Raw genomic sequence first — 126,482 nt, forward strand, 5'->3', positions numbered from 1 at the left:
CTACAGGCGAATTAGTACAGACCTGGCCGCTAGATGGTTATAGCGTCGCATGACACCTTTTCAGGGGTAATTTGATTTTGTATACGTAAATTCTTATCTCTTGGCACAACATATTTGCATATTTCTACGTGACTAATCATCTTGAGATGGTATGTATATGTACCTATCTGCATTAGATGTCTAGTTTAAAGCGAACTTATTAAACTTTAGAAGAATTATGTCTTTAATAGCTCGTGGATTTAATTGAATTAATACTTACCGTTTTAAGCAATGTTTTCAATTAATTTCCTTACTCCAATAACGCGATTCATTTTACTTAAGCTATCTGAAATGGATTGAAATTAAATAATTTAAACTTGGGAGTCTCGTTTGAAGATTCTACGTGGTGCTAAAAATTACGTATAATATTTTCTAACGTGCGCTCGTACTTATTTATTACGCAATTCGGGCGTTCGCAAGGTATCTTATTAAATTAGATCTAACATAACATTAAAAGAATTATGTTAGAGTAACCAAAATACTTTTCGATACCATATAGTCGAGTAATCTCAATTAGACCTGAATATAATTTTAGTGCCCGAGTCAAATTGACACACTAGGAAATCGAAGACATGTAACTTTGTTTTCTCTCTAAAATAATTACCTTAATTATGGGAACTGGGGATCGATTGGAGTGAAATGAAAGAAAAAAGACCTTAACGCACACCAAATTTTTTTTTTTTTTTATTAACTAGAATAATTTATTTTTTTCATGGTAGAAAAAGGAGAATGTATCTTAACTCATGGACTGCATTGTACTCATATATATACAATTACATACAATCCTCAATTGAATGTTACACGTAAATTCATTATAAATTGATTTCTTATTATTTTTCCTTATCTTCTGTGTGTTCTGCGTGGATGTGTGTATATGTGCATGTAAACGTTCAGGACCCGAAAGAAATACAACTGTTCTGCTTTGTTCACTGCTCGGAATAATTATAAAAAGAGCCTGTTCACACTTCCACTGTGTCACACGGCGTTTCGCGGAGGGGGAAAAAAGTAGCTTTGAGTGCAAATTTTACATTTCTTTTTTTTTTTTTTTTAAATCCGTGTTTTACTGCTTTTCTCGCGAAGTCTGCTTTTGTATTTTCGTTCGTATGAGGGAGATGAGGGTAGGAGGGGCCAAGAGAAAGACAGAGAAATAGCAGGTTCGATGGCGGAGTATGCGGGGATGTACAATGGTCGGAAATGAGGGAAGAACAAACAAGAAATTCTAGATGGAAGGTGTATACAAAGTATCGGTGGTGCAGCTTGGAAACGAATAATACGTGGAAATGACTTTGTGAAAATTTGTTCGTGGTTCGTTCGAACGAAAATTAGGAGAACCAGGTGTCGTGTGGGCGCGCGTCGTGTGCGTGTGTATGTGTGCAAGGATGAAGAATGATGCGGAAATAGGAATTGAAAAAATAAAAAAAAAATAAGAAAGATGGGAATGTTCTCAGGTCTCTCGTTCTGTTTCTTTTCCACGGAAATTCTTGTTCTCGGACCGTAGGAACCGTTCCTCGAGATGGAAATTTACGAAACGTAACGAAAAAGAAAAGGAAATCAAAAATGCAGACGATCGTCGTTTCTGTCTTTTCCGTTTCCGTTTACCGTTGATCGACGAGTTCGCCGAAAGAAAAATTAAAAATAAAAACACGATCTTTGCACTGGCTACTCTTCGCTCTTTTTTTCCATCTCCTTGCTTTTTTGTTCTCTTGTTTCCTGACTCGCGGTGAAACGTCTTAGCTGGGTGTTTTTCCCCTTTCAGCTCGGAAAACCTATCGATTTTCGATTCCTCGTACTTCATTTTTCTTTGACTGTTTAGCATCTAAACGCATAGTACACCTTACGAACAAAATTAATAATGAATCAAAAGAAAAAAAAACGAATCAAGAAAAAGTCCTCTTTGTCTCCTTGAAATCTACTCGTGAAAAGTGTTATTCATTTTCTTTTTTTTTTTTTTGCTTGCTTACGGTATCGTTCACTTTAGTTTTCTTTTTTTTTGACGTTTTGTATTTAATTCACTCGTTTTAATAATAATATTCATATACTGTTCTCCTTAATAGCTTCTTCTTTCATCTTTTCTTTTTTATCTGTTTAACGCGCTTACATTCAAATAGACTTTTATTAGAGTTTACACAGTTAATAAAAATTTGTGTCCGATTATTTTTACTTATTTTTCCTTTTAAAATCTGTCTCTCGCTGCGTTTTTAAATCGTTCGTTTTGTTTTCTCGTTTTCACCATTACTCCATTCCACGCTTTCTCTCTCTCTCTCTCTCTCACACTCTCTCGCTCTCGCTCTCTCTCTCTCTCTCTCTCTCATCTATAATATTACTTTTATTTATTTACGTTTTATTATTATTACTTTTTTTTCACGTTTAATTATCATGTGAGGAATTGTTTTACGTCGAGCGTGTCGCTCGTCTGATGGATCACTGTGGTGCATCCTCGCTCACGCGCGCGCTTCGCGTCGATTTCTCGCTCTTCGTTCCCCTTGTGTGTTTTTCCTTAATCGTAATAATTATTATAATAAGAGTAATAATAGTAGTCGTAGTAGTAGTAATAGTAGTAGTAGTAATAGTAGTAGTAGTAGTATTTAATAGTAATCAAAAGCGACAAATTTTGCTGAGGGACGAAGGGAAGGAAGCGGATATCGAAATTTCGTTTTCTCTTTTCGCTCGAAAGTAGGCAGATCCAAAAGTCGACTCTCGTCTAGATTTTCCACAAATTTCACGCTTATCTTTTTTCGTTTCCATAACAACAATTTTGAATGCGCGAACAAAAAGGAGCGTTCGCGCGCGTTATCACCCGAAAAGGAAAGCGACGCTGGACGGGCGCGTGAGCGTTACAAAGAATTCAAAAATAAAAGACGCGCCGCACGCAATCGGCGCGGCGTCTCGCCCGAATTTTCCTGTATCTTTTTGCTTTTTTCGTTCTCGAGCGCGAGTCGAATTATTTTCCCTTTAAACGTATCCATTTATTTTCTTATATTTTAACGTTTCTTTTGTTATCCTTGAAAACCATTCTTCCTGCGCCATGATGTCAAGTCATGGTGTATACGTGTCGGATGATGATGATGAAATCGTCGGCCATTATTACTTTTACATTTTCTTCTTCGTTTCGAAATAAAAAAAGAAAAAAAAAAGAGACAAAAAGCAACACAACGGCATTTCTACTATTCCCATTCTATTTTAACGCTAAATATGTAGGACAAAAAACTAACAGATTTCGGCATAATAACAAATCGTCGTCCACCGAGCCCGAGACGCGTCGCGAGCGTAGCTCCGCGGAACGAACCATCGCGAGGAATCCCAGCTTTTCGGGGACTTTGTATAACTTCTCTCGCTCTCGTTCTCGTTCGTTTTTATATTTATAGTTTTCTTTATATTCTCCACACTCGAGACGCTCTCGAGCGATTCGACGCGACGAAATATAACAGGTTGTCGGCTCTGACGGCTGTCGTTCCTCACTTCTCATGGACAGTTTCCCCTAGGTGACAGATATTTTCCGCCGATCTCCACGACCCCGTTTAGATTCTCAGCGAAAAAAATATTCGGCCGTGGTTCTCGCGCAGAAATAAAATACATTTATATCTCTGATCGACGACCAGTTTTACCAATCATCAAAAAGTTTCCTCTTCGGGTAAATTTCTACGATTCGAAAAAGAAACAAACGATTATTGCTCCTACTTGTTACCTTAGCTCTTCCAAGGTCGCAGTCGAATGATTTGTATTATATCCTTTCTCATATCATAGAAATTGTACCGAAAAGAAGTCCTGGAAAGGAGACCTGTGCGCGTTACATTCACGAATGTTCGCGCGTCTGCACGAAGACTGGTGACACGAGCCGCGTTTATTGTTGTTACGGTGATACGTGAGGATCTGGCAGTGACGGCGTTTACAATTTGAGGAAATGGCGAACACATACTATACATTCGACGCTGACAAAGATGACAATTGAAAACGGTGATTCCAATTTACAGAGATGGGCAAACTCGAATCCAAACGATAGCTAACGTATTCCAATTTTCATTCGAGTCACGGATAAGGTAACTCTCGAGCGTTGTGGGAAAAGCTTTGAACATACTTTCGCCCATTTCTGTATCCCGAAATTGACATAGTATTTCCTCGTTCGTCGAGCCTCGTGTCCGACCAGATCTTCGAAGACGCTGTGGGGAACGCAGACATGGTCACGGAAAACGCGCAAGAGGAATCGAGTCCCCGAGAAATGAGAAATTCCAACAACTTCACACTATGTACATCCAGAAGGGAGAGCCCATTCGCGTCGACGGGCGACCAGCGAATACGCGAAAAATAAATTGCAGCTCCGTTTTGGTCGAGCCGCGACGCCGAATACGGACTCTCAGCCCTCGACAGAGCTCGCAAACACAATAATTCTATTTCATAATTGTTTTTATCATCACTATTTCACGTTTAACTATTTCCTATTGTGTATGAAAGGGGAGGGGGTTTGGGGCGGGATTTTCTGGGGGGCTCTGCTCGATTAAACTGTCGCGATGTTTCCTTACGGTTGCTGTACGTTTCTCTCAATCTCTCTCTTTTTAACCAGCATACCGTCCCTCTATTTGTTGCTTCCCAAACTCATCCACGTCTCGTCGTCGAAACGAGCCGAAAGAAACTTGGAAAACGGTTCGAACGAAAAGAAACCGTGAACGCTGCGCGTCGATTGATCGATAACAGCGCAATTGTTCGAAGCTGTCAACGAAAGAGATCCAACAGGAAAAAGAAAACGATCGACGCGATGGGTTAGCTGGTTGCTTCCATTATCCGCGCCTTATCACGATCGAACAGAAATTCCGTGCGCGTTCGAATATTATTTTGCAAACGTGATTTAGGAAGAATTATTTTAGAAGAAAAAAAACAACAATACAAAAAGTTATTCCGGCAACCGAAACGTGGCATATCGTCTATTGATCCCTCTCTGATACGTTCCCTTGTATCCTCTCATCGCTTAATTATTGTTCCAATCTTCCTGTCACTGGATAAGACTACTTTTTTCTGCGTTAATTATTGTTAATATGCATGTAATTAAGGTACGGTGTGTTATCTGCTTGTAGCTCTGAAATTTGCGAGGTAGTATTGTGTGGGGGGGCGGGGCGACGACGCCCTTAAAAATTCCCGTGTTGGTGTCTATTGTAACAACTATTGCACTTAATGATTTGTATCGATACGTCGACGCGCTGACCCGTCTCGTCGACGGCGCGCGTCGATCATGTAAAAATGTACTGCGTATATCGTTCAACAGCGACGTTCGTTATTCGTAAAAAAAAATTAAAAAAAAAAAAACAAAATTGTCGGAGAAAAAGATCGAAGAAAGACTCTTGTTGGACACTCTGCGAACATTGTTAAAATCTTACTATACGTTATTTAATAATAGGTACCTATAAATGCCATTCGGTTTCCGTATTGTTACGTCTTTCTTTCTCTCTACACATCGTTATCTTCGCATCCTTATGCGTTAATCTCCTCTTCCATCATTCACGTGTCACTGTTCTAACTAATTCCTCCCTTTTTCTCGGTCTATCTATTTGTATCTCTTTTTTCCTCTGCGATACTATTTTATAGCTTAAAAACAAAGAAAAAATTGACAAAATATATATGACGTATTACGGTGTAGAGATATATAAATAATATCTATATATATATATATATTTATTTATATATATATATATTTATATTTATACGATATAGCTTTCTATGGTAAATCTGGTTCGTTTAATAAACTCTTAAACGGCTTATTACAGGCGGAGAGAATCGGTCCACTTTCTCTACATCATTTTTCCTTCCTTCCGCGTATTCCTTACGTATCTATTTCCGGTTATCGTTACCTCTCGTTTTTTCTTCTTCCTGCGACCTGTTCTTTCTATTTATACGTATTCGTCCTGTGTATGTTATATGTTCATATATATATTTATACATTCATATACGCGTGTGCATCATACGCAATTGCTGTGTTGGCGGTGTGCTGACGGATTTCTCGCTCGGAAAAGATGCGCGTTCGCGTGTCGATCTATGATGTGTGCACGTGAACCAAGAAAAAAAAAAAAATGTAACATCACAGCTTCCATTTCGTCTTATTTTCCGTTTACACGCACGGCTCTATTTCTTCCTTTCATTTCACTTCTATTCTCCCTTTCCCGTCACGCTTTCTTCATTATTCTCTTTCGTTCTCTGATCCGTTATCTCTTCGAATGTTCTCCGATTCTCGTTGATCGATCGGTTTCTTCTTTCGGTCTTTTCTTTCGTTTCCAAATGATACAGGCCAATTCCTCACGTTCATCTACTAATTTTAAAACCAAACGCGTTTAGCGGGTGCTCTCCCTCCAGGAGAGAAACGAGAAAGTTTTCTTCCATTTCTTTTCATTTCCTCCACCATCTCGAAACGTTGAAAAATTTTGAATTTCTTTCATTTCTTTCATTGATACGATCCTTTCGTCGAAATTGCCGAAAAACCTCGAGAAAATGTGTGCGTGCGTTTTCTCCCTTTCCTGGGCCGAGTGGAGAACACCAACGAGCAGAAATTTGGCGTCTGGAGGGAAGCGGCCCGCTAAATAATTATTTTTCCTGCCTTACATGCCTATGTACTTTAACCTCTATGCTTTGTGTACTTAATGATTATCCATATAGTATGTAGTTTAAACTTTAAATATTATCCACTAAAAACACCATAGATTTTTCTTCTCTCCCTTCTCGATCGAAAAGCATTTTATGCGCCGTATGTGTACGCGTGTGTGTTATGTACGTGCGCGTGTATGTGTGTATGTTCGTGTGCGGGGGTGAAGTTTGAAAAGGTTAGCAATTCGACCGATTAAAAACAAAAAAAAAATAAATACACGATAATATAGAATTTATCGATTCTACCAAAGCCATAATATAGTAAAAAGAAAACAAAGAAATTACCCGGGGAAAAGATGGAGTTAAAAAGATAATATGTGCCAATAATAATGATAAAACATAGAACAACAACCGAAATCCCGAGGAAAAGAACTGAAACGCGACGACGCAACAAATTTTTCTGTCGAGTTTAACGCGGAAGGAGCGATTGCTTAAAAAAAAAAAAAAAATCGTTCGATAGAAAACTCGCAACATCTTTCTATTTCTGAAATTTCTTTTCTCCCCCCCCCCTCGATCTACATCGACCTCCCGTTATTTTTTTTTTCTTTTTCTAGTGCCTTCGCATGCAATTCAGAAACGCGGTTATCCTACCACTGTGTCGATTTCATACTCGCGATTAGCAATTTTATAATACAATTAGAATTATCGGTATTATTACTATCAAGATTATTATTATTATTATTATTATTATTATTATTATTATTATTATTATTATTAGTATACGCCATATCTTATTAAACCGTTTCCTCTTTTTGTTTCTCGTCCGTTCGCCAAAAATATCGATAGTTACCAGCGATCGTTTCACGTTTCCGCTCGAGTAAACATGTATCCTTCCCCGATTTCCAAATTCCAGAAAGCAAACAAAAAAAAATAAATAAAAACCAAAAAAGAAAACACACCGGAGGTATTGACAATATATCGCGTTAAGTGTATCGAACGATGGCAAAAAAGAAAAGAAAAATTTAGGTACGAAATCTTTACTTCTGGTAGCTATCATCTCGAAAGTACGAGTTCCTCGGACCAAGAAAAAAGAACGAGTTTTTTTTTTTGTATTTTGTCGTGTATGCATCTCATACGGAATTCACGAATATAGCAAAAAAAAAAAAAAATCATCAAATCATCGAAGACACAAAAATACATAGCGGTAGTAGTAGTAATAGATAGTAATAGTAGTAGTGTAGTAGTAATCATATAGTAGTAATAGTAGTAAAGTATTTGATAGTGGTAAGCGATTATATAGTAGAAGTTTTTTTTTTTATAGTAGAATAGTAGCAATTAAAATAAACTAAAGTAGACAAAAAATGAATTAATTACGGTGAAATTATCGTAATCATGGGGGGCTGGCCTTCGTCACGCCTCGTCCATCGAAAACCGTGCGCAAATTTCGCGAAACTGATTCCTTCTTTTTTTTTTTTTTTTTTTTGTAACGCGTCAGTTTCCATTACTTTTCTCCTCGATTTTTATCAACACCCTCTTTGTCTCTCTTAGTCAATGATCGAACCGGAAATACAAATCGAGACGGTCGGAGTGACGAAGGGTGGCGAGCCCCGCGGTAGCGCAAAAAATTAAAACAAAAAAAAAAATTATTATACCCAACGTAGCGAGTGCGAAGCAAATGCAAGCGCGGAGGTTGTCTCCGTCGGCAATGCGCAACCTCTATATTTATTATTTATTCAAGAAAATTAGTGTTTTCCATTTCAAGCACGTGTGTTATCATCCAAGAAGTAACATCTTGTGTCGCTTGTTTTCTTGCTTTTATGATCGACATATATATGTATATATATTTCATGTTTTGCATTTTATTAATTCGTAGTCCTTCCCTCGATTCGTCTGCTCGAATATTTATCGTATCTTTTTTTTTTCCACTTACTTGTTTTTTTTCTTCTTTGCAGCGACCTGGTTTCGCGCAAACGGCGTCGTGTGCCGTTCTATTTTATTTTTCATTGTTTCCGTTGCGTGATTATTTTAATTATTTTATTAAGTCCGTTATGCGTGCAACCATCGTACATAATATGGATGTCCGTTTCTTTCTTTCTTCCCACCTGTTCACTTCTTCTCTTCACTCGTCCTTCGTTAAACGTCACACACGTTATTTCTCCTATCATCCTCGGTCTACGCTTTCGTGATTAATCCCATACCATCCTCGGCGTGCGTATAATAATGTACGTATATTTATATATTTTTACATATATATATATTTAATGTTCGTAATGTATATATATGCACATATACGTGTATATATACATATATATATATATGGCATGCGTGTGTGTGTTGCGGGCTGCGTAGATATATTTTTCTCTATCTCTTGCGCTTGGTGCGTGTACATGTATATCGATTGTTTTGGGGGTTAGAAGTGGCACCGACTTCTTTTTCTTCTTTAATTAATCCCGTTGTTACTCTCTATGCTCTAACGTATAGAATACACAATATAAAAACGAATAGCTGTCCACTCTTCGCTGTCGAACTGATGATGACGATGACGATTGTCGATAATCTCTCCGTTTCCATAAGCAAGATCCGTCTACCTTCTCGGTTCCATCGCGTTACCCGTTCGTACAAGCACGTTTCTTGATGTTTTCAATACTCGGTCCCGAGACAAGCACAATTTTTTGCCTACTCACGTTCGTTACGAAAGGTTCTCATCTGGCTGTCGAGGTGGATCTATCGTTCTTTGGTCGAGAACGAGTCCTGGCGAGCAAAGGATAATAAATTAGTTAATATCTTCGCAAGTTGCGTGGCTAACGTGGTCCCGCGATCGGCAAGCTGTTCAAAGTTGCCTTGCGTCGCCAGGATGTACATCGTGAATTCTCAAGTCGAGCTTTTGACCTGACCGTACGCTACCAGTTTCCCGTGATTTTTCGAATGTACTTTTTGTTCCAACGATCTTGTTCTCTGGGTGGCTGGGTGCCTCTTGGTGTCCTGTGTGCGTGCGTAGGATATGTATCTGTGTCCTGCGTGTGTAACAAAAGAGGTGTACGTGCGTGTGCGGGTATACATGGGTTAACAGAACGACATTCACGAACGTGGATATGTCGTTGCGAAACAAAACGTGTAAATCGAACAGGAAAACGAAGAACGCGTATAAACATCTGTATAATTAAATTGAAAAAAAAAAGAAAAAAGAAATAGATAAAATTACCGCGCCAACAAAGGAACGCGAAACTAACGAATCAACGGGCGATAAAGGACAACCAAATAAAAAGATTTAAAACCGAGCTTCTCACAGGATCAGCGAACAATACTTATACCCTAAAACGACGCACAATGACTCCGTGGCTTTTAAATCAGCCCGTCTCCCAGGGATAGCAAGGGAAACGCGAGCAACTATGCATATACGAATCTCCTCTTTCTTTTTTTTTTGTTTTTGGTATGTTTTTCACGTGTTTTTTTCTTTTCTGCTCGCGTTATCCATCGCTTATCCGAGTGGAAACCAGAGATGGGCAAACTTCAACTGGAACAGTATAGTACAATATTTTTACACATTTTCATTCGTAATTGTAGAGCTCAGATTGCAATCGTCGTCGAACGAACGAAGGATAAAGTTTCGTTTATCCTTGATTCGTTATCGAGAAATTTTATCCGTGATGCCCATCTCTGATAAGGCGCGAACTGTTGCGCGCAACTTGTATCGGGGGTAACGAACGAACCGAAAAGAAACTTCCTTTTCCACCGTACCACCGTTCGTCCTGTAACTTCTTTCCCAGGTTGAACGTGTGCCTCGTTTTTTCCCTCCCGTCTAGCGTGTGTAGACTTTCCATCTCGATTGGCCGAACTCCCGGAAACGGCTATTTTGGGTTTTAGTATTACTCATATCTCGTGTCCCGACTCGCGACTGGGTTTCTCAACACAGGTGAGAGCACTGATATGACAGCACACCGAAGCTCTCTGAACACCAACGACACTCGACTTCCTCTTTTCCTTTCGTTTTTTTTCTCCCTCTTTTCATCCTTATCGTCTTCCTCTTTCATCTTTAACTCGCGCGACCGTCCGCGTCTCGTCTCGCTGGCAGTGTGAGAACGATCGTTGCCGTTTGATCGAGGATTTCATCGATCCGTGGGATCGTCGATGATTGAACGACACAGCTATCGGTTCTATGTATAAACGTAGCAAAATACGAGACGAGCACGACGACGGCGCGGCGATATCGATCGTCGTAATCTTTTATCTTCTATATTTAAAACGGAGAAAACAAAAACAAAAAGAAAAGAAACGAAAAACTGCAGCATATATATATATATAACGACGCTCGCGCACCTAAACAAGAAACACTTCATTCGCTCTAATCACGCATACGCGACGAACGGTTCTATTTTTCACGGGTTTTTTCCTCTTCTTTTTTTTTTTTTGCGTCATCTATAATCCGGTGCACATCGACTATAATCTGTTCCGTTAATAAGTTTAAGCTTTACATATAATATATATCTATGTACAACAAGTGTATAGTGTATATATGTGTTTACTATATGTATACAAGGTCTTCTGGGGGAGGGGAGGGGGTTTGGGGTTTTTCGGGGAGTGTAAATGCAGTGTAGAGAATAAGTTACATACCCGCGCGGTTTTCTCATAATGCCCATTATTGGCAACAATAGGATAATAATAGATAATATATTAAGACTTCGTCAAAACGCGTCTCCAACTCTTACTCTCGTTTCTCTCTCGTTTTGTTTTCTCTTAATCTGTCTCTCACTCTAGCTTCCTAACTCTGTTTAGATCACCTTACGATTAGATTATGTTTCATTCCGTCTTCCATCTTTCATCGCCCCATTCTCTCGGCATTCGCTCCGTAGTCGCACATTCACACGCTTTCTCACCCTTTCGCGAACCATTATCGTCCACTGACGCGCCACGCCCTAAGCTTATCCGATATATTATCTGTTTAGCGATATCACTTGAACCTGTCACATTAACAATGCCCAACTGTATACAATAAGGCCCTCGTTTACCGCCGCGTACTCGGTTCAGAACCGTTTCCCTCGGATCCAGAATACGAACTTTCAGCCCCGTGATCACGATCACGCGAGACGTCGACTAATCACAGTGCTGTACCCAAGAGAATTCGATTGAATTTAATTAACTTCCTCGGACTATTAATGGAACGTGAAATTTAATTTAACTTTAGGACTCGATAATTTTACGATATTTGGTATCGGTGTATCCGGATAAATTTTGTTATTTAATGAATTGATCTGTCGTTGGAGAAACAAGAATTTAGATCATCCCTGTTCGAGGACCAGTCGACACCTCCCGTATCCGGGCGCGTTTCGTTTCCGCGAGACGTTTGTCGCACCTTCCAACGAACGATGGTCTCCGCGGTGTTGGTCGATGCCAGTCGACTCTACCCGATGACTGTTCCCAAAACGGAAAATCCGAGTAATCTCTCAAAAACGAAACGCGTAGACCTGTATCAGTCTCCCCCTCGCCGGGCGGTCTGATCGCGATGCGTTATCTATTTCGAAATACTAATACTAAAGCCCAAAATAATCTACCACCATTCGTTTGTCGGTGTCTGTTTTCCTACCCACTCTCTCTTTCTTGTTTCCTGCTCTAAATACGCGCGCGATCCTCTTGTCTTCTCCGCGAACGACAAAAATAATAATCGTCGCCTCGGGGTTGCACCGAAGCGCCAACGATTAATGTTGAAGTCGTCTCCGATAATTATTATCCCTTACCACTATTTACTATTCATTTATCACTATTAAATATTAATAAAGAAAAAGAAGTGCTGTTAACCTGCTGTGTGGTCGCGACGACGGGGAGGGGGCGGAGCGATCAACAATTCTTGATCCTCGTACCCCGAGGTCGCTTCGTATATTCGCATCGTTTGCTATTGTTAAGTTTCACGCGCGACGATCCACGAAATCGTCCGCGAATGTATATATATTTATATTTATATATATGCTTACAGTGTAGAGGATCGTGTAGATCGATAACGAAACGAACCGATCGCGTCGGCGTCGATCCCTTCAGCGTGATTCGTGTGATTTCCGTTTTAATGTGTCATCAGCTGACGTCGGTGCGGTGAACACACCCCTTTCTGATATTTTATTTCCTCGTCGTTGAACGACGATGTATATCTGTTCTGCGTGTAATCGATGTGCGCGTTTGTATTTTACGTATGCAACGAATTTTTCTTTCTCCATTGTTCAAACTGTGCCCGCAAAGAGGATTTCTTGTTGCACTGCCCTGTCTACTCGAGCGACGATACAAGACGGCGATGTTTTTTGCTGTGTAGACGTTCGACGACGGTGAAGCATTCGAAAAGCAAAACTGAGAATTACTTTTGGGAATCTCCACGTGTGGAGGGGGACTCCTACAATTTTTCCAAGTTTCTCGTCGGAAATTGCGTGCGTGTGTGTGCGAAACATTATTTTTTCGTTCTCGTCTGTCCTCTGAGAGTGTATATACGCGCATGTGTGTGTGTGCGTGAGCGTTTTTCTTCATTCTTTTCTTTTATCGTTTTAATTAATCGTTTGCTATCTTCGCCAACGTTCGCGTCGAGCGGATATGCTGATCCTAACCGTGGCTGATCGAACTGTAAGAGAGATGTCTCTGACCGGATCATCTACAATCGTGTTGCGGAAATGGAAGATTTTTTTTCGTTTTGTCTGGGACCGCCTCGTCGTGAGGCGGACGCTTGGATCTGTGTCTTTCTCGTCTTGGAGTCGTTTTCCCTTTTACTTTCTCCTTTTGCCATTATTTCTTTTTTTTTCTCATTTTTTTTTGGGGGGGGTTTATAATTTTTTTTTGGTTTTCCATCGAAAGTTTTGTCGCGAATCGCGTAGCTGTTACGCGTTAGACGCGTGGATTGTTCCACTTGAATTTCGGCGTTTTCTTTTGTGGTTTTGCTTTGCATCCTGCGCGCTCTTCTTTCTTACCGCGACACGTGGCACTGGGATCTTGTCCTCTCGTCCACCGCAACGGTCTCTCCGCGTGAGTTTTTGTTGCTGTCGTTGCTGTTGCCTCGGTGCGCGAAAATTTCAACCTCATCGGAAGGGGATCTTCGTTTCTTCTCCTTTGGCGAGAAGAGCGTTATGAAATATCTTACCGTAAAAAACGTACAAAAAGATCTCGCTATCTTATATAAACGGTTGGTAAGAACGTGATAAAAAGGTCGATAGAGCTTAACAGTCGTCGGGAGATACGTCGACGATATTGGACGTTCGTAGAAAAAGAAGCCTTTTTTTTTTGTTCCTTTCGTCGAGGCTTGCACGCTTTTCGTTGCTTCGATAAGAAAGATTGGTTTTTCGTTCCCTTTGTCGACGGTGTCTTTTTCTTTTTTTTTCTTTTTCAACGTTTTTGGTTCCTCTTTTGAAATCCGATGCTCGATACGATCTTATCATTTTTTTTTTGTGGTCACTCTCTCACTCTCTCTCCTCGTTCCGCGGGATACATGCATAATCTTAAAACTTAAGCGCCGAGCTTACTTTAATTTTCCTCAATTCTAATCGATAAGCACGATCTTATTCTTTTTTTTTCTTTCTTTACTTCTCTCACGGTAAAATATTCTAGAATACTAACATTTAGATTTAGCGATAAATCGATTTTGTACATTCGTTTTTTGTTGGTATTCCTTATCCAAGTAGATTAAGTTACTCCTCACCGTCTTAATTCGCGCGCATAATAATTTATAACGTTAAAAATCTTCATCTCTTTCATTTAAGTTAATCGTTATTATATTAATAATTTCTATTTAATCTTTTCATTTTTTCATTTTTTTGTTACCTTGTTTGATTTGTACATTCTCCCGTGCGTGCGAGCGAGCTTGCCACAGTCTCCTCCAAAATCTCTTCAATCTTTTTCCATTCTCTCCATTCTCGGCGTTTTAGAAGCGCTGGTGCCGAGGAATTAGCCAAAAAAGGTAGTTCTTGCCTCGTTTTCCTTTTCTTTTCCACGTTTGCGTTCTGACAGGGTTGTAAACGTTGCCTTTTTTCTACGTTTCCGTTTGTTTTCACTTTTTTTCTTTTTGTCTTCTTTTCTGTTGCGTTTAGCTTTCGCTGACTGAACGAATACTTTTGTTCCTCGTTTTCATTTAATCTTCATCGGCGATGGAGCGCAAGAACTGACTGTGAGCGAGCCTTGAAGTCTTGGGGGTGTCTTCCTTTTTTCTCTTCCTGTACTACTGAGACTCCGGATTTCATTTTTCTCCCGCTTCTTATCTTCTTATCGTTGAAATTTCGTTCCAAGAATTGGCGCAACGAAAAAAATGAATCAAAGATCGATGAACGAGCGAAAGGTGTGAAAAAATTCACGGTGCGGGGCAGATTACGGATCGCGAACTTTTTAATTACCTCCGTGCATCTTTTTTTTTTTTTTAGATTTTTTACGTCATTTTTTTTCCTTCGTTAGACAAATATAAAGAGATATTCCGAAAAGGGGGGAGGGGTGGCGATGATTTTCGCTGTTGGATGGATGTCTCCCGCAACGAAATTCTGTGGAAAGAGCGACTGTATTTCGTACTCGCGACGTGCGTCTCTGTTTTCCGTAATTCCTTCGTTCCCTCTGGGCGTTTATCTGTTGTTTTTTTTTCTTCTGGACTTGTTTCGGCCGAAAAAAACAATTTGTTCGAACGCGGTTGCGCGCATCGTTTCAGGAAAAAGGAGCGTCGAGTGATATTCTCGAAGTAGCGTAAATGATTTATCTCGTAGCGGTGAAGGCGAATGTTCTTTTACTGTTGTTGTTGTCGTAGCGGTGATATATAGATGTTTCTCTGCGCGATCTTGATCTTTCTGTGGGTGTTACGCAGTGCGGTGTTCCTTTTGTTGTTCTATGGGTTTTGCTTCTACGATTAACTGATTTGTTTTGCTGAATTCTTTTCTACGTATGCATACTGTTTTTGTTCCTTGGCACTTTCATCGTTTTCTTCATTTCTACGAATGTTATTCATCCTTTCGTTATTACTTCTTTTTTTTTTTTCATTAAATATTTACGCTCGATAAATAAACACGGAAGCGAGGGCCTGCGGGCGAGGAAGGCTTTCCCAGGCGGCGACATCGACGAAAAATCGCGTCGCATAAAACTGCGAGCCCGATCGTCCTGTCGCCAGCCGTCGCAGTGACGTCCGCGCCGAGCGGACCCGGGCGCCCCCGTTTTCCTCCAAATATATTAAATATATTATACAATTTATCCGACTAAAATCTCCTTTATTCCCCCCTGGCGAGCGACAGACGCGCACAGCGCAAAAAGCTGCGCGCCGTCCTCTTTAAATTCTTCCACCACATCCACTTCCCGTCATTTTTTTATTTTATTTTTATTATTTTCTTTTTTTTTAAATCGTTACTCTTTAAATTATTTACTCTTTCCTCGTTTCATCTTTTTTTGCTTTTTTTTTTACGAAAAACACTTCGCTCTCGCTTCTCCGCTTCATCCTTCGCGATTCTCTTTATCTCTTATCTCTATTAAAAAACTTGTTTTCGCCTTCGCATCCTCGCGCCACGCTTTCAATATCGTTAAAATTCATTAAGTTATTAAAAACATCTAACAAAAAAATTGAAAAAGAAAGATTCACTTAGATCTCCCCAACAATGTATCAAAAATAAACTTATACTCTTAGATTCATTTTCTTTTCTCATCTTTCCCCATCCCATTTTTATACTCTCGCGTCGTTATTCTCTCTCGTCTATTCCATTCCACGCTCTCTCTCTCTTTCTCTCTTTAAAAATCGTCTTTTGTTTCGTTTTTTGCTTCAAATCTGGTGTTTCACTTTCCCTCCACGTTTCTTGCTAGCTTGCACTTCCTTCGTTTCTCATTTATCATGACTTCGTTCCATGCACTCCTCGAGTGCGCAGCGAAAACGCGAGCAAGGCAAGAGCAACTCCGCCTTTTTTGTTCACCTCTGAGTATCTTTCCCGATACCAGTCACCGGGTACGATATTCGTGCACTCTCGGAAGTTTCTCGCTTTTCAATCTCTCCCTTTATCTCTCTCTATTCTTCCTCGATAAACAAAAAACTGTAACACGCGATATATCTTTCCCTCCTGTTTCTACACGGTTCACTCGCAAAACTGGATTAATTCATTCCCACCCGCTTTCTAAACTCGTGTATTTTTGTACTAAACGCATACCGAATGCCGTGAATTGAACCGACGCTCGACGATCCTCCGTGAACCGGAAGCGATCGTCGCGCGCGTCGGACGCAAAACCCCAAACAAGGGATTCAGCGTTCTAAGTTGAGCGTCGAAGACGCGCCACGTTCGTTTGCGAAATTAACTACAATTGGATCGTCGACGATGGACCAATGTTAGAATGTAAATACGAAAGTACCACCCTCTATTGCACGGATGGTATTTATATGATCGTGAATGAATGTGCTAGTCTGCAGGACTATCAAACATCGTGAACATCAATAGAGGGTTAACGTTAAATTCCACGCGTTTGCCTAATTGCTTTGAATCGAAGCAGTCGATTTTGCAAAGAACGTGGCGGGCGATCGCGCGTCTCGTCAGTCCGTTAATTTTATCTTCTTTTTGGTCGCATTGATAGATCACCGAACAGGACCTCGCCTGTCCGGTTGGTTTCATCGACTTCCCCCAAGTCCCATAATCGTGTAAAGTCCTTCTCTCTACTCTAGTCCCGAGCCATTAGTTTCCATTTTTTCCTCTTAAATATCTCTTACGCGATCGATCTTTCCGTTTACGATTGAAAACGCTTTCCTGCCCATACGTTGCACGCGCGAACTATCCGTATCCTCGTACTTTGTAGGTTTCCTAGATCAGAACTTAAAGAATTACGTAGTCGTGCGCAATCGGTCACGAGTGTTCCGCGTTTTTTTTGTTTTCTTTTCTTTTTTTAAATGATCAATTCCTCGAATACTCGTCGCGTGGGAATGATCGTGATCGATTGGCCGTGCCTGGAGCCGTGCGTATCGCTGCGAGTGTTTTTGGAATTCGTGGACGCGCGGATTTAGCTACCCTAAGCGGCTCGGGCGGTACCAACGACTTTCAATTGCGTGACAGCTTGGTCAAAGTAATAAAAGGTATGGGGAAGCGTACCGATATGGAAGCATACCTGGTCGATCGCTCCTCGATTCGACGAAACAGTCTGTGTTCACCGCTTCGCTGTTTCTCATTGAGATGCTTAACTTGACTAAACGGTTTGGTTGTCTGAAAGTCGTCGGTACGTTCTCAATTTCTCGCAACTATTATCTTATACAATAATTTGAAAGGAACTCGCTGGCGATACGCATGCTCGCGCACCACGAGGCGAAGAGCGGCACACGATCGTCACGAGATACACACACCGTATACTCGTCAAAGTATCGCTCTTCCCCTCCCAATACTTAATTACTCCCGTGTTCCTTTCCTCGATTAAGCCTAAATCTCTAAATCATCTGTCTCTATCTCGCGCTTCCCTTTGCCGTATATACGCCCTAATCAGTAATTAATCACTTATCAATTAATAGTATTATTCAACACACGCACACTCACACACTATTACATCCATGGTAAAGTAAAAATCCCTGAAAAAGTTTTGTGGCCTTGCTTCCATTTCCATTCCTTTTTCTTCCCCCCTTTCTATACGTCTCTCTTGTCCACTCTCTTCGCTCTAGCGGTTCGCTAACTTCCTCGTGCGTGCCAACGGTCGCTTTTTCATTCTCTCTCGAACATCCTTCTCGTAGCACGAAACAACAGCGCGGCCGTCTCGAATGCTTATTCTGTATTCCTCGAACGTCCGATTCCCTTCCACTTTCTCTTCTACTCACTTCCGCTCTTTTTCTCTCTATCCAATCACTATCTATTTTTCGTCAAAGCGACCCGATGACGTTCTTTCGTCGGTTTCCTTCCTTCCGGGGCGTGTGTCCGACGTCGATAACCACTCGTCGATTCTTCCCCGCAGACGCGTGCGTCCTCTGACCCCTCTCACTGTTGGCTCTTGCAAGGAACTTGAGGCGAGTGCAGCGTGTCACGCATTTTGTCACTTCACTAATACGAAAAAAACTTCATAATCGCTTCTTTGGTATTACGGCGCGAGAGGGGCTCAGGGCGGGACCGCGGGGGGCCGAGAGGCGTCAGAAATATCCTGGCTTACGTCTAAACTGTAGAACGTGTCACGTTTTCGCTCACATTCTTTCGATTAAGTCTCGTTTATATTTCATTTTGCTTGCGCGTGTGTATTTTCCTCTATCTTCGTTTGTTTAAATTGTCTCTGTGCTGTGTGATATAAAAAGACTGTACCTAGAGTAAGTAGTTCCTTTCCTTTTCCCTTTAAAAAAAAAAAAAAAAAAAAAAAAACGAAAAAAAAAAGAAAATCCCCTTTCTCTGTAGTACGCAGCAGAAGGTAAGTAGTAGTAGTAGTAGTAGTAGTAGTTAATAGCAGTAGTAGTAGTAGTAACATGTATAACGTAATGTGTAATCGTTACTTAACTTCTCTGTATATTATTATAACTTTAATATTAGGTAGACTTCTTTCTTTTTTTTTTTTGTAGATTAGTTGGTTTTTATCCTTTCTCTCGTTTCACTTTTCTTTATCATATTTAAATCTTTAACCGTAATGAATGAGGTAATAAGGTTGTGTATGCTTTTTTTTCTTATCATCGTAGTATATATCCTGTTTCATCGACGAGGTGGTTTCGTTAACGCTGCGAAATCGATTCGTTCGAGTTTTTCACCTGTCGTTTCAACCCCCCTGAATGACCGAACTCGCAACGAAACGTTTACGCTACTCGCGTAGATGAGGTGAGAAAACCATGTGTGGGCGCGCGTATGTGTATGTGTGTATGTATGTGTACGGTCTGGTGAACGGGTATGTCGCCACGAAAGAGAATGGAATTTTCTAGCGTTGTCTCTGCTCTACACGGACAGGTACCGAACTTTTTTTTTTTTCTTTCTCTCACCTCGTCTCGCGTGACACGTTTTCGTTAGATGACGTGTGCACCTTCCATCTGGTTCCATATGCGGTACTCGCGTCGCTTATTAATTGCCTTTGTAGAACTATGAGCGTTGTTACTCGTTGCGACGTTAGGTCACGATCGATGGCGATGCGGTCAACAATGATAATTTTTCACATGTCCCGCTGCAAAACCCATCTATAAAAAGGTACGCTACGCGATATCTCTGCGTTCTCGAAAAATCGCGACAAGTACACGTGGCGCTTGGCAGTCTCGGTGTACTTGCGCGAATTAAAAAGGAGAAAAAAAAAATGCAAACAAAAGGAATAATAGTAACAACATAAAGTAACGCCATCGACCGTAGCCCCTCTCTCTTACCCGTTACCGAATCAAATGGATGATCTTTTTGAAGAATATATATCTCGGCTCCTATTGCATGGATTACTCGAATCTCGATAGAAAGCGCTCGCGTGTGCCTTTCGTCCTCTCCCTGCACATCGCTCGGCCGCTCTGCGAGAATCTCTGAAGGATACGTGCCCCGCGAGAAGGAGGTTGCACGTAGCCTCATGACGAGAGAATGTCAAAGCGACGAGGCCACCCCGGCGAATAAAACGGATTCTGTGAGGCGTTGGTCGGCGTCAGGTAAGTTTCAGTGACGTTACTGATTTTGTGGTTGTTGCTGGCTGGATGGCGAGGAGCTCGATTGCTGCTGAGCCGAATGCTGTTGCGTCGTTGTGCCACCTTGTTGAGACGTGGCGCTTCCGTCTCTTCGGGTACGGGAACCACCTTCTTGGCTGCTACCACGACCAGCGCGCGAGCCAGCACCTGCTCCAGGTGCACCAGACTGCAGGACCATAGAGCGAATTCTTCTCTGTGCCGACTGTGAACAGACGAAAATGAGAATTTATGTATCTTATTGAGTCCATCGATTTCCCGTCGTTAACGCCTCGACTTTTGTGTCATCCACGCATGGTGGCCAGTGTCGTTCCAAGGATTGTAAAGATGATCGAAAAGAAAATTATTTAAAATTAAAGTCGCCTTGTGCGTTAATCGAAAAGGCTATATAGATAGAGTAATGCAATTCCCGGACCTTTCTTTGAAATGCTTATTTCTGTTGAAGCGTGGTATACACATGTGTGACTGTTTACATTAAACAATTGATCGATCAATCTTTCAATGACAGTGGGACGGACGACAATTCAAGTTTTATTTATGATAACTGAATTAACGAAGCATGAATGAAATTGAAGTTACAATCGATCGGGTTGAGAATGGTCGTTACCTGAACAGAGAAGAAGGGGCCAATTATATGGACGGTGGCCTCTTCGTCGGCAGAAGGAGATGCTGATTGTTGTTCCGATAGCTTAATGACACTTCCAGTTACACGTTGCAATTCTCTAACATTTTGTCCGCCTTTGCCGATGATTCGGCCAACTTGAGCGCTTGGTACCAAAATTTCGATTGTCAGTCTGACGTCATCGGACCCGGAAACGAATCCTTCCTCGCGCATTTTCTCGAAGATCAAATACTGCGCCTGAAAAACGAAACAAATCGCACAAATGACGAAACGCCGAACACATCTACTAAATTTCATAAGGCTACTTGGATTAATAATAAAAAAAAAAAAATGTGTCGAAGGTTGCAACGGGACCAACTAAACACAATTATTAATGTGGCATTGGTACGGGTAAGCCCTTCGGTATTTTACTATCCCTGCTACATCAAAATCGATGCTTATAGAACGACATCAACTCAAACATTGACAGGGTTTATTATCTAGATATAAGTCTATCGGAAAAGATCGATAGAAAAATATTTCCTCAAGGTGGGGAATCGAACTCGAGACCTCGAGAATCGAAGACGAGCGCCCGAGTCACCGAGCCACGGAGGGGCTCCAAGACTTGGACGTTAGTTAGATCAACATATTCACAATTTATGTATTTGATTATTGATCCAACTACCGTCGCGTGTTTTATGATTCGTTATCTCGAGGAGAAGGTTAATAAAATTATAATTTATAAATGAAAACAACCTCTTTTTCTTTAAACAACGAATCTTACCTTCCATTGAGATTCTGGCGAACCGACGATAGTCACTTTCCTTTCGGTTTGTTGCTCCGCTGGTTTGTCCTGTTCGAGCGGTGCGATTTTCACGCTAGCTCCGGAAAATCTGATGATGTTTCTAATGTGGGAACCCTTGGTACCGATAATGGCGCCTACGCTACTGTTAGGAATGTAAAGGAAGGCAGTTTCCTGAGTGTCGGCAGCTGGAACACCCTGTTGAGTTGGCAAGCTAGCCTGGTAAGGATATGGGGCAGGTCCGGAGCCATACAAGCCGGGACCACGTGAGCTGTATCCCATACCAGCGGTGGACATCATGGCCATCGGGTGCAGGCCAGGGAACATCATGCTTTGTGGCTGTAACAGAAACATTCCTTCGTCACCCGCGATTCTCAAATTCTCGAATTCTTCAAATCTTCTCTTCTATCGCAACACTCACAGCCATTGCCTGTAAATCGTTCTCGTAGCTCTGGCGAAGTTTACTGGAGATCATGGATTCAGCCTTGCTCATATTGTCGATGGTGCCCTTAACTGTGATTATGCGCTCGAGATTAAAACTGTTGATATCGTTAATACTGCTCACGGTGATCTTTGTGTCCGTGTCTTGCATGATTCGCTTGATCGTGGTGCCACCCTTTCCGATTATTCGTCCGATCAAGTTGTTGTGTGCGAGGATCTTCAGAGTGATCTCGGTGCTGCAACGAGGATACAATAACATTACTATTTCGTCTTGGTGGGACACACCAAATATAACATTTTCTGTCCAGCTCCTCGCAGTGCTTACCTCTTGTTTATGCTGTTAGCCTCCTGCTGCATGACCTCCAGGATCTTTTTGCAGGCGTTCGTGCAATTTTCTGGATTGCCATAGATGGTGATGGCTTTCTCCAGGGAACCGACGTTGTCCTTCCGATGAACATCCACACGTGCGCGTGTCATCTGTGTAATCTGGCGTATAGTGGACCCCTGGCGACCGATTATGGCCCCTACCATGTCAGATTGTACGAGAATGCGAAGCGGAAAGTCCGTCTGTCGTCCGGAACCCGAAACTCCGGAGTAGGCGACGCCGCTGCGCTGGCTGCGGCCTCTTCGTCGGCTCTCCGCCGTAGACATTTCCACTTTTAGCACGTTACCGCCGTACTCGTGGTCATTAAACTCGTTCACAGCCCTACGTAACGGAGAAAAAGTCCCGTGAAACGTCTCGAAGCTCATTTATAAAACAAACGCGGGAAACGTCTCGCGCGAGTGAGAGTGGCGCGGTATATCTGGTGTAGCGTCTTCCAAACTTTTACAATCGTGACTCACTGTAGGGAATACTATCGTCGAACGATAGAGCACCGATAAAGAATTTGGAGTCGGTGCTATATTCCACGTATTTACAGGTAACGTGGTAACTCGAAACAGAAATTCGGAATAGTTGTTATCGCGACACAGAATCTTGGCGTCAAGCAAACGATCGTGCCCGGAATATCGAACTGTAAGGAAGTGGTTTACTTACAGCTGTGCTTGTTCTTGCGTCTCATAGCTAACGAGGGCGGTTTGTGTGTTAGGATCACGCGATGACAACTTCTCGATGGACTGCACTTGACCGCAGTTCGAAAACAGCAACTCGAGATCCTCCAATTTGGCGTGACTTGGAAAATTGCTTACGAGAACCTTGGATCCGGCACCACTGTTGTACAAAGAAAAAAGAAAATTCCAAGTTAACGATTTTACATCTCGATAATGGACGGATTAAACAGACAGACGATCCACAAACTTTCGAGAATTCGAACCGAAACAAAATGCTATCGATCCGGTGACGATTGTGTCGTATCATTTGAAAATTGAACTATGAATATTTGTTCGCGATCGCGAGTCGTGGATTAGTCATTGACATTTGAAAAAAATAGAACAATCCTAGAGGATAAAAAAAATTGTCAAATAGCAAAGCGAGTACTAGTTGTTCGAAATTTAGAGACAGTACGACAAATGAAAGACGATTCGACGATTCCAATTAACCGAGTACTGTTTTATTCATTTTTCCCTTGTTCCTAACACACGCGCAAAATAACGTATCGATTGACCACTACGAGCACGTTGCACATGCATGGGAAGGTCTTTGTCGGCAATGAAAGTTAAACGAATGTATCCGGTATTTGTTTTAATTTGTTTTTGATAAACAAATTCGTATATATTATTTATTCAAGAATTTGAATTACGAAATGAATCTACAATTATATTTAACGTGAACGTATACGAGCTGATCAGACCGACTATTTACAGATCGAACTATCGTTTATTACTGGAATACAATGTCGTCTATCTCTGGTTGTCGCATTGTCCTTGCTATATAATCCTATCAGCTTTTTTAACGCCAGGGATAGAAATATCGCGTCTTTTCCTATTTAACGTTGCTTTCGGATAACGCGATATCTCGTTTCTCTCTTCTCTGTTGGTTTAGGGAAACTAATATCTTATCTCCCGTTGTTTCAACAAACACTTCATCCATCTAAAACAGTTTTTTCCCATGTCAAACTGGCTCGATAAAAATAATCCCAAATTCCTTGTGCTATTCAAATACGTATAATTACCAGTAAGAGACGATTTCACGTTTTATAGAGCGAACGAACCGCGGTTAATATTCAACGCGAAGGAAGCAACGCGCTATCATTGGACCTCGACTGATAGAGGGAAAGTACGGCCAGAAAACCAGTTCGTAAGTTCCATATTGCGGCTGCAAAAGTGCGGAAACTGGGTCGAAATTGCGAGAACGGTGCATTGCAACGAATATGCGTCAACGAGAAAAGAAAATCAACCGTGAAGTATAAGTGATCGTTACGAAATATAGGAATGCTTCGCTTAATAATTAAACACACGCTCAATGAGACATGGACAAGGATACAAGTGGAAGCACAACCGCGTAGCTGGAGGACTTGTATACGTACAGTGTATCGTGACATGTGGGACCCACTTAGGATCCGGGACACAAAAACAATGAAAAAAAGGTCGTATAAATACGTGCTCCATTTGACCTTGTTTCCAAGTTATCGCAATTTGTCTATCTCCACAGGGAGTTGCTGCTTATTTTTCTAGGAAGAACTCCGAACGGTTACCATCGAACTAAATACAACTCTGCTGGTATTGCGTTGTCACGATAAAATCATTTGTTATTTTTAACGTTGGGGGTGGCCAAATTCCATTTTGTCTAGGGCTCCGTTTCGTCCAATCCGTGGGCAGAGTTGCGCTCGTTCGAGGGTGAGGGAAACTTCGTCAAAGATACCGTAGGGTATTTAAGTCTAATTCAGAAACAGTGGCGGTTGTTCGGGGCTAATTGACTCGGTGCGGTTTCACGTGCGCGAAATCGCGAAATCTGACGAGCCACGGCCCTGCGCGACGCCGACATGAATGAACCAAATGGCAAGTAAGAAGAGGACGAGGAGCGTAAAGAACGAAAAGGAGGGGTTGAAACGGCTGAGACTCTCACTTTCGTACGTATCGATTTTTCAGCTCACCGACCCACTCAGCGCCAGGGGCTTTCGACTAACCTTGAAGAAAACGCACCGAGCGACCCAGCTTGCGCACGGCCAATTATTACAGCTCGCTGAAGACCGTTGATTATCGCGTTGCGCGGACCACCCAACGTCTTATCCGACTCTACGTTTTTAACAACGATCAAAACGAGGGTAGTAATAATACTTGCATACAAAACAGGTATTTCGAGAAACGCAAGTTTTTGGAAGGATAACGAACCCTATCGAATACGAAAGACGTGTGTTTTAGCAAGTAATAAAAATTCGAACAGATACCTAGAAAAGCTGCTGTTGGATAAGAGGACCAGATAAATGATAAATAATCAAACCAACGCGATAGCGTTGATCCAAGAGGCTACCATTCGACGAACATACACGTCGTCAGCAGCGAAAGGGTTAACCAAACAATTACCGTGGAACGACGCGTTCCTGCGGTGCCAGGTCTATCGTGGTTCGGGGGTTCGACGAAGCAAACTCTTCGACGTGCACGTGCTCGCGCCTACTAGAGAAAAAGAGAGAGGGATGGTACACACCCCCGTCCGACCGAGAAGTCGACGGTTGTGTCTCTCTGTTAGTATACAGAGAGAGTTGGTGTGCACGCGTGTGCTACGGGGGGGGTTCCATCGAGAACCAAGGGTGCACGGAGGGCGTGGGAGGGTGATAGAGGAAGGGCAGGCCTTTGTTTCGTGTGCTTTTGGGGATTTTCGGCGGCACCCGGGTAGCGTGAGGTGTATATGCGGGTGTGCGCGAGTGAAACGTTGATATCGTCGGTTTCGTCTGACTCGCGGGTCCGTCTCCTCCACCCCTTCCCGCCTCCGCTCACCTCCGGAGGAACGAACGAGCCAGACCCCCCTAACCACCCCCCCACTCCAAAAAAACACCACCGCCACACCATAGCCAGCCTCAACCCTTTTTGCCGCCTCTTTCCCTCGCTACCCTTCCTGACCACCGGCCTCTCTAGAGCCCTCCCGCCCCCTCGGTGTCTCTCTTCTCTTCCTTCGCCCCTGCACAACCCGACGAGGCATCACCCTCGTCGGATCTTGCACGCACGTGTAACTCGCGATTTCGTCCGTTCACCTTTAACGAAAGGCGGTAATGTATTTTCGTGCACCGGCTGGGAGCGACGGAGAAAGGGGAGGAAAACCGCGCGCGCCTCGCGAAGGGCAGAGGAGCAGAAGAACGGAACACGACGACGCGAAAGGGACAACGGGAACGCGGCTGGGTTGCTTCCGAGAGAGACGGAGAAGCGCCTTTTCTAAACCCCGCGGCGGATACACCCCCGGGGACAGGGATGGACGCGCGACGACCGCAGACCACGGGTCACCCCCGTGGAAGAGCTTTTGATCTCGCTTAAGACACCTTTTTTCGGACTCTCTTTTCTTCGTCTGCCTTCCTCCCACCTTTTTTTTCTCCCTGTTTTCGTTTTTTTTTTCCTCTCTTTTTTTCCTCGTTTAACGAGCCAATGGACTCGGACGAGCTCGACGCGACCCGGCGTCGAGTGACCGAGAGGGGGTGGCCAGAAGGTGGTGGACGGTTGACGAAAAGTTCGAGGGTCGTAATGCGGCGCGGTTAATTGCGAAGGGAATTGGGACTCGTTGCGCGCCGCTTGGCGGCGTAAAAATGGAACGCGTTTACGCCGGGGAGGTGGGGGGTAATTAGCGAGGGTGCGCGTGTCGATATTTTTTTTTTTTTCTTTTCTTTGTAGAGACGCACGCTATGGAATTACGCGCATTATCGTGCGTCGCGGGTTCTGTGTCGGCTGTGTGTTTATGTTTCGACGTGGAACATTGTTGGAATTGAGTCCGTGCGACCGAGATAAGGAACATGGATGACAGTCCTTTTCACCGAAGAATTAAAAAAATTAATTCCGAATGTTAAATATCAAAGAAAATAAATTTGAATGAAATTCTTGAATTTCGACGAAGTTACGAAAATAAATAATCCTAACTCATGTTTCTCTAATTTATTTGCTTCAAGGTTTTATTCGAAATCATCGTATTAAAAATTCTACAAATGCATGCTGCTCTGTCTTTCGTTATTATTAGGAATATCGGCACCGCGTTATTCCTGTTATTTTGTTCGAGGAAAGAAACAGGGGCACTCGGTCGCAACGCACAGCCCTGAGCCGGAGGAGCGTCGACATCGTTGACTGAGCCGCCGGGGCGCACGGCGCTAAAATCGATTTTGAAAAGGGAAAGTGGCATGTACGTGCCAGCAGCGTGGCTTTGCATGTACAGTATGCGCACGATTCGCGACAAAAACGTGTAGGATGTAAAACTGCAGCCGCGCCGAATAAAGGTTGCACCACGTATGCACACACGTAGAGGCAGGGATGGCAACGAGCGCGCTGGCAGACAGATACGACCCCGGGCACACATTCTCGCGGTTGAGAGAACCCGTACGAGACGGGGTCTGCTTGATTCCTCTTTTTCCTGTTCACGAGTAAGCTCTTTCCCATTCATGTGTGAGCGTTAGAAGGGAACTTTCGTCTCGACTCGGTGTAACGTGCGTGTACCTGTGCACGGGTGCGTGGCACGTGTGCCACTCCACCTTCGCGTTCTACACGTGCGTGTGCATACCTCGCGCGTGTACACTGTGTGCTCGACTCCGTGAATGGCGCCAGATGATGACGATTCCGGCGATTTTCGCTGCGGCTAATCGGAACCAACCGTGGGGCTTTTGCAGGTACCCGAACATTTCGGGACGGGTGTCGCGTATCTCTGTCGACGTTTCTCTTTAAACGGTTCGAATGGGATTTTTCGGACAAAACTTCCACCCGATGCGTCCGTAAACAGATAAATAGAAAATTGGAGTTTGAAATGGAATTCACAAAAGTCGAAGGATAAAAATTCTTGTCTAATTGGAATAAATATTTCGTTCGTCAAAATATAGATTCCATGTTAATACGAGCCAAAATGACTAGATCAAAATTATTGATCGACCTCACTGGACCGATACGATTGGCCGATTTTTTCAATTTTTCTACGAACAATTCCGCGATGAACTATGCTTTTTTTCCACGCGTACACGTCCGTGATACCGAGTAATGGAATATGACGTTGGCTTGGCGATTGGAACAATTCCGAGCAATCCTGTGCGAAAAGAATTTTCACTACTATCGGTCTATGCGCCGATGAAGTCAATGCACTATCCGCGGAAAGCTTTAGCATTAATCCTGTTTTCCAATTTTTGATATCCAGATAAAAATACTTCAAAATTTTATTTCATTTTTCGATCATTTTCTTTTTATATAACAACCTCGCAGTTAGAGTTGATTTAGTCAGTGCCAATGAAACAAGGACTAAGTTTGTTTTGCCTAGATTCGCTGACACCGTTACCAGACAGCCTTCGGATGTTCATACTAATGCATATCCACTTAAGCGTGTAACAGAGTGCTGGTAGATCCTAACATGTTCAAACACTCCGTAATATAATCATCTCCTAACTATCGACTCCTGAAATGGTATATTTTTCGCATTATGGGATTGATAATTAACGTGTCAACCAAATTTTACTCCTGTAACTAATTTTTACTCCAATCGACACGAGTTTTCATATTTCCAGGTAAGGTAAATTTTCTACAATAACGCGCGAATGATTTACGACGCCTTCGAAACTCGTTGAAGTAGATAGCGCATCGTATTGGAAAACGATAGGAGCCCGATGCATTGCGTTCTACGCAACGGAGATAAGACGCCTGCGAAAAGTTGTTAATATTGACACACTGCTGGTGCTAACGTTGCCATCGGTACCACGTTGTGTTACGTACTTTATGTAAGTGCAAAGAACGGAGATAGTAAACGACGATCTGTGTGGTTCGTAGATGGTTAACTCTGAAATGAACTCATCAAAATTAAAATTACACTTTTATTTGTCAATCTAATGTCCAACAAGGATAAGTGCCCAGAGAGTGTGTATTCTGTGGAAATATCGAGCGTATAAATCGTGTCATCAAGATAACTAAGACTAAAATAATTATTAGCAACGGCATAACGGTTCGTGACCAGTTGAATTTCTTTTCTATAAAAAAAGAAATAAATTGCTCGATTTCTCTCGATAACATCGCGAAGCCTCTGCGTCTCCCGCCACTTTGCAGCAGTGCGAGTTTAATCGAAACGAACCAGATATTATTAATGCCGCAAGGTACTAATGCTATCGTCGTCATCTGAAATAATGTTGGTTGAAATGAACTCAAACATCGGTTGCATATAATATTCACACCAATGCGACACGCACAGCGTGGAACTGTGCGTCGATGAAAAATTTCTGCGACCAAGTAATACTTTGATGTTGAAAACCGCATGGCATACATATTTTAAATGCCACGAAACAAGTGTGCACGAGGGACTATTGAAAATATCGAACGTGACTCAACGACTGGGCGTGATATGGGGAACTTTACGCGTGCTGTAGTTTAAAATACCTCTACTCTGTATTTTAAGACTTGTTTAGGCTCCGAATACACGTGCGCGCGCGTGTTTTTTAGGGATACGTGAGAGTATGCATTTGAGATAATAGGTAGTTGCACGGTCTGATCAATGTAGAGAAATTCGTACGAATTTATTTCAATTAATATCGACTCGTTACGTTAGAAACCTTAATCGCGCGTCATGATCGATCGAACGGCAAACCTTTCGCATCTTCAAACAAAAGAAGATGGACTTGTACCACTTTCGTAATTAACGGGTCCGGTGTAAGCAGTGAAAGTGTTTCAATCGACCCCAGTCTCCCCCAGCGCGAGCAAGTCACGAAGCGAGACGGCGACGTTTCAAGTGCATGGCGGACTTCAAATTGCAGGCTTTAACAAACACCGACCGTGTGTGCAATTGCGAGGCTAACTCGAGAAACCTGCGCCAGAACAGTTCTGGCGCCTCTGGAGATATCGCGTGGGGCGTCGATATTGCTACAGCTCGATCGACGCAACTAGTCGTCATCGCGATCGCCACGACGAGTAGTCGTGACGGTTGCCAGGGCTACCAGTCGTCACGATCGTCACAACTGCTCGCCGTGACGGTTGCCATGGCTACTAGTCGTCACGATCGTCACAGCTACAGAAAGGTAGGTGGAGAAAGACGATTGCGAACTGCTGAGCTCCTTAACGATGGAAAAACTGCTCGATAAAAACCAGTCGACGTATCAGCCGGAAACGGTAATCGAGCGCCGACGTATTTCTGACGTTGAGCGTGTAAACGCGCGCGCGAGAGAGGAGCTCGACCATTATCGTTCCGTCTGTATCCGCGGAGCGTCCCGTATTCCAACTGTTCCGCGAACCGAGTCGACGAGAATGCCTCGTCGAGGAAAAACGCGGGTACGGTTGTCGTGTCGCGAGTATCGTGAGAATCGGACGAGTTCGACGAACAGCTGTGGCAACGAGCGCGAAACCTTCGACGGATTAACCCTTTGCTGACTCTGGTGACCACCTTGAACAGTGTTTCTCTATCTTCAGCTGTCTACGTCGAGATAAGGAAACGCTTCTAGGGTACAAGTTGACTACTAACACGTCGACTTCTGTTACTTGTCAAGATTTATCAAGATTTTACTTAACATCGCGATGTGACGTCACCGTGTTATAACGGATAAAAACATATATTCGCGGATGCTAGGAAACGTTGAAGAGTTCATAATGCCGTTTGGTCGAGAAACGGTCGCGAGAGAAAATCTCACGATGTCGCCGACCGTGATTCCAAATGCAACGGTCGACGGTGGGCGTATTGGAAATTATGACTCAGCTCTCAGGGTTATTAACGACTCGCTATGCGGCGTATATACCGTTCATTCAGACCTCCGCTGAGCGGAAATAAAGGTGGCACACCTTGGAGTATGTATTCGCGTGAAACGCCTCGTGCCGCGGCATTTTTTTGCACCGCGATCGACGACCCGCGACTCTTGCGCGTCTCGACTCGCGAATATCGGGTTATCTGATAACTATTGCTGCGCGTGAGTTGACGCGTTCCGCGGGAATGCTCGTAGAGGAACATTTAAAAAGATATCGAGTGAAAGTCGATTTTTTGTTTAACTTTCTCGAATGTGCAAGACTGGTAAACATACATAAACAATCGTGAATCTTCGAGTACTAGAATCAATTAAACTTTACACTTTTGCACGCAATGACAAGGAAACTTCGTGTACTATAAATCGCGTCTCGTTCAACAACATATGGCAAATCCAGCTGTATAAATTGTACGTGTGAGAACGTTGGTGGTTACTACGATAAGTTACACATTTTATAGCGGGTTGTTATCCTCCTTCACGCGTGATCTATGTGACACGATGCATATTTATTAATTTGCCGTTTGTGAGTCACTTCTCGCGTACACGGTTGGGTGCAGCATTGCCTCTGAACTTGCCACAGGTTCAAGACCAGGCTTGACTTCGCATTCATCGGAGAAGAATGTAAGAAACGGCAAGAGCAAGCGAGATACATCGAAACGGTACAAATGTTTTTGTCATTGGTGACTGACTCATCGCGACACTCGGGTTGGAGTAACGAAGTCGATTCCTGGAATAAGATAGCTAACCTCCCTCGATATTACGAGCGTAGTGGACTCCACTGTAGTCGTTTAATCAAGGGATTACGCCATAATTAGTCGAGTTTCCCCTATAATTATTCCAACAATGATACGATTCTTCTATAATTGAACGTTTTAGTTAAGAAATTGTGCGATACGAGCGAAATAAGTAACGCTGCGGCGAAACACGTACGGAACCCATGCGTGCTGCACAATTGGCACAGAAACCAGCGTCGAACAGGCGCGAGAGTGGAACGATTCGAACGGGACAGGAATTAAACAAAAACGAATCGACCGGTTCGCGTATTATGCGGCAGAATTTCAATTGACTTTGTCCTGGTTAATGCCGGATTCCCTATTCCGGCGCACGGAGGAGCCACCATTATGGCGAACGGCCTCGATATACAAACTACTAAACGGTCATTTTATTTTTAACTCTACCTTCGGTTCCCGCGTGCATAGCTCCTGACTGAAACAAAAGGTGGCGTTTATTCCAAGTCAATAATATCGAGTTGTCCTCCGAGACCACGAACGACTCCAACATCACTGCTTGCAAGTTGCTCTGCGAAGCTTTAAACCTTGCGTTGCAACTTTCGAAACACCTGTCGAACACGTTTCCGAATCGACGAACAACGTGTCAACATCTTTGACAAATATTTACAATTTTCTATAATTGCGAATCCCGTAACCGTTGTCGTTTTTCCCGGACTCTTATTTGGATTACCGTCTGCGTATCTAGCACCGTAAACAACGCTAAACTACGGAGAACGTGCAGGTGTCTCGCTGCGCGTACCATCGTGTTGGAATACGGAGATTGTGGTTCAGCGTTTCTCATACCCAGAATTTTGTTCACCAAGTATTTTTAATAGGAAACCGCAAAATGCGTCAGTATCGACAAAAACTGAATGCCCGAGATAAATAATCCAGCGTTTCTTTGTTAATAGCGAATAATTCTGATAAATACCTGCGGCGAGAGAAATACCTTTGAAAATTAGATGTGAATTCGTCTACGATAAGTTCGTGGGGCTTACCTGAAACAGAAAAGGAAAAATCGAGTTAGCGATAAAGAACAATTTATTGCGTATTTCGAGTTTAATTTTAGCTGCATTTATGTACCAAACAAAGAAAGTAAGAGAACAGATAATGAGACCTTCTCTTGAATCTTTTGTTCCATCCCATTCCCCGAACAAAATGCTGAATAATAATGCGATCACGCTGTGCAACTCGCGGCGAAGATTGCCAACTAATTATGCGACGCGGTCGTGTAACATAATCCGCGAGTATTTTTGTTTTCGAAACGGCGCCATGATAAAGGCAAAAAAAAAGAATCGTTAACACGATCCATCGAGCGCTCTCTCGAGACTGCGTATTTTTCAACGACGCCAGCGAGAGTTTCGACGCTCGGTCGGAAATTTGCACGCGAAAAAAAAAAAAAAGAAACTCGCATTGAACGGTCATCGAAACAAGCGATTGATTCGTCGCAATTCTCCCGAAAATTGTCGCTCTGTCTCTCGCGGATTATTACAGTTGCGCTTCGTCAAAGGGAAACGATAAATTCTCCACTCGAAGAAAAATGAAACTCGTTAAGCTGTCCAGAGCAATCGATTTCATTCGTAATCGATCGTTGTAATAACTACACGGACACGAAACTAATAAAATAATTTCTGCATGCAATTTATTATTTTAGCGTATACCAAAAAACATAAGTAGTTTACGAGTTGGGGACCCTAAAAGGATATTACGAGTACGTTTACTCGATCCCATTCAGTCAATGAATATTAAACGAACCGCTCGCATTTACTTTTGCAATCCCAATGCTCGAGCTACAATTCAAATTCCAATTGTCATTCAACGAGCAACGGATGAAGAGGTTCGTTCATCTTTTATTCGTTGCCCGAAAATTGTGCATCATCCAGATAAGAATTTTGGCCATATTTCCGAGTGCGAGTTATTCAACGACGTCGAGTCACGACTGGGGTGGCGTCGATATAAATCGTCTCTGCCCGGGTGAATCGATTAAAAATCGTATACGATTACGGCCGCTGGCTACCTTTCGCCGATCAAACGTATCACACGTGTCGCTTTTAACGGCGTCGACAACCTCGGCCGGGAACGCGACAACGACTTCCGGTCGGTTCGTGGAAGAACAAGACGATAAGGAAAAAAAAGGATAAAGAACGTCGCGGGTGTAGGGAGAGAGAGAGAGAGAGTGCAGTCGCGAGAGGAGAGAAGAGCGACGAGTTGGAGGAGAGAAGACGCCAGAGGGAAAGAAGAGGAAGGAGCCTGGATGAGTCAACGCCGCGGGAACGGCGGCGAATCATCGTCAATTTCACCGCGGAGCTATGCAGACCGGCGACCAGTGACGTAATCACACCACGGATGCACCATTGGCCCTTTTATCGTGCCGTTCGCCACCAGAACGATCCGCTTTTCTGCAATGCTAAAGAAGGGGAGGAATAACGATCCTCGGGGGGATTTCCCACATACGCAACGAGTCGCCGCCACTTCCAGGTAGCCAGTGATAATTTCCTCCTTGCATATCCGCCGACGTTCCATGCGCGTATGTCAATGTCTTCGGCTTCTCGGAAAAGACGTTTGGTTCCCTTCCAATCCCGTCTCGGTCTTTACGATCACGGCTATCGATTCCGCGACGGACGAGAATTTATCCTTCGCCCGAGAATCGCGAGGTCGATGCGGAGTCTACGCCGAGATGAGGTAGAAGCCGAACCCGGGAAAATTAATGGTATCGATTTCGAACGGCAAGGTAGATTTTCTGGGTGACATTCTACCGTGAAATGGACCTTGGATTCGATTTTAGTAGAAACAGTAAGCCTTACATAAAAGTAGAAATAAATATTTCCTGCTTGCAAGTAGATATATATATGGGTTATCAACACCGTCAAGAAAATACCTGGATAGCCTCGAGAATACTGTAAATACGTGGACCTCTGGATATTATTGGCAAATGGTTAACTAGGTCTCTGACGTGATCGATGCCAGATAAGAGCGAAATAGAATCCCACCTACGTGACAAAATGCACTAGCAATCAATCGCAATTCTACGTTCCTTTATACGGGCGCGCACCTTTCCTTAATTGGAGACGTGCAATTATGTCTAGCTAAACTCATTCTCGATATCGCCGCGAAAGATCGTTATCTAGGAAAAAGATCGTATCTTCCTTACTAATTTGATGTATATTTAATCTCACCGTTCGTCCAATTCTTCCCCGCGATACGTCCAATAAAAGAGAGACGTTGAATGATCCTGCATAGCGTACAGTTCATTCGCACCTGTTTTCGTAAAAATCTTTCGAATCGATTCGGGCGACATCGCATCACGACGGAAATATGACACGTTACGAACGGGCGTCCAATCTTTGGAAGGCACAAGTAGTAAAACCTCGACGCTCGTGTTCATTCAGGCGATTCAATAATTTTCAACGAAACACAATAATCGCTGGAGGAGAGACGCTAATACGGACACTGAAAGACCGACAGTTGGGAAAGAGAGGATTGTCGCCGTGGCACTGTCTCTCCTCTCTTTCCGCACCGTTCGGTGCAGTGTATTCGAGAAGTTTATTCTAGGACGACGAAATTTACAATAACGATCCGAGGAGCCGTGGCCGCAGACCAGCTCGAGATATTTCTGCGCGACGAATTAGCAAGTTGGTCTCGGGCAACTTACATGTGCTGGTTCGCCGTTGGAAAAGAGAGGGAAGACGCCTCGATTGGTAGCGTGGAAACGCGAAACAAACGGACCGTTGTGAGCCCAGGGATGTACGAAATTCTCGTCTAGGTACGAATTACGAATAAACGGTACGCGACCGAACGAATTGCTCATTCAGTAATAAATAAATTTCTGCGATAGAATAGGAAAAATCTCATTCAGATAACAGGTACTCGACTAAATCTTCGTTCGAATAAAGACAGTGCAAGGGGTAGAAGAGATGCGAACGATCGTAGATTATAGAGCTAACGAGCCGAAGGATACGCATCATCGGTTTCCCTGAATTCTTACCGGCATATTTGCTCGTAAGCGCAAACCGTTTATCTAGTACGCGGAGTGACGCACAATAAGCGCGATTTTTTTCAAGTTTATGCTGCATCACTTGAAAGCGAGAGCGGCAAATGCGAAGGACGACTCTCGAGCTCCTTTACAGGCGACTCGGTGGTCCCTCGTTGCAACTCGACGACAGATTTTCCTCGTCTCGCTTCGTTCCTTAATCGATCATCGAGCGGCGGAATAACGTTCTTAACGAGGGTAATTGTAACCAAAAACTCTTTAGTCTTCTATTGCGCGGATTTCAATTTCTTCTTTGAAAAAGAAATTATTATCCGTTTTGTTCTAAATTATTTGCATTATACAGAACAACTGCCCCGTGACTTAATAAAGCTGGCTGGAAGCAACAAAGAGATAATAAACACGTGTCAGGAGGCCATCACGATTACGCATACCGTGAATGGTATTACACATTTTTAAGAGCAAGTGTTTTCTGTTCGATACGACACGTGTATTCTGATATCATACAATCGACGAAGTGAACTTTTCAGATACATCGTCGTTTCACGAATGGAGTTCGTGACGATACGAAGAGCTACTAACTTAAAAATCTATTAGGTTCAGTATTTAGGATCGACAATACCATTATTTGTGGTAATAAATATAATGTAGTAGCGATAGGAATAATAACGAATCGATTTGCGCCCATTGGTGCAAAAGATCGTATACTCGACTGCATCTCGATACTGCTCGGTACCCCAGAACGTGTGCCCCTTTGGGGTGCCCCAGGCCTTTAATGAGCCAGCACCCAACAAAGATTAACTCTGATTCATCCAAGACCCGCGCTCAAGGTTGCTAACGTCTTTCGTCTGCACAGTTTTTATGACCTCGTTACACTTCTTTCCACGGAGTATACCTCTAGTTTATTTACACCCTGTACACCAAAGGCAAGAACCGACACGTTTTTTCGCCCTAAATCGCGTTGTCGTCGCGTCGACCAAATAAACGTTTCTCTTTGAACACGTTCACGTACTATAACCCAAGCTATAATGTCGATTAACCATACATGTCGAGGAATATTTATAATTGAAAATGATCAAACTCCGAATAACATCGAGCGAACGAGGAACATTCTTTTCGCTCGAAGAAGACAAAATTCAAGACCCAGGAGGGTAAAGACTGTTTTACGAAGTTTCACGATTCCAAGATGGCAATCCTATAACCAGGGTTGTAGAGTTTAATGATCTCTACGTTAACGAATCACGAGGTACTCGAATTCGTCTCATTTCCCGCCTACTATCGGCGCATAATTTTAAAGGACACTTGTTGCTGGTCGAAGGGCGTGGTTATAAATTTCGGTTAACGAAAACAGGTCGCTCTATGAAATTACCAGATCCGCAAACGCGAGGGAACATCAGCGACGAATTAATCCGGACCCCACAACTCGTACTCATACGATAGCCGTCGTTTTACTCCAAGTGTTTGACGAGCATTTCGAATGTAATCTACTTATTATTTCATTTTGTTTGATCCAAGTGAACCAGGATATGGTTTGTCTACCAAAAACTGGACCCGCATAGGGCCAAGTACCCGGTTATCCGGCAACTCGACGATTACGAAACTTGCAAAAGTGACCTAAATCCCGGGTACGGGCGGCGATATCTTCGAGGTTTTAAGAACTGCCTGAAGATAGCGGGAAACGTTCAGTGGCGCCGATTCGCGATTTCATTTCCCATCGGCGCGGGTCAGAGATGGGCAAAACTCTTGCCTAAACAAACGCGTAACACCTGTTAGGCCCAATTTCTTCAAATTCAATTTGTCGCACCTAATAAACTCGTTATTTACAAACGAAGCTCAACATTTCAATCCGTCATGATATGCGATAGATTAATTATAATTATAAAATGTAATTATAAAATGTAATTATAAAATTCACAATGAACAAATAATGATTCAACGATGTTCAACTATTGTTCGCGAATCAACTCCGGTACGTTGACCTTATTCGACGTTTATCACTCGAATAAAATTCTCTCTATCCCTGACTCGAGCAAATCTGGCCGAGCGTTTCCGGCTTGACCGCGATTAATCAGCGTCCAAAATTATGCAACGTGAAAAAAATTGCATCACATACGGAGAGGAATGCTCTTGTCGTGGAAAGTTTTCCGCAATTTCAAGCGCATCTCTGTGAAAGTATGACCTCGTATTCAAACTTACACGCCGGTGTAAATAAGCAGCACGGTATATACTCTACTCTGTGAATTGGGACTATTTGTTGAATATTTCTTTCGCGCGAAACGAGCATCGACATTTAAATCCAATGAATGCAATGAGTCGCATAATGGCCGAGGTATATGGCTACACCGATGCATAAAGGGTAACGAAAACGGATGTAAACACGTTGGTGAACACTTACCCGTACAACGGCGCTGTGAATTTTCAGATACGACGTGGTTCGTCGTTGACTTATTGGTAGTCAGCCAATACCATTGCCCCCGTTTGTTAGCGACGCAACAACGGCGCCTGTTGGCACCAGCATACCGAAAAACAACTGCACTGATTTTTCCTCTATTGTTTCCCCGGAGCCGCGACTTTTCTTCTCTCTCTTGTTTTTCGACGATATTTAATTTTACGTTTGTCAACCTTCGATGCCCTGCGCGACGCACAATGCCACATACAAGAAAACACAACACAGGCAAGTTTATGTTTACGAAATCACGTTCGGCGAACGTTCAAGCACGGAAGTCGTCTTGGAATCTTGCGTATCTGAGCACCGTTGATGACAAACGCCAGGCTACCAACCAAGAACGCTCGAGAGTCCAACGAATTCAAGTTTTCTGAAATTCCTTTCGAAACGTTTCTCTGGCGACGATGTTACACGCACGGTTCGCCAGACAACGGAAAACACGACCTTGGTCGATGCCGCGTGGCTTTTGGCAGCCCACGAGAATCACGAACTGCCCAAGAAATAGAAAAGAACTTTCAATAGCGAAATAGAAAATTGATACGTGTATCGGTCGACTCGAACGCTACGCATATTCTCGATCCTCTAGTTCGAACGTTTTCGACACTTGTGTGTGTCATCGTCAGCGACCACTTAACCTCTTCACTGCTGAATTAATCAGTGGTAGGAGAAACCTCTGTGCTGAATTAATATATCACAATTTACTTGCTTACTCGCTAAATTTCAAAGAAGGAAACGAATTTTTGACATTGTTCAAAAACTGGCGCGCACCTAGTGTCCCATTTAATTGGGCCGTTTAAAATAATGCGCGCGCGTGCTAGAGCGTGACAGTGAAAAGGATGAACATCGAAATTGTGTAAAAATAAACGTTCCGTAAAAGGAATAGTTATTAGAAGAGGATATATCGGAAATCTGATATTTTCTTTATTCTTTCTATCGAATAGCGATCACGGAGGACGACGGAAACCAATCTGAGCAAAACCGATACGTTTGGGAAAAATTGAGAATACACATCGTGTTCGAATCTCGACACCAGCCGATACAGGGCTGCGTTCAGAAATGTTTCAAGTAGATACCAGGATCGACCGACGATATCCAAAGGATCCAAAGGACGTTTCCGTTGCTCTTCCACGAAGATGGAGTATGTATACAGAGTATATAAACGGCGTGGTACAAGCGGATTTTATATGACGTAGAAAAAAATAAAACACTTGTCGTTTACACTCGCGTCCTGCCAGTGACACGCATGTGGAATTGGACCGCACGGAAATTCTTGACGGCTGCGTCGTCGATAAAAAGCAAACGAATTGCTAATAACAAACGCTGCTTTTATTTCAGCGGTACCACGTGCCCTCGTACGACGAACAAAGATCTATGGATGTGTTTAAAATCTCTGGAATCACTTCGCGGCAAGTTCTCGTAAAACTCCCGTTAAGTAGTACCGAACAAACGTCGACCACGTAATCAAAGACGTCGAGAAGTTATAAGAACAATGAAAATACGCGAATCACGAATGGTCTATCCGACAGATATAACGAAAAAAATCATTCTTCCACAACACGCTGGCTCACGTCCCGCCGCGTACTGCGAATGCGAGACAAGCCGGTCGACTCGAGCGCCACGCTCGATCAGCGCGGAAATCGAAGTTGCACGAAGATATACGGAGACTCACGAGCCCTGTTAAGGCGAGTGATAACAGTCCCGCGAATTCGCGGCGTGGAGAGTCCACGAAACTGGCTTCCTCTTTTCGCGAGCATTATCTCTCTGCAATCGCGACGAATGCACATTTTTAGAAGCTGCTGTCGATAATTCGATCTAATTCTAGGAGATGCGCTCCGCCAGTGTTTCTCAAATGGTGAACAACTTCTGTGGAAGCTCTAGAGTTTAAGTGTTATTTTTTTAACGAGGTAAAAATGTCGCGGGCACATTTTACTAAACAATAGCAAGTATCATAAGTATCATAACTTGTTATCGTAGTTTGAAAGGACGTGTCATAATCACGAATTTCGACAAATCGAAGGGCAATTTATGTATTAAAAAATTTATACTCCACTTTATTTCCTTTTTCTACCACCAAATCTACTTGAACAGCTATCGAATACGCAAGAATTCTACGCGTAAATCTCTACGCAGTGCTTTCATTCGTCCTTGACTGTTCCAATGAAATGTTCCGCTATCTCTGCTACGTGGAACCGTACGGATAATAACACGCATCGCGTGTGCTCGATTTTAACGCTGCCACCAACTTAACGATAAACTTGAATCGCGTGTTACAACAATCGCGGACTTTTTTTTCACGCAATGTTCACGCAACGGAGCATATATCCCAGTAATTCGCATCGACGCACCCGCACCGCATCTATTTTTACGGCGCGTTTTATACGACACTTGCGTTTTAGAAAGCCCCAAAAATATCCAACCGAGAGAGTCGAGAAATGAGCAGAGGGCGTTTCGCTGTATCGTTTCTACATATTCGATGAAAACCAACACCCGGGCACGCATCGTATTCACGTATTTTCTCTCGCTCCCGTTTCATTTTCTCTCTATTTTAAATTGATTTCGCAAGTCGGCGGACCATTCGACATGAATTTTTCCTAATTGATCAATATCCCGGGACTTCGGTGGCTCGACCATGCGTACGACTCCCTGGGCGAAGAAAGGGAAGAGAAAACGTGGACAGAAAAAAAATAAAACACGCGTTGTACGAACAATTTTGTTTGTACGTAAAAACGAACCGAGAGTGAGACAGAGAGAGAGAGAGAGAGAGAGAGAGAGAGAGCCCTGCTGGCTTCCACGGACGGGGGGAGTTCCGCTGCAATTGATTTTCCCCATTGTATCGAATTCTTTGCACATCGCGCGAGTACAGGACGCTTCAACCCTGTTACAAGACATTCGCGTTGCGTCGGGATTATAAATTATTAGACAGGTGGTTTTTTTTTACTATTAGAATAATTTCGTTACCAGTTACCTAGATCGCATTACGACACGAGAGATTTCTCTCGGTACCAAGAGACCAGGAAACAAAAGGCGCAGAATCTTTTGTGGCGGGGATCAGTCGATGGATCCTGTGCGGTACATCTCGTGAAAGGGCGAGTGCAACGAGCGGACACTTAGGTTGGTCTTAGGTGGCGGACAACGGGGATTAATTAAATACGACGTCTCGTAGGCGAGAATTAACAATTTCACCGGGGGCTTCTTGTTAGAACGCGTCTCGCGAGGCTTTTGTAGCTGTCAATCGGCGCAAGAACTGTGAATGAAGATGAACAAGAGATAATACCATCCGAAGGGCCGCTTCTGGCAACGACTGTGCGTTGCTGCTCCTTTTTGTGACGGACTCGAGCATGCACGCGACGATGCCAACGAGCTTCGGTCGCGTTCCGCGCGTGATATCGCGACATTAAAAATCAGCAGCAAAAAGAGAGAGAAAAAGAAACTGGCGCACCTTCTGATGCATCGGGGTGGTAACAGCTGTTGAAGCAGCTGCCACGTGGCCAGCAGACACCTATGATTGTCGGATCGTGTTCGAAATTTTTTCGTCTCCTGTTTACAATCGATACCCTCTTTCCGCGCGTATTACCGAACGCGATTTCTCGTTTGAATTTCCCTTTTGATTTTCCTACATATTCCAGCGGCTATTTAAACAAAAAATGTGGTGCCACGAGCAGGTCGAACGGAGATCGTGTCCAGTAAAGTTTGCCAAGTGACGTAAACCTTACGAAGACGGACCGGTACGTCTGACCCGATACAAGGTACAATTACTTCCAGCAAGACAGAGACACCGCTGTCCTCGGTTTAATAAAGAATATCAGGATGTTAGAAAGATGCCATGGCTCGGTATCACATATTTCTTGATACATTTACGTTCTTTTTTCTTTTTCATGCATATCCTTTTCATTAACAAACTATATTTGCTCGTTACTTTACGAGAGGCTAAGATAGTAAGCCTGAGAGCGGAAAACTGGTCGCGATAACCATTTTTCATTCGTTATCTTCATCGAGCGTTGTACGGTAGGGACATTACGTGCCCAATCCGTTGACGGGAGCAACCAATAATTTCGTCCGTTAGCAGTGTCAAAAATTGGCCCCGCGCTGTTTTGGAATTCATGGTTTCAATTGCTTAATTGGCTATCAGGTACAAGGTTAATTTACTTTTGATGTTCCCTCGGCCGATTACGATATCGTTGGACGAGCACGCTCGCGCTACTGTCGATTAATGGTAATTCCTCTTTATCGTCGTGCAAGCATGTTATTGAGAAACGAGTATGTATCTCTGCGAGCGAAACAGTATCAAGATTAGTCCGCGCACTGGGCATATACGGTTGTACGATAATACGATAAAGAACAAACTGTTCGAGAGTGTACGTATAACCATCGCGTTATCCGGTCGGCAGGTGATTCGACGGAATCGGTTGGCCAAACCACGATTACCCTTTCTTTTTTTTTCCATTACCTGTCACAACGGTCTGCTTCCTTTAGGGTTGCATTCGAACGTGTCGGAAAATAAAGACGGAGTGTCGATCTATGTCTACTAGAAACCACAGACGAACAGATTTACTCTAAGAGTAACGTAGAAAAATACATAATTCGATAGTCACCCTTTGTTTTGAAATGTAAACGTATTTTACTCAAAGAAACAGCCAATAAATTAATTCGCCTTTATTGCACATTTTCCTTTACAAGAAAAGCGTAACTCTTTCCATGAAGCGAGCACGAATAGTTAGATCGAATATTTATTTAATTAATCGGATGCTCGGTCACAAGATCGCACGACAATCGCGGTTAATATTTACAACGTGCACTCGTAATCTTTTCAATACGTGTTGCGTTTATTCATGAAAAATGCCAAGCAACCGGGTTAATGAAAATAACAATGCAAGTAATACATACTTCTGACCAAGCTCACGCAACCGTGTGACCGAAACGTCGATTAATTAACGCCCGAATAATTATGCAACTTATCGACGCTTTTATCACAAAGTTGCGTGACTCTTTTCCGGAACGTATGCAATATTAATTTTCGTCGGCATTCAAACATTAATTTTATTCATGCAGGGATACGTGGCTTTTTTTCGAAAATGTATCCATATATCAATAAAATTACCATATATTTTCGAAGATGGTCGTGCGATCTTGTGAATGAAACGTCGATTAATAAAACAGTTACTCAATTTACGAGATTGAAACGTTGATGGAGAACAAAATTAAAATTCTACCGTCCACTGGTGTTATGGTTTTGATTACGAATAACAAATTACGCCCGCGAGCATGTTCGCGGTGGAGACGCATTAATCAAAAATCACTGTTACCCAAGCTGTTAGATTGAAAAAAAAAAAACGAGTCCACAGCTTTTAGAGGGTTGAAATCCAGGTTCTTCCGCAGCTTCCCTCATCTCTCAGTTTCAAGAGCAGTTTCACGCACGGTTTACCAAAGTCGTCCAAAGAAACTCGCAAGTGTCGGTGTCTTCGCCGCCGTAGATCCATCCCTTTCTCAGTCAGGACGTCGAGAGAGACTGGAGGGATCCACGGGGGAGGTAGAGGGAGTCCCGCGACCAGATTTGAAAAGGTACCGTGCGTCGATCCTGTTAAACTTTTAGAGATGAGAAAACAATGGGGGTAAATGCTGTTTCGACAGGGGAGAAAAGAACCAGGGTGCGTTAATCTCTCTCTCTGGTAACCGGCGCCCCCCTGCTCCTTTTCTCGTCCCCGACGTTTCTTCTTGCTGCGGCTTACGTCTCTGTCGCTCGTTGCAGAGGGAGGAGGCGAAGGGTCTGACATCCGACAATGGGCATCGAGGAAGTCGAAGTCGGGGATCTACCCGGAGAGCAAAGAAGGATGGCAGAGAACAGAGAGCTGGAGAGAGAGGACGAGCTTTCGGATGGGTGCAAGAGTGACGGAGAGAGCGAGAGCCGCGCTGTGGAAAGGCAGCGTCGCTCCTAAGCCCAATTAGCAATTTAAGGCAATAAGCGGGCGTGCACTCCCTTGGTTACGTTCCTGCGTTCGGTATACTCGACATTATTTCGGAAGGGAGACGATTCTCCCACCCCCCCCCTACACACCCGTGCATCCCCTTGGTGCTCTTCCTTCTCCACCTCCACCTTTGCATCGGTGAATCACATAAACATCGCGGACGCACCAAGCGTGGGTAGACAAATGCGAAGTGCATATATTCGGACGGGGGTTGGAAACGGGACCGTTCGTTCTTTTTCGGAAGTGCTCATACCACATTCACCCAGACGCTCTTAAATATTGAACTAACCCTCTACGGGCGAAATTTCTTGCCGCTTCTAGACAAATTGATGCGGTCCCGTGACAGGGACAGAGACCAACGAGTTATGGGAATTTCACGCTTCGAATGATCGGCTGTGTCATAACTCTGTTAAGAGACGGAAAATGGGATTATCGTTTCCTTGGATTAATAGAGAAAAGTATCACCTTTAAGATACAGTCGGTCCCATCATTTAATTTAGAAACTAAAAAGTTTACAAACTTTTTCAATGAACGTAGAGGGTACGAATACTTATGGGACCGACTGTATATACAACGATTTTTCGATAACAAAAGTTTTCCCGAAAAAAAATGACGAAATTCACCCTCGTCATGTTCCGACGAGTATACACCTACATTTAAGTTATTCCAAGTGTCCCGAGAATTTGCTATCAGCGGGAAAGAAAAAGGTAAAAAGTTCTCGATTCGCGGAGCATAAAGATACTTAAAAGTAAGCACATCAGAATGACTTCATCCGACCGCTGGGAGGTTAACTTCGACACGCGTCGGGATGAATTTCAATGCGCCGAGAAAAGATGGTACTGCTCTTTTAATAAGTCTCTATTGGGTTTACGTTTAATCGCTGTATATACGAGGAGAACAGCGGCCAGACGAACGCGAAATGCATTCTTAACTCGTCCCCCTTCCCTCTCCAATCCTTCTTTTCCTCCTCCGTACAATGGTAGGCTCGCCGAGCGGATGAGCGAAGGAATGGTACACGCGGAGGGTGATAAATAAGAGAGAATGAGAGTTTATGGCGATGCTACCCTAACGCCAGAGACTTCTTCCTTTCCCCGGCATTCGCGAATTATGCGTCATGCCGATGTGAATGCATTCAAATTGACACGATACCGGAAGGAAGACAAAATTGCGACGACGAATCCCTAACGCAGTGGTTCTTAACCTTTTCAAGCTCTCACAATGACGATTCTCGGTCCTCTCGAGCCGGCAAGGACGATTTACGGAGGTGAAAGCCTCGCCACAGGTCCTAATCTTGAATCAGTATAAGAACAATAATTCAATGGTAAATATATATGTTTCGAGAATTTTTACAAGAACCGATAATCAAACTCGTATAAAATTAACGTATCGTTAATGTAACATTTCTCGAAACTCTTGCTACAATATACGTACAACTAAATATACGTCGTGATAATTTCTAGTAAAAGCTGTAGTAAATTATTCCTCAGATGACAAATATTCGCGGTCTAGCGGCTAAGTATCACTGCCCTAACGTCGGGGGAAGAGACAAATTTACGAAAGCTGCTCGACGCTCCATTCTTTTCACGATGAGCAGCGGGATTCACCGTGGCGATTACTAAACAATGACGCAAAACGTGCGTCGCTAGTCGAGCGTGACACGACGCGATTTTACGAGCAGCGTTTCTTGGCTCGACGTTTTCTACGAGTACCAAAAATGGTCACAACTCTTACCTGAATAAAAATTTCAGATAATGAATAAAGAAGAAGTGGAAGTGGCTTCTTGCATTAAAGGGAAGTATATGTAAATTATGAAGCGAGCAAATGAGGTTCGGGCTCCGATACATTGATTCTCTATCATCTCCTTGTCGAACGTTACTAATCGACTCGTGGAACCCAAACAGTGCCAAATCTGAATCGAGGTTCAAGGTTCATCGAATCATTACGATCAAGACGAGAGCATCTTGTGAGAAGATACCGTAATGTGAAAAGAAGAAAATGAGGGAAAGCTCGGCTTTATACTAGGGCGTGCACGCACCACTGCCAGAAACATGCACCCTACCCCTTTTAATGCCCAGGAATGGAACAGAGGTGGCGACGATACGATTTTTAGGGTAACGGCGTTTTATGGTTTCCGTCAAGAAATTTCATCCCCGCCGTAGCCTTATCGGGCATTACTCCGCTGCTTCTGGGAGGTCTGCCAACTTGACACGAAATTTATAGCTCTCGTACAAATGTTATGACGATGTCTCAAATAACCGCCGAGTAATCGTGCGACACGAATGTGCTTATGGTTCTTTAGATGACTGGTTCTATTTCTATCGATACCCCAGCACAATTAAAATAATCTTCGAGTCTTGGAAGATACTTAACTCACACCCGATCTTCGAAATTCCACACAGCCATCGTTTCCTAAGGAGTAATTAATTCCGCAGTGTTGCAGGCTCGAGGTCCAATAAATTATTTCGATTGTATTGCTTGCAAGCCTCGGTAGTTTCCAAGAAATTTTATCAGCAAAGAAAAGAAAGACTACAAGCTTCCCAGACCTCACGCAACGCTTGTTGGGAACGCATAAAAGAATAATACACCGCGTTCTATGCGCAGTCCTGATAATGGTTCCGTTCAACAACTCACGGACCCACCGCATCGAACGTCACCTGAATTACTCATGATTTGTTCGTAGGACGTCTCACACGGACGCCATACCACGACTGGCTGCAGCAGGTTCGCATGCTTGATGATCAATAACAAGAATGTCTCGCTCTCCGTCAACGAGACGCGCGTAAGAATTATCCATTGGAAGAAAACCATAGACAGTTCGATTTAAGCATACGTAAACGAAAATGAAAGAAAAGAAACAGATAGATAGATGTATCGATAAATAGCATAGAGATTCGGATTCGTTTCCATCATCGCGACAAATACCCCGATCTCAACGTCGTCCAGGCCCGCGAATCCGTTTTAATTGATAATCGATTCTCATCCCGAGGAAAATATCCGCGTCTTGACGAGCGTCGTGTCGGCAATTTTTATTTGGACGCGCGAGGCGTAGCCCTGATTGGCTGATGAAAGGCACGGAAGTATCGGTCTGTGCACAAGGATCGATAAAAAGAGTTGCAGCCGAGGCAAGCCCGGGGTAAACGCCCAGGGCCAGTGGGAGTACATTCAGGATCACGAGTGGTCTTCCATCAGATTAATGAATCGCAAAGTGCATTCATGCACGTCATATGCATTTGTTGATAAAAGTCAGCCGGACCTGGGCGCACGCGAATTTAATAATCCCCGCCGCCGAACGAGACAAGCCGTCGTCGACGTAAAGCCGGGAACGAGAGGCGGTCCTCCGCAACGCAAACATTTCTCAAGTCCGACAGAACGGTACTCCGACGAAGAATGGGCAGGGCTTAAGCATCGATTCCATGCCGCGACGAATCGAAAAGGGATTATCCAGGTACGAGGCGCGTAACAGCTTCTCGTTTGCGAACCGTGGAACGTTCCACGGAACGTCAGGTGTCACCGAAATGATACGAGAACGAGCTCGTTTCTTCGAAACTGGAAATCCATCAAAGTTCCACCGTATATCTATATTCCCTATCTATTTTCTATTTTTATTTACCTTCGGTCTAGTCGTCCCCTATTCACATCTATCTCCATATTCTATCTCATTAGCAACGAGTCATTACTTTTCATGCCGCGCGATCTAAAAGCAGGTTCGACTCTCGGTCTAAAGAGGAAGAGTCATCGATAGCAACACCGAGGGGGATGAAAGCTGGTCAGCTTGGTATTTTTACTGGGTTTTTCAGGGCAATCGATGATTCATTGTTCACCCCTAGAGTATGATTACCGGAGACTATTTCTGTAGGGTCTGGAAACTTGATTTCTGAATTCCGATGGTTACGTTGCGTTTCGTATTTCGAAACTGATATTCGGGATCACGTAGTTCGTGAAACTGGTTAATAAAATAATAATGCTATGGAATATAAATATCAGTAGAGGTTAGCAGTTCAAAGTGGGGATAGTAACCCATTTTTACTTTCCGAAGCTGAAGTAGAGTACGCTAACGCGTTTCGAGGAATCGCTCGGTAGTCCGAGCCGCGGGGATAACCTTGACCCAGGTACAAAGAGGATCGTCGCGCAGGAAGAAGCCAAGTTTCGATGGAGGACGAAACCCGGGCGGAACAATCGCGGAAGAGTTTCCCCGAAGGTGCCAGGGAGAAAAAGCAAAGTAAGGATCGATGGTGGCTGCAACCGCGATGCTGAGGGTAAATGGCACGGTGCTGGCAATAGCGAGGGTGAGGTCTGCGAGGAGGGTAACCTTGACCCGGGGATGAACGACCCTCTCCCACGTAGCACGTGGCGCCCCTTTCGTCGCTTCTCCATCCCTATTCTGGACTTCCACGAGACTTCCATGCCAACCCTCTTACTCGTCCAACGCCGCTACCACCACCACCACCACCACCATCACCACCACCACCACCACCCCTGCCAGTATACCCACCCCGTACGACGACTCCGTCGGAGTCGTGGCGATTCCTCCCTCCTCGCACCCCCCTACAACCCCTTCCGCGCTCTATCCGTTGAATCCACCAGCACCCTTCCGCCTCTTCTTCACCTTTCGACCGTACCCTCGAAAGCTCGCATCTCTCTTTCCCTTTTGCCGTGAGACCGTTTCAGCTTTCTCTTTCTACGCACTCTCGCTCTCTGTGCAAACTTATCGCGAGCAGGGTCGCGCTCGCTGGGCATTGCCATCCAGGCCTCCGCCATCCCCTCTCGCCCCCTCCGCGTCCTGCTACCCTCGTCTATCACCTCTCCCTCATTTTTCTTCTTCGTTTTTTTCCCTCTTCTCCTTTTTTATCTCCACCTCCAGCCTTGCGTATTTTCCAGCGACAGGGGCCGAAGGGCGAGGGGTTGCTCCACCGAGAGGGAAATTTCAAGGCCAGGGTACGAGCCCCGGGGAAAGCAACACTCTGCACCTGGGCTGGGGTTGTTCGATTCGCGAATCGATCTCGAATCGACGCCACCGGAATCGATTCCCTTCAAATTCATTCGTAACATGTGTTTCATTTAGCATCATTTCTTATCAACACTGTCAAAATACAAAATGGACAGTAGCATACGCATTAACCGTACGTAAGGTTCGTTATTGTCATTTAATTCAAAGAAATTTCTTCGATAGACATACAGGATGCGAATACTTATGAGACTGACTGTATAGCTGAAAGTTTTCTATTATTTTTTGCTTCTCATTCGAGATATTTATCCAGATAATAATCTTGGAACAACTCATTTTTGCACCGTTTAGCCAGCGAAATCTTACGGGTTCGCCGGTGTTCGAGGGTTGCGTGCCAATCGATGGGGGTAGGCTCGGTGAACAAGCGATTACCAGGGACGGTCGAGCGAAATTTTTTTTTTTTTTTCAGGAGAAGTTGAACACATCGAGCCATGGAGAGCGGATACTTTGGCGGAGCTCACACGTTTCCGTAACACAGCCCCGTGGCACACGTAACGCGCGGGGTTTGCAAAGAGACTGACGAAGCAGCGGCGAAAGGGCGCTTTTTTCTGGCACGATCGTCGCTTCGGGGAAATGAAAGGAAACAGTTCGTTGAATCACAGTTATTTCGAGGAGATTACATCGTCGGAACTTTCATGGTTTTCGGTGTTTCGACTCCGCGAACGCATCTCCCGCGCGATCTCTCCGCAGCTCTATTATCCGCTTTACACGCGATATTTGCAAACTTCCATGCGAGATCGATCGCGAGTATCGACTTGCTCGCCATCTATTTTCCTGGTGGTCTCGACGAATAAGGGAAACGTTATGGTACTGTTCGCGAGGGAAGAAGTATTTATTATAAAAATATAAAAACAGTTTTCATTTATATTTTGGAAATAAATTATTTCGTTCATATCCAAAGAACACCATAAAAATTCTTTGTCAGTTACGATTCTGACTTTATTATTGTAGTACCCGAAGAAAGTAACAAAAAAAATTACGCGTCGCACTTTTGGCCCGGGCTGTACTTAAATACTCGAAAAAAAGTGAATCGAACGAGAAGGGCTCACCGGATGGCTACATTTAGGCTCAAAGGGAGATGATAGCGAAGAGGCCACGATTGAAAGAATTTGTTTGCCCTGCCATAATAAAAGAGGACTTCATTTTGAAAGACACGCCTGGTGCTTCCTCCCACGGCCCTTCTGGGCTTTTTATCCTGTCACAGTCACGCAAATACCGGTTGTATCCTCCACGGCTCTTAACTCGACCAATGATCGTGTACATGTGCACCAAAACAACATGTCGAAGTAACGAGACGATCCGCTCTGTAATCGAGCGACGTGATTGGAATCGACGTTGACTACGCACGAGTCGCTCGTAACTTTCGGCCGGGCGCCTCGTTTCTTTACACACGTCGTGAAAGTGATTACGTTATTTTTCATCGATCGGTAACGTCGATTGCAGCCGTGACAGGCCATTTAACATGCCTTCTCAACGTTTTCGTCCAGCTGTTCGCGATCATCGGCGAAATTACAGGAAAAAATGATAATCTGATTCAGTGATGGGCACCATGAATATTTTAGGAGATATTTATAATGAAAAATTCATTTGCTAATATCAAAACTATTATTCAATTTAGCGAAACTTCTTCGATAGACGTAGAGGATACGAATATTCATAGGATTGACTGTATATGAACAAATAAAGCTAACTATCGAGGTAAGAATTTTGCCCGTCCCTGCCGCTAGAAACAAACTAGCGAAATGGTTGCGATGGGAACAGATGGGAAGCGGTGGAGGGCGATCGTAGCTCGGCCAGTTTCGAAAAATGCTGCCTGGTGTAGACCAGATCGTCGGATGCCATGTCTCGCGATCGATTAATAAAAATCGCGAACCGTATCTTTTCCCATTCCTGGAATAATCCCGGTACAGCTAGCAATCTTACCTCGATCAACCATAATGTCGGTCGGCGTTGGTTAAAGCGAACTGAGGGCACATAAAAGATAGAGTAGGCGCGAGAGGTCATCGTTCACCATTCTATCTCTCGAAAATTGTTGCTCAGAACCCATAGCCCATCGTTTTCCGCGTCTGTTTTCGACTAGTCCGTTTAACCCATCGACAGGCTCGATTTCGATGCTTCTGAGTGTTTGATTTGCTTGAATGTTTGATTAAAGGGTTACGCTACGGTAAGTAGAATATGGACATACGAAGGCAAACCGAAACGTCTGACCCAATACGACCTGCAAATCCTTCCAAGACGGACTCAACACATTTGCGACCGCTGACGTGAATTCACGTCACTTCTGATTCTATTTCTGATTATAAAAAACATTACGAAAATCTTTTCAGTTAATATAATACTTTGCTGCCTTTGGTTCACCTTAATATTATTTTCGTCGATATGTCTGCGTCTGCGAAACTACCGCGGCGGGACGCAATGTGTAATTTTACGAGTGACATTCGAGGAAGGAAATTTTTTAAATCGCTCGACGGAATCTGTCAATGGGTTAATCGAACAGAGTCACGCGACCATGCTTGCTCACGATGATTCAAGGGCAAAAGAACTCCCAAGCATTCCTTACCTGGAACAAAGAAGAAACGAGGAATCGTTAGTCAATATCGTTGCTGGTACTATCAGTGGTTTGAATAATGAACATGTTATTTATTTGTTTTGCGAGTATAATTTTACTCGAAACACTTTTTCGAACTGTTACAAATCGAGCAACACGATTGGATTGAACTATGTTGTTTGTTTTTATTAAACGATTATTTATACTCGTATCGCACTCCTTTGTTTTTTAGTCTTTTATAAACGTGACTTACGAATTGAAAATTTCGTCGAGCCCGAAGGGTTAAATGATGTAAAGGCTTGTAATTGTTGTTCGTTTGGACGAGAATGGATAACGCTGGCCTGTCTATGATTGTTTCAACTGTGTAAAGCCTCTTAAGATAGACGGAGCCGAAGGAACGCGAGAGTGCACCATTCGGATTACCGGCCGGTACGTCGGAACCGACCGAACGCGGATCGATTCGGCGAGACTACGAAAGTTAGTGCTACCTAAAGTGATTACACGGCTGCCCGATTCGCGCCTACGAAAATTGACGGCGTGTACACTGATAACGAAGATGGGTCCGTCATTTCGTGCCAGTCCGCGCGCGGTCTGTCTGGGCTTTCACTTCTTCCTTTCCCTCGGTGAAAATATTTTCGCGCGGTTCGACCGTTCGTGATCGATAATAAAAGGCCACCGCAGCGGCCGACGATCACGATTTTTCGCGATCGACAATTTCCGCTCGAGCTCTTTGCGCCAAACGTTTGCCATTTGTTGTTTGAAACAGACAGCAATCCAATGGTGTTGCTCGACTTGGATCGCGATCGATATTTTCTTAACGATAAAAAAGGGTTAACAAAGAAGTTAACTTATTCCGAGTATCGGAAAGTAGTTGGTTTGATTTAAATTGAGAGTGGCTCGATTCGAGCCACGGGATCCTGATTTAGGCAATTACATCCGGCATGAAATGTTTAGTTTCGTTCTTGAACGAGCGACAGGAATTCGATAACCCAAAATTCGGAGGATATTTGTAGCGAGCAAAGGGCAGTTCAGGTTGACTCTTAGAGGGACACGTAAAAATATTGATTTGAATTTCTGCGTATTTAAAAGGAAATTTTCCGCCCTCGAATACGATATCGTAAATGGTGAATTGTTAGCGTACAACAGCCGCTGTTAGGCGACATTACCATACTCTTAGCCGACCCGAGCGTTCTCAGAAAGTCGAAGTATTGGAATATCTGTATCGAAATCGAGTGTAAAAGAATGCCACCGATAATCCAGCTCGGTTTCAAGCGATTCGATTAATATGCATACTCTTAGAATAAATTACCTTAAACGCGATTAATTATCCGCGAAAGAAATGTCAGCCGTTTATCGGCGCCCGAAAACGTTCTGTTCCAACGTCTAACGCGAATATTAACGAAGGAATGTCTAATCTGATCGGCCGATATAAGTCGTCCGCTGAAATCTGGGTCAAAAGTGAACGTCAAATCGACGTATCCCATTAGAACAGACCACAGCCAAAGGGTAGGCGACATACGCTAAATATATCTCCGTCGAATCTGGGTCCTTTGATTTCCGAACTTCCCAAATTTGTCGAACACGTGCATAATGCACAAGTTATAGTGACATAGATACGGAACTGACTGCGATCGGATTTAACCGTGTCCCGACAACGAGATCGTTAAATATTTTTGTCAACCTTTAACCGAGAGAACGATGAATCTCCTCGTGCCCTAATTCTGCATTTAAATTCGTTAAATCTGTCGTTCCATTTTCACCTCTTATGTTAATCCAGTTGGATACACCTTGATTCCTCCTTATCAGAAATTAACTGTACAACGACCGGGACGTTTGCGCGACAGCACGGATCGAAAGTTAGGCGAAATCTGGGTTGCCCGATGGAAAAAGGATCGGGAGAGGAATTTTTTGAAGCGTAGGAAAGTTTGTTCACCCTATGGTTATCTGGTGATAAGATATCGGTAGACGAACGCAGCTTTTCAGAGCTTGGATCGTTAATAATGAAAAAGTTGGACGAAGAGGGAATGTTTGGGGGACATCGTTATACTATTATTCGATAGCTATAGGACAGAGACGCTTAAACTTTTGAACGGTAGTGTATCTCAAAAACCAGTTTACTAGCCTCGGTATCGTACCGAAGAAGACGATTTAGTTTAACGGAATTAAATCCGAATCTTGGAAATGGGAACGTATAAAATATGAAACTTCGCCTCGAAAGAAACCAATCGTTCGAATTAATATTTACCAGAGAGGAATTGACTTTTGTGTAAATTTATTTTCTAACGAGTACGGGAATCTCGAGGCCGTCGAGAGTCGACTGTAAGTCATCCACGAAAACCGTAGGGCCCCGAACAGCCGAAGAAAAGCACGTAGGCAGCACGGGAACACGTATGATGCATGTCAAGTTATACGGTCGAGACGAAGCGTCAGCGTCTGGGAAGAGCAAGGCCTGCTTCCAGGAAAGCCACGGGTCTGCGGTCAAATTATTTATGGCGATGCGAAATTAAAGAGTTTCGCCCCGTTTGAAAAGGAGCGCCGATCCGGGCCCCGACGACGCCGATTTACGTCCTTGGCCCGTCGGCTGGTCGGTCGGCGAGAGTCAGCCCGATCGACTCTTCTTACATCCTGCTCGAATTGGGAACACAGGATCCCGCGAGCTATGATAGATGAACCGAAGGTAGAACCCAGAAATACCATCTGCAGCTTCCCTCTTAGCCCTTTGTAGATCCGTGTGACTTCCAAGTCTGATTTCGTCTTTTCGACGACCGCGCCGCCATTCTGCCTTCAAAGACCGTCTATGACTACCGGGATGTTTGTTAATTAAAATTTCACGAGCCACGTTGGATAAACGTGTCTCTTCAACTGTTTTTTTTTTTTTTTTTTTATTTCAAATCCAATAACTCGTCTGCGAAGAGAAAATTGTTTGCTTTGAGTCTTAAGAACGATGCATCAAAAAAACGTCAAATTTAGTGTCGCGTACTTGTGTGTTTTTAAGACATTGATGCCATCGACAGTGGTTCGTCGGATAACCACGACATTCGGAACAACGATTTCTATCTAAAAATGTACGACACCCACGAGATTACATTTTTGGACAAATTCTGTGCCTATGAATATGTGCGAACACACGTACACGTTAGCCTTAATTTTGGTTCGTATCTCAAGAGCACTTTATCAGAAAATGATAAAACGCGATGCGGTGACTTCGACACACGAGGCATCGATCCTCTATTAAATTTCTGAGAAAATTTTGGAGGGGATGATATCGACACAGCGGATGTCACGTTTCGTTCTATAACAACAATTGCGTCCATTCTTTCCCGTGATCTGGTACATTTGATAGCAGGATTCGAGCGTCGAAAGCGAGAAAATCCGCGACCAAGCCGCCAGCAGGAAAGTTCGGCGACAAAGCAGCCAGCTTTTTTCGAATCCCGTAGGGGGACATCGATCGAGGGACACTTTAGGCGATTGGAAAACAATCGATTTCGCGCCCGATCGCTGGAATCCGCCTCCTAACGAGTTCAGATATACACGGAGGGCCGTGTTTCTGTCCGAGTAGATGGTCGTCGTGTCGGTGGGTAGCTTCTGGCGAAATGAAAGGACGGATGAAGGCGCGAGCGAGAAGATCCGCAAGCCGCGAGTGGAAGAGAGACGTAGGGTGCCAGAGAGCAAGAGAGATGAGCCAGAGAGGAGGGAGCGTGGCCGCGAGAGAACGAAAGAGAATGTGCGAGCAAATTGAACGCTCCGGAGAGAAACAGAGACAGAGGGTAGCAGCAACCCCTTCTACTCTCATTCTACTCCCTCCGACCTTCTCCATCTCCTCCGCCGCTTCCTCTTTCTTCTCCTCTCTGTCGCCCCCCTGGCACCCGTCCCTTCCTTCTCACGGGCGGAAAGTAATCAATACTTTGGGAAGGTGCGGGGGCGAAGCACACGCCTGTAAGTCGCGGCGTCATAGGAGTTTCACGCGAATTTTACGCGAAACTACCGCCAAGGACCAGAGACCAACGACCAAGGACAAACGGCGACCGTCAACCATTTACCGCTACGGTTAACCATCTCTGGACGCTAAGAACCTTATCAAGAATAACGACCATCCACCGATGCTACCACTCTTTTTTTTTTTTTCATGGAGATTAATCAGGTATTCGATAAAATATAACAACGGAGAAAATCAATAACCGAGTGCTGTATTTAGACCTCGATCTCGAATGATACAATCGCGTAAGATTAGATAGACGTCCCGAGCGGATATCCGTTTTAATTTTTATTTATCCTCGAAACCAGGTGTGCTTTGCTGAAAAATAAATTCTCGAAATATCGACGCCACCGATAAGGGATACTAATTTCCCGGGTATTATGCATTCGGGGATATAAAAAAAAAATCGAGAGAATCCAATCAAACGTAAAATAGAATTTTAAAAATTGGAGGGGGTGGAATATATCCGACACAAAATGCACGTCGAAAAAGTGCAAGATAAACGAGAACTGTTTCCAATTTCGCGATCTCTTCGCTTGTCCCTCCCCGCGCTCGACGTCGATCTCTTTTCATCCCAGTGGCACGACGCTGATTATAGTTTTAATCGAATTTAGGGAATGCGCGGCTATTTACCGCGAGGGAAAAAACGGCGACTCGGCGCCGTCGGTGGACCAGCCGGGAATTAATTAAATGTAGCCGCGCCAGTGCAGTCATTTCGCGACGCTACTGGAAACAGGAGTGAGGGCGAGTGCAACATCAACATATTCTACGAGAACGACGAACGACGACTCGCCGTCGCTCGTGCGACAAAAGCTTAAGTCCCGGTCGTGACACAATGCGCGGGACAGCGTCGTCTCCAGATTATGAAATTTAATTAAAATTTCGTACGGGCCCGACTCGCGCCTCGTGGCTTCCTCCGCTTCTTCTTCGCCCCTCGCACACACCAACGAACTGTAACCCATACCGTAACTGTCCACTAATTGGCAATCCTTCTGAAGCGTCTACGCGGTATACACGTTGCAATCGTAAACTTAAGGAAAGACAGGGTTTCAAAAAAATGCTCTACAGCTTGCCCTGCGATACAAACATGGAAATTCATTTGTCAGCCATATTTGCTTACAGACTTGAATTTTTTTCCTCGTATTAATGTTACTTAATTTTTAGGGTTAACTTGGACTAAAATTAGTATGGAAAAAATAAACAAAAAATTCTACTAGTGTAATTTTCGAGGAAAATTGGCTTTTCCTCGTGTGCACAAATAAGGATATTCGCTCTAAACAATAGAAATTTTGAAATTTTTGTGTCCCCGATTGTGGACGCCAGATCTGAAAGGGTGAAATAAATTTTCGGATGGATCTCCCTTTTCACGGTGCCAGAGGTCCGTGTCCCCCTCATCGCGACAAAGTGGGGTTCCAGCGTGACGATACCATACTCGAACGCAGTCAGAGTGAAAATTAAGCGTAACTTTCGCCGTTTATTCTCGTCGAGGCGTGATAAGGGATCGTTAACACCGGAAGAAACCGCTGACACAGACTTCGCGAGCATCTTCGCGGATTCGTTTTGTCGTTCCGAGAACGAGGGCGATGACGAAAGGCGAAAGACTAGAAGAACGGACACGGGGGGCAACCGATTCTCCATTTTTCTTTTTTCTCCGTTCCGCGAGGTATATACAAGCCCTCGACATCCCACCGACGAAGACGAGGGAAGTGCAAAGAACTCCGAACAAGCTGACCAGAGAGAATTCCGCAAATTATCGCGGGGGCTAATGTGCTCAGCAGATGCATCTTCGCCAACGAAGGCACCAGTCGCAGAATAAACTTTGCACGTTTCACGATAACGGGGAGAGAGATCACCTTTAGTCTGGTGTAATTGAAGAAACGGGGGCTTGCTGGTGCGAGGGACCATTCAGTTTTTTAAATGAGGTAATGTATTAAGAAAGTTTTTATATAATATATAATATGTAATTGTACTCGAGCAGTAGATAACAAATAAAAAATAACCTAAAGCAATTTATTCGATGAAACAGTTCAATATAGAGTAAAAGCAATATTCAACATCCATCGACGATTAGGAATTCTACGCAATTGATATATTTAAAAAATCTTCGATATGAAAAATAAATATTTTGTCAAGCGTCAAGAGAAGCGTAATGTAATGGTGGTTCGACTGGTATCACCTAGCATGCTAATGAACATGCATGGCGATGAAGGCTGGTTTGCAAATGGCGGCCGTCCACCCTATGGAAGGCGACAGCCATTTCTACGCTGCGCTATCTCAGTCTCAAATGGCTAGCTGCATCGTGAAAAAAATCGTATCACGTACAAACCGACCACGTTAATTAAGTTGCCGTCGATTCAGATTCATCGCTCCGCCTCGAGACATATGTGTTTCACATCAAAGTCTACGGCGTGACTTTGATGTTATTAATTTTATTGCCTTTATATTCTGCAAATTTTTGACATTTTTAACAGGATGTTCCTTCGTTGCGAATGAATATTAAATATAGCTAGTTTCTTTTGGAAATACAAGCAAATGCAAGAAACCATTCTTTCGATACGATACAATGGAAGAAGGAACGAGAAGAGATGCCAAAAGATTCAGCGTGAACGCTTTGAAAATCCGTGTTTCGCAAGAGGGCCGGTGTTGCAACAATTCTATCAAAAGGTGAAATACATACGACGTTTCCGTGTGTAGTCGAGGTGGTGAAACTCAGGTAGAGAAAAGTATTAAGGAACTAATTCCAGAGCCTTCCTAGAAATCGGTCCAGGTCTTTCGAAACACAATCGAACCGACGCAGATGTAACCCTGACAGTACGGACAAGATATACCTGAACCTTTTGTCCGACATTTCCCAGAGAGGGATTTCCGACGCAGACAAATGAAAACTTTTGAAACCGTCCAATGTGAAACCTAAGAACCTATTTCCATTCTGTCGTTACTCCCAGATTTGGTTACCTGAGAAGGTATCAGGAACGCCCGAGGAAGCTTCTTTCCCGCATTTTCGACAATCGAGAATAGGGAATTCCGTAAATGTCCACGAAATTTTATAATTTTCAGAATTTGACTCTGTCGAAAAATAAACGACGACAAGTGTTCGTTTTATCTAGAGACGTTTGAATTTTACCGCCAGTAACTCGTACGCGCAGACACCTACGTTACCGATGTGGAAAAGGTTTGATGTGCGTTTCCACCAAAAGATTGAGCCACACACAACGCCCCCGCGTGCGGCGCGGGCTCTCGATATATCGCTCGTTGCAGACTCAATCTGTCTTTTTATAACTTTCTTTTCCACGTAGATCGCAGTTACCTCGATTGCACGCGTTCAAAGTTTCCACTAAAAAACAAACAATAGCCACTGGAAAAGTCCCAAAGCAGCGCTATAATGCGCCATTCGTCGAATGGAATTTTTTTTCTGTTTGCATTTTACTATAACAAACACTTTAAACGCTTTATATCGAACCATCTACGTTCGAATTACGTGGATATCGAACTGAATCCGACACTTGTGTTATATCTACGCGATTTCGGAGTTGTACGTATTAAAAGAATTTTGGCATTGTCGGTTCCTTTTTATCGTACACAGATTAGATTATGTTTATTACATTCGATACGTTCGTGAGAGCGCCGATACTTGCTCGGTTAATATGCTGTTATGATCATTCCGCGTGTATACTAATAGTAGCGGTATCAGAGCTCTGCGTATCATTTATTCCCACACTCTTCTCAAATAAGTAGTTAAAGTGCATGACTTCTTTTCGAAGTTACACGAGTGTTAACGGTGCTTTTAATTTTACCGAGGAGCTGGTTCACCCTTCACCCCTGTAATTCAAAGATACAGTGACATAATAGTCGTGCGTTAACCTCGGTGACTCTAGTGTTAAGCACGGTATCGCGCCATCGAATTGTGGAATATTTCCGTCATCGACCGAAAATTTTCTCAATGTCCCAAGTGTTCGAAGTTCCTTGAACACGGAAAATTGGCATGGCAGTTAACGCGACGCGCTAACGAGGCCGGAAACTGTAGGAAGGAAGCGCGAGGAAGTCGGAAACAATAACGTCTCTCGCTCGCGCTAGTGTGCGTGGAAAGTTTTAAACTAGCTCGCGATCGCGTACTCGAATTCCACGTGTCTTCGAGAGTACATCGGCCCAGAGGGGAGAAAAAAAAAAAAGAAAAGAATCCACGCAAGGCAACGTCGAGTCTCAATATCCGTGTTTACGTGTTTCGCATTCGTCGATACGAAGTTCGAGTTCCGCGTGTCTCTCCGTCGAATTTCGTTGCTGGCGATAAATTTCCGCCAAGTTCGACGTGAACTATCGCCATCGACGAGCAAAGAAGTCGGTTGCTCACCGTTTCGCGTTATTTTGCCATTAACGTTGCCAGAGGCAGCGTAACAAGCAAAGGAGACATCTTGCCTCGGGGCCTTCATTCAGAGAGGACCTTCTCCCACAGTTTGTGCTTCAAAAATTCATTTATTCGTGTCTAATGTAACCGAGTATTGACAAAATTGCTATCTAAATGCAAAGGGAGTAGAATGTAAACGTAATATATGAATGTAAAAAGATCGGAATGTGATTTTCTCGAGGATGGCCTGAACGCTTACTATTTTCGAGTTTTCTCCGTGTCTAATATTTAGAATTGTAATTTTAACGTTATATTTCCACGATAAACGAATGTTCGCGCGCGTAACGACACGCGCATGCTCACAGCCGCTTCAAGTGCCCGCGTGGACATTTTTGTCGGCGACCTTTATCGCGTCGCCTTCCAATGAATCATTATTCCAAGACTGCTTTTCGGCCACTGTGGTTTTGGAGCCAGCGTACACGTTTCTTTTCTTTCGGATCTTTCTAGTTTAATAATCTTAATTTTATGTGATTAATCCGAAGGTGACACAAGACGTGTGAGTCAAAACGGTGAAACAGCTTCTTCGAATCTGACGATTAGTCATCAGTTATTGGTTATGTTGACGAGCATACTTTTGGTACTATAGCTTTAAAATTGTTTGCACTAAAGAAACAGCATATACATGTCAATGTTTCCTCAATTGTTAATCATTTAAATGATACATACTTTTTGATAAACGAATACATATTTTGTACGTAAAAACGGAAGACATTCTGCGGGTAGAACAAAGCCAATGAACGATTTTATCTACGTCACACCATTGTCGAAACTTTAGCCCGAATGACCAACACACCGAAACCCCAATAAACCGTAATTGTTATTATGGCACGACAAATGCTCGAACGTATTACGCCACGTGTATTCAGAATTGGATAAGTCTTATCTAGATAATAATTCCTAGATAACATTCCTCGAACCATGTATTCCTGTTTACTAAATTATAAAATTGAATAATTATTAGAGTTCGAATGATGGAATCTGAAATTATATTCCACGTTAAAAGAGCAGAAACTGTTCAATCGTTTATAAACGGCTATACTGTGCATTTATTTATCTGTTATACGATTAAAATTTCTGTCCATCTCCGAATGTATGAAATATGAATGAATGTACGAATGAATATCGACACGGTTATAAAATCGCCACATTTTCGTACGCGGTATAAATATGAGCTCGTCAACGATGAATTTTCATTTTACGCCATGTTGACGCCGATCGCGCCTAATTTCGGGGACGGTCGCGAAGCTGTGCCACGTGTGCGGCGTCAAGGCCACGGCTAGCAAAGAAAAACAAAGCGGTACAGTTATACAACGCCCACCGGAAAGTCAAATAACAACAAACAAATTATTCGCAGAGGTCTATCGCGCGAAAGCACTTGTTCGATTCACCTTCGAAGGAAAGCAAACCGGAGCGTGTTGGGAGCTCGTCATTTTTCTATTTCCACGACGCGGTCGAACAATTACGTTTATTATTCGTTACATTCGATAATTTGTTGCAAAGGCCTGGTATACACGAGGATTTGATTTTACTATTCTGTTAGGAGCGATATTGGAGCAGCTGCTCCGATACGGAAGTATTTTCACGGGTAATACTAGCGCGCGTATTTATCGTCGATCAAACGTTCTAGAAAAACAAGTCGTTTAACGGGACGGTCATCTTCTAACGGCGTGGACTACTACTACAATATTGGGGGATATCGCGAAGTGAATCAGTTATTACGAAAGCACGAACTTTGATAGCGGCCGCGGCATGACACACTTAAATAAATTCTTTTCGTTGAAAAATCCGGTTTCTAAGAACACGGGGATCCACCGAGACAACAAAATTCTATTACGCGGTCGGCCAACAGGTTACGGAAGAGGAAAAGAAATCGTTTTATACCTGTCACGCGCGACAATGAAGCACACCGGAAGTCCACGTTCCGTGTTTAGTTAGTCGGTTGGATTACAATGTCTATTAAACACAAACGCTCCGAAACTTTACGTCCAAGACCTTCGCCATATGTTTTATAAATTAGAAGTATTAAACACTAGTAACTCGATTGCTCGAGTACTAAGATAAAATATTACGTTAACGATTTTGTTAAATTTAGCGTATACAACCTACCATGCAAAATTCGATGCGAATGTGACTTTCTTCATTATTCTCTGAATATGACAAGCACTACACGTTACGTACAACGTCCACAGAAACCAACACCGAAGAAAGACATTATTAACGAACCAATGGCACTTTCAAATTCGGAAATTCGATAAATATCCGTTCAGACGATCGTAAAACACACCGAAAGGTTCGATATTACGTAATTTAATTACCAACGCATTAAGATCGATTTGAAAATCTGATGTAACGACGGCAGAGAATCGAATAGACGAAAACGTTGGTCAGACACAATGTGTAATCCGCTCGGGGACGTATACGAGACCGTTAATAACTTGCCGCCTTTCAAAAGTCGCCTTTCCTCTGTACGTGTGCGCGCACGTCAAGTGTTTGTGGATGATCTGTTGACACGGGGAACCGTTACGGGTATTCTAATATTCGTTCATGTTTGTTATTGCCAACCTAGCTCCGAAAACGCGGTTACAACAGGCATCGTAAAGTTCCTAGAATACTTCACAGATTAAACGAATTCCTTCCAAGCCACGTTATCTCGATGTGGACCGATGTGCTCGTTTTCAAAAGCGGAAATAATTTTCCATCTAGTCGTTTCATGTCGCGGAATTTTCCAAAGGCGAACGCGTCTTCTTTCGAAGAGGTACAAAATTGATTTTGATGAAATTCTCGAGGAATGCGAGAGATTCATCGGAATTTTATATTTATCAGCGTCAGGTACGTTCAAGAATTGTATTACGTAGAAGCTGGATGGAAGGGCGAGGTTCACGGATGGGGGTGTATACAACCCTACTTCAATTAATGCTCCGTAATTGGATTTAAACACAAGGCGAACGACAAGGTGCTGTCATGTCCAAGAAGACGAATATATAGTATGTATTACGACTCGCATTGTATTGTAAGCAACGTGGCTGCATGTTTAAAAGAAACGTGAATTTACAAGAAGTCAGATTCGAATAATACGACACTGTACTTCGTCGACAGAGCACTATTTTCATTTATATACTTTCTTCCTCGATCCTCGACGAGTGGTAGACGGATAATCGAAGAAATTTTTATCCCGTTAAAAGGTTTGTCCACTTCTGACTAGGTAAGTTATAAAGGGTAGATAGGACGGATTGGAACGTTCGAGACTGTTGGGAAGACAGGCTCAGAAATTTCGATAGAACGTGGCGAGGTATTATCGGTACGAGAGTATAGATTGAAGAGGAGTAAATTGAACGGGTCACGTAAGGAGACTAAGGCAACGAGATTGTAAACAAGCCAGCAGAGACGAAGGAGTCCATCTCTGCCGCGTATTTGGCCAACCAGAACGTTGGAGCAGAGTAACGTGGTCGAGTTCACGTGAACGATAGGAGTAACGCGAAACCCACGGCTAATGAAGAGAAATGTCTACGCGGAATGGAAAAATGTGCGTACGGTACGGTTTTGGGCGATAAAAAAAAAATGGCGCGAAGTTTCGGTGGTCACGCGCGCGCGAAATCGTGTCGGTGAATTTCTAACTCCACCGGAAACACGATACGAAAGATCGGTGTATTCGTAAATAGAGGATGACTAATTTACCTCGTGGTATCGCCGTTTTTCTCCTCGATTTCCAAACGCTCCATTTCCTTCTGCAACATGCCACCTTCCGCGAACTTATCCAGAGACATGGTTCGTTCGTTGTAATTCTCACACAAGAACCGACGGGGGATTATTTACAACAATATCGTTGGCGCGGTTTAGCACTGTTCAATATAATATATATGTATATATATTATACTGTATATTATATATCTATATATATATATTTTTATTTTCTCTCTCTAAATATCTTTCTTTTTTTTTTTTTCTTTTTTAATGCAGCTTCTCGCCGTTGGCTGCCGCTAATCGACTGAGGTAGACAAACACTGGCACTAACACTGGCTTGATTTCTCGTTCGCGCAAACGAACGAGCACGAATGAAAGAGAGAAGAGCTCTCGGAGAAAAAGGATGAAAATAGGACACACGACCGGCGTATATGCTTCGAAGACTACGAAACACACGGTGTCGACGTTACAAGCCACACTCGGTTAGGTCCGTATAGTAGCGTCCTCTCTCGTTTCCTTAATTTCGCGTACTCCTTCGCGCGTGTTCCTCCTCCCTCTCTCGTCCTCCGCGCACACGGCTCTCTCGACCCTTTCGTTGAGCACTGTCCCTGTCTCTCTCTCTCTCTCTTTCTCTTTCTCTCTTTTTCCTCTCCTCTCGGCTTTTCCACCTTCTTCGCGACAGAGACACACGATATATAAATATATATGTGTATATATATATATATATATATAACGATTGAGAAATTATCCACCAACGACGATGATGGAAAGAATTATAACGAGCGAAAGGAACTGATGTATATATCCACGGGGCACCGGTTCGGCTAGCTTCCACCCAAGACGGAGTCTCGCTCGTCTCGTTCTCTCAACGACCGCCAAAGGGAAACTCGCGCGGGTGGAGCAGTTTCGTACTTTCCTCCTCTGCTCCTCGGGCTTTCTACGAACCTCCCCTTACCCTCCTTGCCCTCGGTGGCGTCCTTCTTTCTCGTTGCCGTCTCTGCCGTCTTGCTTCGGCCAACCGAGAAATCCCTCCACACGTATCGAAGACGCGCGAGCACTTTTACCAACTGAACGGAGGAGACAGGCCGAGTAGCTCGTACGTGATTGGTCGCTCCGGACGATTCCGGGACCGTGCGTTATCCGGTTCCCGCTACTGCTTCTTGCTACCTCTCTCTCTCTCTCACTCTCACTCTCACTCTCTCCCTTACACCCGTTGAACACCGTTTCACGCGATGACACAACAGGCTGGAAACACCGATGGAAAAAGAGTCGCGTCTCCCACGGAACGATAGTCTCGGCGGGTACTCTATCTCGTACGTAATACACTCGTGTATTCTCCTGACGCACGTGGATCAATCGACCGCGTGGCGAGAAGGCGCCGGTGCGCGGTTTTTCAGCACGGACCAAGTGCGAGGCGACACGACACCCCGGCTTCCACCGGCTCGTAAACGACGCTTGTACGTGGGTGTGCCCTCCCTCTGGTTCGCCACTTTTTCCTCGGTTCTCTCTTCTCCCTCTTTCGGTTTTTGCCCAGCCGTCGCTCGGTCCTGCTACCCCTTTCTCAGTTTTCGATCAGCGCTGGCCGCGATCACGACGATCAATGGGGGCATAAACGCGCGTCGAGGACAGAGTGACGCTCGGTGTCACGAGTTTTGCCACCTAACGGATGAGCACACGGGTGTCGAGTAAAACACACACGGCTGGAGCAGGCGTGCTGCGCTGACGGCGGCTATATTGGCCGGGATATCTAACAAGAAAGCGCGCTGGGTACACTGATATTATTTTTATAACAACGCGGTGCGCGGCCGTCCTAGGCCGCGCCCAATGTACCCCCACCCTTGGATAGGTTTCCTCCCCTCCATCGGGAGTGTTCGTCCCTCTCCCGGTTAGGGGAAGCCTTACCGTTCCCTCCCCACCAAAAGACATAGCGTGTGAGACTACGGGAGAAGGGTGAATAGGAAAAGGCTCTCTCGACTATCCTGCGTGGGTATATCAAAACCGAAACGACATTTTCTTCACCGTGAATGCCATCTTGCTCCCGATAGCCGTTCGATCGTTAGGCTAAGATACCCTTACCCCTCACCGTGTATAAACACACTCCTCGTGGATTCCCGCTATTCGACCGTTCGCGTACTTTATTATGCTATAAATTTCGCCGGGGCACCATCTTGGATAATGCAAAGCCTGAAAGCCACGAGTCATTGGTCGCGAGCAGAGGCGCCATCTGATGGGAGCCGGTAAACACTAAGGGTTGTTTTTCCAGCGAATTTCCACGCGGAGCTACGACCAGGGAAATCGAGTCGCGATGACCAAATTTCACGGTTTTTCGACAGACTCCGTTTCGTTTAATATCCCTTCTGCCGTTTAAACCTGACGTTCCCTTATCGATCTGACGCTTCTCTCCGCGCAAGTTCCACGATCTCCTCTATCTTACCAAAATTTCACTGAAAGATAATTTCCAAACGTAGAAATTAAGACGACGGTTTCTCGATTTCTTACATATTTTGCTGTACCAGTCCCACAGATCGGGCTCGTCAACCAGCTAAGAAATGTAACGCTTCACCCTTGGGCTCGTCGACATCAAGGGCACTTCTCTGATCAACTTGTAACCCAAAAGGGGGAGATTACAAGTGCCCAACTACCGTGACTTTCTAAAAGACACCGCCGTACGTTATTCCACGCGTACTTGATTCACGTTTCATCGACGTTCGAATCGACGAGTACGAGCATCGGTACTAGGGTGTTCGAAACTGCTCGCGGATCTTTACCAAACGCCCATGACCATAAAAAGACCCAAATCCCCGAACGACGAAATACGGATTCCTGGTTCTCCGTAGAGCCAAAGGGTTGATTCCGTTACGGAGGTCTCTTTGTTCGGCCAGGTAGAAAGGAAGGATTCGCCTTTCTTTTGTGCATGCCTGCAGGTATATGGGTGCAGGTCGACCACGGGTATTCGTGGCTTTTCTGCGCTCACGTTTCATCGTCATTATCTTTGGCAATGACGAGGGTGTTATCCTTGAACTAGATTTATCATTCACAGAATCGTGACCGGATAGCGCTCGAATTTGTGACGCGCTCCGAAACGCCTCACGGAATTCTATGTTGTATTTCCTCCGCGCCTTTTCGGACCGGAAACTAATCTTGACGAGCCCCCTTCCAAATAAACTTCCTAATTCATATGCGTTCGCATTATTTTTCCACGAATTATAATCCGAAAAGTTACCCGCAAAGAAGAAAATTGCATTTGATAGCGGACGATTATTTGGTGACAAAAATGTTTCGATCGAAAAGGGTAGATACCGTGGGCAAAATTGTTGATAATTCTATGCAAATTAGCCGCTTTACAGGAGCAAATACTCGAAGCTCGCGTCCACGCTTCCGTTTATGCGAACTTTAATGCGAACGGTCAACCGCACGATCGTAATTTTTAAGACGGGTTCTCCCGGGATTTTACCTGAATGGCACACCTGTACGACATGTGCCATGATCTCCCGGAAGAAAACAAATGATGATTACAAATCACCGAATTACGCAAAGGGGATATGCAGGATAAAAAAAAAAGGACGAACGCACCGAGCGAGGGGAGTGGACGCGCACAACCGAAGACGTTGATCCACTATAAACAAGTGGACACCCAGTTATAATACCAGCTTGAACTTGAATTTTTAATGCACCATTCGGTCACGTGGATGAGCTATGAATTTTTATTACACGACCGACCGCGAGGCGTCTCGTCCTTCGACTAAACAAACACTAGTTAGCAGGTTGATTCCATAAAGAAACGGAGTCATTTCATTTATTACAGAAAAGAAAAATGTGAGGGAATACAAACAATTTTGAAACTATAAGTAAATTAAAATAAGTAAATTAAAATATGCGTTGCACATTTTATAATTCACGGTCTATTAGATGTTTTTAAGCTTCCCGATCGTGTGAACTCGTGGAAGCCATGGTCGTTTAAAACCAAGCTCGTGCACATTTTTTTTTCTAGCAGCTTAAGCCCCCATCAACTAATTCGGTAAATGATCAATCGATTATCCTCTTCATCAAGCGTAAATCGGCTTCCTAGAACCATCCTCTATGGTCCGTGACTTATTTTTGTTTTACCCACCTATATAAAATCGTCAACCCTTGCGCTGCCGGTTTAGCACACGCAGATTCGGTGTTAACGCGAACATAGTTAGTAGACAGTTTCGCCAACGAGGCTGGGAGAAAACGAGACTCAAAAGCGATGAATATCTTCGGAACGCGTTCCAAGAATTCACCTTTCCGTAGGTTTCGGTTAACGGAGTCTAGAATCCGATAAATACCATTCTTCCGAACGAATAACGTCGAATTCGCATGGACAGTCACGCCGAGACGAGAAGTGCGGACTTTACCGCGAAACGCCGTAGCGGCTCTTTGTTCCACGCGGTAATTATGGTTGCGGTAGGTTAAGACAGTGGTTAAGGATAATTAATAGTTGGACGGCTCGTAAATATCGGTATCAATGAAGCGTGGTCGAAACGTGACGCGAGGATCGTCGAATGGTTTCCGGGCGCATAAAAATTAATGGATCTGGCGTTAACCTTCGAAGCAACTATCCCTATTCCATAGGACTCTTCAAGGTTGACCGTTGGTCGCCCTTAGGAAAAGGATGTCCGAAACGTGTGCTCTGTTGAAGATCACGTACGGGCAAAATAAAAACCAAGTCTGTCTTCTGTAACTTTAGGGTAGAACAAATTTACTTTTCGAAAGGCGATGAAACGCGACCAAGATTTTTTTTTTTCCTCGGTGGCTCTAATATTCTAACGGACAACTATAAAGTACGTCTCTGCTAAAAATTCGGTGGCTGTAAAGGGTCGGGCGATAACTCGAAGGCCGTCATCGCGAAATGTCTGTATCTAAAAATAATTACTCGGTCGGTCTTATCAATGTAATTTCCAATGGCAATGCCATCCACGTGATTCCGTGGAACCCATGGAGTGGGTAGTTTAATAACTGGGACGTCCGTAGAAACGAACGTTCCGAGACGAAGGGAACGAACGAGAGAGGCTTTTACCCCTCCAGGGTGGACCAGCCGATGGAAGGAAAGCAAGGAGGAGCGACGTAATTCGGGCCAGGAGGAAAGGGTCCTCCAAGGGGAGCAAGGAAGACGAAGGGTGCACACGGGAAAAGGGAGAATTTTGGGTGGGGACAGAGAGGGTAACGGGGGTAAAGAGAGAGGGAAAGAGAAATGCGAGGGTGCGTAAGGGTGGCAGAGCCCTGGAATCAATAGTGGCCACGCACCCTTGAAGAATTTTCGCACCAGGAGCCCGGATGTCTCAGGACAAGCTGGAAAAGCTTTCCCGGCTTCTCTGGCCAATACCGGTATATGGCGAAGAAAATCGAATCGAATGGGTGTTATTTTAAAGGGAGTCGACCGATATGATTTCCCTTAATCGTGTGAGAACATATCGCATCAAAGGAATGAAAGGAGATGTCGTTTCGCGCAACGAGGAACCCGAATAGGATGACCAACAGTAATAGCGTACTAACTATCGCAAACGTGTTAACGTTATTAACCTTGAAACGGACCTGAAAATATTTTTGAGATTCGAATAAATATTTGAGATCATTCGGTAAAGCTTAACTATTATAGATTGATAATTCTTTATCCATCGGAGAATGTACAAAGAAATTCACAAATTTTGCAAAATTTCATTCACTCGTGGCTGCGTCTAAACAGTCGAGAATTTGTTCAAACTATATCGTTGAACTTGTTATTCACGCACGAGCGATTACACGCGTAATCCGATAATTCTATTTGTCTAGCCACACGGCTTCCAATCGTAGCGATTCGGAGTGCTGTTTTAACATCGTCGAACAGCACACGCGAGATCCTTTTATTCAAAATAAAAATATTCCAAAAACGTGCTTTCAGTATTTTCACGCGAAAAGTGTTCGTCTAATTCGCGCGGTACGTTTTGAAAATAGTTTATTCGAGATAGGTCTACGGTTTGGAATTGGATCATGGAGTACGTATTTAATAGACGTGTTAGAAAAATAGGATGGCTGGGAAAAATGACTCACCTCCAACCACCACCAGCTTGGCCAACTGAAGATTCTGGTAGGGCGTCGCCGCTACCCCTAGAACAGGGAAAAGGAAAGCTGTGGGATGATACGTAAGGACACAGGAATGCACGGATATATTAGAAAAATGTACTAAGATAAGGATAGAACTAATTTAAAGTAATAATTAGAGGACTAATATCGTAATAATATACCATATTAATTTATCTGTGATATTTCATTCAGTTTCCTGATCGTAAACGAGCAGAAAACTGAAAATGGGTACCCCGATGCTTCGCAAGGATTCTTGGAGGACACGACAAAGAAAATCGAAAGTCGAGGTTGACGATTCGCAATGTAAAAAAGTTTGGCACCGCGTATAATTGGAGGAGCTCGCGACGTGCATATTAATTGCGATGTATCTGGTGGCGGACGAAAAAAGAATTAATAATAACCGCGTCGCCAAGATACGGATCTGGTTGGTCGGTTGGCCAGGTGCAGCGTCTTCCGTGATCCGTGCATATTCGGAGGGTTTCTTTTTCACGGCGTCCTTTTGCTTCGGTCACGCCAATTAAGAGGCGTCGCCGTTAAAATCACCTTTATGCTACCTTCGTACCGGGCTACCGTGCGAGGTTTCAATTTGTCAGGGGTGAAATTTCTCGACGGGATTTTTTTTTCCAAAATTGACCTTTCACTCTTACGATCGAGATCGCCGAAAACGAGCGCGTATTATCCGACATTAAATGATGCAATTTTTTCGTACGCGATCGCGAGAGTATCGAACTCTGCGACGTAGAGCTCCACGAAATGTATAATTATCCGTGCTTATTTTTTATCACGACGCTTTAATATGCCCTGAAAACGTTCGTCATGGATCAATTTCAACGTTCAAACATTTCGTTGTAGCAATTATCCGAGATGGTAATTTACGAGGGTTTGTAATAAAGAAGTTGACGAAATACTGCCATCGTTATTATTATATGTTATCTGTATCTACCAAGGTTCTCTGGACTTTCAACGTCCCCTCAGAGGGGACATCCGAGCGCAAAGGGTTAACACTCGCCACGTTAATGTACCAGAATCGTTTTCCATGTTCGTTCCATCGATGCATTCGCAACGCCTGAAATTGACCAAAACAAAGAGTCTGCGGGTGTAAAATAAATATCAGCTTGTCCAAGACACCAATACGATACTATAGTCGATTTAAGGGGAATTGAGCGATCAAGAGCCGAAGTCAATCGCGAGAATCAATTTTCATCCCCCAGCGCGTTTCACCGATACAGTGGCGACTCGCAACGGGGGCAAAAAGCGAATCGTTCCACTGGAGCAATTTGAAATTAAGGCATCGAACGTAATTCCGCCGCCTGGGCTGCACCAGCAGCTGCGTTTAACAACAAAAATCGCGTCTCCCGTGGCATCGTCCAAGATTTTACGATCAGGCCACGCTGTTATGTCGGCTTTAAAGCGGAACCATCGACGTTGCAACGGCGAGAAAGTGCACCAATGCAGGGTTGCGCCGTGGTAGTGGTGGTACGACGAGAGTGAAAACAGTGACGGAAGGAAGAAGGGGACAGGAGGGTGGGGGGTATATAACAATTATTGCACGTCAGCGTGCCTCAATTTCGAGATAATTAAACCAGGCCCTTTACACCTGCGGATTGCGCCGAGTCTCTACACGAGCGCACCCGTGTAATTTTCTTTTACACCGAGACGATCTCTGCTCATCTTTCGGATCTCCGCGTGATAAGAAATCGACCGATGAAAACAACGATGGATAAAGAGTAGAAAAAAGGAAAAAAGAAAAAAACAAATGGTAACCCCAACCGTCTCTGGTTTTTGCTGGGAAAAAAAGCTATCGTCACGACGGAATTCGACGCGTCGTGACTCAATGTTCTTACGTGCCCCTTAAACATCGAGGATGATTAATGGCTATTAACGAGGGGAATGACCTGCACCAACGTTCGGGATTTAAGCGTGAAGCATTTAATATCCTGAAAAACGTAATTTACTTTGTAGACAAGCTGCCTCGATCGCGACGTTGAACTTTTTGCAGACGGTCCCGTAGGGATACCGAGGGGTGGAGAAATTAAGCAGACGCGTCCTAATTACATTTTTAGGATTAAGAATCTCGTAAGGTACAATTTGTATTTAGCGCCTTACTTTTTTATATCCGAACCATACGGCGCGCATGCGAGAGGACACGATATATCCAAAGTGCGCGATATTCAGAGGTAAATTGAAAATCTTGATAGACGCGAGCGATCGGATCGTCGACCGATTAGACATCGGCGAATCTTTAAATTTCATTTCGCTGCTGCTCCGCCGGGGCTCTCGGATGGTAATCGCGTTTTCGTTTCTGGCGGGTTACTTAAGGGCGTAAATTACTTTGCGCGGCTGGCAGCCTGGAGCATCCGATCGGTAATTTCGATTGGAACTCATTGGCTTACGTTTAAAGGGTCCTCCACGTCGAACGGTTTCACTTTCGGTTATTCATAAAAGTATCGCGTACGTTTCAAGCATAGGAGCAATTCAGAAGCCAGATTCACTTTAACGTAAACCTACGTTATTAATCCTCCACTTCTACGGTGAGTCGGATCCGACCTTTGGGTGATTTCAGTCTTACTGAATTCAATAATTTACCGAGTCGTTTACTTGGTATTTCGAAAATTATCCGGTATCTGAGTCTAACATTTTACACGTGGCAGTAAGGGACCTGTACCCCAGCACCCTGCGAACGTTAAAATCGTAAGGGGGGACAGGTTGCGTCGTTCCCTTGTCAGGGGCGATTTTTATGGATCCGTGGAGTACCTAGAAGTTAGAGGCCCGTGTAAACGTAGTCTATCTCGTAGGTCAACCAGGTGTCTATTCGTCGATAGAATTTTTCGAGAGGCGACCCCGCGGGACGTACGTCGGTTTCGTGTGTGAACGCAGCTGCACGTATCGAGCTCTCCTCCTCATTAGGATATCGTCCCTCGAGGCCGGCAGGAAGAAGATGCTTTGAGCAAACATCGGAAGGAGCGATCCTACCGGGCGGGGTCCCGTTGTATCGTTTTGTTTTCGCTCATCCCGACGTAAGAAGGCCGCTGCTTGCACGCAGAAGAGCGGATCGCTGAAGCCAAATAAAGAAAAGGGAGCGGAAAGCACGATCCAGTTTCGTGTTTACCCGAGGCCTTTATATGCGCGTCGATTCACCTAGAACCGTTGCGTAAGAGATTACCCGATAATCGTCGCGCAAAGTCACGCGTAAAAAGAACGTTTAGGAATTCAAATCGCGCCTCGGGAAGTGGACCAAACGGGAACGAAACGCAAGCATCGAAAGCGACTCTTCCGCAGTGTGTTCACCGAGACCCTACAGAGGCCACGTGCTTCGCATTCCTCGACCGAGTCCAAAGGTTTCTGTTCCTCCACGACTGCCACCTAATGGAACTAACTAGGATGAAACGTTTTGTTCGAGAACTTTCCTGTTTTCGACGTCTTTCGTTCCTAGAACGAAAACTGCTTGAATTAAGAAAAACCTGATTCACGGTTACGAGACTAAACGTGTCGCTGGGAGCGCGCGCTTGCGTGGTGGTGCGCCAGTTGCAGTAGATGCAACAAGTGCAAGGGTAGTGCTGTCAATCTCCTGCAGTTTTATACGGATCTCGATCTAATAGGAAATAGTTGTCGCGGAGGGTTGCTTTTTGGGGAGCTTCTCTATCATCTAGCTCTATAAAGTTTACTCTATTTCCACGAACATTGGTACAAGTATGCCAAGTACTCAGACAACGACTTCCTGCCACGTCTAACGAGGAAAATCATTTATGCGAAATAAGCCCGGCACGGTGTGAGTGTACGATACTCTGTAATTTAATAAGCGTATTATTTCGGTAATCTTGCCCGCGTCGATCCGTCTCTTTGATGCAGCGAAACGTCCCCTGTAATAACCCTATCGCGTTTGAAATGCGTCGCGCACGCATCGTCCCTTCCTCCCGTTAAAAAGGAGGGGGAGGAGGAGGAGGAGGAGGAGGAGGAGGAGGAGGAGGAAAAAAAGGAAGGAGAGAAGAAAAGGGAAAAAAAGTATCAACAACATTCAGAAATTCGAGTCGCGCCTGCGTGCCGTGGCAGCCGGCTGTGCATTGACGCAACAAGTGCATGCAGGATGCACCACGAGTAACCGGGGAGGAGGAGGAGGGAGGGGGAGGGGGAGGGGGAGGGGGGCTACGGGGTTGGGTGGGGTGGTCTGGGGAAAAGTGGGGAGTCGAAAGGGGTGGAGGACGAGCAGAGGCAGAATTAAATGCAAGGCGAGGGAGGGGGCACAACCACCGGGAGAAGGGCACGAGGTTGGCACGCGCCGAGTGCAACGATTCACTCCAAGAAACGAGAGAGGGAAAGAAAAAGACGAGGACAACCGACACCGGAACGCAAGAGGGAGGGAGAGTGCATTGCAACCGAAAGGAAGATGTGCATCTCCGGGGCGATCTCTTGTAGCCGAGTTTTTATTTTCTCTCTTCCGCGTCCCGTGCAACGCGCTCGCCACATTTGTTCCGGCCGGGTTTATGCATCCGAGGGGACAAGTGATACGGACAAACGACCGCTCACGAGTGCACTTTTAATCCGGTCACTTTTCATTCGATCATGGGGATGGTTTCGTCGCGGATAAAAAAACAACTGTTGACTGTCTATCGTTTCCCTTTTTCCCTACGAGATTATTAGCGACCACGTCAATGATTACAATTTAATTATAATTCTTCTATTTTGTCATTACAAATGACGTGTAAAATATTCGACCTAATCTAATTTTCTAACGAGATTTCCTCTGAGAAATGAGCAAGGGATGAGGACGAGCAGAGAAGGGCAGCGTGCACTGCAATCGAAAGAAAGTCGACCTTACGCCGCTTCTTGTACGTACCCAGCTTTTCTTTCCGTCGTCGCATTTGTTAGCGCGAGTTCATGAATCAGAGGGGATAAGTGATACAGACGAACGACAGCTCTCGAGTGCAGGAAATGCACACAAAGTGCATTAAGCCGCCCGGGTAACCACCGGCTGCAGGGGAGCTGACTTACCCCCCGTGCACCCTTCCTATCGTGCAACCTGACTGACCTGATATGCACCGCTAGGTGCACAGGCCTTGTTATGCAAATGAGAAAAGTGCAACCTTGTAAATGCAAGTGGAAAACAGTAAGCGCGTGTGGTGCAACTGCAAGGAATGGCACCGGCGTCGGTACTGTTACTGCTTCACCCACTTTGTGGTTATGATCCTGAACCGGGGGACGAAACGTAAATTACTGGTTTCAAAAGTTTGCTCGCGACGACTTTTCGCATTCTCGTACCATTCGACGATGCTCAACATTTACTCGTTTCGTGAAAAATCCGATTTTTATTCTTCTACTCTAAATTCTCAAGTTTAATATACTAATTTTAGTCCGAGTCCAAGTTAAAATGAAAATTATTATTCCTCGCTTGTAAGGAGAGAAGAAGGAAAACACTACCTTATTTATTACAAAATTGATCGTATTCAGACGTATCGGTGCAACGATCACGATTGCAGTAACATCCCTCGCGAGCCGGCTTTACCGCAACACGGCTTTGCACGCTAGAAGCGAATAACGTATAATGCACGTGCCTGCATTGTACGGATGCACCGCAAAGTGAACTACCTTTCATCGAGACCAGATCACCCCTTGCGGTTATCGTATTAAGGCATGTGCGCACTTTTCGAATTTTCAAGGAATCCACCACGCAACGAAAGGTGCCCGCGATCTCGCACGTTTCAATTTAAATTACAAAATTGTAAGAAATAATATTTTCGAGTAGAAAATGTTTAAAAGACAATTTAACGGTCGATGGGTTGAAAGAGCATCGAGAGATATAATTAGGGTCGTACGATAAAAATTTTCCGCTCGGTTCTCACACTCACGGCGCCATAGTAACACCGCACAGTGGCGGAATTAACACAAAAAGGGCCGATAGAGCCAGTTAAAGAAGATAGAATCAGAAACGCGGCGGATCCCATGGAATCATTGTGAAGATTCACGAGGGGTGAGACCCCCAGACCTTAAACTAGTTTCATCCTCGGTACCAGTTCGTTTCTCGGTCGTCCTCGTCCTTTCTCTTTCTCCGCCTCATCTCGCCCTTTCTTCTTCATGTCACTGTAGCCACTGTACGAGAGCGCTTTACATTTGAAACATATCGGCTTATATGGAAATGAATGTTTAGCCATGCATCGGCCTTAAACATCAAAAACGAGGAGCCTAAGCAACGCTCGCTGCTGGAAGCTGATACGCGAGTTCTCGCCAAAGGTGCAGGAGACAACTCGGAAGTGATACTCGTCTCGTCGAATTGTCAGTCCGTCTATTGTCGAATAACGATCTCCCCGTTCAATCTTTTCACCAGCAATCGTGAAAGAGGTGTCACTCTAACAACGGTAGCATTTGTCGCTTCGATTTAATGGACACACGAGTCTAAGCAGGTTTTACCAAATGAATTTCGATGAAGTCGTAAATATTAATAACCGGGCCAGTTAATATCTGCGGGATCTTACAAGATCTAGGTGACCCTACCATTCGCCTTCTTTTACCGTACGTGTTTCACTTTGTTTTGCAAACATAAATTCGAAGTACAGAATCCACCAAAAATACGATGCTTCGTGCTAAATTTTTACTAATCGTGGTAATGGAATGAATGGAAAGAGTCGATGACCGAATCGGTGTCGAAATTAGGTGCACTGACCTTATTATCTCAATCTTAATGGGGTAACAGCTATCGCATTACAACTTGACTGATGATGTTGAATGAGTGATAGTATAATAGTAACTAGGTTTAATACTCGTTCTAAATAAAATATATACAGAGAAAGGTAAATATTAATTTTTCATCGATCAAGAAATCACCTACCGTGCAACGCTTGATCGAGAAATGCGAAGAACTGAAGGAAGACAGAAAGAATCTACGTATCTCAAAGACCTTAGACATTTTTGTTTTTATTATTTCGTTCAGGCAATAATGATTTACAGCAACGGCCGCTACCCGCGTATAATTTAAGAGCTGTCAAGATTTCATTTTAACGATAAGATCGCGCGGCGAAGTTTTAATTTCGTTTCCATATGAAACGTTTTGCAACTATTAGTGCTAGGTGGTGTCTGGCGTAAAAAGTGCACACTGGTACGCCTCGTTAAACTGTCCGCTCGGTGCACGTTGCCTTTAATTGCTCTTATCTCCGTTCGAGTATCGTTACGAGCAGCAACAAATCCACGGTTTATACGATTGCACGTACGTATCGTCGATAAGGTTCCTCGTGGCAAGAAGTGCCCAAGTGGTATGAGCAAACGGGAAGAGAAACATAGGAAGGAGCGAGTCCGGGGGATGGTGAAATAACAGATTGCAGTTGTGGCACGAGCGAGCAGCCTGGGCTCAGCTCGGGGCTCGTAAGGAGAAGGCAGGTGCCACATTTTTTTTTCGAACGCCTGCCTCACCGTCCAGGAGGCTGCCTCGGTGTGCAGAGGCTCCCAAACGTTTCTCTACCGGCACCATGAAACGTGCCAAGTTTACGTAAAGAAAAAAAAAAAAAAACAGGAGAGAGAAGACAGAAATTTCGAGGTAAATACGCCGCGATTAATCTCTCTGATCCACTTTACGACAAAATAAACTAGGAGCACGAGGGAACAATAACGAAGAAATAGAAATGAAATTTGGCCTATCCAGGTGTATGTGTGAAAATAGTTTCTTTGGAAGACACATTTTTCATCTACAGTGAATCCCGTAAATATTCGTACCCTCTATTTTCCGTGCGAGTCAGACACGTGAACCATGAATTGAATTAAAGAATTAATTATGAGATGCGTGCAAGAGTGCTGTGTATATACAGTGAGAATACGTACCATTTATCCGTAAATGAGGGAGCATGGCGAAGAAACAGTGCGAGTTTAATGTAAATGTAAGTTATAGATTTAAGAACTAGCGTGCACAAACGTGGAACAACATGCACAATCACAGCCAGGAATGGACGAAATTTAATCCTCGCAGTATACGAATAAACACGGTGCGATCGTTTAAATACTAAGAGAAACCCCTTTATTATCGAACAAATTTTATTTATTTATACTGAAAATGAAGAAAAGAAAACAACATAGCGGTCAAGTCTGAGGGAACGGTTCAGCAACAGTTGTGTCGAAACCCAAGCCGAATAAAGGCTAGAAAGGTTGTTTCTCTTTTACCCGTTACGCAAAATTTGTATCTAGACAAGTATTTCGGCCATCCCTGGCTAAAACTAGAAAACGTTCTGGGGCGACTCTATTTGGCGTACTCGTGGAATCGACCGCGGCGAAAACAACTTGGCGCAAAAATTTACATGACAATCGATATCGAAGTTTTCGGGGGTTGCCTCGTCCCGTACTTCTACCGAACTTCAATCCAAGTAATTGGCCATGTCTGATACGCGGGACACGAACCCCACGGTTCCTTTGATGGGTGCCGATCAGACTATTCAACATTCTGCCGACGCGGAATGAGTTCCACTGCGGATAATCCTCGACGATTTTTGCTCGGACACGTTCGCCATGAGCTCGAGCTCTCCTCGTGTACGCGCTCGCGCGCAATTTACTCGCGTGCGGCCAATTATGCACCTCGTTATGCCGGCATTACGCGTGATCTCTCTTTCGATCGAGAAATAGCTGGCCAGGGTTAATAACCCCTTCGAAAAACTTTCTGTAAGCGATTACATAAAATTTCACGAAGACAAATGGACTATTAGCACGTAAGGACAAGCAAGTTCTGGGGCGACTGCGCGGACTTTCGGTGACACGTTTAATCTGTAACGTGCGCGTTAAAGAAAGTGTCATTGTCGGTGGACGCCCGACAAATTTACGATCGGTTAATGAGCGGCGGTTAACGATTTTCAGTAACGGGACATGCTGTAATTAGAGACGCTACAAGACACTTTCGTGGTTAATTCATTTAACGAGCGACCGTTTCGCACGCAAAATAACGCAGCGCGAGCGTAAAACACGGTTCGTTATCTTAACCTGGACGAGGAGGTAACCGACGAACCTCTTACTAAGCCGTAATCGTGATTGCAGTTGAGGTAATCGCGGCGAAACGAAATCTGTACACGAGAAAAACGATAATGATATTTGGAGGATCGAGAACTCACCGTTTTTTCGGTCCACTGGCTACGGATGGCTCCACAACAAGCGACGATCCGAGATAGGCATATCCTGAAACCGAGAAAACAGAAAATGATTGTAAAAACAACACTCGCGAAGGAAGAATTATTGTTTGACGCATAAGACAGTTGTGTATCTAGCTATTTGTATACAATGCCCAGAAGTAATATATACAAACTATATAAAGGCACAACTGGACAAGAAATATTCATGTTTAAGATAGTCGAAGGATAAAATGAGAATGAAAATTAAATGATAAAATGTCCTGACTTTTCCATTCTTGAATATCACAAAGTTTCAACGATAAAGTAGGTGTTCATTTCTTTGACTCTAGGTGCAACACCCACAATATGTACAAAATTACCACAAAGTAGTGTCTAAAATAAATAATATAAAACGTGCAGCTTAAAACACGAGTAAGAATACAATACAAATGTATAAACATCTACGTATGAAAATTAGAACTTACTGTACCAAGTCATTTATAATTGATTTTTATTCAAACATGTTTCATCTCACTTTATTCTAACAAAGAAACGTTCACGAATATTTACACATATTATTGAAATACTTTGTTAAATAATTTATTCTAGACGCTACATTGTATTAACCTAAACGTAACCTCGACGACGAAGGTACAAACCATACCTTAATTTATATAACATATATCAATTTATCTCTCGAGCATTTTCTAGATTAGGAAAAAGAAATCAATGCGACGTAACTATGGCCAATCGTGCAACTGGAATATTCTCATAGCATCGAGAGGGTAAAGAAATTAGTTCATTGGGTCAGCGAGGACAACCTGTTTGAAGCCGCGGTTCGGTTGAACTTTGACCTCGGCCCGGAGCGAACCGATGGGATATTTTCCCATGGAAAAGTACAACCGAACACCGGTTTCAAATCGAGAAGAACATGACAGTTGCTTCCGGGTTTTGATTCGCACATGTACAATGTCTAACGGCGCAAAAATCGCTGCAGTGATCCGCAGAGCTATCACATACCTTACTCGTATTCTAATCGGGATCAAGAGGTTATGAGAACGTATCCACGGTCGCAGTTTCGTGCTGGTGAGTTTTTCGACACGGTCCGAGGGTCTCTATGCACTAACACACGCACGCGCGAACACGTATTTCCTTTCCTAGGCGCCAGGTGTTGTCTCCTACCAGTTAGACACATCTAATTTTCCCTAACCAGTTCCTGAACGTGTTGTAGAACAAAAAAGAAATCGACGAAACTATTTTTGCCAGGCATCCGAGACGAACGATTTCGTTCATCGTTCGTGAGACAGAATCCGATGTGAAAAAATAAAAATCGCTTGTATCCTGAAATAAAACAGGCACTGCGAGAGGTCTTGACAACCATTACGTACCACATAACTGCTAGACTCGTATTATGAAAATGACATTTTACGTACCTAGAGGTTAGAACAGTCTCACGACGCAATATTTCTTAGCGAATATCAACGCCATAATCTTTGATATATAACCACTGAAGCTTCGCGTCGTACGATAGTTACGGAAATGAAAAAATAGCGCGAGCTTTCCACGCCGCATACAGCTAGCTTTACTGCAATTTGACCGGACGCGATAATTTCGCTGCTACCATATTATTACCGCGAGCACGCGGCAAATTCGAACTCGGAATTCTGCACTTAATATATCACTTATATCTCTCGACTTACTTCACAGATCGATTAATTGCGTAACTTTCTGAATGCAGTTTCGATCAAGGAATCAGGATCAATCATATACAACGATGCTTGTCAGGACTCTCGAAATGTGTATAAATGATTCACGCTCGATAGTTGGAAAGATTGATTTGGATCGCGTGGTACTCCTGGCGCCCCTAACGTTCGATTGCGCGCCAAACTGTCTCTACAGCGATATGCCTGTTCCTATAGATTAATCGTTCGAGGTTAGTGAGTGAACAAAAATCGTTTCGGTTTCGTGAAGTTATTTCGAAGTCGGTCATCGCAGGAGGCCTGGGTTCTTGTTCACATGAATTAGTTACAGTCGGTTTGCGTTAGAAGTACACAAGGGCATTGCAGGCTTTGCGATGCTCGCAGGTCGTCGACGGACATCGATAACGATCTCGGCGCTTCGCGTTTGTCGTGCGCGGAGCGGTATACATTTTTTTTTTCTCCATTCTTCTCTCTCTCTCTCTCTCTCTCTCTCTCTCGCTCGCTCTCTCTTCGAACGAGCTAAGCCTGCTTCAGAGCAAACCGGGTAGATCTCTCCGCGTGCGTACAATGGCGTGTGGCGAGTGGCGGAATTGTTCGCGAAGAGTCTATTAAATGCGGCAGAACACTCTGTACAATGAAGGGTATGTAATATAACCTACCGGGGCGGACTAGTTTGGGAATTCGGATGAATTAAAAAAATACGTGCGTAAAACGTAAAGTGAAAGAGAGGAAGACGCCGGTACGGTGCGGTGTCCTCTCGGTAACCACTTGAAAAGCGAAAGAAACGAAAGAGAAGCCCGAAGCAATAAAAGGAGGAAGTAGCACCTAAATGGCTACTTAGTATGTCCCGTGTCAAGTCCCTCCCCTCCTCCCCATTCGAACGGTCCATCTCTCCTTGTAGCAGCAATATTCGTAAGTGTTCCTATGCACGATGGCTCCGGCCGAGTACAACAGGTTTCATGCGAAAGCCAATTCGCAACAAGGTGTGAAAGGGAAAGGGGGGAGGTAGTGCTTGACGAGGTTTTAATTTGATTCTTATGTCGCGCTATATTCCACGCGAGCTTTTACGCTCGATTTCACGCTTATGGCGTTTAGAAGGGCCAGGACGTCTTCCCGACATTCTAACGTACCTCTTCAACTGCAATGAAAGTAGACGCGTCAAGATTTACAGGAAACTAATGTCGGTATACCCCCCAAACCAGAGTATCCACCGATCTTGTCTGTATTAACCCTCGAGCGGTGTCGTAACTTAGGCACACGGTTGGCGTTACATAGTAAAAAATGTTAGTACCGAGGAAAGGTACTAAATACGTTAGTAGATATCGTCTAACGGGTAGAAACGCCAGAGTTCATATATTAGTGGAAATGGTTCCATAACTTTGTCGATTAATATTTTCGATTCGGTCAAAAAATGTAGAGTTAGGCTCGTGTAACTAATTTTTGCGAGAATAATCGTACAAGGTCAAGTTCGTCGTCTACCAATAATTTTCAAGTCTGAAACGTGACGAAAGTGTCTCGGCAGTTTAACTAATAATTCCTCGCTGATATTAAATTTACCCAAGGATTACACAAAGCAGACAAACCAGTATTATTTCTAAACAAATAAACAAATGGTTCACCGCGATAGAAAGTCGATGTCGTACAGCGTGTTATTGGTAGGAACGGCGGGTAAATTGCATCGGAAAAACGCGGGGATGGCTGTCGAGAACAGGACACCCGTTATACGCCTAAAATATACCGGCATCTCGCATGGGGCGCGCTGCTAAGAAATGCAGAAACAGCAGTTGCTATGCTAGGTGGTACTCCCTACAAACACACGCATACTTGCACACGATACACGTTCGAGCCTCTCTCCTTCTTTCTAAGCACCCGGTGAAATTCATGCATAAGAGAGGAACGCGCGCGCGCGCGCGCACAGGCCTGACTACGAGCGCACGGTTTACCCATCGCACACACACACACACACACAGATTTCCAGGGGTCGTACATTGCGGTGCGTGTGTTTGAACGACGCACACTCTCCCAGACGAGGGAGTAGAAAGAGCAAACTAGAAAAAAGAGGAGGAAACGAGCGAGCGAGAGGAAGCGAAATGGCGGCAAATACGAAGGGTGTAGCAGTGGTGGTATTAGAACGGCAACGAGAAGGGAACAGTAAAGAGGGAGTGGAAACGAGATAGGGAAGCCCGAGGGACGACAAAGTGAGAGAAGGAAAGACAGAGGGACCGTAAGGGACGAAGCAACGGGGAAAAAGGGACAAGAACGAGCGAGTTAGAGGGAGGGAGCGAGACGGAAGCTGTTCCCGAGCTAAGCGTAGCCGGGTTCTAGAAGCGAGTTTTTGGATCGAGTCAGTGTATGTGGGCAAGAGAGTAGGTTAGCAGGCTCTCCCGAGGGAGAGGGTAATACTAGATTGTCCTGCTGAACGAGCAGGATGGCAAGTGCCTTTATAGTGGGTCAGTACTAGCCGGCACCCGGCTAGCAAGCTTTCAAGGTCTCCTTAGTGCTTCTACCTACTCCCTCCCATTCCACCATCTTCCCTCCTTTTACCTACAACGAAAACTGCCAGGTAGGTGAGGCCCAAGCGAGCGAGAAGCAAGCTTAGGAGAGCTATTCGGAGGTCGTCGCGCAACCCACCTAATATATATTCATTTTTTCTCTCTCTCCTTCCTTCAACCTCTTGCTCTTGCCCTCGCGTACCTTCCCTTTTCATTCTGCTTCTCTTCTTTGTTCCTCTTTCTTGCTACGTTTTACCGGTTCCTAACTTAAATCTCGTCAATTTCTGCTCGACGGTAGGACATGCGAACGGTTCCAGTCCTGAGTGATTGCGTTCGAATTAAGGCATGTTTCTACTGGTTCGTTTGCCTGATAAAATTAGCCATTTTCATCGATTATCTTTGCTAGATCCTCTGCTCGCCATAAGCGGAAACAAGACTAAAATTGTTTACGAATAGCGTTATTTATCTTCTATAGATACACAGAGACCAATTAAAATTTGATTCTGAAGTTTCGAAGGGGTCTCGAATAGCCCCGAATACGAATTCGAGACAAGGCATCCTCGCTTTGAATAAAATGTCGCGTACGAATAAGCACGCATTCGTCTGTTGCATCGCTGAACCGTCCCCGCGTATCAAAAGCAACGCGATACGGAAACCGCTGCATCAGCAAGTCAGATATAAAGTTTGCGTTACCTTCGTCGGTGGAGCTATCGTGTGTATCGTAACGAACGCATTCTATTAATAACTCGAGTCGTTATAAATAAACGTCGATAACCCTCGGCTCGTTTGAGATAACTCTTGACACGTAATCCTTCCTCGTACCTTGCAATAGCCACCCCTTTACGCACTTTCAATCGAGGTCGAATATTTATCAATTATCGAGGGTCGTCGGTATAGCTCAAGATATTGCTCTGTTCAAAAGAAAAGTCTCAAGATCTTAAAATGTCACCCTTAAATTTTTATTAGATTTAGGATTAGAATTGGTGCAACAAATCGCTAAAAAATTCTTATTAAGATAGAAGTTTGGTGTAACGAATAAAAGATAAACAGTTTCTGATCTAATACCTGTTGGTTAAATATCACAATCTGAACCATAAAATGGAATTATCATTTTGATGGAATAAACGTAGTAAATAAATCGCAATACGGCGTATTGTCTATCTGTTCCAATAAAATTCTGCTCGTCGTTGGCCTTAATGAACGCTTGGACGCGAGATTGCGAATGTAAATTTCCATTTCTCGATCGAATTATGCGATCGAGGGGTCGTGAATTACTTTACGCGTACGCACGACCACGAAATGTAACCGTAACATCGTTGATATTGTTACAACGATAAGACACGGTGTACAGGATGACATAACACCGAAGAGTTTCTTGCGCTGGTAAGAGAGGAAAGGAGGTAGAGATAAAGGGAGAGGGAAAGAGAGAAAGAGAGAGTGAGACGGAGAACACCGGCTCCACGGGGAAGTAATAAAATATTTGGGTAGCGCTGAGCGGGAATGGGAATGGGAATGAGAACAGGTTCTTGTTGCGCATTCCAGGCCGATGCTGAATACCGATGCCTTGGACACGGCGGTTGGCACGGCTAGGTACATAAATTACTATTGAGTTACAACTCGCTAGCTCAGTCCCACGGAAATCCTTTGCGTCGTGAGTCACGGGTCAAAATTGCCCGAATCCAACAGCCAATTTGGCGAACACGCTTTCTAACGAATCGTTGATAACAGATTGCAAAGTTATCGGTAACATTAGCTCGTGGAATTATAGATTATTCATTTGATAGCGTTATCGCCCCTGAATCATAACAAAAAGCCGGGACATTTCTTAAACAGATGACCTACATAAAATATAATAGCAGATATTTGATAAAATATAAAAAATGTATGGAAAGGCATTTTTGTTCGGTGACTAGAACGTTCAATTATTTTTATTTTTAAATATTACTTTTTTTTCCATCAAAAAATGTTTTGGATCGTGTTTCTGCGTTAACTTCCGGCAAAGAATTGCGTGCTTCCTCGACCAGCGTTGTAATTATTTCATTACCTCCTCGAGGAATTTTCGAGGGCAAGGAACCAAGGTTCGGTTTCGGAGCCAGATATTACCCATTTAGTACGAAAAATAAATTTGCGAACGCGGTTATGGATCGCGTGATTCAAGGTAATACGTCTTCTACGAGCTTGCAGACTATATAATCGTGTACGCGTACGACGTTAATTAACCAGCAGATAAGATATATAATGTCTAAGTAACGAGTAATTATCCGTTCGAAATAAGCCCCCGTACTTTTATTATTAATATTTCATCATGTGCGTCTTAGGTCATATTGTGGGTTGCATTACTATCTTTTTCTCGAAAGGCGCAAAACACGTGAGAGGAAACGTCAGTTACGAAAACAACTTGATCATGGTCGATAGTTAGGTGCTATTTATTCATAATGGCGATTCGAGATAAGGTTGACGGTTTAATAATTCATAATACAGCCTATTGCTAGCCCCATCCCTCGTGTGGTTCTTGAACGTTTCTTTATATACTAATCAAAACATGGGGGTTGGAAACGTTTTCGTAAAAAGCTTGCTCGATCTATAGATTCCTACGTATCATGATGCACAATCTCGTGCACACTTTAGAGGATTCCAAACACAAAATATTTTAACAAAGCCTGCTTAGATAACACTCACAACCCTATCCGTGCAATCAGAATCTTCGACGAACAAGATTTCTCGCAAAAAGTCAAAGGGGTGGAGACACATGCTTCTCATCGCGCAAATATAAACTCTGACGAAGGTACAGGAACGTTAATTAATCGAACGCGCGACGTATCCCTTTCTAACGGAGCGTAATTAAGGGCGATGTACGCCGACCCGTATTAATCTCAATTTCCCATCGGAAGGGAGAAGAAGCAAATATAGTAAATGTGAAACAGCGAAAGAAACAGTCGAAACGTTTTCCCTTCCGAGAACCAGCGGAATTTATATCGCGCTCTCGCTAATAGCTCGATGGATGTTCCTTTTAGCGAACGAAGATAAATATCGAACGGATACGTGCACCACCTTCTCGGTGAAATTTATTTACGTCATAAACAACGGGGATAAGTGTGCCCCCAGAAGCGGTGGAAATCGTGGTCGCGCGTGGCCCAACGGAATATCGCGTGGATATCGATAGGGTCTGACACGCTGGTAAATAAAATTGGAGTAGTTAGTCGGTCGGAGAGCCACGTTCGTTTTCGGTCGTGGGGAAAAGGGTAAAGCAAAAATTGCGTCGGACTCGGTTGGCCTTGTGGCATACTTCTCTCTCGTTTTCGTCCTACGTTCCACCCTCTGTTCTCGTCCTACTCGCGCGAATTATCCTTCCCGCTCGCGCCAAGGCTCTCCTTTCCTGCTCCTTCTGGCACACCCTTGCGCCGCGCTCTCAGCGTGAGAGCGGCCACACAAAGAGAGCACGAGGAGCACAATGGATTACTTAGACGGGTAGGTTAGTTTGCCCGAATGAAGCGAATGGGCCCACGCACGTTAAGATAGGTCCTGACTGGAGAATCCGCAGAAAGCGCGCCAAACGCGAAATCGCGTCCTGGATGTATCTCTCGACGAGACAGCCGTGTCTCTGATCCCTCGAGACGAACGCCAGATTTTGCTCGAGACGAACTGGGACTATCATTGGGCCCAAAATGACCCAAGTTTCGCGCTTGGGAGCCTTTCTAGCAAATTTGAACGCTTTACCGACCAGTAGCGAATTTTTGTTTAATAGTAAGCGACAAAGTATTGGTTGCCATAACGTATAAAATATGTGTAGGGTAGACGAAACATTGGAAATAAATCGCAGCGCGTTAGTTTTCAAATTTTGTCCATCGTTACCATGATCTCTGGGGATCCCGTAATCACCAACGCTAATTCGCGGGGAACTCGTCGCGTCGATCAACCTCGCAGCCGATTCGACGCGCGTCTCCGCAAAAATTCCTCGCGAAACTTGCCTTGACGAGCATATCTTTTTACGCGGACCCGATTCGCGCCAGATAAGAAAAAAAATCGCCGCATATCTATCGCGGCGTATCAATCAGCTTTCGTCTCGCCAGTCGGCTGCGTCGGGAAGAAACAATTGGCTCGTAAATCTTGATTAAGCCGTTCGCGATGCAATTTTCTCCGCGGGGCCAATGCATAATAAATGAATCGCGAAAGTCTCTTCCTGGGCGTGCATATGTGGATGCGCTCGCGAATGAAACAAAAGAGGGTGTCGGTAATCCCTGGCGTGTCGAGGTCGAGGAAAGTCGTGATTCGATTGTTACGCGGTAGTTGGGTGCACTACGTGACACCTCATCGGGACGTGCAATAATCGCATTTGACTAGTTGATCGAGCTCGAATTCAGATCTTCAAAATTACCAAGTCTTTAAGTCGTCGCTTTGTTGGTTTAAAATCTATGTAGAAAATATATCGCCAAAACGAAGTGAATCCTATTCTGTTGCGTAAAAAGAGAATCGAGTGTACCCTTGGCCTCGTCAGTTAAATCATAAATCCAACGACGAAAGAACGCGAAGATACAGCAGGTCGATTGACCTTTCGCGGAGGGATATAATTTTACAGCTTGTTAATTGGGCAACGAGCAATTTAACTCGAAATTTATCGAGCGATTTATTCGTTTATTAATTGTACTGTTCGTTACACTTAATTTCTGAATGATGGTTTATAGCGTGCGCTGATAGAATTGCTCCGTGAAATGCGCCAAACTCGATAACGCCGTTTATCGAGCATCGTGCAAAGTTCACGAGTTCCACGTTTGTACAAAGTGGCCGGATATATCACGGGTCCCTGTGTAAGATGAAAGAAACCTACACACTCTCGTGTGTCGTATCTTCGGACGTCTCTATCTGAACATAGTAAGCCTCTTCGAGGACGTGCATGTTGCTTCTCGTTATCTATCTCATCGACAACGTTGTAGTATCCACAACGACGATCGAAACATCGATATCTACTCGCGTCGTTATCCGCGAGCTGCTCGTTAAGTGGTCACGGAAGGTCCAAAAGATAAAAAATCGTAATTGAAGCATTTATAAATGGTTCGATCCAACGATCGATTCAAGTTTGTCGTCAACGGACCCGTGTCCTTTATCGCGCCAGTAGCATGCGACTAGCTCGACTCCGTTCTAACTTTTCTGGAGCAACGCTTCTACCGCGAGCTTACACCGAGCTCGCCTACAGTTTCGATGGACAAAAAATAAATGCGCCAATGGAGAGAAGAGGCGCAGGAAACAGCGAGCAGCAGAAAGAGTCCAGGGCTCCGTTCGTTCGTAGATTAAATCACTCGGTCACTTTTCTTTCGGGGAGCCGGCTGGGACAAAGGACGGCGTTTCTTGGAAGAGTCTCGGTCCGAGGCTTGAGAATTAAAATAATATCCGTTCGTTCGGAGATTAATGGCGCCATGCCGATGCAATTTTTCTACGATGAGTTGCCGCGCCCTTCTCCTTGTTTCATTTCGATGTTCCCCGTCGCTGGTCTGCTTATCGAGGGCTCGATGTCCGTCGAATCACAGGAGCTAGCGAATTTGTGCGTTTTTAGTCACCTTATCGTTCACCTCGCGCTACCATGTGGTTTCGGGCCGAGAACATTGAAACCTATCGCCCTGCAACCTATCCACCCTAATCTACGAACAGTTCCTCGTCTATGGACTGTCATCGGGACTCCGAACCCTACAACCCTTGCATTTCCACGTCTCCTACTCAACTCGCAGCTCGATTAAAATTGATCTCACTTTCACAGGGTCGGTGTGTGCTCGGTATAAATTCGAATGCTAACCACCTCGAACGTCCAAGTTGTCGAGTTTAATAAACTTTGTTACCAGACTGGTGGTTCGTTAGTTTCCTCGTGTCCATTACGGTATGTTAAATCGTTAAATCTTGGGTCCCCATTACACGCAACTCGAACGGCTTCGCCGCGCACGATGGTCCGTCAGTGAAACGACTGCTCTCGATACGTGTGTATATAAACAAAAAGAAAAAAGAAAACAATTTCGCAAAATCGCGTTGACGAAATGCGAAATCACCGTGAGGCCCGTTTAGTACACGACGGTGGCAGGTGCGAACTAGCTGTTCGTGTCTTGTCTCTTCTCTGTTCAGCCTACCGATCATCCTCGCCTTCCGTCCTTCTCGCTTATCCTTCGATGGATACGTCGTTGTCCGGTTCATTGACACCTGTCGAAAGATTCGGGTTTCTCTCTTCGTACCTGACAATTACGCGCACGTGGGGCCAAGCAGATTCGTTGCCACCGCAACTGGCGGACGTTGCTCGTCTGTCTCTCTCCCTTTTGCTGTTTTTTTTTTATTTCTTTGCTTTTTATTGCTCCGTCGTAAAGATTTCGAGCGAGCCAAAAGGGGAACCAGGGAGGACGAAAATCGCTTTGTTGGTCACTTATCGAACGCGACGCGCGCTTCCTGAAAGAATTCACGTGATTCGTAGTGATGAAATTTGTTGGGATCGACCGGTCTCTAATTAACGGATTAGCGTCTAGCGGTGAAACGTTGTCGCCGTTAAAAATTAACAGAACTTGTACTTTGTCTCGGTAAGAAATTGCGATGGAACCTGTATCGTTCGAGCCTTCTTTATCTAAATGCTCTGCTATTCGAAAGTTGTTTCGTCAGGGCTCGCGTCTCGGTGTCATCATCTCGCGATGCAAGGCGCGTTTCACCCGGTAGTTGGAAATAGAAATTACGTAAGCAGGACTTAGAGGGGCCGAGATCGCGTAGAAAAACGTCGCGCGCGATAACGACGGGGACCGATAAAGGGTCGACCAGTTTTCTATCGGGAAAACACGACAAGGAAAGCGTTCATCGCGCGGCTCCGAGCAAGAGATACCCGATGCAAGCGGATAGGGAAGCGTTGCGATATCGTGCAACACGAAGAGGTTTCACTCGATCGGAATCTAGTAGCGGTAGCGTTGTTATTCGAACTGCAAGTCAACGGCCTGGTATCTAAAACAAACACGTGGCTTCAAAGGTTCCTCGAGTGAACAGCGGCTACGAGAGACGAAGACAATGTAGATTAGACGGAGAAAAAGACCCACGGCGTGGGAGGCCAAGGAGGAAATAGAGGATCGCTGACGCGGCCAATATAGAAAGACTCGAAATAGCGGCTGCTCTTACCGTAATTTTTCATGGAAGCTTTGTTTTAGCATTAGTACTTTAAAACAACTTTAGTACGAACATCTAACCACTCCACGCTCTAGAATACCTAATAATTTACTTATCAAAAAACTTCATTTTACGTTCCAAGATTTTTAGTATGTTTCTAATACAGCGACTGAAACTATTACAGTCATTATTCTTGCCTCTAATTGAATGAGTTGATCTGTGTCAATATTCATAATAAAGGATATCGATATATGAAGATTATTTGGACCCTGCGATGTTTTCGGTTGGCTTGACTTCGTCGCAAGAAGAAGTTTCGCACGGAAGGACTTTCCACTTCATTTATTCGATCCTGTTGACTGCATTCGAATCTTACAATAACTAACTCTGTCTTTCTCTTTATCTCTCGTTTCTGGTCCCAAGAGCGTGCGTTCAGTTAATGAAAGCGGATGGCTTAGACGAAAAAGAAGACGGGAAAAGGGACACCACACACTCCCTTTTCGCCGCTCTAAAGATAGCACTTCCTTCCTTCTTGCAGGCGCGCAAGCACTTTTTGCGCTTAAACTGTACATTTGTGTCGGCGTAAAACCGAGTTCTTTCCACCGTTGCTCTTAACCGACCAGCCAACCGACCGAACTTTCAATTTGCACGGAATAGGTTTATTCGAGTCACAAGGAACGAGCGCAAAGAGTAAAACAATTCTAGTTTCTTTCAATCTGCATTAGCTGTATTTACACGCTACAGAGAACTTTGTAGAGTCGTTAAAAGGACTTGGATAACATTCGACAACGTTAGAGAGAAAAATTTCTAAAGAGCTAAGTCGAGCTGCACCACAGCTATATCCTACTTTCGAGCAACAAGTAGAACCTCGTTCACCCTTATCCTCCCTAAGACTAATACCTGATACCGAGTTCATCGCATACCACCGTCATGTCGAACAACAGTACTGAAAAATCGAGGTCTTTGGCAATGTAACACGAGTAATTCCTATACGGACACGTATTCTTAGGTACGGGACGTAGATCGGTAAGATGAGATGCCGGAACCGATAGCCGTAGTAATAACGCGTGACAGGATCTAGAGGATTTTACCCTATCGTAATGAGATCGAGTATATTAAATATAGAATCATTTTTCGTTAATTTGGATCGATAACGCTATCAGACCCAAGGTTCGTCCGAAGGGAATCAGAATCGTAAAGTTGCATCGGTATCGTCGGTTACCGGTGCATTGTTAACAGGTAACTTTTTTCGAGGGCAGGTGACCACGGCCAGGCACGCGACAAATCAAGCTGACCGACTCGCGGACAACTGCGAAACAGTGATTAAAAATATACACGTTCCCTTTTCGTTCGACCGTTCTGATCGACGTTGAACGACACGCGTGGCTTCGCGTTGGAGAAGTTCGGAGTTAAATTACGGTACATTCTGGATCGAAATAGTGGATAAAGAATGGCGAATAAATATTTTTTTGTTTGTTACACGCAAAATAAAAATCAAAGTTTAAATTATAGAACGGTCGACAGAGCGTCGATTTATGTATGAAAACATTGCGGTTGTCCCGTAATGTTCGAAGAACAAGATCGTAAGAAGAACAATAATTTTATAGTCCGTTTAACGTCTTCGTAATTCATACGAGATGGAAGCATTACACGGCGAACAGGCGATATTCCCCGGTGAATTAATGCCGATGGCTGTACACCCGTGTATTCTAACCGCGACTAGCTTTAGTTTAGTTGGTCTAAAACGTAACACAACCCACCAAACTAGTTCTGTACTCGGCGGTAACGTTCTCCGCACATGGCATTGTATCCAAGGATCGGCCCCGCATACATATGTACCCCTGCTGCAGGAGCAACGACTGAGCCTTCTGTATTGCTAACGAAATAGAGGGAGAAACTATTCTCTATGAATCGCTCCAATATTCGTACCGCGCCTCTTTCTTGCAGCCCGGCTTCTAAGCAAACCGACCGACCGCTCTCTTGCTCGGTATTCTTTGCTACATTTTGTGTGAACGCAAAATTTTCAACCGTACCTTCCACACCGTCCAGTACCTCAAGCATCCCAACAGAATTCTAACATTTTCACAATGGATAATTTAATATACGTCTCAACTATCGATATCTGATTTTTATACTGTTTTCAGTAAGATAGATTGTATCATCGAGCTGAATACAATGTTCAAATTACTCTGCAGCTGCCCAGAGCAAAAAAGAAAAATATTGAAACAGAGTCTAAAGTTATTCCTTTTCAAGGTGTTAAAAAGGTGTTGCTCTTGTCACTTTCACGCGACCAGCATTACGCATCGATTGGCATCTCTCGCAGGTACGGGAACGTAACAGCAATTTGTCTTGCTGCCGTTCCACACGAACCGAATTGCTTTGCAATTACATTCACAAATGGCCTTGTTATCCGGTGTCAGCGAGACAGTTTGCTCGTTCTTAAGAATACCAACGTGCAGAAATGAGTAAGTTCTTATCTAACCAAAAGTTTATTAAACTTCAGATGTCCTATACAAGCTAACATCTATATACACCTCACCTCCACAGTTTGCGTAGTTTCTCACTGAAAACCCCTACTAAAACAGACAAATCTTGTTTCCTTCGGTGTCTTGGACACTTTGATCAACAATTTATCGCATCGAAAGAGCGGACATCGAAGGTGTCGATCGGCGGCAAACACGCGCAGAGTAATTCATCGACGAGTGCGCGTACGCCACTTACGAAGTCGTCAGAAAAATTTACGAACGAATTTACCCGATTAGCATGGCCGTCGTATACGACGAGTGTGACTAACCGATTTCGACGGGCAAGTAGAGATGAAGGCGGTGTTTCATGATGTAAATTTTAACCTCGACGCGGAGGCAAGCGGGGATCCATACGTCATGCGTGTAGACGCGACCTTGACCACGTTTTTTTGGGCGGGAGAATCGACCAACGTGATGATCAAGAGTCGTCCATAGTAGAGTATCGATCTAATTTCACGCGACGAAGACGCAATTGAATACGGAGGGTCATGATCTACGTGACTAACGACGCAAAATTTTAGGAATGTTTGGATGTTTTTAGAACGGTTAAGCTCTGTTCTTTGAAACGAGCCGTGGTTCGTGAAAAATGGTCGTTCTATTTACTGATGCGTTCGCTTGCTAACTAATGAATCACCGTCACCTATTCTGTTACGTCAAGTCAACTACGAAATTGTATTCCGTTTCTTCTGACAGATAATTCAATTTTAATGAACATTATTTAAGGATGGGCCTTAGGAGCGTCTAGGCAGAGATATAATATAATATAAAAGTTTGCCCTACCTTACCGTCCGTGACGCTATATTTGTATCGGTCACTATGATTCGTTTCAATGGAACCTCTCTCGTAGTAATTTTAAACGATTCGAGCTACTATTTTATAAAAGACAAAAAAAATCTAATTTCGCGTAATCACTTAATCTAACCTCTTATCAGACGGACGATTCTACAGCAACTTTTCTATTTTCTCTACACAAATTAGCGTTGCCTTTCGAAGGGAACCCTTGCAATCATATCGATCGACGACAATGCGATTATATTGGCCGACGCAAGCGATTATCAGAAACTTATCTCAAAGGCGAAACCCACACGTGTGACCTTGCCGGCATAACCGGCTTCGCCATCTTGCCGATGCGTGCGCCTCTCTCACCACGTGGATAAGTTTTCCACACGACACGAGCATTCGTAGAATCGGCCTTTTGCGCCGCCGTGAAGTGAATCCGAACGGAAACATTAGTTTGAATGAAAATCTTATTCCACTCTTATCGCACGGTATGCAAAGCTATCGTTGGAGATTCGAACGCGCGATACGATCAAATTTTTCAAAGATAATCGTTTATTCTGGCGGAGATGAACGAATGGAAATTGAAATGGAAGATATTTCAGCGGAAGCATTTTTCGAGGTCGCGAGCAGGGGCTCCCAAACTAACAGACATACTCAGTGGTTCTTCTAAAGCGTAACGGACAACCGGTGATTCTTTATATTCTGCTGTATTCGTTGTTTACGTTCGCGATTACTAGTAACATCGTACGATCGATCGAAACCACCGTGAGAATCGAATGACCACCGGTACGATACGTTGTGCGATCGTCCTTTTATCCCGGAATGTAATTGACGATCTACTCGCTGAATGACACCGTGACGTTGTCATTCGTCCACATTTAGGTTAACAGGAGAAAACATTGTAACATATAATGACGTGGTTATAATACATATACGTAATTGCGTGGATTTGTTTATATACATACAGGGTAGGATATATATACAGGATGTCGATCTCTCGATCGAGACAGGGAAATCAATGAAATTATATACAAGAAATGATGTAAAGCATATATATGTACAAGCGTGCAAATGTGTATATATTTCTACTCGCAGCATCTTACAAGCTAGCCTCGAGAAGCATCTAAAAAGCATTGCGAATCCGCACGCAGCCATGAAAGAAGAACTCGTCTGGAACGAGTCTCTCGAGTGCGCGCGAATTGCGTGAAGCAGGTAAAAGCGTTCTAAATTATCAATCCTTCTAAATCCGTGTGTCTCCGCCCCGTGTGGAGGTTCTCCGTGGTTCAGTCATCGAAACCGATAGCGGGTCCCTGTGGATAGCAGCACAGCAGCAGTAAACATAGCAATATAATACAGTAAACATAGCAATGTACAGAGCGTAGTAAAAAAGCAGCAAATGTCTGATTGGTCCGTATCGGCCAAGGAACAGCCGATAGGAAATGGTAGATTAGCGTTCTGTCCGATAGGAATATCTGTTGATTGGAAACTCACCGTTAAGTTTGTCGATTGCACGATCCGCCACGGACTGATCGGTGCAGTCGACGAACGCGTAGCCTCCACGTTTCACCAGGATCGTTGTGCACGACAAATTGTGGTCCTGGAAGAGTTGCCTGAGGGCACTCTCGTTACAATCCGACGGCAGGTTGCCCACGTAGAGCTTCGACATGCTGGTTGGCTCGCTCTTGGACGCTATGGTGACGGCTTTTCCGAGATACGTCTCGGTCACGTGGTAGGAAATATTTGCAACTCGGATGGCACGCGGCTGACCGAATGATCCGCTGCTGTTGGCGATGGCCCGTTTCGTTGAAACGAGGACGATCACGTCGCGAAAACGGAAGACGACCGAATGTTTCGGGCACTGCGAGACCTCAAGGGGTGAAGAGGAAGGAGGGTGGGGGGCCGAATTCACCGACAGGGGCCGTAAGGACGAACTCAACGACGACACACCGCACGCTTCGACACGTCGAGGATCGTAACTGTGTCCTTTGTGCAGGACGAAAAAAAAAAAAAAAAACACGTAACCGCGGCGCAGTCGACGACGTTGGTGTTCTGTTGCTCGCTATCGCGCAAGAGGAAACGAAGAGCGGTGCGGTTTCGTCAGGGTTTCTCCTTTGCAACTTTGTTATCTGTTCTATCTGGTTGTCCTCCGGGCGAATGCGATTGTACTTGCGTAATACTCGGCGTGATTTTCACGGGCTTGCACACCAAAACGAAATAGGCACAGGAGGTATATTTTCGTGACGTCTTTGAACGATCTTCTCAAACGTTTCTGTCCGCTACTGTCTTTTGTTACTTCGTTTCTTCCTTATCCTTCGGAAACCCGGCTCTCTATTTCCCGCTCGCTTCGGTCAACGATAGTACGCAGACCCGACGGTGCTTCCGGTGGCAGTGGATATACGTTCCTCGGACCCAGCTCGATCACACTAAAACCGACGAGGATGACTGCTGACGACCGATCTCGGACGGATCACACGACGAACACGACCGGTGTGTCTTCTCGGAAACGACTCTTCAACTTTTTTAAGTTTAAGGGACGCCGCGGTTTGACCGTTCTCTCGACGATTCACCGTGTACTCAGCCGGACTCTCTCTCGCTCTCTCGCTCTCTCCTCGCCTCTCCTTGCGACTACGACGCACCTTCCTACCAGGCTCTCCTCTCTTTGGCTAGACCACGATACGACGTCCGAGGGGCTCGCTCATTCGGCGGGTTTTCCTTCTCCCTCTGATCACCCGGTAGTTTCATCCTTTCTCTCTCGCTCCTTCGCTATTTCGCGTGCCCTCGTGGTGCAAGGGAGGGAGAGGGCACGGCAATGCGATGCAAACTCGTCACTCTTCTCTCTTCTTTTTTTTTTTCCCTCCTCCTTCTTCTTCGCTCCTTTTTACCCGACGTATAACCTTCCTGTCTCTCCTTGTTCGTGCGTGTGCACTTTCTCGCTCGTTTCTTTTTTATTTTCTTCCCTCTTGTTGTCCGTCCTGTTCTAGCAAACTAGAAGCACCGGGGCGCTCGAGCGGGAAACCGACTCGAAATTCGCGAGCGCCGCGACGTCGATTGGTCGCCGTAGCACCACGTGGCTGCCCCACCGACTCCCGCCTCTGCTCCCGATTGGAGGATTTTTGCACGCCGGTTTTCGCAGCCGGCCGTGCGCATGTCTGCGTGCGACGCTCGCACCGAACACGCGCGCGGACATGCGTGTAAGTAGGCGGCCTCGTTGCATCCGTGTGGCGCCGAGCGTCGCGAGCGCGGCTCGCTCTCTCTTTCTCTCTTCTCCCTTCGTATTCGCCGTTTCTGCTTCTCTCTCTACACGGTTGCGCGCTCGGTCCCTGCAGAAATCTACCGGGTGTTTTCGGCGAACGGTAGCACGCGGCGGTGAACGAGTTCTTTGCTCCTGCCGTTGGTATGCATATTGAGAATGTTGCACGAATCTATCGGGCAGTTTTTGCTAAGCCCCGCTGGGAATAGACGCGCCTTGGCGAACGAATCGAAGATGCGTATCTCTCTTACGGATTTGCATTTACAGAATAAGTGTAGCACGAAGAGCCGTGGTTTATCGAGCGTTTTGGATACCTTGGGTCCCTTGAATTCGATTTTGTCAGAGTATGCGAATCGTTATTGGCAGTTGGGCAACTTGGTCTATACTGACGATGTTTTCGAGATATTTTTATTTGGTTGAGTTTCCCCTTTTTGGTTAAGCTACAATTCAAAAACAATGGCTTGGAAGGTATAGACGTATATATTTAGAAAATTCGTATCGGAACTTTGCAATAAATTGTAATAACTCGAGACGGTAATATTTTGTCGCAAATTGGAACTTACGATGAAAATTAGCATGACAGAGGGTCCAGTAAAATTTCGTGTAGATTGAAAAAAGAATGAATTTTAAAAATGAAATTAATGCATACATTCGCATAAAGATTCTTTTTTCTAAACTCTGGTCCCTGCAGGGATCTATCGGGTGTTTTAGAGGAACGGTAGCACGCGGTGAACGAGTTCTTTGCTCCTGCCGTTGGTATGCATATTGAGAATGTTGCACGAATCTATCGGGCAGTTTTAGCTAAGCCCTGCTGGGAATGGACGCGCCTTGGAGAATGAATCGAATATGCGTATCTTTGACACGGATTTGCATTTACAGTGTGCGTAGCATACACGAGCACAGCTTTTTTTCTAATTAGTTGCTTATAGTCTAGTTTTCTATTCAAAGGAGTTATCATAGCGACTCCTTGAACATTATTTCCTATGTTACACTTTATGAAAATAGGGAAGTATATTTGGTTTGCGTTCAAAATAGATAACAAAGATATGAGAAAAATATTAAAGATATAAATATACAAATGTGTAACAAAAATATAACGCATACATAATTTTTCTGAATAATTTCGTTCGTTTGGTTTTGGTAGTGGCAGAGCGTCGAGCATTTGATTAGAATGGCGTGGCTCGTGGCGATGAAATTTTATTCCCAGAGAAATAGGTCGAGCGATTTTATGTAGATGAATTTTCAGGCTTTCGGTACCGCTGCACAGTGTGCAGGGATAGACAAATTCGTTCTTACGTTAGAGCAGTGCCGTACCCACAAAGGGGTGGAGTGAGACAGCTGGCTACGTGCCCAGGGTCAGGGTGCTCAGGGTAAGAGGTTCAAAAAGGAAGAAACTGCGTGCATGTTGCTTCTATTCACCTGCCTTGCTTTAGCGGCAACGTAAGACGCGGCTAATAAATGAGGATTAATTAGCTGGATGCGTTGCTCCGACCGTAATTGACGCTTGATTAGGTTGGAGAAACGACGTTCAAATCAGATTTTTAACAGGACCGATGTTAACGGTTTGAATGCATTTCGTTACCATACGTTAGTGAAACAGAACTGTAGAACAATTATCTGTACACTGAGTAGCGAATATACTTATTTTTAATTACTGAAAATATATCTATAGAACTGAACCCAACATTTTTTTAAGACAATACGCGCTTAAATCTTAGGCGTATCGTGGTCCTTGAAAGAAAGTAACATAGCGTTAGAAATTTTTAGTTATTTTATTTTCGTTGATTAGCACGCAAATGAAGCGAAAAATAGTGCATAGCGGGTAAAAATTACGTTCAGAAATGGAGGAACGCTTCGGAATATAGTCGACTACATTTCGGTGTGCCATCCGGTTTTCGTGTTCCCCTACATACCCCTCACAATTTTAGAACGCCTATTCCGACCCTCCGGTAGCTTAGAACTATTCGATTACCCCTGTCCACCGTTTAATGGGGGCGTCCTTAGAAACGTATGGAAAGGAAATTTAGCCACAGGATATTATATACACTCTTCTAGCTTGCACAAAAAATCCAAATTTCGAAGAAACATTACTGAAATTTTCATTCCTGCTATTATCCTATTTATTTCTTAACCGTGTTGTTAATGTTCATGTTATATAAATAAATATTTCTCTTAAAAATATAAATAAATTTTTCCTTTGCATACGGTGAAATCGGTCCATCGTCCTCGCATCGTCCTCTTGTTCATTTTCAGTGTGCTCATATTTTATTTATTTCCAATCCCAACCTCCACTTGTTAATTCCACCAAGTACACTCAATATAATTCGGTGGATACCTCCCTGTTCATTTATTTCGTTAACGTCGGTTCATCGTTTTAGTGGTCGTGCTGTCCTTGCCCTTTAACGGCGCGTGATACGTTCTGTGCTTCGTCTCGGTCCCCTGCGAATAAAGGAAAAGGGAGTTGGGAAAATCCAAGCACCGGGAAATGAATTGGAAAGCTGCTGCACAGTCTCCTGGGCTCGCAGCTGTCGCGCAGTATATTATGCGATTTTACTTCTGCCGAGTCGAAAGTGCAATCTGCATCTGTGAGCTGGCGGCTGTTTCGCATTATGAACAGAATGCATTTTCTGCGGCAAGATTTTGAAAACGAGAGTTAAGGACGGAATCCCCGTCTCGCTAAAATCGATTTTCATCCTTCTCTATGGAAAGTCATTTATTCTTGTCCCTTTCTTCGCGTGGAGAGTGCCTCCTGTCGATAGAGGACACTCGACCCACAAAAGTCTTGCAAGTCTTGCAATTTTCATAAGTAGTAAGGTCTGCAAGTAAGAAAATAAATTTATTACGTTTCGACTGGCAACTTTGAGATATTTTCGTGAGCCCACGATAAATTTAAATCCAAATTTATAAAGTTGATATAGTTACCTTTGATAAAATCTTCGGTTTCTTTTTTAAATTTTGTTTACGTTTAACTACAGCTCGAGGAAGAAACATTTTTTATATTCCACATTGCAGCATTGCAACTTAGAATACGTATTACCAGCGCTTCGTGACCGTTGGTAAGTTAGGTTTTAGGAGGTCCCTTACTTGCCAGCACAGCAGCTGCGGTTTCTATACCAGCTTCCCGAAATTTCGTCCCGCATCTGTCGCTAGAGGGTTTCCGGGTAGAGATGAGCAAAAGGCTTATCTACATACAAATTTCGTCGTAATCGTAAATAAATTGCTATACTGTTTATTTTTCTATTTATTCTTCGAATTTGGGGTAAACGTAACGGAGACGCTCTGCTTTGCGCAGAAGTCCTCCTCGAGAGGAATGATAGACCAAGAAAATCGTAATAAATTTTCTTGCAAATTTTCCTCGAGATCAGGAACTCCTTATCGCCAACAAGCATCCCAGAATTGTTCTTAAACGCCGATCCGAGGATAAGAATGGCGAAGACGTTCGACAACATTTGAAATCGAGCGTCTCGAGAAGAGAGCAGACGGAAACGAGTGTGAACTTGAACAACAAACATCGTAAACGACGAGAGTTTACGAGAAGAAATAAAACGAAACCTCTAGAAGGATTTCCATTAGCGACGCCTTTAGACTTTTCACTTGATCCGACCGAGCCGATTCCACGAAACGAAAACTACCGACATTGTCCGAGAAAGAAGTCGCTGGCGAGTGTTGGTCTGTGCCAGCGTTTTCTAAACCCTATGGAACATTGTACTTTAGAAAAACCATATAAGAGCTTTGAAAAATTCATTATTTCGAAATCACAGACAGACACTTTATTTTTATTTCTATGTATATCTAGATAGGATTTCTGTTGTGTGAAAGCGCAAAGTGCATTTTTTCAGTTGTTCAACCTGCATTCTTCGTTTGAAAACGTTCGAGGGTAACAGTAAATTTGAGTTAGTAGAATTATCTACTACACAACAATAGTTTTCGTTTCGAATCACTGTCTGGACTGTATTTAGATATCCGTGGTAGCCACCATTGGCAGACGAGACAGACACCAATGTCTTCTTCGTACCAGCTGAACCCTGCACGAGGAATAGATTCGGTGAACATCGAAGGTTTCCGCCGCGTGGCGAGATCTAATCTCTTCGGGGTCGCTCGCTACACCCTCGCCACGGTCTTCCTTCGTAGACAATTTGGAACAGCCTGTACCAACAGACTAATGAACAGTTGGTTCCTATTGGTGGAAGGCGCCTGCGTTTAGGCCTCGTTACGTTACGGTAGCGCAGCTGGCATTGCCCCGGATGGCCTGCCACCCAGCAAACCCCCTCCTCCACCCTTCTTTCCTTCGTCGTTTCCCCTCTTTTTCGAAACGATCCCGGTGCCCCAGCCTATTTCTCTAGCGGCTCTAGGCCCGCCAGGCCTAGAAAACTCTGTTCCCCGAGCAATAAATCGCCCCGCGCCCACGAATGATCGGATAAAATACGAGCAGCACGCGGTCATTGTACGCGTTTTGTGTCAGAAGACGAGGAGGCTCTCGCCAGCTCCTCGGATTCGGGGTTGTTTGGAAGTTTCTCTTGGTCGCAGTGGGACGAGAAAATTACGCCCCGATTGCCGAGAAATAACCACTACGCGGGGGTAAAATTTATGCGACGGATAGGGTGAGTAAGACGCGTACCCTTGGCTCCTGCAATTCGTCGTAAACGGGGCAGCGGTTTCCCAAACTCTTTTAGTCACGGAGCATTTTTCATCCGACAATGCCTGCGCTTAAGAAACACTTGTATTCCTTTGTGGCACGGAAGAATATTAAGGCGAAAGCACCTGTGGTGGACGCCTTTCAGGATTTTCTCCCGAGGAAATCTGCCGCTTTTCCTTTGTCGGGTATAAAAGAATATTAACCCCTGCTGTCCTGCGTCGAGTAAGACTCGACAGCACTCCAATGAAATCAGAAAATCTCGACTGCAAAGAGTTAAGAAGCACCTGCTGTCGACCTAAAGGTTGTTTTCTCTGTCATAACTACGTTTTCTTTACATCTTGTCAAAATTAGCGTACCGAGTACATGCAGTCAGACAAAAATGCGGTAGGAAGTTTTGGCCAATTTTTTGTCTGGTGTCTCCGTAAAATACTTCAACACGATGTATTCTGACACATCATTTTCTTCTGATATATTCTTCGTAGTATCTCCGTGTGTTCTTCTCTTTCCGGTCGGCGAAAATTAATTGGACTATTCCTGGAGAAATAACGATGTTTGCCAGAAAGATGGGCGTAATTCCTTATTATAACAGTTTCGTTCACCCGTGGCTTCTTTCGAGCTGGTGGCACCTAGAATCTGTTGGCTCAGAAGGCGTACAAGGGCGTAGTTCCGCTTTTTTTTCACTCCCCTCTTACCAAACAGTTTCTGTTTTCCGACTGATTTTGTTACGCACGGAGACTTTACTCCGTTTTCGTAATTTCTATCAAACCTCCCCTCCGTAACGTTTGCCCTTTCGAGCAGATGTGGTCGCGGCCCTCTGATAAAGTTTTACCGAGGAAACAGAGCGAGCCGCGGTACTGATTTCCACGAAAAAATATGAGGTACGTGCCTCTACGCATCTTCATATAAGGGCATCATAGGACCGACTCCCACTGCCGTTTTAACGGAATTTAGGGTATATAAGCCCATGCGTTTTGCGTCGTTAACCATACGTAGGTTCGTCCATGACCACGCATCCTTATTAACAAATTATCGAAAAAAAAAAAAACAACAACAAGAACTATCCTCGGCTTCACGGACGAAATAAGCCTCTCAGCCCTCGGCTCGTAACAATTTCCTCGTGATCGCTATAGTAGGCAAGATTTCCTACTTTATCATCCAGCGTGGCAGCTGCGCCCGTTACGAATGCCGTGGTAACGAGCGCATCCAAAGGATCGGGGAATCCATTATCCCGCCGTGAAATCGAAAGAAAAAAGTTGGCGGTTCACAAAAGGAAAGGATCTCACGGATGGATCCCGCGACGACAGTGTCTGGGGGTTGCCGTGAGTTCTCTTTTGATGAATATCTCGACACGAATCCGCCGCGTTTTTTTTTTTTTATGGAGTGTCCTTGGGTACCATCGATGACTCCTGCGCTCGATCTGCGTCGTATCGTGAAAATGTGGTCGAGGAAGGGCGTACTACCTGGCTCTTTCGCTCGATCGCATCTGTATTGTCCCTAACCGTTTTTTGCCATTTCTTGCTTTTAAATACGCTTTTAATATTTTTTTGTCACGTTTGGCATAAGGTTCAGCGACAGGAGAAGGAAGCGTTTATTAACGCGACATAATACTGTTGCAAACTGCATCGGGACCTTTCAGCCTCTAACGGTTCCCCGTCCCTGGGAGTAGCACGCGTTTCTTGTACCAGATGGAGAACAGGAAAGGATAGTAATAATGTCTTTTGTGGTCGCGCCGCGTTAAAATAGGACAGTCGTTTGATGAGCTTAAATTAGAATAGCAACGGTCACCGAAAGACACTACCCCTTTCTCAGGACGATTCACCTCAAACTATGTATAATGACCGAATGACAGAGGACGATAGAACGTTCCAGACCGCATCTATCCCTCCGTAATTCGCTATTAGGCGTTCGAACTATTTCCTACGGCGGTCGTGCTTCCTTTTACGAGTCGTTTGAATAGACACACCATCCTAATTCGTATCAATTTTGTGCGTTTTCATGCGCTGACGGTTACGGTGCGTTAAGGAGGAAGTCTTTTCTTTGAAGAATCGAAAATGGCTACTCGACGTTACTAAGTAAATTGCAATAATGTAACTCTGATTAAGATTTGTTCTTGAACCCTTTGCACTCGAGAGATGACACTCGGTCACCACTAAGTTTGACGCAGTAAATCGACCAACAATAATGTTTGTTTACGTAAACGTAACGTGAAAACGTAAACGTTTTCGCGAAAACAACGGAACCAGTTGAAAATGGCGTGCACCACGCGGTTCCAACCGCGTGGCTCATGCATACGCTGTACCTATATGTAGGTAGACACGTACGTGCACATATGCTAGTTGTAGGGGCAGGTTCGAGCACCAACCTTCGCAAAAGGGCCCGGCGTATTAATGGCGAATGAAAATTCGCAAACTCGCGAACTCTGTGCAGATATCTCGAGTTCTCTTCGTTATTAAATACTAGAAATAATTCCATTTTTACGTAGAATATCAATAATTTAAAATTTGTTGCGAGGGAATGTAATAAACGTGATTATTTTGCTGCTTGAAAATTCATTTTATTCGATACAAACGGAAATAAATACCTCAATTTTATGTTTCTTTAACCGTTAGCTAGACTTAACTATTGACGAAGACTTCAAAATCTTACGCAAGTTGATCGATTTGAAAGTATTCAACGAAGATCTCCTGAAACCCACATTGACGGGGTTTCTTCACGTGCACAAATGACATTCGCCCTAAACGATAGTGTCGGGAATTTTTAAATGTTATGTTCTACCATCCACCGTACGAGTATCAACGCTATACTCCATCAGTACAGCAACTTAAAAAAGAACAACCCAAATACATGAATGCTTCTCTTTTCTTCCGCAACTCCATCGTACTCGCAGCAAAACTCCGCAAGAATAATATGGCCAAGTCATCAACACCGCTTCGTCCTGCACAAATTTACAACCTACGTTACTACCATCCCAAACAACGAATGCCATTTATTTCCGGGCCCTGCGTTTTCCGTTTTCACGAGTCGTAAATTATTCTCGGATTGCGCCAGGCCAAACTCGAGATCTAACTGCTTCACGAACCATGTTCTCTCCCCAAATTTTCTTTCCGTCGAAACTCGCGGTCGGAATTCGACCTGGCGTCGTTTTCCTGGGTACCCTTCGACGATGGGCAACGCGATTCCCCAGCGGCCAATGGCGGCCCGTACAGGAGCAGCGACTTCATGTCGCTGCACGTGAACTCGTGATACGCGCGTACGCGTGCACTCACACGGTATCGAGCGTACGCCTATCAAATTATTGCGCGTTGCGTAACGCGGGATTGGTTGAAGCCACAGGAGAGACGAGATAGACGTAATCTCTCTCCCACTCTATCCTTTCGAACTCTCGTTCTCCCGGAAGTCGTTCGTGGACAAGGGGCGCAGAAGGGGATTCTTTCATCCACGAATCGACGCTGTGCATCGTTGCACCGCTTTTGTTGCATGCAACTCGTCGTCACGAGGGGAGCCAACAACAGACATCCTCTGTATGCTGCTCTGCTACCTCGTGGTGGGGGTATCCTCGTGGAGGGGTTGGTGCATACGGGAGGGGGGTAATGCACTTTGCACGCTCGTGAACTGCAGCTTTCGATGCCACGTCCGACATTTGTACGGTATTTTTGGTACACGCTCAATGGTCGCCATCTCCTGAATTCTTTTAATGGTACGATGTTGGGCAGTTGCCTGAACTGAATCGCGTTAAACATTTTTTTTATATTGTTATGTTTTTACGTGGGAAGTGTTATCCAGGAAATTTCACATTGCTGTCTGTTATTTCTATCATAACCGAGTCTAAGTAAATCGTTGGAAATAAATTACATCCCCTTTCGTAAAATAAAATACGACCCTTCAGGAATTGTAGAACGACGAATAATTAATGTATTTTGACTTGGCATTATAGTAAGCATACGTTAATAACACATGTTTTACTCGATGCATTCCTATCGAACATAGTCTATTTAATGTGTTTCTAATGTAAAGTATTCGATATAATACACATGTAATTTTCATCGAACAAATAATAAAATAAATCGTGTTTTATACTTTATTCGTTACTTTCTCTGTTAGAAAATACGTAAGTAACACGCTCTCGATCGTGGACTTCATTACAGATCCGTAGCAGACGTCTATTGGCGGACGTACCGTTGGTGGGGCGATGGCAATGCACATTTACGCATGCCGCAAACGAGGTCTTGCATCGTGCATCGCATATTTGACGCCGTGTGGGAGAGAAACTGCACGATGGTGGGGTACCGCATCCCGCGTTCAAGCGAGGGGTAATGCACTTTGCCAGCGGTGCATGAGAACTGCAACGGACATTGGTACGCTATACGCTTTCATACTAACTGACATAAAATTAAATTTTTTTTAGCTATATTATTTTAAATGCCTCTGCAAAAAATACTTGAATTATAACTCTATGAAGAATTTCAGTTATGAAATATCATCGGGACCTCTAAAATAACTGATTCCAATTTTTACAATTACTTAGAAAGATGTTTCTTCAATTTCTATTTAATAAATAACGACTGGGTTCTGGATACGACTTCTGAACAATAAGCTCTGTAATTTGGGAATAAAGCAAAGGTTCTGGTGCATGTTTTCGCTCGCTCTTCATTGTCTGGCTTTTGTCTCGATTATTTCCAAATGTCATATAAAATCTTGCAAGCGACAGTTCGTTTCTCTGAAATACGGTGCGATTATATTTAATCAGTTGTGCAACTGAATATTTTCCAGGTTCTAGATTTCTATTTCGCCTCCTTGATGTTCTCTGACGCATTTTCCCGCTAAATTTCTTAAACGTGGTACTCGTTTATGCCAGTAAACATTTTCACTGGCGAAACTTTGTCGTATTCATGGGAAGGTGTTCCTTCCATTTATTTTAATAGTAGAGCGAGAACAGAGGCGTCTGGAATTCGATACTTGAGAGAAAACAGTGGAAAAGGAAACCGATGAAAGTAAAACTTGTCGTTTCTTCGTTCGTGGTTTCCTTGCCCGGCAGAATGGCGTCGTTTCTCTCGAGAACGTCTGAACCAGGCGTTCCCCAAACTGCGTTTTGTGCACTCTGCACAAATGTTGCGTGGTAAATCTGTTAGAACTATATAAGGAATTACAAGAAAAGAAAAACAAAACTATAAAATGAAGACAATTTCTTTCGTTCAAAAGACAATCGAAGTTCTTTATTGTCCGTAAAAAAAATTATTTAGATTGTAGCAGACCAAGAGCTACGATCGAATATTATCAAAAATATAATGTATGATGTATAGTGTATTATTATACATAAAGGTATCAAGGAAATTTCAAGGTCTCTTCTATGTATCGTATTATACGATACAGCAAAACGAGAAACGTTACGCTACGAGGAAAAGTTCGGGAATCGCTGGCCTAGACTTTCGTTCACTGTATGTATACACGTCCGTAAGCCTGGAAAAGGAAAGTTGTCCTGGGTATCATCTGCCTTGGTGGATCTCGCGAGCGTTCGGGCGGGGGCAGGCCGGCAGGCGCGGTAAAAGTTTCAAGAGGGTGAGTCGGGAAAGCGTCGAAGGGGAGAGATATTGGGTGTAAAAATAGAAAGGGCGGAAAGCCGCGCGCGGAAACGACGGGAAAGTAGGGGCACCGGGCTCGTTACCAAAGAGGATGGACGATACGGTGAGAAAGAGAGTGAGAGACAAAGTGGCGGGAGAGTTTCCCTGCCGACGAGCGGGTAAGAGAAGAAGCTGACGGAGCGAAAGGGGACAGATAAAGAGGAAATATGTATACGTGACAAGAGCGAAAGGGGCCAGAGAGAAAGAAAAACCGTGTCCAGGATAGCTGAGAAGAGAAAGCAGATCCCACAAAGGGAAAGAGAAGAGTGTGCTGGCGGGAGGTAGGGGAAGTTCTGGGAGAGGGTTAGCGGACGGTAGGCACGGGCTTTCCAAGCCGACAGGGGTGAGTCACCCTGTATTAACGAGGGGCTACGCCCATTTAAAAGATGGCTGTTTCCCGATTGACCAATTAGATTTCGCGAACCGGCCCGTGTCGAAAAAGCGCGGCAAATGTGACCCTCCTGGCCACCCTGTCGCAGGGGTTTCGCTGGAGGGATGCTTTTATGTATTTATATCTCCTTTTTCCCCCTTTCGGCGCACGCGAAAAAAATTTTCCCCGCGCCGTGCACCACCGGATCTCTCCGCGCCCTTACAATTTCTCCCTTTATTTTTTCGCCGCGAAAGTCCGTGGCGGAAAACGATGATCCGCTTCCGGTAGCGCGCATCACGTACGCAACCATGCCACGGGCCTAATTTCTTATCTGGTATGGGAAATTTTTAATAACGAAACAAAGATGTAAAGAGTGCTCCAAATGGGACTTTGACAATTTGTTTGTTAATATAAAAATGTACCATGCCTTTAATAGTATAATGCACTTTGTCATTAAAAAATAAAATCCTAACGCCCCTTTTGGAAATCCTTTTACAATCCAGAATAAAAAAAAAAAAAAAACAGCGCAAATGTCTTAAGCCATAATTTGCAGCGGATACTCGTTGAACTTTTTAACTCTGTATTTTAAATCAAACATTTTGTAATTACGAAATAGTCTGGTTTCAAGTACAAGTTAAGTTTATAGTCGCGAATTGGAAACCTTGCGAAGTGTATATTCGATCTTAAATAATGCAAGAACTTCGACGAATCATTGCGTCAATGAACTTCGGGGAATTCTTTATGGCGTGTCTTTCGCAACGGAACTTCATAAGTTTATACATCGACCGCGCGATTAGTGTGACCAGAAAGTTAATCGTTAATATCCTATCGGGTTAGCGACGAATTCGATATTTTTCTCATCTGTCTATCCTAATATTTGCTTCCTTATACCAAACGATTTCCTTCTCGGCCACGTTCCCTATCGTCACAGGAAACGAAGAATTTTCGGGTGATATCGTTAGATTCCAGGGTTTGTATAATTTCGTACAGTATTTTTATCGTAGCCCCTTATCTGTAGAAAATTATTTTACCCACGAGTTTCTTGAACTTCTTATCGGCTTAGTAGCTTCCTGCTTCACGAAATACTCGCATTTCTCAATGTCTATGAAGTAGCTAAGAGGCTTTAATTTTATTTAGTCACACTCCCCGTCTCAACATTAACGTAACATACGTTTCAATATTTAATTTAGGTCTTCTTTCGCATACAAAAATATACTCTACAACGATCATAAAATAGAAAAATTAGACTGAAACAGACCCTGAATTTGCCTGACTTCTAATTTTTCTATGATAGTTCTAGATTACGCTTGTCTATGGCGGAGAAGACCTAATCGCATGCTTTTGTTCGGCGTCCAATTGACAAATTACTATTAAATTCAACCGACTCTATCCACAACGTTTCCTCATAGTCGATCTTCGCTAGGCGAGCTAGTCCTACGCCCATGGGTTCCTAGAAGCCAGCATGTTCAGGGCTCGTTGGGCGTGTATGGACGCTTGTGCGTCTGTACGCGTATCCGACCTAACAGCACTCTAGGGTGGCATATCGTGGATATGCGTTGGCCTGGTACAGAATTTTTAAATCTTCCGCAGCCCGTCCAAGAATTTCCTAACTGAAGTTTACTTAGCGGTCGGGAAACACTTTTGCCTGGAAATTCCTTTACCTGCTGCACCGTGAAAAGGCGCAGTTCCCTTCGTAGGAACCATTCCTTTTTTAAATCGTACACGAAACGTTCGACAGACCAGCGAAAACGCTCTAGAAATAACTTTTCAGTGGCACGATTTTTGTTCGACGAACTTTATAATACGACTCGACTTGTTTCGGACGCTACTACATTTTATTGGACCACAATTTGACAGAATTTAGTTTTAGAAAGGGATTTATGTACATACCTAGATTCCTCTTGAAGGTATTAGTTACACTCGTGTATATTTTACAAAATCGTAAGTTTAGTTTTACGTTTGTTTATTAACTTTTCAAATGAAATTGTACGATAAAATTGTAAAGAAAATTAGGTCTGATGCACCAAGCCGTCTGTCTGCAATTAAATAAATCATCCGGTACACTCTATATTTATAATCATGCTGGATGTACCAGCCACGCACACGTTGAAAGGGTCCAGGAGTTATTCACCGCTCGAAATGGTTCGACAAGTTAGTTTCCACCCGGAAGTAGTTCTCATAGTCGACGAAGAATTTCTTTCTTGTGGTATTGGTAAGGGGGTTGAATGGACGTGCGAGGCACAGCTGAATGGCTAACGAGATCTTCTCTCGTTTCATAGGCATTAGGTACATGCACGTGTATGCCACCATTCATACGATGGAAACGCTCCAATACACGCATCCTTCTGGTCCTTCCAGGAGCGTATCGATAGTTGGCTCGTAAATCTCCTGCAAAGTTTAAACTGGAGGAGAAGCCAGCTCCCGTCTGCGAAGCTTTACTTTTCCGCCTGAGCGTCGTTTTTATCTAGCATTTTAATCCTCGAACAGGTAACATCGCGACTAGGAAAAAGAAAACCTTCCAAGAAGATTTAAGAAGGCTATGTTTTATTTCGCGTGAAACTAGGACGTCTAAACGTTTCAATTTCAACGCTTCATCGCCGATCGAGACTTAAATCTTTTATATCCTGAAATAAAGAAGGCTGAACTTACACCACTCTCGTCTCCATCGTTTCGTTAGAAAGTTATGGACGTTGTCGTCTACGAAAGAGACGAGATCGATCGCTGCCTGCATTTCCTGATCGGTTCGCTCATCCTTATTACCGATTCCCAAGAAGATGGAGGCTCGATAGCGCGCGCACGTAAATTCGGGGAAACTGGGAGCAGGGTTTCACGGTCCCCTCGTATAATTAGCTCACAGGCCTGGATGTATACTTCTTAGACACACGTATCGCAGGTAAAAAGCACGTTGGAAGATGGAACAGAGACGGTTGCACGTGCTTCGTTCACCGAGAGAGGTTGGTACACGGGTTCGCAAGGACAACGGCCCGGTTTCTCCATCGGCCCGCGTAGACGCGCATAGAGAGTCGAGATTCAAAGAGCCCGGCTCGCCATTTGCAATCGAAAACAAAAAAAAAGGGTAAGAGAGAGAATGAGAGAGAGAGAGAGTGGAACGACGAACAAACGGATTCGACTAAGGGGCGATTCCCCGCTCGGGGTCGTTACCCCCTTTCGGATTTGGGTCACCGCTCGAAGGGCGCTTTGATTCGACATCGATGAGAAAATTCGTGTGATCGTGCCAATAGGACCTTGTTCTGTACAGGTAACCCTCGTGCAGCGCGATGGTTGCGCGCCACAAAAATTCCGCCTCGAGTAAACCGCGTTACGCGAAACTCACTTCTCGCGCGAAACTAGAGGTGATTTTCTTTCCTCGAATCGAATAGAAAGTATGGAGATTATTGTAAATGATCATGGTTTCAAAAGTAGCGAGATTTATTTCAGTTTTTAGAAATATCAATTCCTGGCTGCGGTAAAGACAAAATGGAGACGAGAGAATTCCGTGAATCGTTTTGTGAAATGTATTTCAATTTAGCAATTTTTGCCATGAATTAGACAAATTGGTATTTTAGTAGTTGTAACGTGCCTGCATTCGAACTAAAACACATGGTTCTCTGATGTATGAATATAATCGATAAATATATAGTCGATCCCATAAATATTCGTATCCTCTACGTCTATTGAAAAAGATTGGCTAAATTAAATAATAGTTTTAATATTACCAAATGAATTTTTCATTAGAATTAATATTTATGGGACTGACTGTATAACCGAGAACTTTTAATAATTGTGCGTTTGAGATCTTTATGGATGTTTATATTAATATCCATGTTTCGAATGAATAAATTTGATCGAAAATTGAAACAGAACGTGGACGTTTGTGGAAGATTCAATTTTAATTCTGTAACGTATCGACGTTCTCGATTTCCGTGGCGTCGTGCCTCCTGGAAAACTCATGGAGCGCGTTAGGGCTTTTCGGGGGTCGTTCCCCTCTTTTCTCGTTCCTCGTGTTCTCAATATCGACCTCGCTTATATTTTCTCGACCCAATGCGAAGGGTCGTTGGCCCCCCTCCTTTTCGCTCCCGGAAATCGTGGCTCATGTCTCTCAAAAGCGGCCTCCAACAATGGATTTTATTTCCATTGCAGTTTGCGACCTTCTTTATCTCGTTTTGCAGCTAGCTTTGCTACGTTTACATCGCTGATTCCTATCATATTTCTTATATTTCTAGTTTAATTCACTCCAATACCTTATCTCACTTCGAACGAGTGACGATTTAACGATGATGTCGTGAAACTGAGCCAGAGTTTTCAAGATCAATGTTCGTTTTCTTACAGAACAGGGATATAAGATTGCGTAATATGTACACGTTTGAAACGTGAAATTGCCTCAGATCGATAAACTCCGCTTTTTGAAAAATCCTAAATTTAAGTGTCAAAGCACTTGGTATAGTCTGCTGGCGAGAACATTAAACTAGGAAAATTTCATCAATTTTATAATCTATACGCATGTTTATATTTCTTGTTCTTCATTTCTCATGAAATTAGATCACAGTTCCCGAAGAGGGTCGCGTAGACGACCATAACGCGATCAATCTCGTCTTTCCTCTTCCTGTTGCCGGTTCGGACGAAAATAAATATTCCCACGACCGCGATTTATCAAAAACACGGGCGGCTTAAATAACTATTATCAGCGTCGAATTCGTACGAGTCGTCGAGACGAGGATGCAGCCATAGATCAACAATTTCGCTCCGTTAGGATGACCCGTTAGGTTTCTCTGCCTCGACCGTGGACTTCCGAAACTCGAGGCTCGCAATAAAGAGACCCGAGAACTTTCCCAAACATTCGTGACCGCGGTTCTAGCTGAAAACGAGCAACGACGATTTACGAGCCGGTCGTCCAGGCCCAGAAGAAGGTTAAACATTTTTTAAGAGCGTTCCGTGACCGTTTCAATAACGCGATTTCTCCTAATAAGCTCGTCCCGATAATTGGGGAGGACGAGCAAAAATTCCAGCGAAAAGTTTCCTCGAAAAGGGATCAAGAGGGTCTTCCACATTTTATCGGTTGCCAGTGGCAACGCCTCTCGAGTTGCCTCTGCTCGTAGCCTCGCCGCACGCTCACGCTTTTCGCGTCTTACAATTAGTAGCGTCAAGAAAAACCCGATTGAGCGTAAAGACGAAGGAACAACGAAATTACGCGACACGGCATCTAAAAATACCTGCGCGCGACAATCTTTTCGTGTCTGGTGGAAGGGCTCGTTTCGAGCATCTGTGAATTCGGGATACGATCGCGAGTAAAACCATATACGCTGCGGAAATCTAAACAAACAAATGTGACGATGCCTTCTGATTAGTTCGTAGATTTAACCTTTCGCTGCGCGACTCACCTAAAATAAAACGCGTTCAAGTTGCCCGCCATACCGCGGAAAGATAACGTAAAAATTGCAACTAATTAGTAGTTGGAAGTTCCACAAGTAACGAACGATGAATTTTTATTTTTATAAGACTATAAGGTCTGGAACGGGAAAGTTGTTTCTTTGTAGGAGTCCAGCACGTTGCATAAGCGAGTCTTAATAATTGAAGGCCACGAGCCCTTAGTTAACCTTCATTACCGATGAAATTATATTATTTCTTCGGATCGGTGGGCGAGATTCTTCTTAGAACTTTCTACAAATTTAAACGGGAGACGATTTTTTTTCTCGTGTATGAAAGTTACTTTGTACGAACAAGTATATGATCACAGAAATGGAGTTAATCGTATTTTTGGTATATGAATTAAAAATATTCGTGTCCGATGTTTCTATAAAGTATTCGAAAAGATGAACCATGCTGCGAAATAAAATGGCGGTAACGAGCCACGATTGCGAACTTGCGAACTGCAGAGGACGCCACTGCATGGGACAAGAAAATACGCAAAGAAAACTATTAATAATTATTTTTCACTTGGATATGAAAGCATATTGAAAAATGATTGCATTTAATTGTATTCGATTAGTTCTGAATTTAAAAAGAAGGTTATTTACGCACGAGATACCTGATGTTTGTACCGTGTATAAACGCGCTTCTTTTTTACTACATTTTTATAATTCTATTGTTTTATTTTAAAACCGCAAGTCTTTGCATTGTACCCATGCAATGTTCTGTCATGGTATTTATTTATAAAAATGACCTTTTCTCTGCAGTCTTTGTATAATTTCATATCCATTCAAGTAACACGAATCCTCGACTGGCAATGCATGTTTTTGGGAAATATCGCAGGGTTTCCGCTTGATTTTATTGAAAATGTGATACCACTCATTCCTTTAGCCTTCAAATTGTACCACTACAAATTTTATTCTTTTTGTTAGCGTTTACAAGTCACTAAATTAACGTTTCCAACTCTTGGAGATGAGTGCTCGTCGCAATCCATGTTCTGTGAAATATCGCATAATCATATCATTGAACAGTTTAGTACTTTAATATCGAGAAGTTTCTACTTTTAAATATTCAAACAACTAAGAATTCAGAAAAATTCAAGCATCATACGTATAGTTTAACGACACACAACAATATCAAAAAATAGTGGTACCAGCGACATAGATTCATCGTCGTTTCTCAGAAAAATTTCCGTCTTCGTTTAGAAATAAACTAAGATCCCATCTCAATCCGAACTTCACAACTTCCTAGGACTAATTAAACATCGAAACGATGAAAATTGTATCGCTCGGTTAGAAATATTCGCACACGTTTAGTTCTCGAGCCAGCGAGTGCCGTTTCTTTCATGAGTTTTCATAGCGATCGCGTCCAGTGTTGCGTAATCAGTGAAACGTTACGGAAAATCGAGAATTTTCCATCGTGGCATCGTGGCCCTTTGATTTACAAAATGGCGCGTCTCGACCTGGGCGGCATTATGGTCTCCCCCATTCTGTAGGGTGAAACTCCATTCCCCAAAGCCGCCCTTCACGTGGGGTAAACTTCTCGATCCCTCGTACGTTGAATTCGAAAGCAACTCAGGGCTGGGGGTTGGACAAAGAAAGGGTGTTCGAAGGGGCCTCTCGGGAAATTCTGGGAAAATGGTATCCAAACGCCATTCGAGTTCGCTGCTGGCGGCATCTGACAGCTGGCGACCGTAGTCGTTCAACGGAAACGAACATCAAGCGTTGATAACGCAGTTCCACTTACCATGCGATGGTAACTATACTGTTTTATCAGCGCAGTCCTCTATTGCATCGGAACCATCGTATAGAGTTTTTTAATTACCAAAGCGTTGAAAAATATAAATAAGTTTTACGATCGCTTGCTCTTCGAACTTTTTAATAATTCAATTTTATTATCACTCCAAGTCACGTTTCTCCAGTTCATCGACGGACGTTTCATCGTCCTTAGGGTCTTCTTCGAGCGTTATGGACATGCCCATAAAGGCTGCAGAATAGTTTCCCCTGCCTGGATCATCGAACACGACCCGGTTGTCGATGATCCACTGGCTGTACCGTATCTCCGACAGAAGCTGAAAGCCCACGCTCTCTGCTCTGGATTGGCTTGCGCCACACGTGAATATGCCACCTATCGCAGGCATGTTCAAGGTTCTCGCTACCTGCACGCAAGCATTCAGAAGCGCGATTTCGATACCTTTCCCGTGATAAGACGGGTGCACGCAGAGAATGTATATACGGAAATATTCATCGTGGCCGAACCTTTCGTAAGCGTTCGTTTGCTGGATCAACGTGTTCTTCAGATGCACGATCTTCTGAAGGGTCTCGCCTTCCAGGACCTGAAAACCATGGTTATTTTTCTTGAAACGTGGTCGTCGATCGGCTATGTTATTTGTTCTCGAATTATCTAATCCTCGACATTCTCGAGAGAAAATTTAAACTTGGTAGTAATTCTCACGAATTTTGGCCCACAGATCCTTTTGGCAATGCTTACTTGGTGCCTGCTGTAAGTGTTCGTTTTCTCCTGGTCGCTGTTGATCCTCGTGACGGCGACTCCGATCACGCGACCGGAGTTAACGCTGACAGCGATCAGACTCGTTGTGTCCTTCATTCGTGTTCTTATGAGCTCCATGTATCCATTCACGGATGACTGGTCCCGCAGCAACGAGGATGCCTTGCACATAGGTTCCTCGCGAAAGTAGTGGTGCTGCGAAAAACACGAATCGGATCGCGTTACGATCGGTCGTCGTCACGCCAGAACAAGCGTGAAGATCTGGAGAAACCGATTGGCGAAACGTCGCTGAAAAGACGACGGCGAACTGTACTGTGTCGGTCACGGATTCGTTTTCGTCGCTGAACTTTGATCAAACGCAGAGCCTCGTCGTACCGCGTCTGGTGCAGGTCCTTAATCGAGCAACTCTCTGGCGAATCCCACACGAGAGGGGCCTTCAATCGGGCTTCTGTCTGCAACGTTTGCTCGTCCTTTTCATCGAGAACGTCCATCTTGGTAGCAATGAATATACGTTAGAAACCGAGGGGCAAATTTAGATGTGCATGTCGTTCGAAAGTGTTAGGTTGTCGCCTAAGGAACGAAGTCGTCTACGCTGCCATTGATCTTTCAAGATTTAGAGTTTCGATTCGATAGTGAGCAAGTTCAATGCTGATACCCTCGATAGTAAATCTTTCCGCGCCACATGCATCCTTCAAAATTATTTATCGTGTCTCCGTCGCCGCAAAAGGAAAATCGCGCAACCGTTGATTCCTTCCCCGCGCATCGAAACATGCTTGTACCAGAGGAGTCCTTTCACGTAATCCCGTACAGCAATGAAAACTCGATCAAGGAATGCGACCTCCTCGCCGTGCAGGAGGTCGTCGGGAGGATGAAGAAGAGTCAACAGTCGGGAAGAAATTCGCAAAGCGCGGACGCTGCGGTGATGTGGGAAAGGAAGTCGAGCGGTTATCGAATCGTCGACCTTGGGCTGGATAAGTTTATGCAAGCGTTACGCTTCGTGCTAGTACATTATTGTTCGAGGCACAGATTATTACCCATTCTAGAGACCCATTCAGGAGTGTACTCCCATTTTCTCGTTTTAATTGCGCTCGAATACTCTCGTTAGCGTAAACGGATACACTATTTCTATTGTTAGCGGCTGTCTTAGTTTCGTTTGAATATTTCAGGACAACTTCTGCGAAAAAGAGCCAGTGTGCAAAGCCGTTGGGTTGCACAATGATGCTGTTTCGGTCAGATCTTTCATGAGCATCGTTTTAAGTAAAATGAACGAACTGATAAGCCTATGCGCTCTCGAAGAGGGTACCGAAAAGATGGTGGGCGTGCTCATCGCGTCGACAATTCTGAGAAAGCATCAAAGACGAATGAAGATCGAGGTAGTCGATCAGCTTAAGTGCGAGTGATCATAACACCAAGGAAAATTATTGTTGATTGATTATCTTTACGAGATTCCAACGTAGAAAATACATTTACATCCCAATCAGTTGCATCAGGGAGACGCGCTACGCGAAATAACGCTGTTGAAGAGTTACGCCATTGCCAAGGCTCTATTTTACGAAACGCTAAATGCAGAGAAGATAGTGTCCCTTGATATTCTTTGCGTAACATCGGATCATCAGAAAAGAGGCATTGGCACAGCATTGGTTCGTTCTTGCGTTACTCGAGCGGTCGAGTCTGCGTGTGCTTGCGTCGGGGAAATCACTTCCGGTGCTGGACAAACGATCGGTACATTTCACTTTTCCCATAGAGGGTTAAAATGATATCGAAATTAGTTTGTGTAAGTTGTTTAGTTTCAACTTTTTTGGCGTTTGCAGCCAACAGGCTGGGATTCGAAACGATCTTCGAAATCCCGTACAAGCATCTGGGATGGAAAGACAACAGGTTCCAAATTTTTGAGAGTTGTTATCCAGAAAATTATTCATTGGCTTGCATGGCACTGTTGGTAACACCGTTGCAACGCGAGCAACCGATTTCGCCTGACCCCGCTCCTACGAAAGAACCAGTGAAAAAGCGTTCGAAAGCTAAGAAACGAAAATTGAAAAATAGGTGATCGCTTTTGTTTGTCTTTTATTCGGAACATTATTATATACATACTTTATACACACTTATATCGATATTAAACCGTACAATTATTAACTGGTTCAATTTTTTACATTTGTGATCGAATGGACAATTTATTTCTATCTAAAATAGTTCCAACTCGTTGGAAGACGTCTATCCAAAGTGAAAGGGAATTTATGACCACAAAATATGTAGAGTCAATTTTGTTCGTGTTTAATTTGATTGATTTATGATTAAGTTCCTTTATTCCTATTTATTCCGAGTGAAAATGAATAGTTTAATGTACAAAATTGTTATACTTTTAATTGATCGCGAGCTTAAAAAAATTGTAAACTACCAATGGTTTGATGCGTTCGTTTCGAGTCCACAGACTACGAATCATGTTTCTGGATGTTTGAAACTGAAGATGCAATGGTCAAGGCCGGAGATACAATTTACGTCGTTTCACGCCGGCCATTCGTTAAGTTTTATGATTTTCGATGACACGTAGGTACGTCGTATACGACAATTTTTAAGTAGATTCTCTACAATTCGTCTTTTTGTTGCCGACTATCGGCGTCGTCCAAATCCGGTCGTATCGGCAACTGATCCCAGAAACTGACTCTGTCTGGAAGAAGGTTATCCGCCATTTTCATATTCTTTTGGCCTATATTGAGGTACTCGAGGCTCTTTGTTCTAACTGGCTTCCACTTGATCGGCACTTGCTTCGATACTTCTGGCGTGGGATTGCTGAAAAATAATTTGAAATTCAATACATCGCGAAGTATATCATATCGACGACATGCTTCACGATAATTATAATTTATGATCGCTACAGTCATATCGAGTCAAAGAAATCCTTGTTTGGTCAACCACTCACCCGGTATTGGCGAAATTGAACCATAAACTCGTTATGGCGTCGATCATTTCTTGATCTCTCTTGGTGAGCTGTATATGCGAGAACAGTTGCTCGCCAACCGGGAACAAGTACTGGAGTTCGTCTGCGTGCGATACGCCGTAATTATTGTCAGGATCGCCGAATATCATGCTGAAGGATGCGCTACCCCGATAGGATAAGAAGTAATAATACACTGGGGAGGACTGCTTATTCAGATAATCGAGCACCGACTTTTGAGCCGCATGGATGAACCAAGCATCGCTGTACATCTGTAAAACAATTCAACAACGTTGAATTGGGGGTTTATATTTTACACTCCGTACTCACATTTACGAGATTGAGTCGCGTGGAATTGTCGATCGGGGCCTCGCCGAAGTAGAACTTTCGTATTTCGGCAGACACGCGTTTTATTTCCTTCTTAGGGCACGTCTGATCGAAGATCAGTGTCACAGGTGCAACGTCTAGGAAGTCTTCGTTCAGCTTCTTAATCAAATTCCCATCCTCTCTTGTATACAGTCCTGGTAACAAATAATTTGTCTCCGTTTAAAAGGAGTCTCGTATTGTAAGGATAACGAGCTCACGGCTAACGTCGTTAGGAAGGTATTAATCATACGCTGGTGTACAAGTACCTGGCACAACAAGGGCTCCTTCTTCGGATGTAACTCCTGTCATCCATGGTATGTCCATCAATCGACCGTTCCTCGATGCAACTGCAGGATCTTCCGTTAAAAGAGCGCCAGGATGGACAGGCTCGATCACAGGTCTGAACGGTATCATTGGACAGTAGTTGAACACCTAGCAATAATTATAAATTGTAAAGCGTTAGAGGTGCCCCATTTTCAATTCAAATATAAAGCCTATTATTTTATGAGATATGACTTCTTCTTTCGTGACCATCGCAAAAAGAAGTATGCAAAAACTACATTTCGAAGGACTATAGTTGATTTAACATCTCGTTTTATGTACGCTTTCACTTCTGTGTTTATCTGCCGTGAAACCGCAATTATCCAATAGGCGGAAGTTTCCTTGTGACTTCGTGGATGGTTAGACATTCGATGGAAGACACAGGTACGACTTGATATGAAATTATTGTCGTCAGGCTGACTTTGTTGCGAACGTAATATCCAAATGCAAACTCTCGATGGATTGGCGGTTGCACGAAACTGGTTTTTCCAGAACTTCGTTATTTAAATATTTACCGAACGGTGTGTTGACGCCAGTTGACAGATCTTTGACAAATTATTCGACGAGACAATCTTTAATCTTCGGAATAAATTTTTCTTGAAAGTTCATTTAAAACGTATTATCTTCATCTTCTATTATAATTCATCCTTTTTCTCTTCGATTCAATTCGACTTGTTTTCGAGTTTCACTATTTTGAATTTCACAGAAGTATTAAGTCATTTCATAAATCTTTGCATACACATGTTTTATTCAAATGTGTTTCCCTTGCTCGATCGGATTTTCCTTGTTCTCGGGTTTCCTTATATCTCTTTACTAATTTCGCAGAAATATTGTATTAGATTATTTCACAAGTATTTGCGTATGACTTATTCAATTTTGTTTCCTCCGTTCATTTGAATTTTGCTTATCTTTTTTTCCCCTATATTATTCTACCAATTTCGTAGAAGTACTCTGAACAGGCCATTTCCCGAGTCTATTATTCAGCGTAATACATCAAACAAGTTATTCGTCCGGTATTCCACGAGTATAATTTACGTCGACGAGAGCTTGCAGAGATTTATCAAGTTATTCGCTAATTATCATCTTCTGTCTTTACGTTCAGCGTTCGATGACCGAATGAAAATAATCAGCTCCCTGAGACTCACGAAAACCTCTACGAACGCAAGGTCTACCTTGCACGAACCATAAATTTCTGGTTGAGATTACACGAGGGTAATTACAAGTTACGGAATCGGTGCTGTGACTTGTTTTCCTATCGTTCCAGATTTAGAGATAGTTTATGTAATAAGAATAAATTCGCATGGTTCTTTATGATCGTGAGCCTATCGTGTACAATTTCAATGACAAGGTTTACCGGTGTTTATGCAATTACCATGCCATGCATAAGCAGAACCATTTTAATCTAAACGTATTTGACAGGAAAAATAGGATTAAGACAGAAATAAAAGTGTATCTGTAGTGCTGAAAAATAATACGCTTCGCTGAACAATTCGAAGGAATCTGCGAGAAAATCGAAGGCTGAAGATAAGCTCCATTATGATATACAATAAATTTATTAAAGATTTAATTTGTCATTAGATAGCTTCTGCAAAATAATCATTACTTCCAGTTGTAAGAGTCAAGATGACAGTGTGGTGAACGCACGCGAACGATTAGTAATGGTGCCGTCTTAGCGCGAGTATACCTGTTGGTACACGCAAAAAATCGCAAACACGTGCAATTTGACGTTCGGACAGCTGCCGGGAGCGCATGTCTGTGGTATGCAAATAATACGAACGAGGTGGAAACGCGTCATACGCGACGAGCGGATTACAAGGAACGGCAATTAAAGCGTTCGAGCTTTGAATGTGTTGCAAGGTGGTTGATCGCGATGTGAACTATAATTTGCGAAATTACGTAGCATGGAGTTCCGATTTCTTAGAACTGTAAACATATTCCCGATCATTTTTCACGATCAGCGAATTTCCGTTTAAAGCATCACTCTTTGACGTTTAATTAAAAACTCTGGTTTGAAGTTGTGTTCGCGTGTCGTAAAATTGTAATTGACGCGATTTCGCAAGACGTAGGAAAATATTTGTAACCGACATCGAAAAAGAGGAGGTTACTGAATTCGACACGTATATTTTTTTACATCAGGGGCAGTAGTTACGTTTAATCGTAGCTACAGTACGGGTTTCGCGATCCCGAGATACCCGAGCTGTAGTGAGGTCAGTGGATGTATAGAGTAATGAAGAGAAGAAGTCTGAGAGCCAAACTCAAAATCACAAAAAGAAAATCATAATTACCGGAAAAGCACGATCGGTGGCGATGATGTCGACAGCATCCTTCGTGCGCAGACATTCGACCATTTTCTTCGAATTAGTCGAAGGACAATCCAAAAGGTCTGCCATCTTGGCAGCATTCTCCTTCGCTTTGCCTGGTCTCATCAGAGCCCACGGACAGTAAGCGTTGCCGCTTTGCGAGATCGCTTGTTGGAACATACCTGTTTGAAACAAACGATGTTACACACAAGCGGAATACACCAAACGAGTTAGCCATCGCGTGATTAAAATTATAATTAATCTATTCAGGATTATTCAGCGAACGACGCGCAATACGACGCTCGAACGCGACCGACCAAAGTTTTCAGAAGTACGTTTTTCCTGGCAAAGCTGATTACGAATTCACGGTGGGTGTTTATGGGAATCCAAGCGCGTTATTCGTTTGTAACGTGCCGCACACTAGCTGCTCGTTACGAAACTTCGCGAGGCTTGTCTAACTGGGAGAATTATGTCGCGATTACTGTTACCCTGGCATTGCTAGCTATAATAAAATCGTTTAGAACAACGAATGCGTTATAAACCAGTGCGTTGCACGCATAAATCAGCCCGAGTTGTCGTATTTTTTCCGTTTTTACCGACGAACTTGTAGCTTATCGTCGTTGTAAGGCAAAGAAGAATCGATGTTTACGTACACGTGGTCTCAGTTAGAATTTTATTTCACACCTGTCGCTGTAGTATTAAGTATTTTTATCGAGACTCTCTAATTGTAATTCTATTATAATTAGCAGACACCTGGATTAATTACTTTAGTCTCGAGGAGTGATTGGCAACAATTGGCCAGTTCATCCTTTTCTGTTTATTATGTTCTGTTTCTTGGCAAAGTATTATATTGCCTTTTTTCAATAGAATTATGTATAAATTTTTCGTTTAAATTTCACGTGAAATCTTTATTCTTTACAGATTTCGACGACTCAATCCAAGGACTACTTGATCTAAAGGAGATTAACTTTTGGTGAATATCACTGACCTTTCGTCAAATTGCTCATCATATGGTAATGGACGCTGACGCCTCCAGCGCTCTCGCCGAAGATCGTCACTCGATTCGGATTGCCGCCAAAATTGGCGATGTTCTCGTTCACCCATCGAATGGATTGCGCTTGGTCCTTCAGTCCATTGTTCCCAGGGCATACCGTATCCTCCGTACTCAAGAATCCCAGTGGTCCCAGTCTACAAGGTGAACAATAACAAATATTCCTCGATCTTTTCTTCGCTTCCCCTCTCCAAAGAATTTTTACCGATTTTTCTCTCACACGTTTCACTTGTATGGAAACCTTACCTATAATTCACGGTGACCAGAATCACGTCATAGTCCAGCAGGAATTTAGGACTGTAGTACTCCGAATGGCCGGCGCCACAAACCCAGCCGCCACCGTGGAACCAAATCATAACGGGATAGCCTCCTTTCACTTCATCACTCTTCGTAGGCAACTTCGGCGTGTAAACGTTCAAATAAAGACAGTCTTCGTCGCCGACTACTTCTTCCTGATAAGTGTAGATGTTTCTCTGGGTGCAGATGTTGGCGTCGTCTCGAGCAGATCGAACTCCCGTCCACGGTTTCGACGGCTTCGGCGGCTGTGGACAAACAGATCGCAGGTTGTTAGCACGTTTCATGCGCAAATACACGAGTCGCGTAATTTCAAACTAATCTTTCAACGTTTTGTTCGAGTAGTTTCAGTCTGCAAATCATTATTCAGCTCGTAGCATTGTTTTTCTATTTAATAGATTTGCTATCGCTTTTCAATTAATGAAAGGTAATACGATCAGCTATGTAATATTCATTACATTGTGATTTAACGGGTTATTAATTATGATCGACATTTACATTGTCGCTTCGTTTATTTCCAATGAGTTGCAAATGTATTTCAAACTGGTATGACACTCGTCACATGTTTTAGTATGTGGCATGTCGTGTGAAAACATTCCTGATATCGACTCTTATATCACAAAGGCATGAATCGAACTCATAAATGAATCGATCGTATCGAAACAAGTCTCAGCCCCTTCCTTGATTGATATTACAGTTACGTTATCCATAAACATAGCCTACTTGCCTACTTTCGCACTTGCAATTTAATATGATTTTTCTGATGACACTAAATGAACCCTCTGCCCATTCCAGTACTTCTTCTCCTACATGTAATTATGTGGAGAAGATATCAGCGTAATTTTTCATTTCGATTTCTATCTAGATAACGACTTTGTCCATTCCTGTGGAATAGTCGCCCTAAAAGAGCGTCTCGCGTACCCTTCTCTTATAATTCAAGGATGGCAAGCCTGCGTAAGCCTCCATCTCGATAAAACGATCAAACCAGTTACGAGTAGATCGGTTGCAACCGTCGATCCGATCGCTATCCAAAACCGACATTCTTTCCCGATATATTTCCAGGGTAATTTGAATTTCCGAGTAATGTGCTTTCATAGTACGTTGCACGGTTGTGTAATAGAATGCTAGGTGGTTTCCGCGCTGTTGATAGCGTTTCCTTAAGGAACTGACAGCCCGAACTGCGATTATGCAGAAACTTGGCCGCGCGTATGCAGCCAGCGTGAAGCTATTCGGCGCGAATTAAGGTTGAGATTAAGCAATTGGGCAAAGCGATCAGAGTGTAAACATTTACATCGGGAACTGGTTTATTTATAGTGAAAAAATTGGATTTTAATAATCGCGAATAAAAGGTCGCGGGGGCAGTGTAATACATTCTCGTGACTGGCGTAATAGAACATAAAATTACATCATTGGTTGACGAAAACAGGTTTTTTGCTTGCCGGAGAAAATGAGAAACTGTGCGTAAAGTAGAAACGTGGATAGTTAGATTTTCGAGATGTAGGCACATTCCGCGAAGGACTCGGGAACTGTTTAAATAATAATTATTTAGAAGACAAGGTTAACAACAGTTCCTGCGTTGAAATATATAACGTATATTTTCAAAATTTTCGCGTGTAGCGTGTGTATTACACAACGACGTCGCGGTGGCATGGATTCAGAGACGAGGTTAATTAGCCTAAAGCTGTCGGTTACAATCTCGAAGAAATCTCATAGATGCCGATCTAAGGATTATTTGGGACACGATTCGTTTTTATCGACCATGTCGTTGCGAAACGCGCAACTTGTCAGACATTCACCTGATACCTTCTTTTAGTTCTTCGCAACGGAATTACCAAGAAAAAAATATGATGAAGCGTTAGGAAATCTTTTATGTAATTCGGTGTACGTATGTGTGCGTATGGATGCTCGCAGTACTTTTCTCCCCTCTCAAGTACGTCCGTAATCGAAAAACCCGTCTGCTTACCTGTGCTTCTTGTACTCGAAAAGTGCACAGAACTGTGCACAGCGAATTATGCAAGGAATCATTAAGATCAAGTTCGCAAATTAGATAACAGGGATAATGAGTCTCGCAGGAGGTAATTAGAACATGTCACTTTATAAAAAAAGTGATACGATTCCTGTTATTTACGTGGATTTCGCTCGCTTTCTAATTGTTTTCTCAGCACACTAGTTGTTGCGGTCTTCGATTATTAAATGATAAGGATGAGTTATTTTAAATCGAAAGCCAATGTGTTACCTCGAATCTGTGTTCTCCAAGAGGTGGTAGCGCATAAGGAATTCCCCGGAAACTCGTGAACTCTCTGCCGTGTCTGGTTTTCATAATCAGCCCCGACAACGTTCCGTTTTTTATTTTCACCAACGGTGCATGGACCTCCGCTGCAGCGAGCTCGAGTAAGCAAACGCAGGTCAGCGCGAGCCACAGGAGGCTTCGGTGTCTCGTCATTTTATCGCAGCTCGAGGAATCGCTGGTGTGCCCTCCTGTCGATTCCAAACCATGGGATCGTTTGTTACAGAAAGAAAAAGTATTCCTCGACATGTTTTTGCGCATGCAAATCGAACGATGATAAATTCGCAGTCTCGCGCGAGTTATTTATTTCACCTTCAAAACTTATCCATACATCGTAAATCTTAAATATGAGAAATCGTTTTAGATATTTACATATCTTTACACATTAATCTTAGTTTACTCATCTCGCGTGTTATTTCAAACATTCGTCAAATTTGTAGGATCAGAATCTGTGATGAATGACAGATAACGATAGAACGAAATTATCATCTTCCAAACAGACAATACTTCTAGTTATTATTCTCGATTGGTATTACGAAGTGCATCGATATCGATCTACATGTTTTTTTTTATAAAATAGAATCGGACAAATTATTCCTTGAGTACTACATCGCAACGCCTATCGAACGAGATTCTTTTTCGCATTATCACCGTTGATCGTAAACTTCAACAATTCCTTGTTTTCCTTTGAATAAATTAGCGAGCAATTAAGTTCAATTATCAAAATGAAAATGAAAATTACCGCGTTTTAGGCGTCTATCTGCGAGCAATTTTATCTAACTCGGTATCGATGCATTACATAAATTACGTTAACAAGATAACAATTTGTAAGAATGAAACTTGATAATTAACCTGTCAGTGGAATCGTTTCAAAACGTCGTCTTTAGTCACCACGATTTCTCATTGAGGGGTCAAGCTCGACGAATTCAGATAAAAAGAGATGCATTTCATATTTTAATTTTCACTTTGCCCAGTTTCTGTTCGTGTTCTCCCACTCGTCACTCGTTCACTCGTATAGGTCAAATGATCATCTGGAAGACGTTTCCATCGTTGGAAACATCTCTGTTACCGCTCGATGACTGTTATGAAACGATTCGCTGGCAAGGAAGAGATTGTGTGTCTACGTACGGATACAAGAAATTCCTAATGGTTGGGTTTGGGTGACAGGGCGCCGCTGGTCCTTGCACGAAGCGAGATGAACGCGTGCGTGATCCACGAAGGCAAAGCCACGACTGTTTCAAGTGAGAGTCGATCGTCGGATCGTTAGTGCCGATGATGTTGGTCCACGCGATTCATCGGCACTCACGCAGGCGCCGCGATTGTTACAAGATCACCGATGTTTCCGGCAGTATAACTGCGATTGATAATGCGTGTCTCGGTAGAGGAAGATAGTCCCGCGTAACTGGAATTCCGTGAGATGTAAATCGGAATAAATTGTGGTAAACGATTATGGAGAATAGCGAACGGGACACGTAATAAAGCAATTACTCGGATGTCAGGAGGGAAACCCAATTACCGATCACTTTTTATCAGAGATTACGGTGCATTCCTCTGGAAATATCGTGTGATTCATGGTATTCAAATAATTGTTATATGCTATTTCTATTTATATCTTAATTTTGTTTAAAATATAAAATCGCTCTACTTTTCTCTAAAACATACACAATAATAATCATTTTATATAATTCTCATGTCGTCAGAACGATTCTCGTGTTTCCCCTTATTTTCAATGTTTGATATCATACTCATAGACATAAAAAAAAAACATG

General features: G+C 43.8%; 3 protein-coding genes across 5 annotated transcripts; all 3 read right to left on the bottom strand.

The window, feature by feature from the left end:
• Positions 1-10,009: 10,009 nt before the first annotated feature.
• On the bottom strand, positions 10,010-96,700 carry LOC128877068 (insulin-like growth factor 2 mRNA-binding protein 2). Of its 3 annotated transcripts, XM_054124029.1 has the most exons (8): positions 94,866-96,700; positions 78,768-78,831; positions 23,045-23,218; positions 22,334-22,714; positions 21,989-22,244; positions 21,550-21,906; positions 20,772-21,023; positions 10,010-20,369 (listed from the first exon to the last, which is right to left on the bottom strand). In XM_054124029.1, exons 1-8 carry the CDS (start codon positions 95,038-95,040, stop codon positions 20,148-20,150), a joined length of 1,881 nt encoding a protein of 626 aa, XP_053980004.1. In that variant the 5' UTR covers positions 95,041-96,700; the 3' UTR covers positions 10,010-20,147. The 3 variants fall into 3 exon arrangements, with proteins under 3 accessions (XP_053980004.1, XP_053980005.1, XP_053980006.1); XM_054124030.1 differs by lacking the exons at positions 78,768-78,831; positions 94,866-96,700 and adding an exon at positions 63,604-65,151; XM_054124031.1 differs by lacking the exons at positions 78,768-78,831; positions 94,866-96,700 and adding an exon at positions 62,035-62,301.
• Positions 96,701-114,551: 17,851 nt separating this feature from the next.
• On the bottom strand, positions 114,552-115,653 carry LOC128877152 (uncharacterized). Its single transcript, XM_054124206.1, has 3 exons — positions 115,510-115,653; positions 115,145-115,357; positions 114,552-114,989 (listed from the first exon to the last, which is right to left on the bottom strand). Exons 1-3 carry the CDS (start codon positions 115,651-115,653, stop codon positions 114,552-114,554), a joined length of 795 nt encoding a protein of 264 aa, XP_053980181.1.
• A 1,556-nt stretch (positions 115,654-117,209) lies between these two features.
• LOC128877069 (carboxylic ester hydrolase-like) lies at positions 117,210-126,031 on the bottom strand. The gene is made up of 9 exons (XM_054124032.1): positions 125,842-126,031; positions 124,663-124,904; positions 122,379-122,674; positions 122,070-122,269; positions 121,067-121,263; positions 118,727-118,892; positions 118,425-118,615; positions 118,080-118,366; positions 117,210-117,949 (listed from the first exon to the last, which is right to left on the bottom strand). The coding sequence occupies exons 2-9, from the start codon at positions 124,867-124,869 to the stop codon at positions 117,745-117,747; spliced, it is 1,749 nt and encodes a 582-aa protein (XP_053980007.1). The 5' UTR covers positions 124,870-124,904; positions 125,842-126,031; the 3' UTR covers positions 117,210-117,744.
• Between the last annotated feature and the right edge of the window lie 451 nt (positions 126,032-126,482).

Source organism: Hylaeus volcanicus, chromosome 5 (genome assembly GCF_026283585.1).
Source record: "Hylaeus volcanicus isolate JK05 chromosome 5, UHH_iyHylVolc1.0_haploid, whole genome shotgun sequence".
In the NCBI taxonomy this organism is placed as follows: Eukaryota; Metazoa; Arthropoda; class Insecta; order Hymenoptera; family Colletidae; genus Hylaeus; species Hylaeus volcanicus.

Bases quoted from the DNA above. Each gene is read 5' to 3' on its own strand.
- LOC128877068 (XM_054124029.1), bottom strand. From the start codon at position 95,040: ATGTCGAAGCTCTACGTGGGCAACCTGCCGTCGGATTGTAACGAGAGT. The intron at 21,907-21,988 runs GTGAGTGTTGCG...TTTCTGTTACAG, and splicing joins ACGATTTACAGGCAATGGCT to CCACAAAGCATGATGTTCCC. The intron at 20,370-20,771 runs GTAACGACCATT...GTCTGTTCACAG, and splicing joins GCCCCTTCTTCTCTGTTCAG to TCGGCACAGAGAAGAATTCG.
- LOC128877152 (XM_054124206.1), bottom strand. From the start codon at position 115,653: ATGGACGTTCTCGATGAAAAGGACGAGCAAACGTTGCAGACAGAAGCC. The intron at 115,358-115,509 runs GTTCAGCGACGA...TGTTTTTCGCAG, and splicing joins AGGCTCTGCGTTTGATCAAA to CACCACTACTTTCGCGAGGA. The intron at 114,990-115,144 runs GTAAGCATTGCC...CATGGTTTTCAG, and splicing joins ACACTTACAGCAGGCACCAA to GTCCTGGAAGGCGAGACCCT.
- LOC128877069 (XM_054124032.1), bottom strand. From the start codon at position 124,869: ATGACGAGACACCGAAGCCTCCTGTGGCTCGCGCTGACCTGCGTTTGC. The intron at 122,270-122,378 runs GTAAGGTTTCCA...TTCACCTTGTAG, and splicing joins CTGGTCACCGTGAATTATAG to ACTGGGACCACTGGGATTCT. The intron at 121,264-122,069 runs GTCAGTGATATT...TGTTTCAAACAG, and splicing joins GATGAGCAATTTGACGAAAG to GTATGTTCCAACAAGCGATC.